The sequence below is a fragment of the Clarias gariepinus genome, chromosome 2 (assembly GCF_024256425.1).
Source record: "Clarias gariepinus isolate MV-2021 ecotype Netherlands chromosome 2, CGAR_prim_01v2, whole genome shotgun sequence".
Classification (NCBI taxonomy): Eukaryota; Metazoa; Chordata; class Actinopteri; order Siluriformes; family Clariidae; genus Clarias; species Clarias gariepinus.
This window is the reverse complement of record NC_071101.1, coordinates 16,896,223-17,040,401: the sequence shown is the minus strand read 5'-3', so window position 1 is coordinate 17,040,401 and position 144,179 is coordinate 16,896,223. Positions and strand designations below refer to the sequence as shown.

The 144,179-nt window shown below is 38.2% G+C and overlaps 1 protein-coding gene across 1 annotated transcript; it reads left to right on the top strand.

Moving 5' to 3' along the window:
• Positions 1–50,680: 50,680 nt before the first annotated feature.
• Positions 50,681–132,556, top strand: trpc7b (transient receptor potential cation channel, subfamily C, member 7b). Its single transcript, XM_053486062.1, has 11 exons — positions 50,681–51,436; positions 71,786–71,968; positions 85,836–86,000; positions 90,520–90,736; positions 92,938–93,171; positions 95,012–95,276; positions 122,070–122,265; positions 124,944–125,165; positions 129,377–129,457; positions 131,006–131,081; positions 132,414–132,556. The coding sequence occupies exons 1-11, from the start codon at positions 50,681–50,683 to the stop codon at positions 132,554–132,556; spliced, it is 2,538 nt and encodes an 845-aa protein (XP_053342037.1).
• The last annotated feature ends 11,623 nt before the right edge of the window (positions 132,557–144,179 follow it).

Below are 144,179 nucleotides of genomic sequence, written 5' to 3'. Positions count from 1 at the left end.
ATTGCATGAAAAGTTAATTCATTTAATTATTTATATTTAATGCTGTGCACACATAAAGCCTTTTTTATTAACAGCTAGCTGGTACTGCCCTGAATCTGGAAAGAAAATTGGGAAAATCATTTATGTACAGTCAATTATGATGCTTTTCAACTTTTCAGGATGCATATATATTTTTTCACTTTTGCACATTGCACCTGTATGGTCATTCCTTTCTCACATTCATGCATATTTGCACACTCTCTGGACATGTCGATTTAAATTTCATGTTAATTTCCTCAACCATAATCCATATTTGTACAGCCATATCATCTGTATTTTCTACAGCTAAAGTTTTTCTGTATTTTATTCTTATTTTATTCCATAATTTATTTCTTATTATATAATATTCTTTTTAAAGTCATAGGCGTTTATATAAGCGTTTCACTGCATGCATATCGTACTGTGTATGACTGTGTATGTAACAAAATAAAACCTGAATTTGAATTAGATTTTAAATTACATTATTTGTGGACACAATATTTTGGGGAAAACATTGCCATGCTGGAACAGGTTGAGTAAAGAGAAACTGCAGTACTGCAGCATACAAAGACGCAGTAGGATTTGTGGGATTAGTTTGGTAAAAACCTCCAGTATACAGTACGTGGGTGTGATGGTCAGGTGTCCCAATACTTTTGGGAAGACAGTTCACAGCTAGTCATTTTGTATGACAAGTTATGTTGCCTTAGCTGTAATACATATTTCTTTTTTTCTGTTAGTTGGTTGGTTTTAATAAGTTTATTGGAACAAAAGAAAATATCAAACATAAAATACCAAATCATGCAGCAAATCTGCATATGACAAGCTGTTTTGATATGAAACATAAAGGCAATTTCATTTTTGTGCTCATAAATATCTGTTCGCATAGGGTTTTTTTTTTTGCTTTCAATAGAATGTTGTGTTTATAGAGAGCTTAATTTATTGTATGAAGTATTTATTGAAATTAGAGCAACCTTTTCCTGATATTACCCAAATGAGGATGGGTTCCCTGTTGAGTCCGGTTTTCCTCAAGGGTTTTTCCTACTATCATCACAGGGAGTTTTTCCTTGCCACCTTTACCCTCGGTGCAGTTCTATTCATTTTCTAATTCATTTTCATCTATTTTTTTATTCTGCAAAGCTGCTTTGTGACAATTACCATTGATAAAAACATTATACAAATAAAACCAAATTAAATTTAATTGGAAAAAGGAAAAATATTGATTTATGATAACAGTGGAATACAAAATTATGACTTAAAAAAATATGAAATAGCATGAAAACTCTAGTAACAAAGATAATTTGTTATAAAGATAACAATCTCTCTCTCTCTCTTATATAAGCTCTAATTCCCAGAATGCCATGCTGACCCTTCTGGCACACTGAAATATTAGCACCTGCAGCTTTGTTCACTCCCAATTGAGGACACTATAAACCCTAAACTTATTTTTAAGCTCTTCATGAAGCACTGCACCATCAACATTCTGCATTCATCATTATATATATTAATATATATATATATATATATATTAATAATGATGATAATAATAATAATAATTTCTTTTTATTTCTATAAAACTTTTCATGTTAACACATCTTAAAATGCTTATGTAAAAAGATAAACATTACATTTACATAAAGAGCAACTACCTAAAGCCTTAGTAGTAGTTGTTCAAGCCTGATTTAGAGGCAGACAGTGACTGCGGGGAGTGTAAGTGTTCTGGGAGGGAATTCCACAGACACAGAGCAGAAGGTTCTGTCTCCCACTGAACACAGCTTGGTCCTTGGGGAAAGAAGGAGCCAACTGTTATGGGCTTCCCGATTGCGGTTGGAATTTAGTGGAGAAAATATTTCTTTCAGATAGAAGTGGGAAGTCTTATACAGTAGATGCAATGATTGGTCAAGAGCAGAATTTTAAAGTCATTCAATTTCCAATTTTCCAGTTCCTACAGTAAATAAAAAAATAGATTAGATTTTTTTTTTATCTACATGTATTTTAACTAATCTACCGTTTAGTGTCTAAGGGAGTGTTTGTTTTCTTTATTCATTTTTGATTATTTGCCTTTAGTTCTCATCCAATATTTGTTCATATTAGTATACTTCAATAGGAACCTCCAGTTCCCCAGTAGTCCAACTAGGGACCATTGGTGATGACACTATTTATTCCTATTTGTATGACTGTTGTAGGACCTTCTGTCAACATTCACACACAACAGGCAATTTGGAAATGCCAATTAGTCTAATATGAAAGTTTTTAGACTATTGGAGGAAACCGGAGAACCCAGAGGAAGCATGCACACTCCATGCACACGGGAATCGAACCCAGCACAAGGACCTTTGTAATATTGCAAGACAAGTTAGAATTCTGGTGGATTATTATTTTAGGAAACATAATTTGGGTAGAAGAAATTCCAGATCAAGTTCTTAATTAAAGTGAATCAATGAGGAAAATAGGCTTGTATACATTTACTCTATGAATATTATATGTGTAAAAGAATTTTATTTTGGGCTGCTTTTCTCATGTAACAACACAAAAGAGGTATACGTAGAAGCAGAGAGTGAGTGAAAGTTAAAGAGAAGAACCTTACTGTGAGAGAGGAACCTGTAAAGACTAATGGCAGATGGTAAAAGGGCATCCTTTCTTCGGGTGCCTCTTGTGCCTATTCTCTCTGGAGAAAGCAGTAAACAAGAGGGAGGCAGGTGAAAAATAGGAATGGTTTGAAGTCTGGTCTCTATTCAGGTGTACAGGCTGAAGTGGGAAAGGACAGCCATTGTGTTGTGCGGTCATCTTGCACTGTCACTAACATCCCATGTGCTTATAATATATCTTATAAAAATATCAGGATATGGGCCATTTATAATAACCATTGTGTTTACATATTAAATTTGGTGATGCACAATACATTAAATGTAATAAAAAAAAGGAAGGAAAATGTTTTGCTATAAAAGCCTAATATTTATATAGAATGCTACTAAACTTTCCAAAAATGCTGGTTTCTGAATTGGCTATACTAGGATCAAACTAGGTGTGGATGTTTGTTTAAATTTTGTGCATGACGCCCTACAATCATTGCCATTCCATCAGGGACTCTAGCTCTACAGCAACACTCAAGCTTGCTTGCATTGGACAGCCCATCATCTGCCGATACTGTCTGGTGAAGCCTAACACACTGCACAGCAGAGTGTACAGTACTACCCAGCACTCCTGCTAACGGCATGGTGAAGGACCCAGAGAGGCACAACTACAGTATCTGCCCTTCCCCCTTCTCTCCCTCTCCTCATCCACACACCTTGGGCCTATCCCCCTGACATGGATGTCCCGAGTCTGTTTTTCAATTTTCACCTCTGATAGCGCTACTAACTGCCCCCTTTCTTTCCACCGGTAGAGCATTCCATGCTCACTGGGACAAGGTTGAAGCCTGGGATGAGTGCATTCTTGGAAAGCCTGATTCAGATTCTCTATGTCTCATGAGCCTTGCCCATTCATGTAGGAACATACCATGTAATTGACCCAGATCCTTCACCACTTGAGAAATCATTGCTCCCAAACAGGGTTCCAATCGGGTCTTGATGGCCTCAGGATGTAATCAGACCACTATTCATTCATTTAAACCTTATTCAGTTAGGAGCTTTGGGATATGCATATTGGTGAAGGTGAGTTGTATACTGTACACAGGAATGTAATTGCTAGTAGTCATATTTAGATTTCAGGGGGAAGCACATTGTGACTGCAGAGGTAAGTTTTTATCTTGCCCATCCATGAGATAGACAGACAAGGTTTTTCAGCCTTAGCAAAGAGAATATTTGTCCTGCAGTAGTATGGTGGGAGGTGCACAACATTTCCTGAAGAAGCAGTGTCTGTGCATCAGTATCAGTCAGGCACTAATCATTTTGCTGGTGTTACAGATAGGCTACACAAAGTGATACAGGGCTCTTAAACCAAAGGGGAAGTAACTCAGTTTAAAAAATTTTCAAGCCATCAGGGACGTCATTATCACTGATCAAATTCTCATTCAAACGTATTGGCATGAAACCTGTTGGGCAATTAGACTGGACATGGCTTTGTTATGGTAGACTACACAATGCAACACCTGGAAGCAGTGCGCCCATGCAACAACTCAGTACACAGCATTGCAGTGGCACTCCTCCATATTATTTCCTTAGTCAGACTCTCAAAAGAGATTCTCACTGATCAAGGCACTATGATCATATCACACACTAAATGCAAACTGTGCAAATTATTGGCCATTATTGGGCACCAGTGTTAACCATCCACAGTTGGACAGGCTGGTCAAATGTTTTTATCAATTGTTTAAAAATTGTAATCTGTAAGTTTGTTCATAACAGTGCTTGGAACCAGATAAGTGGATAAAACCACTGATATTTGCAGTGTAACGATTCCTCTATGGGCACAAACCCCATGGCATCATCAGTAGCATTAGGGGAAACTAGGAGAAAGGACCTTCCTACAACAAAAATTTAATCAGTTCTTGAACTGAGAGCAAATGGTTTTACTGCTTACTAATGCTCTAAATTGATTACCAAGTGGCAATTGAGGTCTCAAAGCGAGTTGACTATGAAGTAAGACAAAAAGATAGAGGTACCAAAGGCAAGTATCAGTTTGGTTCTGCGTGGACCATGTAGTGGTCATTGTGGTGGCTAAATGTGATGCATACTTAATACCCTGTAATGTTAGACTGCTAGCCGGATGTGAATGCCGTAGTCCCTTGACTACGATACATTTAGGCGTTTGGCAGACGCCCTTATCCAGAGCGACTTACATTTTTATCTCATTATGCATCTGAGCAGTTGAAGGTTAAGAGCCTTGCTCAAGGGCCCAACAGGGACAATGTGGTGGTCGTGGGATTTGAACCTGTGACCTTCCGAACCATAGTCAAATGCCTTAACCACCCTCACCCAATATCCTGTGAACAACGAGCCCCTCCCCCACCCTGTTGGATTGCACCAATTTATGAAACATTCATTCAGGTTGTTCTGGGCTTCCACAACATTTCAGCATCTTATGGACAGAATTGTCTGCTCACAGCTTAAGTACACCTCTGCCTTTTTAATGATATAATAATCTCAGATAGTAAGGATTTCTCACATGCAAAACCTTGACTGTGTTCTGAGGGAGGAAAAGTTCACATAAAACCTAAAACCCAAACCCAAAAAGGTATGCAGTTGGGAGAGTGGTGTCTGATTTTTTACTTGACTTACAAGCAAGTGTGTCTCCAAATTGACAATAATGCATTAATTTTGGCCTTTAAAAATGGCTGAGGCAGTTTCTGAAACTGACTGGCTATCATAGGATGTTTGTTCCTAATTTTTTTTATATCGTCAGCCCACTGACTAATTTTACTAATAATGGTTCACCAGATCCAATCCAGTGAACTGGGCCATAGAACAGTCTGCAGGCCTGCGGTTGCATTCACCTTTCCACCTTTATTCTACTTTTCTCTTTCTTTATTTTGAACACTGATGGTGTTTTTTCCCCAGCTGTGGGGGAGTGCATGATGCTGTACATCAGTCTCAAGCTTCCCACCGGTGGCCAATTAGCACATTTATTTATTGGTGTTTTTTTTTAGGGTGGGCAAGAGAGAGAGAGATAGGACTCACACTCAAAGCAGAGAAAGAGTGTACATGCATGTGTATGTCTGTGTGTGAGTGAGGAAAGAAGGGAACAGAAAATTGCCTATTTTTTTTTGGAGAATAAAATAAATCACCTGTGTGGTATTTCACGCCTGCCTCCTGCACTTCATTCCCCAAACTTTTCAGGTATTATTGTTCTGCAAGAAGGTTTTTGGATAGTAAGGGGACCTTAATGTATTTAAAATGTTTTCTATATTCATGTTTTACAGTACAATGCATCCTAATGATCCATTCTATGCCCTGGATCTACAACTAAATATAAGGTTTTGCATCTTTCTTTATTTTTTTCTTAACAGTTATGCTCAACAAAATGCTCAAAAGTCATGACTTGATATTTGCAAAAAAGACAGTGATGAAAAGTGTTGAAGCAGGTATCGAGATTTTTGAGTGTCCACCTCTCCAAATCAATCAATGAACAAACAATTATAAAAAAAAAAAAAAAAAGAAAGAAATTAAATGCAAGATTGTAAAGTGAAATAAATGTTTTTGGATGATCATTAAGTTTTCTTCATAATTTGTTTTACATATAGTATAATTCCATACCGTATATTTATCCACAATGCTTTACTTTGAAATTTGCACAGCTGCGTCACAGTTTTTAGGTGGCTTTTATGAGTTTCCACTGCATTTCATTGCTCATACTTTTAGCTTTGTAAGAGTTCTGCATTATAGTCCCTTTTTTGGCTTACGGTTTCTTTGACTTTCCCAAAAATGACAACTCTGGACATGTCCGCGCTATACCCGCATGGATACGACCAAGCGCCTCCAGCTCCCATTTGTCACACATTTGATGAACTCTCTGTTTGAAATAGCACAAGACGTGCTCAAAGGAACACACACACATACAGTATATACACACCATCATCATCAACCTAATAATCATTTTCCACTGCAGTGTCCTAACACACACACACACAAGTACTGAAATAGAACTAGTACATTTAATTGCTGAATTTAAAGCCAATGTGCCCTGCAGTTTTACTGTCATACTGGAACACTGATTATATACTAGAAATAAGAGCTGCTGGAAAATATGATATGCTATCAACACATTTGCACACTGTCTCGTTCGTTTCTGTATTCTGAATTAAATGTGACAGATTATTAATATAAATTCTATTCAGTTTAATATGGCACTGAGATAGTGACAGAGAGGAAAGAAAAGTCAAGAGAAGAACAAAAATGGGATGTCAGTAAGGCCTTCTATATGCTGCGTGTAGGATATCAGTAGTGACAAAAAAGTAGATTTAAAACATTATGTCTAAATGATCAGAATTGAAGCACAAATCACAATGTACAGTACAGTATGTTGATTGTTACTTTCCCAACACTTATAAATTCAATCAGTCCTATGTGTGATTCTCATCAGATTATCAAACACAAAACCTGTCTATGACAGTGGGAATAAGCTTTAGCACATAAATATCTTCAGAATTTTTATGATAATCATTTATCACTTTGTTTCCGAAGTAAAACTGTTCATTCATTTATCTTCTTTACTACTTATCCTGTGTACAGGGTTTCCAGGGCCTGGAGCCTAGGGCACAAGGTGGCATACATGCTGGACCACATGGGTGCCAATCCATTGCAGGGTGCACACACACACACACACACACACACACACACACACTATGGGCAATTTGGGAGTACAAGTAGCCTAATTTGCATTTGTCTTTGTATTGTGGAAGGGAAACCTCCAGAGTACCCAGAGGAAACCCACAATGCACAGGGAGAACTCAATGCACACAGACCCAGAACGGAAATTGAACCCTCGACTCTAAAGGCCACAGTGCTAACCACTGCCAGTGAAATACTGAAGTATGATCATTTATTAAATGAAACAGCCTTAATACTGTAGTTTGGGTGAGCAGAAAACAAACTGCCAATATTCTAATATGACTAAATGCTATGAATGTTATTACAGATCTGATTAGTTTAACACATTAGAGACTGTTTCTTAACATTTCAGTAGTTAGCTACAGAGGCTTTTAAAGTGTCTGGAGAGAAAGAAGAGAGAAATAAACACTTAAAATTGATTAATAAGACAGTACAGTAGAATAAAGTTTCATGCTTCATAATTAATTTCCACAACACAATTTGTTTCCAAGGTATGAAGGTCAGGGTTATGGATTCATTAGTCATGCATCAGCAGTATTATACACAAAGTGTTATTAGAAGCTCTCTTAGGTGCTTGAAAATGATATAATTTCTATTTAATTTTATTCATATAGCATTTTTAACAGTGCATATTGTCGCAGCTTTAAAAAAAAAACATATGGATATAAATAAAATTTTAAAAAAGTAAGGAAAAAATTAGACCATATACCTACAGTACCTACTGTACCTATATGAGCAAGCCATGGGGAAGCGGCACAGTGGTATGGTGGTTACCAGGGTCCAGGTGCGATTCCCGGCCGAATTCGATTCCCGTCTCTGTGTGCATTGAGTTTGCATGTTCTCCCCGTGCTTGATGGGTTTCCTCCCACAATCCAAAGTCATGCAGATTAGACTGGCATTCCCAATTTCCCTGTAGGGTGTGAATGAGTGTGTGTGTGTGTGTGCTCTGCAATGGATTGGCACCTTATTCAGGGTGTACCCTGCCTTGTGCCCTAAATCTCCTGGGATAGGCTCCAGGCCCCCCGCGGACCTGAATACAGGATTAAGCGGTATAGACGGTGAGTGAGTAAGAGCAAACCAAGGGTGACAGTGGCAAAAAGAAAAAAAAAATAGGTAGAAACCTTGAGAGGAAACAGACTTAACAAGGAACCCATTCTCATTTAGGTGATACTACAGTAGATAGTGCTACCAAAAGAAAGCAGTCCCTGCTATAACTGCATGCTATACAATTGAACATTCGATATAATAGAACCAGTGTTTAAGTTAATATAAAGTCCACATTTCCTAATGGTGGCTTGGGTAAAAAAAAAAAAAAAGTAGCAATTCTTTCATTTAATTCCTTATCTACGGTATTGATCAATTAAATAATACAAAATATACAGATAATGTAATGATGTAATCAGATTACATCAGGAAACTGGAGGAAACCTATGCACACAGACTGGAGGCAGGAATTAGACTTGGACCCTGGAGGTGCGAGGTGACAGTGCTAACCTCAAAGCCACCATGGCACCATTAGATAAGCAAAAGACATTTAATTTTTACCTCATGCTTTGGAAAACTGTACTTTTTTCTTATATTTAAATTTTTCAACATCCATTTATGTATGGACATAATTACTAACCTTAGGGTAAAAATGGGCTTCAGTAACCTTTTTGTCCTTAATATGTCTGGACACCATGCACACCCATTTATACACTTGTTCTCACCTAGAGGCAATTTAGACTATCTAATCTAACTACATGCATATTTTATATGGTAGAGGCAACCTGATGACCATGAATATTATGAAAGCATCAAGTACCCTTACAAGCTTAATTAAATCCTCATTTAAATAAAATTTGAATACAAAGTGCAAGTTCTGTCCTGTATACTTGATGAACCTGTTCATGGTGAACTATGAAACCATGCAATCTACGGTACTATAGCAGCCTCAGAGAAGATATGTGCTATCTGTAATATTCAATTTATTTAAAACAACAAAGCATTTGGTAAATAACAACTTACCATATTAAACCAGTTGAATTAAAGTAGATGAATACAAACTGCTATCAAAGAAAGAGTTACGTGATAAAAAAAAAATTGAATATATCGTTAAAACACTAAGCAAACATATTTTTAGGACATCCTGTAGTTGATGTCAATATGCTGTGTGTAAATGTTAAAGCAAAACAATAAAGTTTTGACATTGTACGAAGGCGACACTGACTGTGATGATGTTGGTGGTCGAACAGTAAAGATAATTGGCTAAGTGCTTATTAGATGAAACGGTCAAGCATGTATAAAACCTGTGAAATAATGAAGCGCAGGGGGATAAGAGGGCATATGTAATATGACAAGCGGGAAAACTTTAATATGAATTACAGCGCTGTGTTTGCACTGCCTGACTGCAATTTCCTATGCATATTTGATGAGTGCTCATGCTTTAATCAACACGGTAATTTAGGCACACTTCCAATCTCATTCTAACATGGCTCCCTGATGAAACACAGCACTGCTATAAAACTGGAGAGGGTGCAGCAAACTTCCTGTTCAACCTCTCAGCACTAATACTGGGTCAGTGTATAGCTGCCTGACCCTTTCTCATTGAAACTTGTCAGGTATTAAACAGTAAAGGAAATATTCAAATGATGTTTAATTTAAGGGTTAGTGAAAGAATTAGTCAATTTACCATCCTGCAAAAAACTTTCTAAAGAGCAAATACTGTAGAGTTCTGTATAACTTAAGACTCCATGATGTATAGGTTAAACTTCTTCTAAAGCATTGTCAACCAATAATGTAGTAATGACAAGCAAATGAACTCAACTACAACAAAGTAACGGCTGCAGGCGTCCCGCTAATTAATCTAAACGCATTCATAGACAATTCTCATGAGACGCAAATGGTAAATTAAGGAGAATCTATAATCCATCAAGGACTGAGCAATGATTTTTTTAATTAGTGCCAAGGACAAGAAGATGTCTTGTGTAACTTGTGAATATTTTATAGGAGTGTAAATGTAAGATAATTCTTTACTGATTTTCCTTTAATTTTAAAGGAAACATTCTATACAAAAATTTAATAGAACGTCTTGTCAGAAATTCCCTAAAGTTCTATAAGACTAATTTAGAATTCTCTAAAAAATATATTATTGTCATAGCAAAAGTTATAGTGTAAGCATAGAGTCTGTTGCAGGTCAGAGCTTTATAGAATTTCAAAGCAGACATCCTATTGATCTCTATTTTCGGTTTAAAGTTCTAGAACTGTAAAACTCAATAGAGCATGCATGTCCAACCAAAAGGACTATACACCATTTTAAGCGGGGCAAGCGGCACCTTATTAGATATTGCAAAGAAGATCTGAATTTAAATATTTCTTGTAGCGCTAAACTCGGGGGTTATATTCCTCATATGCATGAAAAAATAAATAGTATTTTCTTTTCAGTGTGTTGCTTGCTAGTGTTGAAGTAGAGTAAATACATATTAAATACATATCTATTAGTAAATACATAATCTATAATGCAAAGTGCACCTCTATTACATAAAACAGAGGTGGAAAGGGTAATAAGCTTTTGCACTTAAGTACAAGTACTGTTATTTCAGTGAAATTTTATTGAAGTACAAGTAAAGTTACCATTTTAAAAATCTACTCAAGTAAAAGTAAAAAAGCAGCTCATTAAATATTTATGTAAATATTTATATATGTAAAAATTAGTTGTTGTTTTTTTAACAGCTGGGGTGGGATTTTGTCTGTCTCAATCGTTCTAGCAGATTTAGCGTGTTTGTTCTCCTCGCCCATCAATCAGTCAGTGCAGTGGTTTCCGGGGTGCAATTTTTTTTCCTTGAATAATTTTTTATTATTTTTTATTTTCATTCATTTCTTTTTTCTCAGTAGCAAATATGATTTCAAATGTACCAAAGTACAATCCTTCAAACAAAACATACTTAAAATTAAAAAGTAAAAGTAAAATTATAGATTGTAAAACCTACTTTAAAAAATAGAAGTACACAAAAAAAACTACCGAATCTGTGTATCTACTGTACACACGATCTGTTTTTGTGGTGTGAAAGCTTAGAAGTTCCCAGCCTGAAAGCATTGCTTTTTAGCACAGATTTTAGTTCTATTTTATAATTACCTTTGCCTGAAGGTTTCGTTTAGTATTCTATGAAATGTTTCACATAAATGTTCATTAACTGGCTGAACAACTGGCCTTAAACTTCCAAAGGTTCACTGTAATCGCTGTAGATACAGTAAGTGAAGTGAAAAAAGATTCCTGTTAAGTTCCCTTTAATTAGCAATCAAGTGTGACAGAGAATATAGGACCAAAAGACTCCATAGATATTTCATCTCCTCTCTCCTTCCTTCTCTCCCTCTCTCTCTCTCCCTCCCTCTCTCTCCCTCTCTCTCTCTCCCTCCCTCTCTCTCTCTTTCCATTTGGCCATCCTGGTCATCATAACAGTTTCAATTACAGTTCTGTTATGAGCGATTAAAACAACTCAAGCATGAAGCAAAACTAAAATATTAATCTCCTACCCATAATCATGCCAGTGTCATGTTTATTGCTTTAATTGTAAATCCTTTTTGCCTTTATTCCAGAGATGGTGCCAAACGAACTGCCTTTGTCAGGGTGATTAATGAAAAAAAAAGCAGAAATCTATCAATATTTGAGCACAGATAATGAGAATTAGTGGATATCTTTGTCTTGCTGGAATAGCAGAAAAAATAATTAGCACTCTTTACAAGACAGGTTTAAAGGACTGAAGATGCTGTACCCGTCCACTCTTCATTTCTTTCTCTCCCTTTTTCACCCCCAGTCTTCTCTGGTTTTGTAAGAAAGAAGGTATGGATGATAATTAGTGCCATTCACTATCATGTTATGTGCAAAACGTTTTTGCAACTCCTATGTTCTGCTAAATCTGAAGGACTTTGACTTTTTTTCAAACGCTTATTGGAAAAACTGCAGATTCTTTTAACTAAACCACTAAACACATAATAATAATAATAATAATAATAATAATAATAATAATAATAATTATTATTATTATTATTATTATTATTATTATTATTATGTTGGTTAAACTGTGTAGTTTTACATCATGTTTTTACTTTTTCCATTAAAGGTCTCTGAGCACTTCTGAAGTTTTCAGGTAGTAATGAAGCTGAATATCCATACTGTATAATCAATGTCTCTATCCATCTTACACAACACTGGAAAATTGTGATGATCTGCTTGTACTTGCCAGTTTCTGCTCAGTTTTTCTATGAGTCTTGTGTTGCTTGCTGAGTGTCTGACATCTGCTTTTACTACTAAAAGTGTTGTCTATTTCTATTTTTTTTCCCAGGAAAACACTCACATGTGCAGGACAGGGAAACATCAGGACCAAGATTAGGAAACTGTGGCCTACATTTGAGAATTTTTGTCTATAATAAAGCTCCACATGCTCCTCTGCTCTACATCATGTTTTGGAGTAAACTTAAAAATCATTGTAAAATCTAAATTTATCACATTTCTCCATCTTATTGTTCCCTATAATACTAGTCCTCCTCAAAATTAATCCAAATACTCTAAATGCCTAGAGGTATTAGGCTGATTATTAATCCTAATAACTTGTCATAAATCTTATAAATGAGTCATTTTACCCACACATCAGTAAATGAGTGCCAGCCTCTCACATCAATTTTTCTGCTTCATATTCTTTACAAACAAAGAGGCAGCAAGTGAAAGTGAAAAACGCTGACTCTATTATAGTGTGGGTTTTTTTTCTGAAAAAAAGGAAACTTTCACTGCAAATCAATACAAATTTCATCTTTTATAATTTTGTATGCCCTCTTCAACATGGCCACCAGCAACAAGGACTCACTAAATGGTATAATGAGGAGGGAAATGGTGTACAGTCATGTGTAAAAGTTAATAACCCCCTCTTTTAATTCTACATTTTTATGTAATAAAAAAATCATCAGATAGTAGCAGGTCTTAGTATTAGACAAATGCAACCTCAGACGAATAACGACTTATAACTTTTTCACTTTCACTTTTTCCATTATTTATTTAACAAAAATGAAGCCAACAGTAGGTACTAAATACCCCTTACTGTTTTCACAGGATTTAATAATGCAAGTTGCAACGAGGTGCTGCTAATCATTAGCCCTTGATTAATTGATCAAGCAATTGTTGTTGCACGTTGTGGTGGCGGGCATAAAGTCAGTGCCTCATACAATCTGACAGCTCCACGCTCAGCTGGAAGGATAAAAAACACTGCACGGGTTCAGCACCACAGACAACTCCCATATACATGAGAAGTGGGCGGGGTGCCTTAACTTACCACAGCTGGCAGCTTGTTACTATCTACCATCTGCGTACTTTCCGTGAGTAGGAGGATGGTCAGGACACACTACTTAACCTTTCTTTCCTGTTCCCCTACAGACTTCAACCGATCTGACATGCTCACTGAGACACATAGCTATTGCCAGCACTCTCCTTGTAAGCTCCAGCCCTGCTAATGCACCTGAGCAGCGACCTGTCTGTACCGGGCACCCGCATATCGATCGAACCCCGAGTGGATTATTTCCTTAACTTTGTTGAGACATTTACAGTATGAATTTTCTCCTGAACTTCTTTTGCTTTTTTCTGACTAATCAGTGCTCCACACCACTAACAACACACCAACACCATCTTTTTATCATCTTTCATCATTCAGTTCCAGGAGAATCAATGCAAAAGTGCACTGACTATGATTTCCATTTAAATTGACATCTTTCTGTATGTGAACACTGATGCTCCAACAACCTCACTTTTATTGCTCTGTAGTGGTTTCAAATAGTACCTAAATAAATTGAACATGTCATATCAAACACCTCAGAAACATAGGTTCTGCCTGTATGTCTTATTTTCTCCTCTCATACCACAACATAATAATTAAATGCACCCTGGATTGGAACAGTATTGAACCCCAGAGGTGCAATACTTTTTCATACTGAGAAAGATTGTCTGATTGAATGAGCTTCATTAGGTTTCAGCAGAGCTTGTTCTTTTTATTCTGAGGCAATAAAGAAAGGAAATAAAGACTTTACATTGTGTCACTCCAATCACATCTCCTGGCATCCTTGGTCCACTCTAGTGCCCACTTACAACATCAATCTGGAAAGGGTTATAAAAAATTTCCAAGAAATTTAGAGTTCAATGATATACAGTGAGAAAGTGTTCACAAGAAAGCATTCAAGACAGTTGCCAATCTTCCTGAAAGCGGACATCCCTGCCCATTCACCCCAAGGTCAGACCATGCAATGCTCAGAAAATTATCCCAAGAGATAAATCTCAGACCCTACAGACCTTACTGAGTATGTTAAATTGTAAAGGCTATCGCAGCACAATTAGAAGAAGACTGAACAATTGCAGTTGCTTGGAAGAGCCACCAGGAGAAGCTCATCTATCTAAAAATAACATGAAGGCATAACTGAGGTTCGCAAAACTGCACCTGAACAATGTACGAGGTTTCTGGAACAATGTCCTATGGACAGATGAGACCAAGATGGAGTTGTGTGGCCTTAATGCCTAGTGTCTTGTGGAAAAAAACAGAGGGCATTTTAGCAGAAACACCTCATACCAACTGTCAAGTCATAGCAGTGGTGAAGAGATGATTTAGGCTTGTTTTGCAGCCACAGGACTTTGGCACCTTGCAGTCACTGAGTCGCCCATAAACACCCCTGTATACCAGAGTATTCTAAAGGCAAATGTGAGGCTATTTGTCCAACAGCTAAAGCTGGGTCAAAATTCAGTCATGCAACAGGACAATCATCCAATGCACACAAACATCAGAGTGGCTGAAAAATTAAAGAATCAATGTTTTGGAACAGCCCAGACCTCAAATAGCCCAGGAATACTGGGTGGGACCTAAACAGAGCTGTGCATAAGCGAATGCTCAAAAACTGAAGCAATGTTAAGCAATAGGGCCATAAAATAACAGTCATAAGATCCCAACCCAACTGGACATTTTTGGGAGTTTTCAACCAATATGCTAATCAGTGCTCCACACCACTAACAACACACCAACACCATCTTTTTATCATCTTTCATCACTCAGTTCCAGGAGAATCAATGCAAAAGTGCACTGACTATGATTTCCATTTAAATTGACATCTTTCTGTATGTAAACACTGATGCTCCAACAACCACACTTTTATTGCTCTGTAGTGGTTTCAAATAGTACCTAAATAAATTGAACAGTCATATTAAACACCTCAGAAACATAGGTTCTGCCTGTATGTCTTATTTTCTCCTCTCATACCACAACATAATAATTAAATGCACCCTGGATTGGAACAATATTGAACCCTCAGTGGTGCAATACTTTTTTATACTGAGAAAGATTGTCTGATTGAATGAGCTTCATTAGGTTTCAGCAGAGCTTGTATATGTTGGTGTGAGGCTTGAGACCTAGAAATCTAATGCAATAGAAGGAAACAGGGAGAGAGAGAAAGAAAGAAGTTAAGTTAGGGTTCGAACCGCCAATCTTTCGATCAGTAACGCAGTGCCTTAGCCCTCTGAGCCACCGCTGACCCTAAAAAAAGAAAGAAAGAGAGAGATGGTGAGTGCAGCAGTGTGAAGTTGTTGTTTTTATTATAGTGCACAATAATCTCCAGTGTTGAATACAATCTGTATAAACTGATATGATTTGACAGAAACTGTATTAACATTTCAACAAAAAAGAATTGTATATATATATCTGAACACTATTTATATTATTTGGTTCACCTCACATTATGACATCTGTCAATAATATATCGGCTCAAAGGAAAAACCCCAGGCCTAAAGCACCATTAATGGGAGATAAACAAATGGCATGGACCTCCAACAGCCAATATATCAGATGAGTCATGCTGCCCATCAATCAAATCTCCCCCATACACTGCAAACCTCATTCTATGTGACTGGTAGCTTAAAATGTGGACCATGTTACTCACTGGCTAGGAACAAACTTGCTTTCAGTTATTAACAAATATTGATTTCCAGATGGGAAAAAAAGGTATTTGAATTGTTGCATCTATGAGAGACACTTGCACTAGAGCACACAGTGAAACCTGAAACATTACACACTTAATAGCTACATTGTAGCACAATGCAAATCATGAATTAAATGTATCAGGGTTTTTAAAAGACTTTTTAACAGACTTTTTTCCAACCAGAGGTCAAAAACCTGTCCCCTAAGAAAGTGCACATATAAAATATGAAAACACATATATAATAAACACTGTCCTTATCACTGTAATAATAATAATAATAATAATAATTATTATTATTATTATTATTATTATTATTATATGATGCATCTGTGTAAGTCTCTTAAAGTAAAAGTTTTAAATCTGTGTGTCTGTGTGTTTGTGTTTCTATTAATGGATTTCCACACTTTTATTTTGGAGAGTCTAAATGTTGATGTCATTTTATTTTACAGTTTTACAGTTTACAGTTGGCACCAAGAAGAAGTGTAAAAGGAACAGACCTGTGCGGTAACATTGTTGATAAACCATGTGTCTGGACTATGCACACACTTAATCCTAATCTTTCATGGATGCAGTAAAGCAGATGGGACTAAGAGAGAGAGAGAGAGAATTTGATGGTTTGCCTAAGCTCCTTTTGCCACTCTATGCATGAACAGCTGAGCCCAATTACCTGTAGAGGCAGCCATTTCCCCCCAGATGTCAGGCAGATAGTGAGGGAGTAAGAAGGCAAGAAAATGAGAGCGCAAGCTTGCATTGAGTCTCTGAGACATGGGCGAGATAGAAAAAGGGTGCCGTAACATAGTCACTTTCAGCTTTACAACACACGAAGAATTGCATTACAACATACACAGGTACAACACTTAACATCCCAAGGATTTATACCATAGCCATGTGATGGAGTGATATGAATCTATGGTTTTCTACATTTCCTATGTAAGCTTTACTTATTTTCTGTCTATTGTAAAGCATTCGGGACTGCAGTTGCTCATTATGCCTTTGTCTATTCTTTGAATGTGAAATCCTTTCAGGAGCATTCTCATGGGCAGCCATGCTGGTCATGGTGAGTGGACCTTAGCAAGAGAAAATAAAAAGACTAACACTGGATTTATTCTTAACTCTTGTGTGCCTCTTGTGTTTCCTTATCTAAGATGCCAGACACAGCTTCATTGTATAACGCTTCAGGTTTAAAACCTAAATCTAACTGAGAAAGAAATTGACTGTTATTGTTAAAATAGCAAGCAGAGGCATATGCCCAAAAAAATACCTCCTATACACCATTTTTTAATTATACAACTTTCTCTTTGTCAAAGCCTTCTATTTCCATTTTAGCAAAGATGACTGAAGATTAAAAGTTTAATATGGCCACAAGCATGTAGACCATATTGATTGGTGAACTGAATATGAATATATAACTTGGATTAAACAGATAATGTGTTATACTGTTAAAAGGTATGACTAAGAGTTGCTTTTTTTATTTCAAAGTATTACCATAATGTTCATTTACATTTACATTTAGGCATTTGGCAGACGCTCTTATCCAGAGCGACTTACATTTTTATCTCATTACACATCTGAGCAGTTGAGGGTTAAGGGCCGCGCTCAAGGGCCCAACAGTGGCAACTTGGTGGTTGTGGGATTTGAACCTGGGATCTTCCGAACCATAGTCCAATGCCTTAACCACTGAGCTACCCCTGGCCCTTCACATGTTCACATGGTTAAGGCGATGAAGGTCTATGGTATTGAGCGACAGAATTTTTTTTTTTTTTTTTTTTTTACTTTTATTTGGTCACAGGAGAACAGTGCATGTCCCAAATTCCCAAATTTGAAAAATTGGGGCTGTGATGGTTCAGTGGGCTGAGTTACTGAATGGAAGGTTGGCGGTTCGACTCCCAGCTCCACCAGGTTGCCGCTGTTGGGTCCTTGAGCAAGACCCTTAACCCTACCTGCTCCTGACCCTGCACTCTGACCCCAGTTACACTGGGATATGTGAAGAAAGATATTCACTATGTTGTAATGTATATGTGACAAATAAACAAAATTCATGTAAATTAACATACAGTATTTTGTAAATAAAAAACTCAATTCATTAAAAAGTATTGTTGGCTGGTATAAATAAAGATAATGATTGAGTAAGCAAGATTTAAATAATAAAGAATTCCCATGTACTGTATATGTGATTAAGATGAATTCGACCGTGCATATTTCCACCTCTGGGTTTTATTTCTGGTGTTTTTAGGTTACATGATGGTAAGTTTCATATTTAATTTAATCAGGTCCATTCCGACATTTAAGCACTAAATACTCATATTTAGCCTTAAAAAAATCTGACAGGACTCAATGTGTCAATCATTAGTTAAATTACACTCACTTGTACAGTAAGCTGTGATCTATTTCTTATTAATGACAAACACTGAATCCTGCAGGGTAAATGTGATTAAAGTGATTAAAGAAATAAGGAAACGAGGAATTCTCATTAATCTTTTTTTCATGAGACAGGTCAAACTATGTCAGACGTGCCGCAGACAGACTAATGGACCAGGGCTGATGTGAGCAGAAGCAGTGGGAGCTTTTGTGATACGATGTGATTGGACATTATACTGTATGGGCTAGTTTAGCAATGATTAGCACTTGATAAAAAATGTCTGCATAACTACCATAGTTATGGTTTAAACTATTATGTGACATTTTATTCAATTCAATTAAATTCATTTTTTCAGTACATTTATTTCAATTCAATTCAGTTCAGTGTATTTACAGTATATATCACTTTTAATAGTGGTCATTGTCATGGAGCAGCTTTACAGAATCAAAAATCACTTTCAGCATAAATACACACACACTAGGAAAATTATTTGATTACTTCTAATTTTCCCAGAGATTTCTATTTGGTCAATACTTACTACAGTATAAGTTTTGATTTGCATAGCCATAATACACCTCACAGTGATAGGATCAGAGGCCACGGCATGTATATGACCCACACGAGGTGTCACTGTTTCATAGCTGCCACCTTGCCATTCCTCTAGCTTTACTCTGGCTTGTGATAGGTACATACAGTATATCTACACTCAACACTAAAAGCTGAGTAAATGAAGCAAGGGTGGGACCATTTTAAAGCTGATGATGCCATAATTATGGCTACTGAAGATTCTCAAGGCTCTCCTGCACTCTCTCATTTACGAGATATACATAATTTAAACCTGCACATTTTCCCCTCGCACTCTATTCCTCTAGTGAAGAGTACAGCCAGCTCTTTCCAATCATCACAGTGGGAATCAGTTTTCTGATTTGTTCTTCTGGCAGGGGCTTGATTAGCATCTAACGCTCACACACTCCCTCTCTCCACTGCTCATTATGGAAATCGGCAGAAATCCTAAAGCCATCTGCTACTTCTAGGAAACCGATGGATTTGCATATAAAGGTCTCTGTTTAAATTATATTTGTGAGTATTCATGAAGAGAGAGAGAGAGAGGCAGAGGGGGTCATGGGTATAGTATTGATGTTTTACATGCAATCACTGGCAATTACACACAACTTAAGGTTAATAATGAGTCACAATAGGGTATTGATTTTTTTCTTATTACAGCATAGTGCAAAGTGTGCTTAACTTACAGCATATATCACCGCAAATTGCTAATTGTAAATAAAGTATGCCTGTATGCGGAAGGCATCCCCATCAGCACTCAGTGATATTGAGTTTGTCTTGATTTATTTATTAAAGAACTTTTATTCATTTATACAGTATCCTGCCTGGTTAAAAAGAGCACATCTGGGATTTAAATAAAATACTTTAAATAGTAACTACAGCACTTTTATACAGTATATTTTATGCAGCGAGTAGCTTCTCATTTCTTACCCAACCATGTTTTAAGGCATATCCTGAGGTCATGGACAAGATGCTATTGTGTTTCAGAATGATACTGTGGAAGAGTGATTCTGGGAGCATGAGGAATCATTTTAACTGACCTCTGGACCTTCATTGTAAATGTTTTGTGTGTCCTGTATAAAAACTTTTTGAGAGTGATTTCATGCCTCCAGTCATCAATACATGGTCTTGGTCAATAGTGTGGGTCTTGACAAATTTTGGGCCCCTTAGTACCAATTTGGTTTGGTTTAAATGCCACAGTCGTCTAGAATAATGTTGCTGACCATCTCCATCCCTTTATGACAAAACTAAAATTATATCAAACTGGTTTCATGAACATGACTATAAGATCACTGTACACAAATGGCCTTCACAATATGGACCAAAATCTCTACGGAATGTTTCCAGCCCCTTGTTAAATATATGACATAAAGAATTAAGGCAGCTCTGAGAGCAAAAGCGGGTATTAGTGCAGTGGCCAGTAAGTCTACACAGAAATGCATTAAGGTATTACAATACAGCATTGTGAAGTTGACAATTTGTATAGAATTATATTTAATTGATGCTCTGACTTTCACTTTTACCCGCTGTTCAAAACATCAATCCCTGTGCTAAAAAATAATGTAAATGGTAATTGACATAATAAAAAGAAAAAGTGTAAGAGCGTACAAACAGCTCTTCTTTCACATTCTGTAGTTTATTTTAAAACACATAACGCACTTGCACACATTTGTTTGATATGCATGGTTTAATTAATAGAAACGTTAAGAGAGAAATAGGACAAAAAGAAATATCTTGAAAAAGAAATAATGAATGCATTATGCATGGGCCTAATCTGCCAGAGTGAGAAAGAGTGAGAGGAGAATGGACAGGTGGCCAGAGGAACTGAAGCATAATATATATGGGGAAGAAAGAACAAAGGATGAGAGACAGGTAGAGAGATGAAAGAGACTGCTCACTTTCTTGACTTCATTGCACTTCTCATTAAAGTCAGGCAGAGAGCATAAGTTCAAACATGAATTGAACTGAGTTCCATTTTCCAACACATTAACCTACACACTGGCCAGAAAGTATCAGTGATCAACAGCTTATAGCTATATGGAGGAGAGGACAGAAATGCATTCTGCTCCATGGCACTCAAAGAAAGAAAGAAGTTTATTTCATACAGGTATACTGTACATGTTACACATACATAAAAGTATGCCATGTGATTGGTTGATTTTATATATATATATATATATATATATATATATATATATATATATATATATATAATCAACCAATCACATGGCAGTTCACATGCATTTAGGGGGGGGGGTCTGAGTATTTCACAATCTGCTCAGTTACTGGGATTTTCACGCACAACCATTTCTAGGGTTTACAAAGAATAGTGTGAAAAGGGAAAAACGTCCAGTATGCGACAGTCCTGTGGGCGAAAATGCCTTGTTGATGCTAGAAGTCAGAGGAGAATGGGCCGACTGATTCAAGCTGATAGAAGAGCAACTTTGACTGAAATAACCACTCGTTACAACCGGGGTATGCAGCAAAGCATTCGTGAAGCCACAACATGCACAACCTTGAGGCGGATGGGCTTCAACAGCAGAAGACCCCACCGGGTACTACTCACCTCCACTACAAATAGGAAAAAGGTGTTTTGCACGAGCTCACCAAAATTGGACAGTTGAAGACTGGAAAAATGTTGCCTGGTCTGATGAGTCTCGATTTCTGTTGAGACATTCAAATGGTCAGAAGTCAGAATTTGGCGTAAACAGAATGAGAACATGGATCCATCCTGCCTTGTTACCATTGTGCAGGCTGGTGGTGGTGGTGTAATGGTGTGGGGGATGTTTTCTTGGTACACTTTAGACCCCTTAGTGCCAATTTGGAGATCGTTTAAATGCCACGGGCTACCTAAGCATTATTTCTGACTGTGTCCATCCCCTTATGACCACCATGTACCCATCCTCTGATGGCTACTTTCAGCAGGATAATGCACCATGTCATTTTAAATTGGTTTCTTGAACATGACTAAGAGTTTACTGTACTAAAATGGCCCTCACAGTCACCAGATCTCAACACAATAGAGCATCTTAGGGATGTGGTGGAACGGGAGCTTCGTGCCCTGGATGTGCATCCCACAAATCTCCATCAACTGCAAGATGCTATAACAATATGGGCCAACATTTCTAAAGAATGCTTTCAGCACCTTGTTGAATCAATGCCACGTAGAATTAAGGCAGTTCTGAAGGCTAAAGGGCTAAAGTCAAACACCGTATTAGTATGGTGTTCCTAATAATCCTTTAGGTGAGTGTATATCGGAACAGAGGCATGCACAACTTTATAGAATTGTTGCTGTTTCGTTGTTTACCAAATTAAAGTAAGCAATTACGAGGCAGGGATGTAATGAGGCCATCAAGCTATAACAAGAGGCTAATGGTATTCATTCAGTTCAGGCCTATTTAACTTAACTGGCAGGTGGTCCACAATAAAATAAATACACATGGGGCAGGTGGTGAAGTTAATCTGTTGTGTTTATTAACAAAAAAAAATAAATTTCCCTGACAGCACACATGCATCCCACTGCAGCCTCCTGGTTATAATGTCTGACAAGCATCGGCAGATATCCTCTGATGTGTAGTGCTCTATTTTCCGAACTCATCGAACGTTTCGGCTGGGTCAGCTTTGGGTCAGCCCACTACCAGGAGCTGTTACCATGCATATCTGTTTGGGAAGAGTGATTTATGCTTCTGCATCAAGTCCACGCTCAATGCTCAATTCAAATGAACTACAGCATTTAGCGCATTCATATTTAAAGAATAGAGTTCAGCCTTTATTCGTCATATATACATTACTGCACAGTGAAATTCTTTATTCTTTGCATAACCCAGCTTTGTTAATAGGCTGGAGTCAAAGCACAGGGTTAGCCATTATACAGCACCCCTTGAGCAAACAGTGTTAAGGGCCCTGCTCAAGTGCCCAAAAGTGGCCACCTGGTGGAGCTGGGACTCAAACCATCAACCTTCCCATCAGTAACTGAGAGCCTTAACACTGTCAAAACTACTAGTTTGGTGGTAGGGTTTCTATGCCAGTGTGCTGACTCTCTTTGCCACTCCACTGAGTCACAGCATTGAAAATTATTTTAACCAGTTGACGTCTATGAGCTCAGCTAGCCACAGCTATAATTAAAGCCTAGCTGCAGAGTGGCTGGGCACTACAGCTTTGATTCATTCCAAACATCTTCTGATGGCCATTTTCAATTAAACCCTGACATCTCAGCGACATATTAACAATTAGGAAATGTTCTCTGTGCTACATCGTGCTGATTTTGCTTTATAGATTGCAATGACGTCAGCAAAATGTGTATGTGTGTTGTTAGGGGAATTATTTAAAGGAAAAATAATTGTCTTTCTAAAAGAGCTACCAGAAAAACATGCACCTTGCAATGGGTAAAGGAGTCATACTGATTGATTGTATTATATACAGTCATGTGTAAAACTTAATGCCCCCTCCTCTTTTCGTGTATAAAACATAATAAAAATCATCAAGCTGTTATTTTTTTGTTTAATACAGTATCTGTTAAATAAATAATTGCTAAGTAAAAATGATATGTTGTCACTTGTCAGAGGTTGCATTTGTATTAAATGAAGACCTGTACGATCAGATGGTTTTTACTGTATTCTGTTTTCACACGGACAAAAAAACTAAACATAGAATTAAAAGAGGGGGCACTAAATTTTACACATGACCGTAAAAACCATGAACAGCTATAATGTGTATAATGTGTATCGACATACAGTATATACTTTTATTCTTCCATTAGCCTAGGAATTGTGTTGTTTATCTTGCTTCTTTTGAAAAGATAAGATGAGGCAATCTCTTTAATGATCTGACTGACAATAATTTGCTTACATAAATAGAAGAAAAACCTTGTTTAACTGGAGTGTAAAAAACATGAGGCAACAACATTAGAGAATGTAGTGATGCTTTTTTTGGTACAGTAATAAAAATAGAGGATAATTTGAGCCTTGGGGCAGTTGGTTGATCCTTAAAAGGAAAATTGTATTTATGATTTATTTATATTTGTTTATGTGCTTTACTAACAGGGTTTTATTTTATTGGTATTTATACGGTATTTATATTATATATATGAATATATATATATATATATAATATAAATCGAAAGATAACTTGACACCACCTTGCACCAGGCTAAGGGTGAAGCAGAAGTAGAGCAGAAGTGTTAACACAAATTTAGTGTTTGTGAACCATGCCCAGCCATCTAGGGTTAAATGAAAAAACAAAACAAAACAGCAGACCAAAAAAATTAAGTGCATCAAACAAAATAGTTATAAAAACACTGCTGAGGTTAACTTTACTCTTTTTTACACTACCAAAGTCTCTAAAAATAACTGTACTTGACTCTGTATTAGCTTCTTAGACCTTGCATTTATAATTTCAATACAGTACATTAATCCTTAACTCAGTTATTTCTTCATTATATTTATCCTGGTAATGGCTGCAGTGGATCCGAAGCCTAATCCAGGAACTCAAGATAAGAAAATTCACCAGTCCATTAAAACACACAATAAACACACATTCAGAAAATCATTCACACCTAAAGTGCAATTTATGAGGGGCATTCAAGTGAAACTGGGACTTTTGATTGTGCAGAATAACAGAACACAGTTTTGAGCATAATGACTACTTTATTTCTATACAGTAATCCCTCTTACGCTAACGCACCTATCCCAGTGTTTCACTAATGCTTGGATCCCATCAGGGTAAAAAGTGTTCTCAGTACAGTGAAGCTATGATCGGACCTCCTGCTTTATGTCTGACACGCTGGCCTGGAAATGCGAAACATGTGAAAACGGCTTGGAGCGAGGACAGGACTGTACGGGCGATGTGGCAATAACTCTCAGCCGTGTTCCTGTAATGTGCGAGTGGTGTTGCTGAATGATTGTGTGCACAGTTCCAACAGACAGATAACAAGTCTTTATTGCAAGGTGGTGTCAAGTTATCTTTCGATTTTCAAGGGTCAGATGTTCTACTTGCTAAATCTTTACGGGAACAGTGGGTTCAGAGTCACCTCGGCCAAAATCGTCATTTATGGACAGCCATCTTTAAACCATTTTTACTATTCCAATATTTTCCTGAGGCCAAGAGCTCCCCAGCATACTGTGCTTCAAGTTGGTTTTACACCTTCATTCACATATCCACTTTGATGAATTCCTGTCCCACCAATAAAATGTAATATTCATCCCATGTCTAATTCAGACTCCTTCATGCACAGTCACATAGACTATTTACATTGCGCCGTGTTTGCTATGTCGGAGCCATGGTATCAAAGTTCATTATATGACAATCATAATAAAAATAAAAGATCCCGAATGTCATTAGTTCTTAACTGCCAGGAAAGGAGGGCACTGACATTTACATAAGCTGTCAATCATAAGTCAGCCAGTTGACAGTTTAATTGGTCCATTGGGTTTAAGTGGTGGCTGTATGGTCCAATAAGAATTAATTAGAAAAACTGTTGAAGTCATCAGTGGATTTGAAGATGATTATCTTGAAAATAAATGCCTGGAATTCATCACTAAAGGAACATACAGGTGGGTGGTGCTTTGGGTAAAAGTTACAAATGTTACCCATCTGAACACTAGGGCTTTGTCATGTTGCTAGACTGCCAGATGGAAGCAAAAGCCGTTTTCATCCCTATTTAAAGATGTGCACTAATTCCTCCTAGACTTTTGCATATACAAAAAATGAGAGAAATCCTTTTTGGGTACAAAATTAATATGATGCAGACATATAAAACTGCCATTTTTGTATCAAAATGTACATGACTTGTGCATTGCACCAAACTGGAAGTATATTGCATAAGATCTATTAATGCAGATTTATGTGTAGAAATCAGCCGACCGCCATGTTTCAAACTGCTGCCCTATGTGAACTCCACTTTGATTGAAAAGTGTTTGGTGCCACTTTATGTTTCTTCTGAACAGAAACTGTTACTCTTTGCTTGCATCTCTTTCTTTTTTACTCTTTTAGTCATGAGTCTTCCTTCAATAATATAATGATCCCTAATCACATGATGATGAAGTGCAGCTTATAGAATTATTCAAAAATGTTAGTGAAAAGTTTGCATATTCCTCTTTTAGGCATGAAGGGCTATCACAGGTATTAAAAATAATGTCTTCTCTTTAAAGGACTTGTTGGGTTTATAAATGCTTTACACACTGAAGTATGCACTAATCCAATAATGCAGACTCTTTGAAAACAAGTGAATTATTATTTTATGATTTAAGTTTTGTTTATGTTTATTTAAATATTAAAGGTTCTTAGCATTTGCTTGCAATTGTTTCGTATAGGGAAACACCTGGCTGTAGAAATTTTAATGTTTCCAGGAAAATGACCAAAGGTTTTTAAGTGTTCTAAAGATTCTATACTGTGAGTTTCTACTGTATTTTACTGTGTATTTGCACTGTGCCTGAAAAAAATGTTTTGTTTCTTATTCAAAGACCAACAGTATTTTATGGCAGAAACTGTTTAATGTAATCAATATTATGAATAAAGTATTTCAGTCTTATTCTTTTTTTAACCCTGCTAAAATTGATTACATCAAAATACATAAATGTATTCATGGTCATAAATTAATTTTAGTCTTGTTACTGAAGGCTGTTGTGTGGTACCGGACCTGCAATTCATCTCACTAATTGATGGGTAATCCCAGAGCCATTATGCAAAACTCTTCCTGCAAGAGCATCTGTGCACAGTATAAATAGCGTCCGTCTAGTAGACGGAGTTGGCCGGTGTTTTTTTTATTTTAGCTGGCGTATTTGCGATGAATGAAAATCAATGGAGTGCGTGTTGACAGTGATTTATTGTTGATTTCATGGCCAAGAATTAAACAATTGAATAGTGTCAATACTAAATAAAACAGTTAGCCACATCCCAGTATTGACCTCTCTATTAAAATAAAAGTGGTTTGGGAGAAACACTAAATCTTCATTTTAGAAATTGCTTTCATGGCCTTTTTAATTTTTTAAAATTAGTGTGTGACCCAACTCATACACATACTCAAATTTAAGTTTTGTCATAGAAACAAGACCCACAGTATCAATAATTTGGAGAAGGAATGGCATTTGCATTTATACTCACATGTGACTCCTTCTAGGATCCTCTGTAGTCCAACTAGGAACCATGGAGGCCATTGGTGTTTTGTATTTATTCCCATTTGTACAACCTTGGTAGGACCTCCAAGTCAACATTTACACACCACAGGCGATCTGGGAACACCAATTAGCCAATTGAACTGTGAGAGGAAACTGAAGAGCCCAGAGGAAACCTACCAAGCATGAGGAGAACATGCAAACTCCATGGACACAGACCCGAGGCGGGCAATCAAACCCAGGACCTGGAGGTGCAAGGCAACAGTGCTATCCACTAAGCCATCACCACTTTTACATGTGACTGCTGTATAATAATATCATACCAAAGCAGCATGGTCTCACAATAACAGCTTCTCACAAGTTAATGTTATGAAAGTTATGAACTTTTCTTATGATTTCATTTATATGGAATCAAAGACAAATTAATCACATTATTATTCTTACGTGTGTTTAAATTTGTATACTATTTTATACGAGAGGTGTAAACTTTATATGCTACTGACTAACGTGATTCTTTGTAATGTGTTACCCTGCTGTGGTTCTTCCTGCCTAACAGACTGACTCATATAACTGGTGCACGATTTCAATACAACACCACTGTGCTTTTGCATTTCGGAGCTACATTCGCTTGCAATTTAGTGCCCTACTGCAGGGAATGACCTCAGCTGGAAGCACCAGAGAACATGCATTTCCAATAACTGTGGTTTATACCAAACAGATGTGGTACACTAGAGTCATACTTAACCTACTATCCAGTACATGCTCATCTGCAACTATTTCCTATTTCATAACCACCATCATCCCGCATCCGCTAGAAAAGACTGGATCCCTTTTCTGGGGTTTTTCCTTCTGTCATCTTTCTGTTTTCTAGCCTGTTGTTTATTTAGGGCATATGATAAAATTAATTAAAATTGCTTAATATTTAATGTTAATTGCATAGTATTCAGTGGTAAACTATATAACCTAATTACATTTTTTTTTTTTTTTGACTAACCTGTTCTGTGCTTGTATGCCTTGTACCTACAGTACACAGCAGGTAAAACTGCTTTCTTGTCCTTTTTCTGGTTCACACACACACACACACACACACACACACACACACACACACACACACACTTTATTCTTGCTATACCCTATCCTTACAGCTGAACGTCTGTATTCCATCATAGCTATCATTCAAGCTCCTTGACCCTAACATCACCTCTCACTAAGACCGCACAAAACACATACAGAGGGAAAAAGACACAGAGAGAGAGAGAAAGAGAGAGAGAGAGAGAGAGAGAGAGAGAGAGAGAGAGAAAGATGGTATACCTAAGCTCATTATGAATCTTTCATGGCTTCCTTATGCAGATAATCAGGGACCTACAGATACAGATCACAAAACACCAATTTATTCCATTTGGTCTGCCTAATTCTATTCATATTTTATACCGACGTCACAGCTGATAGGAAGTCACCAATGATTGGACTAAACAGATCCTGCAGCTGTCAAGTCCCTCATTTTTTAAAGGTTTCCCCAAAGGATCCATGTAAGATACATCTCAAAGTAGATTTTTTTATCATAAATACTTAAAAAGAATATTAAAAAAAAGCACCAAAGCCTATATTATGTCACATGTCACATACAAAAAACAGTTATGTACAGTACGTAGAAGAACTGGAGAACCTGAAGAAGATCCACACAAAGGTATAGAGAAAATTAGTGAGCTCAGTGTTGACAGAGTGCTGTTACTATTGCCAGAGGCAACATGAATATGTCATGTATTACTAAAGATTATCATCAGTAATCAAACTACATGTGAATTTTTATATGATGTACATTTAATGGATTTTAGAGTTCAAATGTTCATGCATTTTTTACATGTGGTCTTTTGACATATAATACATAGTTTCTATATATATTTTTATGGTCCTCACCTGATTTTATCACATGGTTCATTTATTTACCCATGATCATTTCTATATGAGCACACATATGTGGGGTATGTGGATTTTTTTTTCATATGATTACATATTAGTCTCATCATGTTACATGTACAATGCAGTAAAAAAGTATTTGTCCCTTCCTGAGTTTATATATATATATATATATATATATATATATATATATATATATATATATATATATATTGTATTACTTGAACTCAGTGCAGCTTTTGTCACCATTAATCATACTATTCTACTTCACAGATTAGAAAATGTAGTAGGAATTAAGGGAACACCCTCTCCAGGCTCAAACTCTATTTGACTGATCATTATCAGTATGTAGATTTAAATGGCGCTTATTCTGCATGTTCTCTAGTGGAGTTTGGTGTTCCACAGGGTTCAGTTTTAAGCCCACTGCTTTATTCCTTTTACATGCTTCCTTCGGGCAACATAATCCGAAAGCATAATATTAGTTTTCATTGTTATGCTGACGACACACAGTTATATGTCTCAGAAAAACCAGATGAGAAAAAACAGCTTGCTAAAGTTGAGCAAAGGATATAAGAGACTGGATGCTAATTAACTTCCTTCTGCTAAATCCTGATAAGACAGAAGTTCTAGTCATAGGACCTCTTGTGGCTATAAGCAAGATTTTAGATAATATTACCAGGATAGCATTCTTTTACCTCAGAAAAAAATGCCAAATTAAGGAATATACTGTCATTAAACGATACAGAAAAATTAGTTCATGCTTTTATCACCTCTAGGCTGGACCATTGTAATGCCTTACTGTCTGGTTGTTTAACTAGGTGCATAAACAAGTATTAGTTAGTCCAGAAGGCAGCAGCGAGAGTCCTCACTAGAACCAGAAGATACGAGCACATCACACCTATCTTATCTTCACTCCATTGGCTCCCTGTGAAATTTTGCATTGATTTTAAAATACTAATCTAACCATATAAAGCATTAAATGGTCTCGTGCCGCAGTATCTGAGTAAACTGCTAGTGTCTTGCAATCTGCCACGCCTACTTCGATCAAAGGATGCAGGCTGCTTGTCAGTACCCCGTATTATGAAAACTACAGCTCGGGGCAGAGCTTTTTCTTACTTAGCCCCAAGGTTATGGAATAGACTTCCAAATAGTGACTCCCTCTGTCCTCTGAATCTGTTTGACCCATCCTGGTGCCCTGCTTCTGGTTGGAGATCTCGTCACATGGATGCCCTGTGTGTCTCTTTGGGGATGCGTCTGGTGTCTGGGGACGGTTTTACTCTACCATGAAGAAATTTCTGGCCGTGACTGATATTGACAGCTGTTTCTTTGAGGACTTGACTTGGCTGCAAGTAAAATCCAGATGAGGATAGGTTCTCTGTTGAGTCTGGCTCCTTTCAAGGTTTCTTCCTATTACCATCTCAGAGAGTTTTCCTTGCCACTGTTGCCCTCGGCTTGCTTATCAGGGACTATCTGACCATTTTGATTCATACACATTTACATGTACATTCCATACAAACTTAAATCCTTCTTTTGATTGTGTAAAGCTGCCTTGCGACAATGACAATTGTTAAAAGCGGTATACTATATATATATATATATATATATATATATATATATATATATATATATAGTACACAGTATATTGAGATCATCTAACAAATTTTAATATTACAAAAAGATAACCCGAGTTATGCAAGCAACGTCTTTTTGATGGCACTGCCCATGCCTGAATTCACATACGCAATTTCAAGGCATAAAATGATAAAAGGACTATATGACTATATATTAGGAAATGGACAGCATGTTGGCACCCTGTGTATCATGACCACCTTAAAACTCCCTGTTTTCACTGACACTGTGGAGATTTACATGTTCTTCTAATACCTGTGTGGGTTCTCACCTCCTCATAACAGTGACAGAATAGATGGGCTATACAACATTATTTTTCAGATGTGACACGTGTGTGTGTGTGTGTGTGTGTGTGTGTGTGTGTGTGTGTGTGTGTGTGTGTGTGTGTGTGTGTGTGTGTGCCTGATCCCTTGCAATGAAATTTAATCCCACCTTGTACCCAGAATTGTCAGGATAAGCTCTGGATTCAATGTGACTATAATTAGATTAAAGTGGTGAACGAAAATGAATAAACATTGTGATCACACACATCAGTCGACCAGAATATTAACACCACATGCTTACAGTAATATTGTGCAGGTCAGACCAGGTCCACCGCCTTCAACTGCTCCACTGCCCAGTGCTGATGCTCATGTGTCCATTGTTGGAGCTGAGCTTTTGGCAGTAGGAGTCAGCATGGGCACTCTGACTATTCTGCAGCTCAATGGCTCCATATTTGGTAAGCTGTCATGCACAGTGAGTCCTAACACTTCTTACACTTTTCTAACACTATTATAGACAGCACTAAATTTTACAGCAAATCTTTACAGCAAAGGAGCTCTTCTCTAGGATTAGACCAGGCGTGCTTCTTACATGGCTTGGTTTACACTTGTCCCTGTAGCCAATTCTCTGGTTGTCCTTCCTTGGTCCACTGCACGCCAGGAACTCCCCCAAAAGACCTGTAGTTTTGCCAATGCTTTGACCTAGTTGTCTAGCTCATCACAATTCAGCTGTTGCCAAAGTTGCGCATATGCCCAGTTTTCCAGTTTCTAGTTTTTGCCCAGTTTTAAGAACTGACTGTACAATTGCTGCTAAATACTGTATTTCTCAAAACAATGTCATTAGTGTTATCACCTAACTCAGTCACTCACCATATACACTGCTTTATCCTGTATACAGGGTTGCGCTGGAGCCTATTTCAGGAGACTTAGGGCATGAGACATGGTACACCCTGGAGGGGTCACTCACATGCTTATTTACACCCTACAGGCACATTCATCTTCTTTTTTATCCTCTATACCGCTTTATCCTGTATTCAGGGTCGCAGAGACCTGGAGCCTATCCCAGGAGGCTTAGGGCACTCTGGACAGGGTGCCAATTCATCGCAGGGCACACACACGTACACACACTCACTACGGGCAATTTGGGAACGCCAGTCAACTTAACCTACATGACTTTGGCCCGTTGGAGAAAACCGGAGTACCCGGAGGTTAACCACCAAGCACGGGGAGAACCATTACACCGCTGAATCGCCTTCACTTCACCTGTCAGTGGATGAAATGTAATAATAGCATGATGTTTGTATGAATTCACATGTGCTATTTTATGGATTTTGTTGTTAAGGTGCTTTGCTGCTTTACAGTCTGTGTAATGTGCAGAGAAAGGGTTTGAAGTCACAGCTATAACATATGTGGTAACAGAAATGGTCTTGTTTTACAACATTAAATGTAATGGCTAGAATCTGGGGGCACGGGGGGTAGTGGTAAGCACTGCAGCCACACCACCTCCAGGGTAAAGGGTTTGATCCCACCTTGAATCTGTGTGTGGAGTTTGCATGGTGCTTCGTGGGTTTCCCCTGTGTATGCTGGTTTCCTCCCACAGTTACAAAAAACATGCAGAACACACTCCAAGTACACAGAGACGGGAATCAAGCCTGGCCAGGAATCGAACCCAGACACTGGAGGTGCTAGGCGACAGTAACCACTTCACCACTACACCACTGTGCCGCCTTACAGGCACATTGAGACGCCAATTAACCTAACCTATATGTCTTTGGACTGTGGAAGGAAACCGGAGCACAGAGAGGAAACCCACCAAGCACGGGGAGAACTTTCAAATTCCATGCAGGTGGGAACTGAACCCGGTCCCTGGAGGTGCTAGGAAACCATCACGCCACTGAATCGCCTTCACTTCACCTGTCAGTGGTTGAAATGTAATAATAGCATGATGTTTATATGAATTCACATGTGCTATTTCAGCACACACCATGGTGACATTACAGCTATTGTAGCCTGGTTCCACATACTGTATAATTCACATTATCATAATGTTTGTGATTTCTCCATAAGGCACGTGACACGAATGAAGGGGGGGGGGTCTTGTACATGTACATGCGCATGTTTCGAGTGCGCGCGCGTGTGTGTGTGATTTACACTCCCACTATGTGCTTAAAGCCCTGTCTCTCGAGTCGGTTTGCGCGCCAATAGCGGAACTTTTTCCTCCGCTACTTGTTGCACGACGCGCTGCTCTCGGCTCTCCGCCTTGGCCGCTCTGAGTCTCCGGTGTGTGACGGGGAGACGGATGTAAGAGCAGGAGTGTGTGTGAGAGAGAGAGAGCAGATCCGTGCTCCCCGCCTCCCCCCGCTGGTCCAAGCCAGGAGCTCCGCCTTTGTGAGCCGCTCCGAGCCGCGGGATCCCGCAGAGCTCCAGCGCGCGTCCTCTCTTCCTCCTCCTCCTCTTCCTCCTTCTCCTCCGGCACGCGCGCTTCAGCTCGGAGCGGACACAGCGGAGGACCATGCGGAGCCGCGCGCGCGATACCAAGTAGAGAGCAGCACATCTCCTCACAGGTGAGTTCTGGCTTTGAAGTCTGGTGCGGATGCGGTTTTTAAAAAAAATGCAAAGAAAATGCTGTTTAAGGGAACACAATGAGGGAGAGAGAGAGAGAGAGAGAGAAGAGGACTAAATAAAGTAGGATTCATGGGTGTATAGAAATGATTGTAGTAATAATAATAATAATTTCAACAGGTTTTTGGTCAGGTGCCGCTGTGGCTTAGTGGTTAGCACTGTCGCTTTGCACCTCCAGGGTCTAGGTTCGAGTCCCCATGGAGTTTGCATGTCTTCCCCATGCTTGGTAGGCTTCCTCCTACAATGTGTGTTTGCCCTGTGATGGATTGGCACCCTGTCCAGGGTGTACCCCACATCATGCCCTAAGTCTCCTGGGATAGGATCCAGACCCTACAGGATAAAGTGGTATCAATGATGAGGCATGCCTTTAATAGTTTCTGGTTTAATTTTTGTCTTTTATTACTATTAAGTGTGAACACTCAATTTAAAAGCGAAGTTAATATCAGAAGTCTCAGGTTCAAATTCAAGAGATAGATTTGTTTTTATGGCAGTAATGCACAAATCCCTATTTATATCAAGGCCTAAAACACTGAGTTGCTCAGATCAGTTTTTTTTATTATTATTATTGTAATTTCACAACATGAATGTTCTTATGTTCTCTTCTAGCAGCACATACTGCATGTTGTTTGTAATGCTTGTCAAATGTAAGAATTCAGCATCTAATGAGAAACAAACATTGAATCACACCATCCATCCCTCAGTATGTATGTCTCTCATGACTGTTTTGTGTGCTGATGCTGAACCACTTTGTATTCATGTTTTTTTATATTTATATCTTTTTTTAGAGCCGATCCAATTCGTCCCAATGCATTGTAAAGAGAAGGTCACGTTAAATAATATATGGTTAAATTTGATGATGAGAATCTTTGTCAAATTACATTGATTTGTTCATTTGTTCATTAATTTGCTTATTTATTTTTATAGATTGTACTTTAAGGCTGGTGGTGCGGCAAAATCATGTCACAAATTTAAAAGCCATTTCCCTGTAGGCTAGTAAATAGAGTAGTTATTCCACTGATTAGGTTTGCTGAAGAAGATCCAGAAATGCAGTTTTTAAATGATAGTGTATATGCAGTACCATTAAAAGAATTATTGCAAATGAAATAACATACAAAAATACAGATATTAGCATCCTTTTTGCCATGAATAGCAATAGAATTTGGTAACATTTAATACATAGTGTATACTGATGATACTGCTATATATACATAATGTGGTGTAAATTAGTTGATGGGATGAATTTGGCATTGTTGATACATGTCGGCTTCAAGCTTCAAGGCACTGTGTATGACCACCAGGACACATTTATTTTAATAAATATCTGTCAACAATCTGACAACTATCTGTCAGTGTGACCAGTGAACCGATTACTTTATTCACAGATTGATTCTCCTGCCTGTTAGACCTTGATTTGTTTAATTCTGGCCAGTCAAATTGAAATAACACCCAGTATCCATTGGCTGCCTTGCTAAGTCAAACCGGCTGATGCGATATTCATTTCACCTGATGTGTTTGCACTATGCAAATCATTTAGAGGTGTGTGTGTAATCATCGAAATCTTTGGAGTTTCAGGGCCAGGGATCATAGAATTAACTCTTTTTGGGTTTAGGCTAATGATTTAACTAGATTTCCTGCTTGTAATGATACCATGTAGACCTTGACACTGGCTATTTTTATAATAAAAATGTAACTGTTTTTATGATTTTATGGATTTTGTTGTTAAGGTGCTTTGCTGCTTTACAGTCTGTGTAATGTGCAGAGAAAGGGTTTGAAGTCACAGCTATAACATATGTGGTAACAGAAATGGTCTTGTTTTACAACATTAAATGTAATTGCTAGAACCTGGTGGCACGGGGTGTAGTGGTTAGCACTGCAGCCTCACCACCTCCAGGGTAAAGGGTTTGATCCCACCTTGGATCTGTGTGTGGAGTTTGCATGGTGCTTCGTGGGTTTCCCCTGTGTATGCTGGTTTCCTCCCACAGTTACAAAAAACATGCAGATCTGGTATTTCTAAATTATTTGTAGTGTATGACCCTGCAATGCACTGGCACCCCCATCTTCCCGTATAGGGTAAGAAGTACAGAGAATAAGCAAACTTACAAGCATTTGTAAGATACAAGAATTATTAAAAAATACATATTTCACAACACATGAGTATCTTGGAAGATGGAAAAAGATTGGATTTTTGGCATTTCTTGGATGAAAATTGCAAGACCACCACCTACTGGACTGGAGGAAGGAGCAGAAGATTGTTAGACAACTTCCACAGCATTTCAGTGCTCATTGACACCGCTCAGTATATTTTCACAGAGGGAAGCCCAAATGAGGGATAAGCTCAACTGTCATAAGAAATTATAGAAATGCTTATCCCGCTGGATGGACATGTCTCTGTCTCTCTCTCTCTCTCTCTCTCTCTCTCTCACACACACACACACACACAAACATACAAAGAAGAAGGAGAAGAATAACTGGGGTGGGTAGTAATAACCCCTGCTCAATCATGCCATCTCATCACTAATTGTTTTTCTATAATAGCACGCCCAAAGTGTTTTCCTCCGTACTTACACAAGCCTCATGTGTCTCTTAGCCATATGTGTTAATTGATCACTTTTGTTAAGTTTCTCGCTATTTCCTCTCACACATAGTTTTATTGATCATGGCAGATCTAGTCAGTTCAGGTCATCACCTAGACATAGATTCTCTTCAGCACTGAAACGACTAAGGCCCTTAACCGTAATCTGTGATCCAAATGTTTCTAAGTCGCTCACTCTGCTTGCGGTAATGACTTATTTTTCATGCCTAATGATCCAGCTGGCCTCAGATTACTGTTAAACACCACAAACACTTCTCCATATAATTAATGCTATTTTAAAGAGTGCAAAAAGTTCATTTAGTAATTACTTTAATGTTTTTATGAGCTGCTCTTTTATTAATTGTACTGCAAAGCTTGAAACATAAGAATGTACACATTCCGTTAAATGCACCTATGCTGTGTTGAAATTGTCATTTTAATGTTTGATTTTCATATCTCTGATCGCTTGTCACACCCTTCATCCTTCAATCCTTCATTACAGCCTTTACAAGAAAAAAAAGTTCGAGGGTGTCAGTGGGATTTAAGGCTTAGGTAGTTTGAGCCTCTATTTAAATTCTTTCCACAAAGCGTCAAAGATGAGGTAACGCCAAAGAGCATGGTGTATTAAAAAAATAAAGCATATTGCATGCCGGCATGGTGGCGTAGTGGCTAGCAATAGGGTTAGGGTTTGATTTCGTGTGCATGGAATATGTTTGTTCATCCTGTGTTTGCTTGGTTTCCTCCCATAGTCCAAAGACAAGCAGATTAGGCTGATTGGCTTTCTAAATGACACGTAGTGTGTGAATGAGCGTGTGTGCTCTGTGATGGATTGGCACCCTGTCCAGGGTGGTCCCCAAGTCTCCTTGGATAGGCTGCAGGCCCCCCGCAACCCTGTAAATAGGATAAAGCGGTACAGACAGTGAGTGAGTGTTTTGCATGTTCATTGAACTACCACAGTGAATGAGGTAGGGAGATTTTTCGTAGGCTAAAAAAAGTATAACATATAAGCCATTTTTGTGTTGCATAAACCAAGTAGAATTTAGTTTTTTCTTTAACCTTAGCTTAACATTGTGCAACAGCATACAGCACAGTATGTAAGGATACCGTAAATGATTTTGGGAGGAATGCACTAAGACTCAACGGACACTTCACCCTTCTATCTCCCTATACCACCACCCTAAAAAATATATTTGGATGGTTGGTGACTGAGATTGCACAATTCAAAACATCGCATCTGTTCAATAGCAGGCTTTTTTTTTTGGAGTCAGCAAACATATCTGGGCTCTGGAGTGGAATCTTAATGCCACTGAAATATAAATGCATCAGTTCTTGCCACATATTTTTACATTTTGAATGCACATTTTTTTTAAACCTATTAACTATAAAATGTAGCATTATATCTTCTATTCTCAAAACCCAGAACATTAACAGCACTCCTTCGAAAGGTAAATAGTATTTTACCTGGATTAAACGCATACATATTTGTCTTACCTATTATCTAGGAGCATGCCAGTGAATTTGAATTAATTTGCATATCCAACACTTGAGTGTGTTTAAAACCTCTGTATTTATTTGCCACTCTTTGCGTATGCTATTTTCTTGGTCTTCTGTGGATTCACTCAGATGATGCATTACACCGTCTCTAGACATTTCTCGCTATTGTAGGTTTACTTTGATAATATTTTTCAAAAAAACATCAAGGCATTGTCCCTCGTACTGCAAATCCTCGTGTTCACGCAATTCCTCCTGAGAATTGTACAGACTTTTATGCGGGATAATTGATGAATCAATCTTTTTGGTATGGTGTTTTAACTCAGGCTTATAATTGTGGTGCAAACCTTATGATTGCATAGGTAAATTCTTGCTTAAATGTTCTCATGTGAAATGACGTTTCGAATTCAGGTGATACCTTAATGTTTGTCGATCCTTGAACGGAAAGTGAAGCTGGTATAATTTAACTTAGTTCTCTAATGTTTAAGAAATCATGTTGGCCACACATGTGTTGGTTTTCCTATAATTAGGTGTGTTTACATGGAACCTAACATTTCACTAGTGTGATCTGGTCTGATCAGAATGAATTTTGAATGGGGATGAGAGATAATCATTTGAACAGATAAATGTTAGCCATGTAGAGGTGCAAAGTAAGTAATACATTTAATTCTAATTTTACATATCTGTATTTTACTTGAATAAGATTAGATTATTCATTTAACATTTACTCCACTACATCTGTATTTATACACTATACACGATACGATATCTGTATTTTTTTACTTTACTTCTTTTTTGCATAGCACTGCATTACATGAAGTGGAGATACTGTGATTATCATGTGTAAGTGTGTGATTTGCCTTCCCTCCATGAAACACTTACAGTACAGTAACAGTGTTGCAGGTGTTTAAAATCAGATGTGGAACAGCATGTTCACACTCGGGAAGTTGGGATGGGTTTTTATTTATTTATTTATTTCAATAAAGTGAACTAAAAGTCAATATTTTTTTCACAATAGAACATAGAAAACATTGCAAATGTTTAAATGGGAATTTTTCTACAGGTCTCTAAAAAGTTGGGACTGGGGCAACAAAGGGCTGAAAAAGCAATACATTTTATAAAGATTCCGCCAAGGTTAATTGATTATGAGATTAGCTACCGTATAAAAGAAATGTCTTAGGGAGGTAGAGTCTTTCAAAAGTAAAGATGGGAAAACGTTTCTCATCATCAAATTGCAAAATTGCCCAAAGACCTTTAGTCATTGACATTACTAAATGGGCCCAGGAATACTTCCAGAAACCAGTGTCAGTAAACACAATCCACCCTGCCATCTGCCAATGGCAACTTAAGCTCTATTATGCAAAAAGGAAGCCCCATTTGAACATGGTCCAGAAGCGCCGTCGTGTCCTGTGGGCCAAGGTTCATTTAAAAAACAGTGTTCAGTTCAAAAGCCAGCATCTCTGATGGTATGCGGATGCATAAGTGCATATAATATGGGCAGCTTGCATGTTCTGGACGGGAATGAAAGGTATATAAAGGTTTTAGATGACATCTATTTTAGGGAAGGCTTTGTGGAGTTCAGCAGGACAATGCAAAACTCCATACTACTGCTATTACAACAGCATGGCCTCATAGTAGAAGAGTCAGGAAACATTTGCATCATTAAACGAAAAATACGTCAAAGACAACCACAAACACTTTAGCAGCTGGAAACCTATAGCAGAATCACTTTGCACATGTCAAAAAAGTAACATTCTGATTAAATGCATTGTGCAGTGTTACCTGATCAGTGAACATGTAAACAGTTATCTCTAATCCAAATTGTTTTAATTAGATAAAAGAAATTTTTTTGCATGTAAACAAAATTCACCACATTGTGACGCTAATAGAATCTAGTTGGCACGGTGGCTTAGTGGTTAGTACTGTTGCCTTGTACCTCCAGAGTCCGCCTCCGTCTTCAAGTGTTCGCCTCAGTTCCGTGTGCGTGGAGTATGTACTGTATGTTCTTCCCTTGCTTGGTGGGTTTCCTCCGGGTAATCCAGTTCCCTCTCACAGACCAAAGACATGCAGATTAGGCTAACTGCCATTCCCAAATTGCCCGTAGTGTGTGAGTGAGCGCGTAAGTGTGTGACCTGTGACTCCAGACCCCCCACGACTGGGTATACAGGATGAAGCCATATAGATGTTGAGTGAGTGAGTAATAGGATCCAATACATCCTCTACAAGAGTGTTTATGTAAATTTTGGACTATTGAAAAGTCAAAAGCACAGATCGATTTTTTTACAATTTTGAGCAGAAGCAGAATTTCCTGAGAAGACTACAGCATTTATAGACAAAGTGTTATTTGAAACCCAGCAAGTGTGCAGAACAGATCCAAAGGGAAATACTGAAGCATCACTAAGAAATGAATTTTGTAATAAAAGTAAACGAGACCAATATACTAGTCGAGTGCATGTTATTTTGCTCTGATGCATAAAATGTAAAGATTCAAGCCTTAGGTAAAGGAGAGTCTGTGAGAATGCCTAAATGATATATATCTGTATCTGTATGCTATTAGATATAAAGGCTTAGTGCAAGCCTTTCACTGTCAGAATGACAGAAACTGTACAGTAAATCCCTCACCTAGTATACTGTCTACTTCCTTTCTTCCTGTCACTCACTCTTTTTTTTTCATTCTGTCAGAATCAGTTTCAGTATCCTTCCTTCACTCCATTGTAATTCCAGCTGGCGCTTTGTTCTGTGATGACCAACCCAGAAAATCCCATTTCCGTACACTCGCCGTCTGAGCGAGAGAGAGCGAGAGATCTGTAGATGAGAGGTCAACAAGGATAGAGTGGAGTAGGCATAGTTATTATTCTTCTTTGTGTGTGTGTGTGTGTGTGTGTGTGTGTGTGTCCAACTGGATAAGCATTCTACAGCTTCTTATGGGAGATGCGCTCATTCCTCATTTTAGGCTTCCTTCCATTATTAGGAACACCTGTACAACTGCACTTTCATTCGCTTGTCTAATCAGTGGTAATCATGTGGCAGCAGAGCAATGCAATAGACCATGCAGTAACAAGTCAGGATTGTCAATTACTGTTTACATCAAACATCTGGATGAAAAAAAGAGTGATTTTTGTGAATTTAACCATAGCATGATCCTTGGTGCTAAATAGTCTGATGTAAATATACATGGTACCTCGGTATACAAATTTAATCTGTTCCAGAGGTGAGTTTTTAAAGCGAAACGCATTTTCCAATAGGAAATGATGTAAATGCAGATAATCCGTTCCAGCCACCCAAAAACATGACTAATTTTCCACACTATAAATGTATTTTATGCATATAAAAACAATGAGAAAAGACATGTAAATTAAGTAAAATATAAAATAAATAGGCATTCAACCTCACATAACCTTAATTCGTGATTCTTTTTGGCATTGGCTGTTTTAAAAACAAAACTAAAAGTGGCTTAATTTTCTTCTTGCTACCATACTTGCTAAAATTTTTGGGACCCAAGGTGCTATGTATTCACTAAATCTTGCACAAAATGCAAAAAAAAAAACCACACAAAAAAATTGTAAATTAGCTTCTCTTGGCTTTCAATTGGTGCAAACGAGCTTTTGAATGACTCCCGGACGTATGCACAACTAAGCCGGTGTTTGGTTTGGCATGGTTTGTTACTGTAGATCGTACTGTATGCCAAAAATGCTTTGTATGCGTAGGCAAATTTATTGCAAAATTTCAGTTTTTAAGACAAAACTTCATGAGGCAGGTGTTTGTACAGTATGCCAAGGTACAACTGTATTAGAAACTGATGATTTCCTGGGATTTTCCCAGACCACCATTTAAAGAGTTCACACAGTATGGTGCAAAAAAACAATTTTGCACTTTATCTGTGAGAAAATAGTTTGCCACTGTACACTTAAAATTTATCTTAACGTTCAATGTTTCATTCATTGGACAGTGACCCAATGTGGCCATTCCCTCTAAGCACTCTCATTTTCAAGGCATTTCCACCCACAGAACTGTCGCTCACTCACTGTTTTCACACTATTCTGTGTAAACTCTAGAGATTGCTGTGTGTGTCATTCCCAGGAGTTCAACCGTTTTTGAAATACTCCAATCAGCCCATCTGGTACCAATGACCATGCCTCAATCAAAGTCACAGAGATCACACTCTTATTGCGTTCTGATGTTGGATGTGAATATTATCTGACGTTTTTCACCTGTGTCTGCATTTTATTTTCGCATTCTGCTGCTGCCACATGATTGGCTGATTAGATAGTGCAGGAGTTTTAAATGAAGTGTACAGCAGGGGTACATTAAATAGCTTTATTCAGCAATTTTTAATGTTAAATTTCTTGTGCAGTCTTGGTATTTTCCTCACATTTTGAAAGCTGTCAAAAAATATGTGATCTGAGGACAAGCTTTAGGGGTTGTGCACTATTAAGTCTTTAAACAAGGAGGGAAACAGATCTAAGTCTGATTTGCAAATGTTATGTGATTAATTATACTAGAAGTGCTAAAATATGGCATGCTAGCAACACTGACTGGCTCCTAGCATCTGCAAAACAGATTCATCTAAGCTGATTCATAACCTCGGATGTCCTGTAATGAAATCAAGAGGAAAACTACATTACATGCCACCCCAATCACAAATGAAAATGAAATTAAACTTTTTTTATTTTCTAAGCACAAAGAGAATAAAATGTTGCATGGAACAAACTTGTGCCGCCAGGAGCCTTGAGTCCTAATGTTTTTAATTCACCCCTCATGCTGATGTACCATTCATGGCTAAAGAAATAATAAAAATAAAAAAATGGACTGATGACTGATGATAACTGCTTGTTGAACATCCCAATTTGAACACGTGGGCATTATTATAGAGCTGATTTCCTTTGTTGTTATAGTAACTTCTACTCTTGTGGGAAGACTTTTTCATCCCAAATTAACCATCAAGAACTCTAATAATGAAATGTGAGGGTTTAGACTTTGAAACATTGTAGCAACGATGGCAACAATGGTAACAGCAAACTGCAGCCTTAGATGGATGGATGGATGGATGGATGGATGGATACTTAATTGTCACTGCAAATGTAAATAGTTGTGTGTATACATCAGTGCATACAGTATACTGATGGATACTTGCATTGTATACTGATAAACTTGCATCTTGAATATGTGAATATGTGCAGTAGATATAGAATATATAACACTATGAAATTGAGAATTACACTGTTATAATAGAGAAGCTAATTTCTATAAAAGATATGGAAAAGTATTCATAAATCTGATTGAGAGCAGTGCTGTAGTGGAGGTTTAACTAAAAAAAAACGTGTTTATGGACGTTTTTTAAAATATCTTTCCCCACCTCAACCTAGCTCTCAACCTCAGCCTAGCAGTTACCCACCTTATTCTCACGTTTACCCACCTCAGCCTATGTAGCATTCACCCACCTCAACCGCGCCTTTATCCACCTCAACCGCGCATTTATCCACCTCAACCGCGCCTTTATCCACCTCAAACTAGCCTTTACCTCACATACTGTAACCTAGCCTTTACCCAACTCAACCGAGTGTCCACCCACTTCAACCCAGTTTTTACCCACCTCAATCTCCCCTTAACCAACCTCAACCTAGTGTTATCCCCCTCATTATAGCGTTTACCCACTTTAGCATAGCGTTTACCCACCCCTACCTAGCGTTAACAAAGCTTTAAACTTTGCTAAAATTATTTCTAGAACAGCTTCTCGACTCCTCGGGTTATTTGTAGTGTATTCTATATGGCATTTTTGAATCAACATTTATGGTACCTTGATTATCTACTGTGATAAAAAAAAAAGAATTTGAACACGCTGCAAATTTAAAGCATGCATTGGCATACATTTGTCCACTAATGTTGACTGCGAACACAAAGTGAAAAAAACAAAACATACTGTAAAACCATGTTTTATATTATTTTAGGGCTTACCAGACAGTGAGGGGATTTATAGTTTTTATAATATTCAACTTTTTTTTCATTGTAATGCATGATGAATTGTTTAGTTTTTGTGAATGGTGACTGATGTAAAAAAAAAAAAAAAACACTCCATACTGTCTTTCAGTGTTTTATACTTATATTGATTAACAGTAAATGGTGATTAATAAACTTCATGGACTTCAGCTATGTTTACTCTGTTCATGCTCTTATTTAAATTTCAGCTTCAGTTAATATTTTTCCAACAAATATTTGTAATATATTTTTACCAGTATGTTGTGGTCGACCTTATCCTGATCACATAATTCTCAGTTTACCCACCATGTTTTTTTAACTAATACAGCCCTGAATAAGAGATATGTACACTGTACATAGATACAACACTGTCTGTGTGTACAGTACAAAGTATCTACAGATAGTGTACAGACATATGTTAATAGGCACAGTGGCTTAGTGGTTAGTACTGATGCCTTGCTGCACCTTCAGGGTCCAGGTTCGAATCCCACCTCTGGGTCTGTGTGCATGGAGTTTGCGTATTCTCATTGTGCTTGGTGGGTTCCCTCCTGGTACTGTAGGTTCCAAAGTTCAAAGACATGCACATTAGGCTAAATGGTGTTCCTAAATTTCCAATGTGTATCAAGTGTGTGGATATTGACTGGAGGTCCTACCACAGTTGTAAAATGGGAATAAATACAATGGTAATTAACAGCTTGACTACAGAGATTCCTAGATACATGGATGGATGATTGGATATGTTAGGAGAGTTTTGTTCTAATATATGTACAAAAAAATCTACAATTATGTATGTGGGTAATAGAAAAGTATACAGAATATGCAGGTAATACAGTGTAAGTGGTTTAAGTGGTTTTACTGTGTAATGTAGAGTTAAGGATGGTGATGGTTGTGGGAAAGAAGCTTGACCGGAGCTTTTGTTTCTGTTCCTCTTGGATGTGACTTGGAGATGAGGAGTGCCTGATGATGCTGCACGCTCTACAAGGATTGTGGTGAGGGTGTTCAGTGGCTGGTAGTTCGGTGCCAATGAAGTGCTAGGCGGTTTTCACCACCCTTTGCAAGCCTTTTCTTTCTTGGCATCTATTAAATATACTAATTAAACCAACTACAAATACAAGTTATTTTTACAGCTTTTTTTTCAGCAATTACATACACACGTGTCAGTTCCTCAGTCTTTCATGTCCCACAGGAACGGATGCGTCTTGAATGGGTTCCACTTCCACTCTCCCATGTGTTTGATCTCTCAGCATTCTGTGATCATCTACGATGTTTTATCTATGGGCCTTACTCTCTGTGAGCCCCCCTTTTCTTTTTTTTCTACTCTGTTAAACAGAGAGATGGATTTTAGATACAGATGCCATTGGCGTGGTTGGTTGGATGGTTGGCAGAAATAGAACCTCAACCAAGCCATGTGGCAAGCGTAAACTTTTTACTTAGACAAAAGATTTTAAATCGTTTAAACAGTCAAGGGATAAAACTTTAAATTATAAAGTGTTCCTTTGGAAAATAAATAAACTCTAAAATGATAATAAAACCGCAATACCTCCCCACATGTGGCGTGCAAGCAGAGTGCCAATAATGTGTCAGGCTCAATTTCCCTGTGATTACCGTTTGTTCTGGTGTTTATTTCTGCTAATGTCAGCTTGATGAAGAATTGTCTCCATGGGGATGAAACTGAGAATGCCCTGAAGCAAATCAGACTAAATCAATGAGAGAAATGCTAATCAATTCAGAGCTCTGACAGGCCAAGATTTCGTTGCTTGGTTGTTAACAGTGCTGAGACAGTTAAATCAATTCCTATTAATACAATGTGAATCTGTTACCCAAATTATTTAAGAACACCTGATCCTTTTTCTTCGATATAGCATATTTATTCTTGTTTTTATATCCAATACCTAGGTTTTAAGGGCATCTTTGTATCCTAGATCCATAGGTATGTTATGGTGTTCCTTTAGCCAACAGCCTTTTTTTTAATATATGTTCAGTTCTCCAAATATCTGTAACTGTATTCTAGATTTGAACTGGTCTAAACTAAAACACATAGGGCTGCTGAAAGAAAAAAGTCAGACTGGGACTTGTACAAAAAAATAACAGAACACAGGTATGAGAGTAAAAACTCCCTTTATTTCTCTATAAAACTCCCTGCATTACTAATGCACGCATCCCAGTTTATCACTAGTGCTTAGATACCATAAGGGTAGAAAGCCTGCTGCACGTCTGAAACGCTGGCCTTCTAGGAACTCTTTTAATCGCTCAAATGGCTTGGAGCCAGGTAAGGACTTTATAGAGGATGTGGCAATAACTCCCAGCAGAAGTCCTGTAGTGTGCAAGTGGTGTCCATGAATGTAAAGTTTGGTCGGGATCATCATTCACAGACATACGGCCTTCTGTAAAACGCCTGCACCATTCACATGACACCACTTGCACACTACAGGACTTCTGCTGGGAGTTATTGCCACATCCTCTATAAAGTCCTTACCTGGCTCCAAGCCATTTGAGCGATTAAAAGAGTTCCTAGAAGGCCAGCGTTTCAGACGTGCAGCAGGCTTTCTACCCTTATGGTATCTAAGCACTAGTGATAAACTGGGATGCGTGCATTAGTAATGCAGGGAGTTTTATAGAGAAATAAAGGGAGTTTTTACTCTCATACCTGTGTTCTGTTATTTTTTTGTACAAGTCCCAGTCTGACTTTTTTCTTTCAGCAGCCCTATGTGTTTCTCTTTGTGTCCATATACTGTAGGTTTTCTCCAGGTTTTCCTATTTCCGTCCTTCCCCCCTAAATCTTACCCGGACTGGATAAAGTGAACAAGTGTGAGTGTGATGGTATCGCATTCAGGATGTGTTTCTGCCTTGCGCCCAATGTTCCTTTATCCATCACAATGCAAATCAGGATGAAGCAGTTTGTGAGACCGAGTGATCACTGTTTTTGGAATGTTGCCCAGCGCGCAGTGCATGGTCTCTCTGGGCTACAGAAGAGGAGTTTTCTAAAATAAACCAAATTATACAGTATATATATATATATATATATATATATATATATATATACAGTGGAACCTTGGATTGCGAGTAACTTTTTCTGCAATCGTTTTGCAGGATGAGCAAAACTTTGTAATAAATTTTAACTTGATAAACTTAAAAGCGAGGTCTAGACATTTGAGTAGTACACATGCGCTTTACCTGATGAGCATCAAGTAATCACAACTGAGCCAATGGTTCTTGTCTCTCTTGCGCTGTGGTCTCCCATGCTCAGTCTCAGTGTGCGTGCGTCACTCGTATAGTAACATCTGTGCGGGTGTACGGGCATGTTATTCACAAGTTCTGACGCGTATCTTTCTTGTTACACTTAGTTACTCACGACTCAAGTCTGTTGAATTCTTTGTCTCTTGTTTTATTTTCAACATCAAAGTTTAACAGTTCTTGCAGTTTCTTGCATAAATCCACAGTGGTTACAACAAGTCGTTTGCTGTGTCCTGTAACTTACAGTCGTAAATTATCGTTACAATTACCTATTTGTTATATCTTTTAGCTTACAGTATTACGGTCAAAAGCTTGTGTTCTCCACACTTCCGTATCCTAACAACAACTAACAGCTCTCTCGCGTGATAGACATGCAGCTACACAACTATGGAATGATTTCACAGAACAACTTATGAAGTGATGTCACAGTACAACTTACGATTATCATACTAAATGCTTGACTAATTAACTAAATGCTTAACAAATAAACTTAATGTGTAAGCGTAACTTAATGCGTAATGCTTAACCAATAAAACAAAATAAATACAACAACATAATTATAACAATGAAATATGGCCCTTACAGCGGGCGTGTACTGCTTACTATAATATTGTGACCATGTGTGCGCGCGGGCGTAAAGCTTTTTTTTTTCATTTTGCATCCAATGTAGTCACTGTTCTTTAGTAATTGTACTGCAACAACGCCCCTGGGGGGGTGGGGGGGGGGGGAAATCAATGTCACATTTCTGCAAAATCCTTACAAGGAGGCATATATATATATATATATATATAGATAGATACTTCTTCGTTATAATTTGGGGTGGTTTGGGTCAGGCGAGACAAATGAAATAGAAGAAGGAATCCCCTTCCTATTGCATTTGTAATTATTTTTCATGTTGTGTGTTTATTGTTGATATTGTGTTCATATTCTGTACACAAAGTTTTAGTTGACCATGTTTGTCACAGATTTATTCCAATGCAAAGCAGCAATATGTGTGCACATTGCTCTTGTTAAATATGTCATCTGAAACATTATCTGCATAATTTGTAATGTAATATAATAATTTCTAAAGAACACTACAGTACACTACACTACAACAAGCTTTTATAGAAACAGGATGTGTGCAAGACCTTGCCACAGCCCCACTTCAGTTTCCCTCTTTTATACCATGGAAATGAATAGTGTTATTTTGTTTCTTTTCTAGCTGGAAGGCATTGTTTGTAAAATAGATTGCGCTTTTGTGGATGTGAAAATGTAATTTTCAGGGCAGAAACACTTGGCCCTGACTGTATAAGGTTTATTGACAGGCATATTATGTGTGTGCTTGTTTCTGTGCTCCAAATTGAAAGATTTTTTTTGCCTCTGTATGTGTGTGTGTGTGTGTGTGTGAGGCCAGTATTGAGTTAATGGATTTTCCTGTGTTCCTGGTTACCCCCTGAAGATTTAGACAGAAAGGTGTGTGATCAGGAGGAGAGCTGGACTGGCCTAAGAAGGTCACCCAAACCTTCCTTAAAGCCCCTTGAAAACCTGCACAAATTTACAAACGGATTTCTTCACAAGCCACCTAAAAAATCCCACTAAACGTACAGTACAGTAGGTACATTTGTGAAACAGGTTGTGGGTCTTTGTGCTTTACTCTCTCCTAATGGGAGAGTGGCAATATCAGGGTAAAAATACAGGCTTAGAAGCTTGGATCACTTTTGGAAGTGAATCGATATTTGTTCTAAGCCGATCGACTAATGTGTTTTTGTGCATGCAGCGAATGTGTGTGATGGGCAGTCGCATGTGAACATTGGACACAAGTTGCCGCAAACTAAGTTTTAATGGGCGCTGTCTTTTCCACTGAAAAGATTGGAGGGGGGCATTTGTCACCGAATGTTCCATAGTGTCATAATGGTTAGCACCGTCAGCATTAATATATGTAATATATATATTACATATATATTTATATACAGTCCAAAGACGTTCAGGGTATGCTAATTAGTGTTACCGAATTGTGTGTTTGAGACGGTAAGTATTCAAGGCACATGTGCAAGGGTTCCCCGAGTTTCCTGGGATAGGCTACAGCCCTTCTTGACCCTATAAAGCAGGCATCATCGAATGGTGGAATGTGGTACAAGTGACAGTTTTGTCTGGGCCTGATGCTTTCTGATAAATACAAACAATTAAATGTACCAGTAATCTTGCACATTTCCCCCTTGTGCTGGGCGTGGCTATATGCATCATTTAAAAGACCCAATCAATGAGATTTGGTTTCCTTTCTATGGACAGATTGCAACATAAATGAAATTGAGTCACAGCATGGCTTACCTAAAAAAAAAAAAAAGGAATATAGACTATGAAAACCGAAACTGCAAAGATAAATAAACAGATCAATATATGTTTATTCTTCCTGCGGGAAGTTTAAAACTATTTTGTCTCATACTGTACGTTCCAAAACCGGAGTGATAATAAAAAGCGGTTATGTACATTTGGCAGACGCGCTTATCCAGAGGGACTTACAATTTTTATCTGATTACACATCTGAGCAGTTGAGGGTTAAGGGCCAATTTGGTGGTTGTGGGGTTTGAACCTGAGATCTTCCGAACCGTAGTCCAATGCCTTAACCACTGAGCTACCCCTGGCCCTATGCAGAGCGAGAAAGAAAGAGAGAGAGAGAGAGAGAACATGGGTCATTAGAGCAAACATATCCACAGCCGTCCGAGGAGAAGGCCTGAACTGAGAGCCCGGTAGACAGAAGAACCAGCATCGTTTCAGATTTGTTTACAACCCAGCAGAGTACTGTACAATTGCAAATGAAGATTCTCTAAAGATCAATTAAAAATTGTTGTTTGTATTCTATACAAATAAAATAAAATATATAAGGCCATTATAGTTCAAACTGTCCAGATGTTTAATGTAGTTAAAAAAAATTGACAATAAATAGTATTGTTATGCTATGGAAATTTTTAAATTTACAATAAGTGCATACGTAGAGATTTAAATGCAAACGCAAATAAAAAATACAGATCTTGGCTTTAAAACATTTATTAACCAGACTGTTTTAAATTTTAATACAGAACCCCAGCTGCACACAATATGTAGTAAATATGCCGAATGAGTGAGAGAAAAAATGATGAAAATCGTATGCTAGTTATATATTCATGTGGATGAACCTTATTCATCCCTGCAGTACATCTCCAGAGTTGTAGACTTATAGACTCTATTTTACCACTTGTGACAATCTTAACACCTCAACTGATCAAACCCATGTGATGTGTGTTACTGTTCAGTTAGAACATTCCCTTGATGAAAGGTGTGGATCATACTGTATGAGGCCTTTTTCAAGTCTTCTTTTGCTATTCTAATGGCAAAACTTTTGTCAAGTGCAGCAGGATGCAGTTGCATTTAAGTAAAATTTTGCTTTTATCAGATGATCAAAATAGACATGAGTGTAGGCAAAGATTAAACATGAAACAAGTAACGGACAAATGAGGTGCAAACAGCATGTAGGAGAGAAGGCGAGATTCAGAAACTATAAACATGCACAGCATCAAAACCATAACCGTGTACAATCCCATTTACAGGTGGCAAACCTGGTAGAGTGAACCGTGCTGGTTCCAGGATATCATGACAGGTTTAATTGTACAGATTTTTGGTACCTGCCGAGTTCAGATATTTATTATTTCTCTTTCAGACCTGCAATGATGCATCGCAGACACACCACCCTGCGGGAAAAGGGGCGCCGACAGGCCATCCGAGGCCCTGCGTACATGTTTAACGAACGTGGCACCAGTCTCACTACAGAGGAAGAGCGTTTTCTTGATGCCGCTGAGTACGGAAACATCCCTGTCGTCCGCAAGATGCTTGAAGAGTGCAAAACGCTCAACTTTAACTGTGTCGACTACATGGGCCAGAACGCATTGCAGCTAGCTGTAGCCAATGAGCATTTGGAAGTCACAGAGCTGCTTCTGAAGAAGAAGGGGCTCGCCAGAGTGGGGGACGCCCTGCTGTTGGCTATTAGCAAAGGCTATGTACGAATTGTTGAAGCTATCTTGGCTCACCCAGCGTTTGCAGGAGGCCTGAGACTAACGTTAAGTCCCCTGGAACAGGAACTTAGAGATGATGACTTTTATGCATACGATGAGGATGGAACACGCTTTTCACAGGACATAACTCCAGTGATTTTGGCCTCGCACTGCCAAGAGTATGAGATTGTGCACATTCTGTTGATGAAGGGCGCCAGGATAGAGCGGCCACATGACTACTTCTGCAAGTGCAATGAGTGCACGGAAAAACAGAAGCGTGACTCTTTTAGCCATTCTCGTTCACGTATGAATGCGTATAAAGGGCTTGCTAGCGCTGCCTACCTGTCACTTTCCAGCGAAGACCCTGTACTCACAGCTCTGGAGCTCAGCAATGAACTGGCACGTCTTGCTAATATAGAGACAGAGTTTAAGGTAAGAGCTTATTCAGCTTTACTAATTTACATAAATTACTTATACTGTATACTAAATATACTAGAGCATTTTCTCTCATAATAAATCAAACAAATGATGTTTGTATTATCTGCTTATTTATATTATCTTATACAGCAAAAACGACATATACAGTACAACCTGAGATATCAGTCCAGGTTTGAAAATGTATTACTATAAAAATAGTTTACTTGGCAGCAAGCTAGCTTAGTGGTTAGCACTGTCGCCTTGTACCTCTGGGCTCTGGGTTCGATTCCCACGTTAGGGTCCGTGCATGCTTTCCCTGTGCTGGGTGGGTTGCATCTAGGCACTCCCATTACTTTCCACAGTCCACATACGTTATGGATTAGGCTAATTAGTGTTTTCAATTTGCCTTTAGTGTGTAAATATGTTGACTGGAGGTCCTGCCTCGATTGTAAAATGACAATAAATACAATGGTCACTACTGGCCTCCAATGGTCACCATTGGCCTCCATGCTCCTAGTTAGACTACAGAGGTTCCTAGATGGATGGTTGGATGAAATAGTTTACATAAAACCTACATTAGCAGTTATATTTTTGTTCTCCATTTGTCATACTTCGCCCACACGGCACATTATGTCAACTCATAACCCTTTAACTATATACACCCCTAAAAACAAGGTTTTTATGCGCACTCTGATACTGCACAACGAGATTGTTATTTCAGGAAAATATTAATGACATAGCCCACAGTGTGGAGTCAAGATCAGATTAGCCATATCGTATTTCCAATATTCCTGGCTTAGACAATTCAGCCAACTACATCTAACCCATGAATAAAATCAGCTGCCCCAGTGTATACTGGTCGCTACGTAAATAGAGTTGGAAAAGTGATGCAGTGAATCACAAAATTCATTGCTCGGATCGTCTCACAGTTTTATATTTCAAATAATAAATTTTATCCTACCCTGTCCAGGGTACCCCGCCTCGTGTCCTAAGTCCCCTGGGATAGGCTCCAGGCCCCCGCGACCCTGAATACAGGATAAAGTAGTATAGAAGATGAGTGAGTGAGTGAGTGAGTGAGTAAGATTTTCTCCTGCATTACATCAACCTTGCCAATGTCAAATTGCAATTATGAAAAGTGTGTCTTCGGCAATAAAGAAAAAGATCGCCAAAGTGGATTTAAAGGTGATTGAAAGTCTGGTGGCCTACAGTGTACGCTAGCTAAGTACAGTACAGTTGATCTCTATTTAGCCTATAAAAGTGTATCTTAAAATCCCTTAAGACACTGCCAGTGTGTGATTTGCCAGTTTTTGTCAGCAGCCTATTTAGCTATTTTTGGTATCCCCTGCTTTAGTATCCACCATTGTTGTCCTGGAGAAAAGGGTGACAGATGACCACCTCTTTCATAACACCTTACACTGCCTCTGCAAGGGTCTCACAAACAGCATCTTGAGAATAATTTTTTAAGGACCAAAGTAGTGCTTTGGCTTTCGCACATATACAGTAGCTTTATACTGTGAAGTTCTTTATTCGATGGATTGTTTAACAATCCTTATTCATGGTTGAAATTCTAAAGTGATCGGTTGGAAATCTTAATGATCAGTTAATATACAGTAAAAGTCAACAGTTTCATCATTTCAATTTTCCACGGCTTAAAAAGTACAAAAAACTGTCAAAACTACGACACTCGCTATAATTTGTAGTGTTTGAAGTGTCATACTGTAATTAACTTTTATGGACTACTGTGAGCTAGGAATATTTTTATTCCTAAAACAACTTTGAGTGTGATTTCTAGCTGTGATTTTGGGAGGCTTAGTAAATACGAGCCCAGGTCTTAACTTAACTGTAAACCTAAATCAGTGCATGTTCAGGAATTATTTATTTATGTGAGTCTTCCAAACCAGATACTTACAGCTAAATAGATACATATAAAATAAATATTTGAGATTGAGTGCAGATGTGAGAAGATGCAGCACAAAAAAAACAGTATAATTCAGGAGCAAAGTGTGCTAGGTTAAACTTAACATTTAATTTTCTATGTCAGGTTAGTGTAAAATAAGGCAAACTGGATCACAGATAAGATAAAGCCAGAATGGAAATCACAGGCTTGAGATGCATGACACAGAGCGAAGTTAAAAGAAAGATATCCATGAGTAATTTCTGATAGAATAGATCCAAAGGGGTAAACGAGTTGTAGCCCAACTTATTAATTTTTAATAAGAACCCATGGTGACACAGGTGTCACAAACCCTTTAAATGTTCTGGAAAGTTTGTTCTTCAGCTTTATCCTTGACTTTGACTCACAACGTCTTTAAATGAAATCTAATGAACTTCCTGGTGCAATCATGTGATAAACCTCATGTGCTTGGGGAGCACATGTGACAGAACCAGCTAATTTTAAAAAGCTTGTTTTTTTGTTATTGAAAGTAAGTTTCATTCTATTTAACCTGTTACGGCTGCATTTCTTAAACCAAATGATAGAAAACATCATCAACAAATGAACGATTTCAGGTGTGCCAGAGGCATCAAGCTCAATGGCGCTGATGTTCCATCTAGTTGGTATTGATTTTAATCCTCCACAACTACATGAGGTCATGCAGGTGAGCATCTGATCCATGCCACTGAACGTGTCCATGCCCATACTCATAGTCAAGTGTCAAGAATAAACCAGACTTCAGAGAATAAGGCACTTACTGTAAATCGAGTATGATCACTTTCCCCTGTGGTGGTACAGAGTACTGGCATACTGTATTTAGGTACATAATTGACCAATATGGTCCATTGTTCTACTTTTGAAGGTATATTCACAAGTTTATACAATACTCAAAGCAAGAAAAACAATCAGTGCCCAGATCACATACAGTACAACTCTTTTGCTAACTGGGTTTGATTTGTGATAAAGGGTAAGCTTTCGTAAAAGGCTCTCTAAAGCTACCACCTCAGGAAAAGGCGGTTGTTTACACAATGTTTCCTGTGACGTTTTTCAAGTCATAGTTCCAGGTAATGACCTTCAGGTTCCAAAAGTCAAAGTTATTGACAGACAACCCATTGTCTTGGATGTGGAGAACCAAGCGCTCATCTCTAAGGAAATATTGACTCATGTATTTGTATACAGAAGGTTTACAGTTCCTCAGTCCTATTTTTATGAAGATGGCTGGAGGATGTGCATTGAAGTATATTGTAGAATCAAGCTGATGGAAGCAAAGTTAAGACACAGAGATCAAAGTTAAGAAACAGAGATCAGATTAGGTTAAATGGTCTTCGAAATCCTTAAGCATGAGAAGTCCTGATTAATGAGAAAATCCTTAATATTGACAGACATTTCATTATAAAATGCTATTAGCAGATCGCTCTTGTTTTGCCAGCTCTCAGCAACTCATGCGGTATAGGAAACTTTATATAGTGTGTTGCTTACATTTTGGTGGAAAAGGTTTTTTAAGGATTGAATTTGGATTGATTTTGCTTGTCGCTTATCCATTTGGTACATTAGGATGTTCCAGTGTTGAGAATTGTACTGCTGTTCAAAGCAGTATTGCTGTTCCAATAGTTGGCTTTACAGTAGTTATGTTGTTGAGATGGAAAACACTTTTCAGGGACACAGCCAAAGGTGCCATCCAGTGGCCAGGCTCTTCTCTTGTTTATTTGGTTAAGCTCCATGGATAGTTCAAGGCTTATACAGTGGTTCATTTTGTTCGGTTTTGCTGTCAGAACAGCTGAGTAAAGAGAGCAATGATACCATGGGTAAACATAATAACACTGAGAATATATAGGTCTCCTTGAGGGGAGAAAGCAAACAGGAGCTTTGCAATGAAGTTGAAGGACAATAGCAAGAAAGCTGGCGGGTGAAGGGAATGAAAACACCTGAGCAACAATGAATGAGGAGGTCAAATATAATGGGATGAAATGGCAACGAAAAACTATTTTAGTTTTGTCCTTGGGGGCTAATTGAAGACATTGTAGGGAACCATTTTGTGGCCCTTTTAATGCCATCAGTGCATCATCTTGAGTTCTAAGAAAATATAAGCAGATAATTGCAGTTACTTTTTTGCAAGGGACACCAGCAAAATATCTTAAGGCAGGTAACCAATGTTGTTTTGTTTCACCGTATACTAACAGTATATAGTTAAAGTGACAATAAAGCCTACTTGAACTTGAACATGTGTTAACACATTAACTTTAAATTTTGATAGCTTTCAAACTCTTATAGTCATCAAAAGGCTTCACTCTTCACATTTCCCTGATTTATCGTTGTACCCGTATTCACAAAGCTTCTTAAGCCTAAAAGTTGCTCCTAGTGATGAAATTCTAAGAAAATTCTTAGAATTATGAGATTTTCTTAGAATTTCCTCTTAAATTTAGGACTAAATCTTAGTAAAGATAAAAATGATTCACAAAACATCTTAGCCCTAATAACAGCTCATAAGGTAAAAATTCTTAAGAGTAGAGAGGAGGACTTTTAAGAGTTTCTATAGCAGAGGACAAAATGGTGGAAAGAAGAACACTAAACATAAAACTAAACACTGCTCTTCTGTCCAATTTGCCTTTCTTGTTCTTTTACTTTTTTTCATCTCTCTTGGATTGTTGGCTACATACTAACCGAAAGTGCAACTTAAATAGACTGTCCTGTAATCATGTTTATTAGTAAAAGCTGAGCCATTTTCAGTATGATAAATACATTTAAGAACTTAAATACTGTATAGTAACTACTGATTGCTTTAAAGGTAGGCAGACTTTTAGCATTTGGCTGTTTTAAATAACTTTATATACTTAGCCTATAACTTTGCATAAAGTAGCCTGTAGTCATGATCATACAATTTCTTTTATAATTATAATTCTATTATCATATATTCGTTCTTCACAAAAAGCGCATTTTAAGAGGTTTACAGATTTTTTTTTAATCAACCAATCACAGTCCTTGAATTGCTACGTTATCCATAGCAACGGGGTCAACCACACCTCCTCACTAAGATTGTCATGATTGGGGTGTTGTGGCAAGGTGTTGAACGCCGTGGGCGGAAGGAGCAGGCATAGAGGCAGAGGGGTGGTGTTAACCAAAAAAGAGTCTTTAATAAAGGTTAAACAAAGTATAAATAAAGATACAAACAAACTTAAACCATACTTAACTTTGTGCTAACAGGGGCTCTCTGGCAAGACACAGACAGGGGAACAAACACACATCCTGTGACGAGACACAGGCAGGAGGAGACACGAAACACATCCTGTGGCGAGACACAGGCAGGAGGAGACACCAAACACGTCCTGTGGCGAGACACAGGCAGGAGGAGACACCAAACACGTCCTGTGGCGAGACACAGGCAGGAGGAGACACAAAACACGTCCTGTGGCGAGACACAGGCAGGAGGAGACACAAAACACGTCCTGTGGCGAGACACAGGCAGGGGACAAACGTAACAAGACACAAAACACGTCCTGTGGCGAGACACAGGCAGGGGACAAACGTAACGAGACAAACGAGGCGTGGAGCTGAAACTAGACACTAGGGAGGACGGGAGACACTAGAGAGAACGGGAGACACAGGAGACACTAGAGACACTAGAGACACGGGAGACACTAGAGACCAAGAGAGGGACAGGACAAGGGCTAAAGACATGGCAATCAGCTAGGCATGGCTTTTAGCTAAACATGGTTAAGCATTGCTTAACCATGGCAGTTAGCTACACATACACCTAGCTAAGCATGTCTTTAGCCCCAACATGCACTAAGCTATACTTACCTAATAGCTTAAACACACTAGGGAATAGGGGCACAGAAACACAGACAAAGACTACCCAGTGGCTAGGCGAGGCAGCCCTCCAAGACTAAGCGAGGCAGCACTCACAAGCTAGTCGTTACTCCAAAGCCCGGAGGGACCGCACTCTAAACCTAGGCACACTGGGACGCTAGGGGGAGAGGAAACACAGACAAGGGATACCCAGTGGCTAGGCTAGGGGACCATCAAAGGCTAGGCTAGGGGACCATCAAAGGCTAGGCTGAGGACACATCAAAGGCTAGGCTCAGGACACATCAAAGGCTAGGCTGAGGACACAATCAAAGGCTAGGCTGAGGACACAATCAAAGGCTAGGCTGAGGACACAATCAAAGGCTAGGCTGAGGACACAATCAAAGGCTAGGCTGAGGACACAATCAAAGGCTAGGCTGAGGACACAATCAAAGGCTAGGCTGAGGACACAATCAAAGGCTAGGCTGAGGACACAATCAAAGGCTAGGCTGAGGACACAATCAAAGGCTAGGCTGAGGACACATCAAAGGCTAGGCTGAGGACACATCAAAGGCTAGGCTGAGGACACATCAAAGGCTAGGCTGAGGACACATCAAAGGCTAGGCTGAGGACACATCAAAGGCTAGGCTCAGGACTCATCAAAGGCTAGGCTCAGGACTCATCAAAGGCTAGGCTAGGGGACACTTAAAGGCTAGGCTCACTGGGCAACTCGGGGGAGAGGAAACACAGGATAGCTAGAGAAACAGAGGGGCTATGGCTAGAAGCATGCTAGTACTGTCACTGTACTATAAACTCAACATAGCATTTAGCTAATCATGCTCCTAGCCACACATACACCTAACTGCTTACCTGCTCTAGCTAACCACAAGAACACAGGAGGACAGGACTGAATCAGCTCCACTAACACAGACACACAAAACATACACAGAGACATTGCCAATAAGAGAGCCCAAGTCAACACAACTAAAATCAAAGTACAAATTAAACAGATAACAAAAACAAACCAAAATGCCCACATAACTGACAGTGGTTTTCCCAAAAATGCTCGACCCAGTTTCCCAGTCTAAACAGCTATTTATAGATTAATTGATGGCTACCTCGGTTCAGGTGTGCACTGCATCACCTGACCGAGGTGCCTGCTGGGAAACTGAGTCGGCCAACAAAAACTACAAAGTAAAAACAGTGACCTCTAGTGGAGGACCCTTACAAAGATAAAGGTTTTTGTACTTTCCTTCCTCAGAGTTGCTCTGAGAAGTTTCCTAAATCACTTTTAGTCTAGGACTCCCAGATAGGACTTTTTAAGCTAAGATAGGAGCCCTCTAAGGAGCTTTGTAAATATGGGCTCAGGACTCTAACTCACAATATGCTTGTACTGTACACACTTTTAGTGCACATAGCACTGTTTGGCCTTATAGTTAAACGTCACGCCATCTGGTGTTCCCCAGAAAAGCCTTTTTCCACTTAGTTTTTTCATAGTGATGACTCGGGGAGATAATCTTTGCCAATGGTTGCATCTGGATTGCTTTCTCTCTATTCCTCTCTCTCTCTCTCTCTCTCTCTCTCTCTCTCTCTGTATTGAGTGGAGAAGTGGTGGATTCATCAGACCATGTTACTGTTCCCACCACTCCAAGTCCAATCTTTCTAGTAAATTGAAGGGTTTTTTTAGTCTCACTAACAAGTTGGTTTTCTTATGACCACACTACACAGCCACACATTAAGTCCCAATCCAGTGAGTTCTTGAGTTCTGTTGTATTGTGTGTCTGGAAATGTGAATTGGAAATTTAACATTGCTTACAGAGATAAAAAAAAAATATTTTAGTGATGTATCAAAATTATTTTGTGTGCCAATGCATGTAAAATCCATTTAAAAAAAAAAAATGATTTCAATGTATTCATGCTTACAGTATATTTGAGGTGGTAAAATGTTGCTATTCCCCAAAAACCCTACAAGTGATACACTCTAAAGTACACATTGGCAGGCAGTACAGCATCCTATGTGGTACGAGCAAATCATTTGCTAGGCTTGTTTAGAAAAATCTAAAGAAAAAGCATTTATTTAGAATCATGATGTAATATCAGATATAGCAAAATCACAATACAGTTAAATTGGCACCAAGGTATTACTATATTATTAGGATCACTTATAAGCCTCCTTCCACAACAATGCAAACATGTCTTACAGGTTGAGATAATATTATTTGTCCTTATGTTCATGCTTTTGGAATGAAAGAGAATATAAAAATAAACTGTAAATTGTTAATGGTAATTCTCAGTAATTTACACCTTTGCGAATGTCCAATGAGCATCTTCAGATCTGTAAATGCATTTTTTTAACCTTTGGCTTGTTCCCAATCCCAGAACGTAAGCTGTAGTAGGAAAAAAATAGGAGGTGATATATCACAGAGGCACTTTCGTGGAAATGTGTCCTGCTGAGACATTCTGCCAAACAGGTGCTGCTCAAATAAATCTAGGAATATGTAATGAATCCGCTATCCGCTCTTGTTCAGTGAAGAGGTGTGCCATTCTAAGAAATCTTTTTAAACATTACTTGTTAAGTGATTCTTCTAAGGATTAAGTGTGCTTAGTTTTAATTTTACATTTTAGATTTTTTTTTGTCACACTTTGCCTCTGTTTTTTTCAAGCATTTGTACATTTTGTTTTGAAATAATTTACTCTAATCTGTTGTTGCTTCGTTTCTATGAAATAATTGCATTTGCTTATCTCACAAGTGTATCATTATGATACTCAAGCAACTCGTTCTTTATGTGTTTATGCCATATTCTGGATATAGCATGGGTATAAAAAAATCCCTTTTAAATAATCACATTTTGTTGCTTTGCACCCATAAATAAATACAGTTTGTGTTTTATCCAGCTTTATTTACATGGCAGTAAAAATAGAAAAACAAAAAGCAGAATCACTGATCCCCCTATAGATACAGTGAAACCTTGGATTACGAAAAGCAGTCTTGTATTTTAAAACACTCATAAATCAAAGTGAATTTCCTCATAAGAAATAATGGAAACTCCAATTATTTGTTCCACAGCCCCCCCCCCCCCCCCCCAAAAAAAAAAAAAAAAATAATAATAATAATAATACAAAATATTAAGTAAAAAGAAAAAAAATTAACCTGCACTTTACCTTTAAAAATAAATCTCGACGGATAAGTGTTTCCGTTTATGCGCACAGGCGCTGTGTATGTGTGTGTTTGTGTATGTGAATTTAGCTGAAGTAAGAGGAGAGGAGGAATCAGCCTCGTCTTACCCAGTAACACTTCGTCCTCTTGTATTTGAGTTTAACACACACACACACACACATTAACGGAAAAATTGGCGAGGAACATCGCTAACAACTCTAGCGTGAGCAGTGTTTTTGTGTAGAGCAGAGAGTGCGTGTGTGTGTACTGTATGTGTGTGTGTGTGTGTGTGTGTGTGTGTGAAGGCACAAGGAGGAGGGGCGGAGGAGGTGTGTGAAGTCGAAAACAGGAGGGTGTGTGTGGAGGGCCACAGTGTCAATTTATGCGCGCACACACAACGAGTTGCTGAACCAGGAAGAGAAAGAAAAGGGATCTTAAACCTTTTGATTGGGAAATTCTTTTGCTTTACATGCTGTCAGGATGAACTAACCTAGGCGACCAGATGACTTAGCTTTAGCAATTAGCCCAATGTAGCGTAAATAGTGAACCCAAACGCGGAAGAAAGTGAGTAGGTAGGATAACCACGTGTTTTATTCTAAGGACTCTCACAAAAGGGGAGCAAGGGAAAAACACACATTTAACCCGCGTCCTATAAACACACACTCAAGATCAGAAAGCGAAACCCAAATAAAGTGAGTACTCACGAATCGATGATGGACAACCAGAACCGACATGGGCTAAACTCAATGACTAAGCGCTGAATCGTTGTTTGTTTACTCCTCTTATACTTCCTGATTCGCGACCGCTTTACTTCCGGGTCCTAGTGCCGGTCGCCGATTGAGTGTGAATGACACATGCGCACACACACGTGTTATAAGAAACAGTACACGTGTGCTGTAGATACACACACTTACAAACACAAAATCAAATATGTTTTACACGCATACAGGTGGTGACAGTGTTATAGTAAACAGTACACTTGATTATACCAATAAGAGACGCACACTAAGACACAGCAGGGGAGACGATTACCCACAACTCCGAAGCGCAAGAGAGAAAAAACATTGGCTCAGTTGTGATCACTTGATGCTCGGCCTCAAAACAAGAAGCGCATGCGTGCTACTTGATACTAGGTGCTCGTTAACCAAGACTTATTCATTTTTCAAGTAAAAATTTCTTTAAAATCTTTGCTCATCTTGCAGAACACTCGCAAACCGCGTTACTCGCAATCCGAGGTTCCACTGTGTGTGTGTGTGTGTGTGTGTATGTATATATATATATATATATCAAATATATATATAGTATATATATATACACACTACCGTTCAAAAGTTTGGGGTCACTTGCAAATTTCTTAGTTTTTGTTTGGTGATTTATTTTCTACATTCTACAACAATACTAGGGAATTCAAAACTATAAAATAACACATGAAAGTAGGTAATTACGTAACAACAAGAAAAACAACAGTTAGTTGTTATTTTAAGACACAGAGGTCAGCCTTTCTGTAATAGTTCTTGCAAGAACAGTATTGTCAAGTGCATTTGCAAAATCCGTCAAGCACCATAATAAAACTGGCTCTCATGAGACCAAAACCTACCTCTGCTGCAGACGAGAAGTTCATTTAGAGTTATCAGCCCAAAAAAATGACCAATTAACAGCACCTTAGATTATGAAGTCTTTACAGAGCAGAAGTAGCAGAAACATCTCACCATTAACTGTTCAAAGGAGATTAATGCATTTTTTGGACGCCTTCAGCATTCCTTTACAATGTAGAAAGAAATAGTTAGAAAGTGATGCCAAACTTTTAAACGGTAGTGGGTGTGTGTGTGTATATATATATATATATATATATATATATATATAGATACAGACACAAAATGTATATGGGTATATATATATATATATATATATATATATATATATTTTTTTTTTTTTTCGTTTTTTTTAATAATATCATCTCTCAGTCGAGAAGAAGCTGGTTGCTGTAGGCAGTATGTCCCAGATCTGAGCCCTATTTCTGCACTTTCCCAACTTAAGTTAAAATTTAAACAATTGTGGCTTCCCTCCTTGTTTTAGAAGTAATCCCATAATCCCGTTATTCTACCCACCATAGCTTTGAGGGTTCTTGACTGGTTAGGATGCCTCCTGTGAGCTTCGTGTCATCTTTATGAAATGAAATTACTTTTCACTTCACTGAGGAGCTTCTGTCTCACAGCAACCAAGTGCGAAATGGCAAAAATTCTGTTAGTGCTGTAAATGATGTTGGCCTGGTGCTCTCTAGATAGGTAATTTATTTCTAGTAGGAAAGAATTTCATACTGAGTATGCATGCTCTGTGTCTATAATAAATCAATAATAACCTGATACAAGTAAAGATACAGTACATAAAACTGCATTAATACTGTTTACTGTATACACACGGAGCCTAATGATCCTAATCCAACTGTCTGGTGATTAATATAATTTGAGATGCCTGATGCCTCATTAAACAACATCAAAAGAGTAGTGATGTTATTTATAGCGGAGAAAGCACAGGTATCAGAACCGTAATGGATTCAAGATATTTGAATTTGTGTGGTCAAGATGGAACCCAAACTTAGAGTGTGTGTGTATATATATATATATATATATATATATATATATGTGTGTGGCAATAAATAGATTTTATTTTTATTATTATCAGTGTTACCTCGGCATACTGTATGAATGCCCCTTACAAATTTTTGCCATAAGGAACTGAAATTTTGCAAGAACAGCGGCTAAGCTGTACATATCTCCAAGAGACGATCAATACTTTTTTGCGTAAGTGCAAAGCAAGCTAAGAGAGTTTGTTTGTTTGTTTTTTTGGCATTTCGTGCAAAAAATTTGTGAAGACGCAGCACCATGCGTACCTAGAATATTAGTAAGGACGGTAGCAAGAAGAAAAAGAGCCACTTTCAGTTTCATTTTTAAAGCAGTCGGTGCGAAGAGGAATCAATTCACAAGAGTGATGTTTAATGTCTTTTCCAAATTTTTTTATTATTTTTATATGAAAAACATAATAAAAGTGTTGGAAATTGGTAATATTTTTGGGTGGCCGGAACTGATTATCTGCATTTACATTATTTCCTGTTGGTAAAAGCGCTTTGCAATATGAATTTTCGCATTAAGAACTCCCCTCTGGAACAGATTAAATTTGTATGCTAAAAATGTTCCTTTGCAAATTGCTTCCTGCTTTTTTAAGAAATGTCCACAGACTTTGGCAATCCTGATGCATCAGTAACATGATATTTAGCAACGCAGCACGGCACTTTGAGTTTCAGAAATAAAAAGCAGGCACATGTAAATATTGTACAGTCACCCAAGTGCAGACTACTCTTTATCCAGCTGATCAGGAATACACAGAATCAACAAATAGCATTGTGCTGATATGATCTATTTCTGCTTCTCTACAGTCTAAGATGCTTTACAGTCAAACGACTTCAGTATCTGATTGTGCTGTTCCATCCATTAATGAACCAGATGATTCTAATTAGCACAACTCGTCAGCCAGACAGGCTTGAACTAATTAGTGAAATCACCTGTTTTGTGCACAGGGAGAACTAAAATACATGGCAAAGGCTGCCTTAATATTTTTAGCCGCCTGTGTCATCTCCTCCTAACATGCATACATGCTTAATACTAAATCAATACTAAATCTTGTTGGTTTGACATCACAATATAGTGTGTAAATCTTAAATATGGATTCATTTAGGATAGATTTTTAATTGCCTTTTTTTTCCCAGAGCCTTGTCCCCCTCCACTCTCAATTCAAGCGTTTTCTTTTTCCTCAGGATATAAGAAAATGAAAGGAAAGAGTCATTATGAACAAGCCACAGAGAATGACATGATCATTTAAAATGGTGTCATGACTGAATATCACTTGTTCCTCACAATTCAGGTTGAACAATGACCCATCATTGGGGTGGCTAATGATATTTTAGCTTAGGATTGATTTCCTGGAAGCAGTGCTTTTTGGTAACACTTTATTTGAAGGTCACCTACATAAGGTCTTTATACTGTAACATATACATAAAATAACACACACACACATATATATTTTATTAAGCGTGTTTGTATGCATTGGTCAGCTTTAATATTTTTACTGTCAGCCTATTGCTTAATAATAGATTTTAGCCCTCACTCACTCATTCATCTTCTATACCACTTTATCCTGTATTCAGGGTTGTGGGGACCTGCAGCTTATCCCAGGAGACTTAGGGTACGAGGCAGGGTCACTCTGAACAGGTTGCCAATGCATCGCAGGGCACACACATACACACTCACACTATTTGGGAACGCCAATTAGCCCAACCTGCATATCTGGGACTGTGGGAGGAAACCGGAGTACCCGGGGGAAACCCACCAAACACGGGGAGAACATGCAAACCCCATGTACACAGAGACGGGAATCGACCCTGGCTGGAAATCGAACCCACTTACCACTATACCACTGTGCTACTGTGCGATTTTAGCCCTTTCATCTAATATCCATTACCTGCCTTTGGTGCTATGAGGACACGTCCAAATCACACTGATTAAGGTACTGTATAATGTAAAAGCTCTACTTTTTCTAGTGCTTCATTACAGTGTAACGTATGCACATTTGACTGTTTTTTTTTTTATTTATTTGGTTGGTTTAATTACCCTTGGGAAGCAAATGTTAGATTTTAATGATGTTAAATTAAATAATGAAATCTTCCAGGTAAACTTAAACATTTTAAATGCAAATGAAGTACTAAGCCTTAAGAGCATTTTACAGCATCTAATCCCTTAATGCTCTTGTAAAAAGTAGATACACTACATAGCTTTTACAAAAGTGTGACATGACAGGCGGTTAGTGCAGAACCTCAAAACTTTATCAAGACCTAAATAAATAATTATAGCAATGACAGATACAGCAGTTGGGACTTGAAAGTTCTTTAGTGTTTTATCAAACTATATAGAAACCTTCATATAATGCCACAGTATAACATAAATCCACAAGTCTTGTTGTATAACATACTAGAAATATACTCAGCAAAAAAAGAAACGTCCCTTTTTCAGGACTGTGTATTTCAACAATAATGTTGTAAAAATCCAAATAACTTCACAGATCTTCATTGTAAAGGGTTTAAACAATGTTTTCCATGCATGTTCAATTAACCATAATCAATTAATTAACATGCACCTGTGGAATGGTCGTTAAGACCTTAACAGCTTACAGAAAGTAGGCATTTAAGGTCACAGTTCTAAAAACGCAGGACACTAAAGAGACTTGTCTACCGACTGTGAAAAACACCCAAAGAAAGATGCCCAGGGTCCCTGCTCATCTGCGTGAACGTGCATTAGGCATGCTGCAGGGAGGCATGAGGACTGCTAATGTGGCTAGGGCAATAAATTGCCATGTTGTGAGACGCCTAAGACAGCGCTACAGTGAGACAGAAAGGACAGCTGATCATCCTCGCAGTGGAAGACCACGTGTTACAACACCTGCACAGGATCGGTACATCCGAATATCACACCTGCGTGACAGGTACAGGATGGCCACAACAACTGCCCGAGTCACACCAGGAACACACAATCCCTCCATCAGTGCTCAGACTGTCCGCAATAGGCAGTCCATGAGGAGGAGATGCACTGCAGTACTTCAAGCAGCTGGTGGCCACACCAGATACTGACTGGTACTTTTGATTTTGAGCCTCCCTTCATTCAGGGACACATTGGGAAACATTTTTAGTTTATGTCTTATGGTGTTGACTCTTTTAGTGTTCATACAAATATTTACACATTAAGTTTACTGAAAGTAAAAACAGTTGAAAGTCAGAGGACGTTTCTTTTTTTGCTGAGTATGGTTTAAACGTTAAAGCTAAAAATGAGCTGATTATGTAATCAGTGATATTATTATTACAGGTTGAAGCCCATGTACTGTTTACTGTATATACCTACTGTACCTGTATCAAAGATGATAATTTTTTTTTACTGTAATTTCACAAAATTTGGTTTGGTGTGATAACATTATATGGTATTGGTTTCCATAAATATTAGGAAATTGTAAAAAATTTACCTACATTACGGCAAGATTTTTAATCTATTGTCATTTCAATTTAGTACAAAAAAAAGTTTGTTCACATCTTTTTTACGCTAAGTTGTATTTTTTTCATCTTCAGCCAAATTCAGTACACTCTCTGTTCAGTAATCAAAGAGTGAATCACAGATGAGAAATAGACAAAGTAGATCGGATAAAGATTAAGTTTTGGCTGAAATGGTATTATATGACTGTTATTTCAGCAGTGAAAATATGAACTAATCCCAGTAAATATATTCAGTTTAAATTTTCTAATTAATATCTATTGGTGCAAGTAGCTTATTTGTAGATTATTAAATCCTGCACAAAACTGTTTATTACATCGCTTGTTCTTAACATTTTAGTTTCACTTATGCTGCAGGTCAAACTTTAGGCAGATATCTAAGTACAGTACTGCAAATATTTCATTAAATTCCATCTAGCCAGTTTTATGTAATGCTGTTACAAACATACAGACAAACATACAGACAGGGTTTTTTTTCTGAGACTTTCTGAGGTTTCTGGTCCTCCAATGTAGAAACGTAAACATGACATTAAAATAGTGAGTTCTGACCAATGCACGAAAAAACTTTTATTTATATAGATGAGTGTATAGTATACAGTATAGTGTAATGAAGGCCCAATAGGTGCTTCGTCAAATAAGGTCTGGCTATGTTTTGAAGGTGCTGAATGAGCTTGATATTTTTTTAAAGCAGGGAAAACAGACCTAAAGTATCCATACACACGACCGACCTTCTGTCAGACAGTGTTTTGTATGACAGGCTCATCGTTCATGAGTGTGACATTTTCATACCCCATAATCCATCACACTCTGCACAATGACACCTTTTAGAAAGACACAAAAGGCCTGATGCCTAAAGAGTATGAATATAAAAGAGGACACATGCCACACCAGTACAAGCTCGTTCATTTAACTTTACACGGTAATAAAATTATTTTTTTTATTCAGTTTTACTAAACATAGGCATGGAAATTATATTTATTTATTTATTTATTTATATAGCAGTGATAATGTTGCTGCTGCTTTGTTGCATGTAAATCCACACTGGATGGAATTTATATTCACTGCATGTACATACAGGATATTATTAGATGTTTATTGCTTGGTATGCATTTCAGTTTTTGTTGTGTGTAGTTAAATTAATTAAGATGGGAAAAAATGCCTTTTTTAGAGATCAATGATGTTTTATGATCATGCATATAATATTCATGTAATTTAGTAAGTCACTGCATGTCATATGTTGTTGTGGTCTCTATATTTGTACATGGATATTTGAGGTAATACAAAATGGCAAAATTCAAAAACAAGAAAAAAAAAACAAGACTGTGGTCACTTTGGTTTGTAAAATACTGAAGGAGTTGCTAATTATTGAGTAGCACATCTACTGTACATCCTCTCACACAAACCATAGACAAATTGCTGATCCATGCAACTCATCTGCATCATGAGATCATTTGTCTATATGATAAGAAAATCAACTTCCTTTATGTGTTAAAGGATAAAGAGCAATTTTCTACAAGAGCGGTACCCAAAGTAATGCAAGAGTAATGCAAAAACTTTTACATTAACGAACACAGCCAGTTAAATTGCACATTTTCTTCTATACAAAGGTACCATTCAACATAGTCTCCATCACAAGCCATGCATTTGTGCCATTGTTAAACCGAACTCTTGAATCCCCTTTGAAATTCCACTTCGTCACTGTTGATTGGCAATGAGGGCATCAGCTCAGATATTACTCATTTGCTTAAAATTAAATTGGGACCTAGAAATAGTGCTAAATATTAAATACTCAATATAATATAAGACATTTGAATTATTTTTTTATAAGTTTAAAGTTTAAATTTTTTTTTTTTTTTTTTTTACTAATCCTGATTTTTAGTGATGGTTTAGGGTGGGAAGGCATTTAGGGTGGCAGGGCTTATTTCAAGGTTGGCAGCTGTCACCCACAGCCACCCTTCTGACATGTTACCAGAAGTAAACAGACCATTAAGGGGTAAAATAATGACCCAGCTTGGTTTCACACAGGTTTGCCCTGGCAGTGCTGTGCCACTGTGATACAGTGCTGCTCTGCCATGCACTCTGCATCAAAATTTTAACAGGATGATGGAATAGTTTGCATAAATGTTTTATGCCACTGGAAATATCCCTCTTCCCTGTACACACCTCTTAAAGCCCATCTGCAGCTGCAATAAACAATTTTTGACAGTGATTGCTCCAGTGTGCTCACCAAGTAGAGTCCCAAGGCCTTTATTTGTGCCAAGAGCAGACTGGTAGAGAGTAAAAAAATGTAGGTTTTTGACTACTAGGTGATTACTACTGCCAGTTGCTGATCCACTTCAGTGAACCATTTCTCCGCATGGCTCACAGGATGATGGGAAGAGCAATATGCACATAGAAAATGTAATTTTTTTTTTAAGGCTAGTCAGAAGGCTAGCAGCAAAGCAGAAAAAAAACGAACACACCTCTCAAATGTGGAAGGATGAGTGGATAGAAAAGGAAGAGCAGAACATGGTTTTATGATTATGATTACATCAATTTCATTCGTTTTTCACTTCTTAACTGCATAGCAGTCAAAAGTCTCAGCGCAATTTTATAGGCCATTTGCAGGCTATATATTCCTGACATTACTGATATTCATTTTTAACCACGGCGGCTTAGTGGTTAGCAAGATCTCCTTGCACGTCCAGGGTTCGGGTTTGATTCACGCTTTTGTATGCAAGGAGTTTTCATGTTCTCTCCATGCTTGGTGCGTTTCCTCCGGGTGCTCCGGTTTCCTCCCACAGTCCAAAGACATGCAGATTAGGCTAATTGGTGTTCCCAAATTGCCTGTAGTGTGTGTACAGTATGTGTGCGCCCTGCGATGAACTGGCACCCGTCCTACAGTAGGTGTGTATCCTGGGATGGGCTCCAGGCCCCTCTGACCCTTTATACAGAATGAACCGGTATAGATGATGAGTGAGTGAGAGTGAGTAATAGTTACCCACCCAGTAATTAAAAATATTTAATTACTCTTACTTCTATTACAATTTAGCAGAACCCACATGCCAGGCACTAAATGTTTTAACATCAGTATTTTCCTCAAAGCTGGCTATTTAAGACAATTCTTTCCCATCAGCACTAGGTGGCACTGTTTTGTTGAAGTCAGTGCTACTTTACCAGGGAAAAGTGCTTGGATAATCTCTAGCTGTGTTCACATTACAAGCTGTATTGTTCAAATCTGATTTTCCATGTGCAAATTAGATTTGTCTCACATTGGGGTAAAAGTTTGGATTTGAGTTTGGTAATGTGAACCCAGCGTTTGTGCAGAGTAATCCTTTTTTTTTTTTATCTCCTGCTGCATGACAACCTACTGTACAATGACATTTAGAAATTTTTGCTACAAATTGTTGACCAGAGTTACATAAGTGGAAGTAGGAGATTAAATTATGAAACGTTCGTCTTAGAAATCCAAAAAAAAAAAAAAAAAAACAGAAGTTTTCAATATAAAAAAATGTAAATTAAAGTAATCACTTGAGCAATTAAAAAGCCTTTAATATGACTTAATGTAAAAGGAAAATAAACTTAAGTAATGATTGTTTTTCCCATGTATGACTGATTGGTCCAGAGCCACAAGTGGTGATAATAAATCGTAACAACACTGCACATTAAACTCTATGTACCACTCCATGTCACAGGTGTTCTAATAACAATTAATTACTCTAATTGTTAATCAAAACCCACATTCAAAACTAGTCATGGAAGCACATTCAGCAGGAAAACACATCCGACAACGTCATTGTCAACTTCATAATTGCTTCCAGGTCGTTCCTTCCAAATTGCCTGTGTTTACACTTCAATTGAGCTACAAAGCTAGCTAGCGTCTAACACAAGGCTGAATCCCAAATCCCTCCCCAACCTCTGATCAAGGGCACTACTTAGTGTGTGGAGCGTTGCAAAACATTTTTAACTTACAAAATGTTAATTTTTTATAATATTTTGGTCATAGATTCATCTAGGAACAACCATAAAAATCCATCACACTGTATGACCCTATATTATTTTTTTTTGCTCAGGTATGTTTTATACAGTTGGGTGACTTACTCACTCACTTAATCACTCACTCACTCACACATTCACCTTCTATCCCAGGAGGCTTAGGGGACAAGGCGGGGTACACCCTGGATAGGGTGCGAATCCATCACAGGGCACACACACATACATACACACACTCACACACTACGCGCAATTTGGGAACACAGATTAGCCTAATCTTTGGACTGTGGGAGGGAACCGGAGTACCCAGAGGAAACCCACCAAGAGAATATGCAAACTCCATGCACACAGAGACGGGAATCGAGCCTGGTCGGGACTCGAACCTTGTAGGTGCAAGGCGACAGTGCTAACCACTACACCACCCAGTTGGGTAACATTAAATAAAATGATATTTTAATCCTATTGCCTAGGTTGTGTTAAAAAAAACAGGATATGGCACTCTATAATTGCATAATCATGGACCCTGTATATATTCATTAAAGCATAGTGGGAAAATAAAAAGTTTAAATGTTTAGCCAACATGAAATGAGCCAACATTTTTTTCAGGTTTTAAATTAGGTCATGACATTCATGCATTTGTGGATGGCTTATATTCAGATATCACCAGCACAGTCAAAACACAAAGTATGTCTCCATCATTATGAATGCATTTATCTCGAATTCAGTTACTTCTGCTGCTATAAAGACTATATATAAGGACTTCAACCTATTATATCTGCATAATTGATACACACAGAGTTCATAATATTCCTCCTTGCCTGCTAGGATCTGGTTTGTGTAAAGAAGTCCATTTTAAGGCAAGGACAAAATGTCATGCTCTCTCTCTCCCTCTCTCTCTCTCTCTCTCTCTCTCTCTGACTATATGTGCTAGTTTTCAGCGCTGATCATCAGTCAGGATTGTGACTTTTCTCTTTATCTTTAGTATATATGAGCGAGAGAAATGTAATGACTCTTGGTGCTCAATATGGGATACGTTATAAAAAAAGAATGTGCACAGAACTATAATGAGATGGGTGAGCTCGTGTAGCGAAGCACTCTGGAAACTTTTTCACCTTTTGTTCAACTCACTGCTGCCACAGAAAGTAGCAGTTTATTACAGATAAACATGCCGCAGCTTGGTGATTCTCTCCAAGCTACCAGAGAGATGGATTATATCAAATCTGTGCAATTTCTTTTTTCTTTTTTCATATAAGTGCTTGAATTCAGGGAATCGTATGAAACTAGATAACTTTGATAGTAATGAATTTTGATTAATAAATAATAGTTGTAGGTTTTTCAGTACATCGTAATGTTCTTGCACTCTACTTGTGTTCTATGTGAAACTAATTGACATCTAATTGTCTTCTTTCTTTTATCTCTTCATGTGTGCAGAATGATTACCGCAAGCTGTCCATGCAGTGTAAGGACTTTGTGGTAGGTGTGCTGGACCTGTGCCGGGATACGGAGGAGGTCGAGGCCATTCTGAACGGTGATGTGGACCAGATGCCACTCGCGGAGCACCAGCGGCCCTGCCTCAGCCGTATCAAACTCGCCATTAAATATGAAGTTAAGAAGGTCAGCTTCACAAGAACAGCAATGTTTGTATAGCTGGAGATAAAAAAAAAAAAAATGTGTGCTTTCTATGGCACATGGTTACAACCATGGGATGACCGGGATATGTGTGTTTTTGGTGCTTATCGGCAGTTATTTGTTAGTTTGTCCATTAATTTTTAGAATCTTGGTCATGATTGTAGTGGATCTTAAGAGTGGAGCTACCGTTTTATATTTACATTTAGGTATTTGGAAGATGCTCTTATCCAGAGACTTAGAGAAGTTCTCTAAAGTTTTCATCATTAAATGAAACTATATGCTGACACTACCTTACTTAGGATTAAGCAGTACAGATGGAACGATGTGGTTCTGTTTTCCCTCATTACGATTAGATACATGATATGGTGTTAATGACACAAAATAATTTTGCAACCATACTATTAAAATTTTTATGGCAACAACGCAGAATCCAAGCTGCTGTGATTTCTTTAGGCTGGATTGAGTCAGTGAGGCCACCATGCTGCCCTTGAGCAAAACATACAGTATTACAATATTTTTGGATGGTGATATACTGAATTCCAATATTTAACAGAATTAATAAATGCAAACTCAAAATATATTTTAGCGTTCTTCGATTCTACATTATTTCTTTATTGAAAGGCCTCAAGGTAGAAGTTAAATACATAAAGCACACTTACTGTAAGTGTCTATGGAAAAAAAAAAGTAAAATCAAGGCTAAACACATCAGATCCAGTTAATTGTCTAGTGATTTTTTTTACAGTGCGAACAAATACTGTATTAATATAGATTTCAGCAATCAACTTAATTATAACAGCTTTGGTAGAATATAAGTTTGCAAATATCAACAACCTTTACACTCAAGTATGTTGTCTAGACATATTGTACGTGATGAATTATATTGTTTAATAACATTATCTTGGAAAATGTTCTGGGTCCGCGCTTCCTGATAACGCACACTCTTAGCGTGCTAAGAAGACTCTTAAGAGATATCTTACGAAAGTTGATTACTTTTCTAAGTGTGTTTCCTGAACTGTCCCTTAGAAGGCTTCTTAAGTCGCTGCCTTTTACGTCTGACATTACAAGTCGCTGTCTTCAGTGAAGGTCAGGGGTAGCTCAGTGGTTAAGGCATTGGACTACGGTTCGGAAGATCCCAGGTTCAAACCCCATGTTACTGCACAATCCTATAGCCCTCTTGTAATACAGCGGCCGGCAAGGAAATCTTCGTACTCGTCACAAGATCCGTAACCAAGTGTGAGTTTAATAAAATTACAAAAAAAAAAACAATTACAAACAAAATCCAGATGGTCCTTATGTCCTTTGATATACAGTTATTAACCCTTTAACTTGTATTTCCTTTAAACGCTTAAACACAAGTTTTCCTTAAAGACAGAAAGACTGTAAGAAAACTGTTTCTCTTTACTTCTTCGGCCGTGTCAATTAAACCTAATGTCTCAGCATGACTTGGTCGTTAAAGAGACAGCGCCAAAGCACACATCAGAAATAATAGCGTTATTAAAGCATACATAAAAATATCAATATTGCTTTTACTAAACAAAAATAACATTATGAGCAACATAATACAAATTACTGACATATAAGAAATTGGCTCCTACACACCAGCCCCTAATTGTATTTGTGTTACACAAAACAATTATCAACCTATTTACATCAAAGAGCCAAACAAATTTTTTAAAGATAATGTATTTTCTACAAATCAAACGCAAGAAATACACGAAACCCAATCTTTCAATGATTTCAGTTTAAATTTAGGAAATAAAACTGTAACCTTTCACTAGGACTGTGAAAAGAAACTATAAGTCCGCCTCTAAGAGTAGACAGAGTTTGGTAACAGGCCGCAAGAGTGTATTTGTTTTGGTTTTTACTTGGGCTTGCCTCACAAGACCTTTGTTGTCTGTGAATGTTTGTAGCACTCGTCCCATTACCCAAGAGTTTCGTGGCGCAGAATCATCAGCAATCAACACAATGTCCCCAGGCTTTAGATTTTTCACTAGGGTTTGCCATTTTTGTCTCTCCTGCAAGTCAGGTAGGTACTCTTTGACCCAACGCTTCCAAAATAGGTCAGCTATATACTGAACTTGGCGCCACCTACGTCTGGAATATAGATCTGCTTTATCAAAAACTCCAGGAGGCACGGACAGTTTTACTTTAAGCAGCAGCAAGTGATTCGGAGTAAGGGCCTCTAAGTCGTTTGGGTCATTTGACACTTTAGTGATGGGACGACTATTAATTATTGCCTCCACTTCACATAAGAGCGTTTGAAGACTTTCTTCATCAAGAGACTGCTGCTTTACAGTGGAGTTGAGAATTTTTCGGATGGTCCGTATTTGCCGTTCCCAGACTATGAATCTCCTTAGCGCATGGATGCACGAGTCAGTATCTAAAGAGCTAGCAATCTCAACGTGGACAGCTCTTAATGTCAGGCAAGTAAAGATAACCCCATATCTTTTGATCAATGATCTCCCTCTTTTTATATCAAATGGACCAAAATAATCAATGCCCACATTCGTAAATGGGGGTTCATCTGGCAAGAGTCTGTCATGGGGAAGGTCGGCCATGAATTGTTTACTTGTAATGCTGCACTGGCGTTTACAAACGGTGCACTGAGACAGAATTTTTCTGATGGCGGTTTGAGCTTTTGGAATCCAGTATTTTTCTCTCAACTTTGACAACATATGATTACGGCCACCATGACCTACATCTACATGAATTGATCGTAAGATCAGATGCGAAACATGGTGGTCCTTTGCCAAAATTGCAGGATGCTTGGATTCCTCAGGCATTGCAGATTTGCTTAGTCTGCCACCTACTTTTAGGATTTTATCTTGTAAAACTGGAGACAACCTGTAGAGAGAGCTACTGCGTTTCACAGTTTTATGCTGTTGGAGGGCTTTGATTTCCACTGAAAACATGATTGTTTGGCTGTAGCGAATTATCTCTTTCCCAGCATTTTCAATGTCACTTACTGATAATGTAACACCTGTGAAACAGTGAAACTTTGAAGTTTTCCATTTCTTTTTCAAGTTCAGAATGCACTGATGTAGTGTATCTTAAAGTGTGGCACAGCTCCTTCCTTTTTTCCATCAGTGTCTTCAAAATGTTTTTTAATTTTAGGAACCATGCAATTGCTCTTCTCAAACGGTACCAATCTGAATAGTGTGAAAAGAGCTGAGAAGTATAGTCACAAATTTCAGCACCCACTGCATTAATTGAGACTTCCTTTACTTCAAGATCATTGTCAGATATCTTAAGAGTGTGACTTGGTATTTTTGGCCACTCTGATTCTGGCTTTGTCAGAAAGAATGGACCTGTGAGCCATGAATTTGCTTTAAGGAAAGCATCCACAGTAAGCCCTCTTGAGGCAATGTCAGCTGGGTTGGAAGAAGAAGTGACATACCTCCATTGTGACGCCTTTGAGAGCTCTCTGATCGTAGTTACCCTGTTGGCCACAAATGTACGGAAGCGTGCGCTTTCATTGTTAAGATACTTCAGAACTGAAGTACTGTCTGTCCAAAACACAGATTCCTGCAGAATCAAGTCCAATTCAGATTTCAGCATGTTGTCCATTCTTGCAGCCATTGTAGCTGCAGTGAGCTCAAGACGTGGCACAGTAACTGTTTTAACTGGAGCAACCCTTGCTTTACCCATAACAAAGGCACAATGTTGGTTACCGCTGTTGTTCTCCATGAGCAAGTACGATACTGTGCCATAACCCAGCTCACTGGCATCTGCAAAATGATGCAGCTGTGCAAAAGTGACTTCAACAAAGTTAAGTGGCTTCATGCATCTCTTAACCTGAAAGTCATTTAAGTTCTGAAGACTATGAAACCACAAGTTTCACTGATGTCTGAGGGTTTCTGGAATACTGTCATCCCACTCATATTTTGTTCTACAAAGCTCTTGCAGTAATTGTTTTGCAGGGAGAATGACCGGAGAAAGTATTCCAAGTGGATCATAAATGGAGCTGACCATGGACAAAATACCTCTCCTTGTAAGAGGTCTTTCCTGCAGGGTTACTTTGAACTGCAAAGTATCAGTCTCTATACACCACTGAACTCCCAGGGCTCTTTCCAATGGCAACTTGTCTTTCTCCAGGTCCAAGTCCTTCACTGTCTTTGCTTTGCTCTCCTCACTTATGAATGCAAGTACATTGCGACTGTTGGACATCCACTTGGTCAAATTAAATCCTCCTGATGCGCACACCTCCCTTAGTTCATGCATCAGAGCAATACCTTGTTGCTCGGTAGCCACAGATGTCAAACAGTCATCCACATAGAAATTCCTAAGTACCGTTTGAATCACCTCTGATCTGTGATGTGCAGTGTTATCCTTTGCGCAGCTTTGCAGCGCATAGATTGCACAACTTGGAGAGGATGTGGCGCCAAATAAGTGAACAGTCATTCTATACTCCTCCATGTCTTGGGCAGTGTCCCCTTTAGGCCACCAAAGGAATCTTAACAGATCTTTGTCTTTAGCAGGAACTCTGACCTAATGAAACATCCCTTCTACATCCGCTGCAAGGGCTATAGGCTTGTGTCTGAATCTCATTAGCACACCAATGAGAGAATTATTCAAGTTGGGTCCTTGTAACAATTGAGAGTTGAGTGATTTCCCTTGGTAGGTAGCTGCGCAGTCGAACACTACTCGTAGTTTGTGTTTCTGTGGATGATACACCCCGTGATGTGGGATGTACCAAATTCTATCAGGGTTTCCTTTGATTTCACTTGCAGGGATTTTTTCAGCATGACCTTTGAGTAACATATCCTCCATAAAACTACAGTAGTCCTTGTGGAAATCCAAATTTCTTTTGAATTTTCTTTTCAGAAATTGAGCACGCAAAGATGCTACAACATAGTTGTTGGGAAATGTTGCATCCCTTTTCTTTAATGGAAGGTCAATGCAGTAATGTCCATCAACAAGCTTTATGGACTGTGATACTGACTCCATAAACTGCTTATCCTCTATGGACATTTCCAAATTTTCAGCTTGCTTACACTCAGGAAAATCATAACTAGTTTGTTGTTGAATTAGGTTTTCCAGACTTACTACTGAAATCCTGTTTGCAATTACCTGTGGCCATTCTGCATCATTGTTAGCTTGGATGTTGTCTCTCTCCAAAGGTCCATTTACAATCCAACCCAGGATGGTCTTGACAGCAAAAGGTCCATCTCCTCTACTGTTGATGACTTTCCAAGGTTCAAGGATTTTTGGTACATTTGTACCTATGAGTAAGCCGATACCTGCATCAATCTGAGGAAGACGCACTTCATCAAGGTACTTCCATTTCTTAACATCCTTCTGTTGAGGAATATTTTCCCTTTTAACAGGAATCTCCTTTTGTGAGAACACCTGAGGAAGGTCCACAAAATTGTTTTCATTCAGTCCGCTTATTTCAAGCTCTGTGAAAACGTGCGTAGTAACAGGTCTTTCCTGTCCCATAGTACGCAGCAGGATGTTTGTTTTCCTACCCGTTAGACTTAGTTCTGTCATTAGTTGTTCCGTGCAAAATGTCGCAGAACTACCCGGGTCTAGGAATGCATAGGTCATGACCTCATGATTGCTTTTTTTGGATTTAACTCTGACTGGTAAAATGGCCAATGAGCACACCAAATTACCAGCCCCAGTACAGCCACAAGTTTCGCTGTTTACAGAACATGACTCAGTAACAGTTGTGGAGCTTTCACCATCCTGAGATGGAAGTACTGGCTTCTTTTCTGGGAGATGAAGGATGGTTGGATGCTTTAGCGAGCATTTCTGACAAGTCAATCGTTGCATACAACCTTTACTCATGTGACCTGGTAACAAGCAACCATAACAGAAGCGCTTGGATTTTAGAAATTCAAGTTTTTCTTTGTGTGGCTTGTGCTTCAGAACATCACAAACATCCAATCCATGGTCTTTATTACAGCATGAGCAGAGGGTTCCTTTGTTTGCTTTTGCCCCATCCTTTTCCTTTGCTCTTTGAATTTTGGATTGTGGAACAGGTGTCACGCTTGTAACAAATGTGGTTTTCTTTTCTTTCATTTGAAAATTACCTGATTTGTTTGGTTTGAATTTCTGATAGTCTTTTGTTATTCTGTTATCTTGTATATTACCAAACAGTGGATGTGAAACAATCTTTGCCTGTTTGTCTACAAAACTAACCAAGTCAGAGAATCTTGCTCTCAAGCCAGTCCTTTCTTGTAGCTCGCAGGCAACTCCTCTCCACTTTTCCCTCATTTTAAAAGGAAGCTTGGACACAATAGCGCGCATGTTGCTTGGACTGTCCATCTCTTCAACATATTCCACACTGGCAACTGTGTTGCGACAACCAGTAAGAAAAAGGGCAAAATCTGTTAAGGCTTTATTATCCTCAGGCTTTAAAGCTGGCCAGTTCAATGCCTTTTCTGTATAGGCAGTGGCAATAGTGTACTCATTGCCAAAATGTTGGTAGAGCAGTCTTTTAGCCTCATTGTAGCCCCTTTCAGATGGCATGTGTTGACAGCTGCGTACAAGTATCTTTGGTTGTCCTGTGGTGAACTGCTCTAAAAAGTACAATCTGTCTTTGTTGCTTGTTGTCTTATTCTCTACTCCGTGTTCAAATGCTCGAATAAAGAATGTGAATTCAAGCGGGTCTCCACTAAAGACTGGTATATCCATAGGGGGAAGAGAAAATAATGACTGCTGTCTTGCAAAAATCTCTGCAATGTCATTTTGACGCTGCATGATGTTGAACAAACTTCCTGTATACGTATGCTCAGGCATATCTGACCTAGGTGGCTGTAACCTATCATCATTGCCAGGTAATAACGAATGAAAATGTGATTTTGGCCGTACCACTCTTTCAGATGTGGCTTTAAGATTTTCTGCAGTTGTGGCAGCCTTTGCTGCACCACCAGATGCAACAGAAATACTCCGAGCTGGTTCATACATGGACAAAATTTTAAGTTTGGCTTCAGCCGCAGCAATTGCTGTTTGGAGCTCTAAATTTTCCTTCCTTGCTTTAAGCTCAGCTTCTTCCATTTCGAGCTCTTGTTTCTGTTTCAAAGCATTTGCTCGTGCCAACAACTCTGCCTTTTCAGTTTCAATTCTCAGCCTGGATGAAGCTGCAGATGACACGCTTGAAGCCACATGACTACCAGATTTTTTCATCAAGAGGGTTTGTGAAGAAGAAATAACCATTGAGGCGCTGTCTGAGCATTCAACCTCTGCATCACATTGCTCTGCCTCTTTAGATTGGAGTTTTACTCTTTCAATCCATTCATTGACCTTGTCAACAAAATTCTTGAATGCTTGAGACTTAGGTTCAAACCAGTATAGCTGATCTAAATATGTCTCATCATCTGACATAAGTTCTCTGATTGCATTATTTATGTCTTGGAATGCAAGGAAAGACTGTGCAAACTCACTATTTATGCATTGATACACAGTGTCAATGTTACCATAGTCCTCAAGCAAAGTTTCAATTTCTCTCATTTGCCTTGTCAAATGTCCTAACTTGGCTTTTCTAGACCCCATCAACTGGTTAAGCCGTTCCTCTTGGGCTTTAGCAGTCATCTTAGGCACTCTTTTAGAGGCCGCGCTCCTTTCCTCAGTTTCCATATTGATCAATGTTCGTATTCAAAGCGCGCGTTGCGTTCATCACGAAAGCAGATGAGATCGCCCTCTTGCGATGTTGTGTAAAGGCGCAAATACGGCGGGTCCATGACGCAGCAAAATATAACAATATCCAAAGCTTAATAATATCCCCAAAATATCCAAAAGACGGAAATGTTCACCATAGTCACATTAGATAAATCCTTAGAGTGTAATCCAAACGCCATCGCATAATTTTAGTCACGGTAGTCCATTATAATCCAAATATCGTGCCTGAAGGCGCGTGAATCACTCACCGATCCTCTCATAAAACAAAACCAAAACATTGCACGTTTTGGACAAAAGGAGAAGTTTTCTTACTAATGTTACTGCACAATCCTATAGCCTTTTGTAATACTTGTACATTGTAATACAGCGGCCGGCAAGGAAATCTTCGTACTCGTCACAAGATCCGTAACCAAGTGTGAGTTTAATAAAATTACAAAAAAAAAAAACAATTACAAACAAAATCCAGATGGTCCTTATGTCCTTTGATATACAGTTATTAACCCTTTAACTTGTATTTCCTTTAAACGCTTAAACACAAGTTTTCCTTAAAGACAGAAAGACGGTAAGAAAACTGTTTCTCTTTACTTCTTCGGCCGTGTCAATTAAACCTAATGTCTCAGCATGACTTGGTCGTTAAAGAGACAGCGCCAAAGCACACATCAGAAATAATAGCGTTATTAAAGCATACATAAAAATATCAATATTGCTTTTACTAAACAAAAATAACATTATGAGAAACATAATACAAATTACTGACATATAAGAAATTGGCTCCTATACCCCACAACCACCAAGCTGCCACTGTTGGGCCCTTGAGCAAGGCCCTTAACCCTCAACTGCTCAGATGTGTAATGAAATAAAAATGTAAGTCGCTCTGGATAAGAGCGTCTGCCAAATGCCTAAATTTAAATGTACTGAATTAGCTGACCTCGGTTTAGCAGAATTCGATTTTTCACTCATTTTTGCATGACAGTGTTAAGAAAGGCAGCACTTTCTATGTAAATTAAACATTGCACAAAATTCTTACAATAACGCTTATTTCGAATAAATGGGTTAACTTATCAATAGCATGCCTTATCAAGCGCACTTATACAGTAGAACGAATATGATGAGTAGACAGTCAGTGCATTACAGTCAATCATAAAAATGAATGGATGCGGGGTTTAAAACTCATTTAACTAAATCAAATTTCATCATAAAATAAAATGTGTCAAAAGAAAAGCCCATCCGGTTATGGATAATGGCTAATGATTAATGAAACATGTTTTAAACAAAAAGCAGCGAACAGCTGGACACTGGGACGTGGAGCGTTAGTACGACGCGTTGGTCTGGCAAGTGCAGGTCTGAGCAGGTCAAGAAGCTCCATAATCTGTTGCCTTGGAAGGCGAAACCTTTTTTTTAAATAGCTACTTGCAGGCAAAATCTAAAAAGGGCTGAAGTTTGGCCTTAAGAAAAAACTTGACATGAACCACACGGCTCGGCGGACGGCGCCGTCTTCGGTTTAGCACAACACGCTATATCGCTCCCAAATTGTTTGCCGTCTGTTCAATATTAAAAGTGATGGGCAATTTTAATGCATTAGTCACATTATGAAATAGGCAGATACTTCGCAGGAGAACGTTTTGGAAAATGCGCCATAACGTTAAGAGAGAGGTTAAGGTACAACTTAAGAACTACTTAGCGATAAGAAGCTTTTGAGAAACCGGCCATGTTTTTTTTTAGGCCATTTGTTAAACAGAATAAACGCAGCACAAGAGTATTATAATTAAAACTAATAATACAATTCATTTAATTTGTAAAAATGTAGCACAAGCATTTCTATTACTATCAGAATGATTCTATTACCCTAAAGACTTTCTTATTAGAATAACAATTACAGAAAATATTGTTGGCACGGCTGCAAGAGGTTGATAGAGGTTTTGCACGTACTTGCTAAATTTAGTTTTATGTTAAATGTTTTGTTGGTGATTTTCATGAGAGGACTACAGATTTGGAGAGGACAAGCACTTTGCTATTTCAGAAGCACCTTGTTCACTGCATGACTGTAGTTAAAAATATGCAACTTTTGATGTTTTTTTTTTCAAGACCACATGGGAGATTCCACAACTGTTCTAAAAGCCCATATGTATTGATGTAGGACCGTACTATAAAGTTTTGCTGATTTGGAGAGGCTAAGGCTGTTTATTCAATAATTACTTGTCTACAATATAAAACAAGCAGTGGTACATACAGTAGAACAAAATATGTGTGCTGCTTATAAATATCCAGTGGCACCTTGCTAAGGCACAAAGCATGCGGGGAAAAATCAAGGGAAAGTTCAGAATAATTATAACATTTTATAATTTCTATTATAATCTTCTATCGCTCGTTTGCCTGTTGCATTTTTTGGGTTTATTAACCTCATTGCTGCCCTGATTCTAGTTTCTCAGCGAGGCAGGGCCCCCAGTGCCTTATTTCTGTTTCACAGAGTTAACAATTCTAGCAGAGGGTCTTGTTGAACCTGAATTAATATCAAATTTTTCAGAATTAAACAAGACCAAATTATGTCCTTAAACTAATGCAGTTTTAATGGGACAGTACGTTATGGATGGTAGCTGGGTGAAAAATATTTACATGGTAGACCACTTTAACCCTGTGCTGCTTATTGGTGGCTTCATTATACATTATTACTGTTTCATTATGAATGCTGTGTATAAGAACAATGTGCTAACGGATGACAGTAAAGGCTTTCTTTTCATGAACATCATCTTCGAAACAAGATCAAACCATTACTAAGGCAACCAGGTTCAGAGGTTTGATGAAATGTGTTTATAAATCGAATCAGCATATTAGCCTAAATTATTACTTGACAGTAATAACAATAATTATTTACATAATATTGATATAATAATTTACATTAGTGGATGTGGCACAGTGGGGTAGTGGTTGGCACATGGAGGATTCGATTCCTGCCTCATGTCTGGAGTTTGCATGTTCTCCCTGTGCTTGGTGGGTTTCCTTCAGGTACTCTGGTTTCCTCCCACAGTCCAAAGACATGCAGATTTAGTTAACTGGCATTCCCAAAATGCCCGTAGCATATGTGCCTTGAGATGGATTGGCACTATTGTCTCCTGGGATAGGCTCCATGCCTCTTCTCGGCCCTGTATACAGTATTAGCAATGTAGACGATGAATGAATCTAAGGTATAAACCACAAGAGATGATCTGCTACATAAACTATAATAGATTCTGCATAGAAAGTGCTGAACAATCGTCTGCTCCTTTCCTATCTTTATCAGACGTGCCTTAGTATTTTTTGCAGTGCATTCATATTTTACACATCCAGACTGCGGTCCACTATCTCGGAGATAAGATCCAAAATGTCCTTTATCTCCTGTCCCCCTGTAAAGTTTAAACATTCCACGAACGTCCGCATGGTTCATAAATAATATAGAGTATACAGTCGCTTGCAAAAATAGTCAACCCCCCCTGGGATTTGTAGAAAGTAACATACATTTTTGTTCACTGAATTTTTAAAGTCTAAATGAATTATTAGTTAGAAAATATTAATGCTGCTTGCATATGTTTTCATGGGTTCTGGTAGCTCCAGATAAAAGCTATTGTACACACGAGGACACAATGATTTATAATTTGCCTTTACCTATGCAATAGTTTAAAAAGCTACCTTTTCTTCAACAAAGGATACTTTTCATGGACTGACAGTCTGAAAGAAAGAAGTGAAAGTAAAGACTAAGGAGTGTTCATTCACAGGAAGTTAAAGATAATACAGTTGCAGAACTTGAGGTTGAGGGATAAAATTATATAGGAAAGGATGGAGAACCGACTGTGGGAAGCACTTTTTCCATCAGTAGTAAGTAATTAAAAACTAAAAAAATAATATTAGTACTACCTAGACAAAGCAATCCCTTGAAACTTAAAAAAAAAAAAAAACGATGGAGACGGGTAATGAAAGCCACAGTGAGGCTAATGGTCACTCTAGAGGACTTGGCATCAACACACTCAGCACTTTTCATTCTCCGCATTTAAGCTTCTTGTTTAAATTGAAAGGAGAACAGTTGGACCAAAGTACACAGGATAGTACAAGAGAACAGAAATCAGCTTTTAGCAGATAAATTGTTGCAAGCACAAAGCCAAAGCAGTGCAAGGAACAGTAAAACAAATTAATGAATGGATGAATGTGGCCAAGTCATAGTCTAGATCTGGATCCCACTGAGAGTCTGGGATAAAGTTTAAGGTTGCATTTAAAAAACAACATCCAAGTAACCTGAAGAACCTCAAGCTAATTCACCAGAAAAAAATGGGCGAAAATCTAAAATACCAAACATCTGGTAGGGACTTTCCCAGCTGTTATTAGAAATTCCTATTCTAAAGGGGTTAAATATTTAGCATCAATTGATAAAATTCTTTTTTAAAGATTTGTTGACAGGCGGCACGGTGGTTAGGTATTGGTTAGTACTGTCAACTTGCACCTTGAGGGTCATTTCCTGGCCAGGTTCGATTCCTGTCTCTGTGTGCATGGAGTTTGCATGTTCTCCCCGTGCTTAGTTGGTTTCCTTCCACAATCCTATATGTTTCTGTACAGATTCGGCTCATTGGTGTTCCCAAAATGCCTTTAGTGTGCGTCCTGTTTTTTGTTTGTTTTGTCAGGGACTGCTTTTTTTTTAAGGACTTGACTATTGACTCAGTTAAAGTCTAGGAAAACAGATGGAGGGTAGATGTTTGCATAAACATTTCAATTCCTCTGTCTTAAAACTGACTAGTACAGAAGCAGTAGTAATTGAACAGTATACTCACAATAAACTTCGCTAGCACTGCCCGAGTGTACTCTTTTATTACCTAATTTAAGTTGAAGTTTAGAGTCCATCGGTGTGCAGTAAACAAGCAGCTTGTAGATTAATGAACACTTTGGGGAGCAGTAGCAGTGTTAGACCATTTTGAGCCAGATGGCAGGGCCTTAGTCACTATTCCACGTGAAGATAAATGACAAATATTACAGAAGTACCAAAAATATTAACTATTTAACCCTTATATTGAAAAGTTAATTTCATATAAGAGTGTTGTTTGATACGAACATAAGAACTTGTTGGTCACTGTGGAAGAGAGGACAGGTTGGGTGTGAGAGACATGGGTACCAGTGTTAGACCCTTGAGCAAGACCCAGATCCATAAAGTGTCCAGTGGCAAAAGTTTAACAGGAAAATGTGATCAATGCTATTTTCAGACTTCTCTGGCACACAAGGTTGTCTGTAACAAAACTTTTCATTTTAAGACCCATATTAATCTTTCTTGTAGAAGCTTTAAAATTAAAATTTTCCAGCTGCTTTCGATATCATAAGTCTACACATCACTGGTTACCATGAGGGAACTAATGGTCTTTGGAGAATGTTGAAGTCAAGACAAATATAAGAGCCTATAAATAAGAGGTTTTCCAACAATTAACTGTAATTGGCTAAATAATCTGAATAGAATTCGTTATTTTGTGTTATTTGGACATTTTGTGTGTGGATGTTGTCCCTGTGTCTATGTGGGTTTCCTCCAGTTAGTTGTGCCTATATGGCGTCCCATCTTGGCTGAATTCTCCTGACCGAGACACACTTTGTATGGATGGATGGATGAATGGATTGTCCTTTGACCATGTTATTGGTACTCCGTTTGATGTTCTGCATTGGGTATTTAAACTTTAAATGTGATATACTGTATTGGTGTTGGGTTTGTATCGTCTATGCCACCTATTTATGAAAGTGCAGCAGAGCAATTCCTTCTCCTAGCACTACAGGAAATACAGTACATTCTGCAAGATCCCTTTCCCACAAAGAGACCTGTATTCACACACACTACATGATCTATTTCAATATATTATCTATTTTATTCTATTTCAATACAGTGTGCTGCTGTGTGTAAGCCCGTGCATGATCTGGTCTCACTCTTCTTTTCTAATGTCCATGTTCTATACTCACATATATTGTCCCCTCACACTTATCTGTTTTTTGTTCCTTTTTTTTTTTTGCAAGGACATTGGTGTGGTACCTCAAAAACTTTCTTTTCCTTTCAACCATTTTCTGTTTTTTTAAGATCTGGCTTAAAATCCAGCTAGCTTTTCCACCAACCTAATAAATAAAGACATATGTTATGGGTTTTTTTGTTTATTGAATGTTCAACTTGAATAAGGTTTTCTGCCAAATTCTGTAACTCAATATAAAGTAATTTATTTTAATCTCTTTCTCTCTGTAGTTTGTTGCCCATCCTAACTGCCAGCAGCAGCTCTTAACTATCTGGTATGAGAATCTGGCTGGCCTGAGGCAGCAGTCCATAGGAGTGAAGTGTCTCACTGTGCTAGGAGTAACAATAGGACTTCCTTTCCTTGCCATCGCTTATTGGATCATTCCCTGCAGCAAGGTACGAACAGGACTTTATCATGCTTTCTCTCTCTCTTTCTCTCTATGCGCCATGTTCAGAGTTAAGCATGTGTATTGAGGGGGTGTTCTCTTGACTGTGAGCACATTGGTATTAAGAATTAAATATCTACAGTATATCAACACCTAAGCACTGTCAGTTATGGTCAAAATATGCTTTGGGCAATGTAAAAATGCATGCAAATTTACATCCATATAGTCAGTAGACACAGGGTAATGTGATAACTGACCAGGAGTTACTAGTGCAATGCTATGAACAAAAACTACATAATATATAAGAAGCATATAAATAAAGAATATAAATCATATTAGAAAGGGGACTAATAAGTGAAATGAAGTTAATGGCGATGCATCCTTGATGTGCAATTAGAAGGTTCAGCTCCAAACTAATCAGCTCTTCTGATCACCTTGTCCAATCGTAGCTTCAGAAGTAGCTTTTGAGGCTACCTCTCCAGCCCATTGCCGCTTAGAAAAGTACACTGGCGATGACCGATTGATGAACTATCAGCAGGAGCTTTTTACAGATCTTGAAGGATCCTAGTCTCCTCAGGGAGAACAACCTGCTCTGACCTTTCTTATACAGATACTCAGTGTTCACCGACCAGTCTATTTGGAATCCAGCTGTATGCCCAGGTATCTGTATGGCCTGATCGTCTCAACATCCACACCCTCAATGGAGATGGGTAATGGGGAGACCTAGCCTGGGGTTAGGGGTAGCTCAGGGGTTAAGACATTGGACTACAGTTTGGAAGGTCCCAGGTTTAAATCCGACAACCACCGAGTTGTCCCTGTTGGGCCCTTAAGCAAGTCCCTTAACCCTCAACTGCTTAGATGTATAATGATATAAAAATGTAAGTTGCCCTGGGTAAGGATGTCTGTCAAATGTAGTCAGACAAAAGCCAATAACCATCTTCTTGGCTTTAGTTATGTTAAGTTGTAGCTGGTGTAGATTGCATCAATCCACAAGTCCTTGACCAACCTTTCTGTCCATCCCTACAGTATTACACCCCATGCATGTGAAACATATAAACCTCTGCATGTGGCATGATTTCAAGTCACGTCTGAGGTGTAAAGAGTTAATAACAGGAAAAGGGCGAGGACAGTTCCCTGTGATGCTGATATAGTTTGAATATGCAGACCCTCGTCCTGACATACTGCGGCCTTCTGGTGAGGTAGTCTGTGATTTAGATCACCAGGTTAAAAACCACCTGCATGTCAGTCAGCTTGTTTCTCAATAAGATGGGCTGGATCGTGTTGAAAGCATGGAAGAAGTAAAAAAAAACATCATAATCTTAGCACCTTTGCCCTTGGGACTGATGGAGCAGGTAGAAGAGGTCATCATCAACACTAACCTTTTGCCTGTTGGCAAACTGCAGGGGATCAGGTGCATGATTAACCTGAGGTCTGAGGAATTGAAGAAACATCCGTTTGACCGTATTCATGATGTGAGACCTCAGCGCCACAGGCCTGTAAGCTTTAAAATCTTTCGGGTCATTTTTCTTCGGAACTGGAATGAGACGTGATGTTTTCCAAAGTTGTGGTTGAAGATGTACTGGAATGGCTTACTCAGTTCACTGAGGCTCTCAGCATTCTCGGGCTTATCCTGCCTGGGCCAGCAACCTCATTGGGGCGAAGTCTCTTCAGCTCTCTTCTGACCTGTGTCTCTCTATGTGCATGTTCGGAGTTAAGCATGCGTATCGAGGAGGTGTTCTCCTCACTGTGAGCTGAGTGCTGTGATGGTGGGGGGCATCGGTGGGGCTTCTTGTTGTAGTGTGTGTGAGGACTGAGACAGGAAAAGAAGTGAAGCAGTCAAAACTGTTGAAGAACTGGTTTACCTCATTGGCCCTCACCATATCCCGAGTGTCCAGCAGTGGACACATACACTGCTGTCCTTCTTTTTACAGCCGGTGATGGTTTTCATACCACCTTGGAAGTCCCTTATGTTATGTCGTTTTAAATGCACTTGACCTCAGCCTTGTCACCTTCCTTAAAAGCCTTCTTCTTCAGGTGCTTGCCTCCGCTGGTAATTCATGGCTTGTTGTTGGGGAAGCAGCACACGGTTCTGACAGGCACAATGTCTTGTCCATACAGAAGTTGTGGTAGTCTGTTGTGAAGTGTATAATCTCCTCAATGTCACTATTATGGGGCTCCTGCAGCACACGCCAGTCAGTCCTCTCAAAACAGTCTCTTAGAATCTCCTCAGCCTCAAGAGACCATTTTCTGAATGTACGTGGTGTTGTTAGATATGGAGAGATAAAAAATGTCTGAGCATGTTGTTATTGGAAAACTAGAAAAAAAAATGCTGTGGTGTGAAGTGCTTTATTGTTCTCGTACTACAACAATAAGAAAATGCTGGCATTTTTTTTCTTTAATTAAAGTATGATCATATGTCACTTATGTTCCAGAGGCTATAAATTAATTTTTATCAGCCACAATAAGGAATTATCTAATTTGTGTTTATCGTATTGTACGTTACAGCAAGTTATCTTTGGGCTAGAAGGCAGGCTCTTGTTTTTAAAACAGAATTATTCTAGACACAAAAATCATGAAGGCATGATTTACAGGTTATAATATACAGTAGGTCATGCAGAAATTCACATTGAGATTCACAGCATAAACCAATCAGCTATAACATTACTGACAGGTGAAGTGAATAAGAGTGATTATAATTATATACCAGTAAACTGGTGATGGGATCATGGACACCCAAGACTCACCAATGCCCAGGTGGACCAAAGGCTGGCCTTTTCAGTCCAAAGAGAAGCTCATGAAGCACAAAATGACTAAAAAGCGTATATGCTAACTATGATAGAGACTAATACCCAGTACCTCACGCATGGGGGCCAACAGGCAAAGAGCCCAGAGTTTCTGACTGAGCCTACAAGTTCCCTAGATCCCAGTCCGAGCAAGCACTCGTGGGATGTCAAACAAGTCTGATCCATGGAGGCCCCACCCCACAACCCACAGCACCCAAGTGATCTACACGCCAACATCCTGATGCCAGACACAACAGCATACAGAGCCAAGCCCTGTGAGACTTGGTCTAAGTTCAAGTAGGCTTTCATTGTCATTTCAACCGTATACAGTACATACTGTACAACATATATAAACAATTTACATAACCAAGAAACCTTAATTAGCTGACTAGCTGAGACAGGACAGATTGACATTTTTTAAATAAACAGAAAACTATAGTCCTATACAAAAGAGACTAAATGAAGTGTGCACATGCAAACAAGAGCCACCAAATGACAACACAACCACATGACACATTGCAGTACTTCGTGGCGATGAGGTAATGAGGTAATAAGTTGAAGTAGTAAAGATTCCTTGTAACAGCGAAGACAGAAAATAGTGAAACAAGTGATACATTTTCTGCAGAAGAGGGATGCTGGCGAAAGGGGAAACCAAACCCTGGGTGGTTGTAATGTTATACAGTAGATGATCGATGCACATCCTCAATCTAAAAATGTCGCTACAAGCATACTGAATATAGACGCACATACACATATAGTCCAGTTCTCGACATAGTGGAAGACATAAGCAAAGGAGGAACAAAGACGTTATTGTTGGGATTTATGTGTGTACTGTATATGTGTGCTCAGAGTGTGTTTGTCTATAATTACAGCTCATTAGGGCATCTTGCTTGTCCCTGTCTGACAGATTATTAAAAAAAAAGGTGGAGAAAGGGGAGGGGAAGAACAGCAAAGTTAGAGAAATAAACAAGTTCAGGGAAAAGGAGAGACTCGACACAAGGGTGTGTGAAACAAAGAGCAGACGGATCACAGCGGAAAGAAGGATAAGAATGGAATTGAATTAAGCATGATTGATCACTGATCATGCAGATTATGATGATATTATTAATAATAACTGTGATCATAATCAGGATCTTGGTGAAAATAATCTGGTACCAAATCAGTCGGGTTGCTGCTTTGCTGTCTGTGTTACTGTAAATAAGGTGAGATAGAAGAATGCCAGCTAATCACACAAGGACACACACAGACGCATACACACACACACAAAACATGCACACACACAAAAACATGCACACACACAAAAACATGCACACACACACAAATGCTGTTAGGATTTTATTGCCAAAAAGGAGTGCTTTGTAATTATTGTTATTATTATTGTTTGTGTACAGTGTGTGTGTGTGTGTGTGTGTGTGTTGTGTGCTAGACCTTTTTTTTTATTACTATATTGTTTCTCACATTAGTACAATGTGTTATATGTTTAATTGGATCTGAAAAAGCAGAAACAATTCACACAATTGCACACACACATTATTATTTCTACAAATCATTACTTTATTTCATGTTCCTCTCATCCATTTGAGGGAACCACGTCTCCATCCATCTATTTATATATTCATCAACCTACTATATCCATCCATCCATTTTTCTTAAACCACCCCTCCATCATGTCTATCAGTCCAAACTTCTCTCTCGCTTTCCTTTTCCTTTTCGTTTAACATGTTGTATTTATTCCCTTCCTTACAGCTGGGTCAGATTCTCCGCAGTCCCTTCATGAAGTTTGTGGCACATGCCGTCTCCTTCACCATTTTCTTGGGCCTGCTGGTGCTGAACGCTTCGGACCGCTTCGAGGGAGTGAAGAATCTCCCCAATGAGACCATCACAGATCATCCACGTCAGGTGTTCCGGGTCAAAACCACTCAGTTCTCCTGGACAGAACTCCTCATCATGAAATGGGTGCTGGGTAAGCACTGATGTAATCTGGGAGAATGTGGAAATATGAGACAGAGATGATGTCATTCTTGTTGGTCACTGTGGAAGCGAGGACATGATGAGAGAAGGAGTTAATATCAGGACAGAATAAAAGTAGGTAGGGAAAGTTTTAGTTTAGCAGAAGTTAATGGAAACCCAGAGCTACTGAATATAACTGGGAGAACTGCATGTTATTGATTCCAACAGAGCATCTGCAGAAGAAGTCGTGATGGAAAAATTATAGGCACTAAACTGACTGGTCGTTTTTTTTTTTGTTTGTTTGAACAGTGCTTTTAAACCCACAGATAAAGAAACAGAAAAATAATCTATTTTAAGGAATTGTGGCACTCATTCCCTGAAATACGTTGTTTGTGCACTGTCAGTAAAGTGAAGAATGAGGAGAAAGTGTATTATCTGGTGTCCTAATCGAATCCACAGCCGGCATATACCTCATCAACCCCAAGGACATCTGTCTTGTGCCTGGAGCACACTGTGTGGTGATAAGACAACTGACAGGAACGTCACCAGTCTTCAGTCTGCATACTCTCACGGCCCTGCCGTAATGCAAAGCTTAGCACGTCTTCTCTTTCTGATGCGGGACGAGACACAGGACGGCATTTATCTGCTGCTATTAAAATGTGTGAACTCGAATCTGTAATTAAAGCTGTATTTAAAAGTTGTATCGGAGGTGGGCTTATGGGCTGCTGAAGGGATTTTCATGCAAGCTGAGCTGTCTGAAAACACTCCGCGGTAAATGAGCTAAATGAGCAGCGTGCTAGTGCAGTGGGATACGTGACATTCTGATTCTCTAAGTATTGAATTTTAAATATTTAAGTGACAATCGGCCGAAACACAGTATTGGTGTTGATTTGGTGATTTTATTTTGTTATGTTTTACATATAATACATAAAATGTGCATGTGCCAAAAAAGCTACTCCTGAAGTCTATGCAACATGGAAGTGATCGATCTTGCTTCTCGTTTTGGAGAGATGATTTATATGTGACCCAAAAATGGCCGTTTATCAGCGTTATACTGTCTCGCTCGTTATACTGTTTGTTAATTTTTTTATGAGTATTGCTACTAGAATAAGTATAAACTTCAAGAAGCATATGACTTGTAAAAATAGTTGGTTAAAAATTAAGTTTTTTTTTTCCTGAAATATCTGTCCGTCACCTTGTCAAACTCATGTTGCAATATCTTAACGGTTTTGCATTTTCGAATAATACACATTTCATGTGAAATCTAAATTGGCAAAGTTTTAGCTAAAAAATTATTAAAAGATTTCAATTCCAAAAAGTTACAGACACTACATAAAAGGGTATGAAATTGTATTTTGATAAAAATTTAAATGTCTATGCATATTTACGAACATTTAAGCATGTATCGGAAAAAAAGGGTTAAATATAATGAAAATGGTGCTAAATATCTGAAAATTCACTTGTTTTGGCCGTGTACTGTATGTCTCATGTGTTAATAATGGCTAGTAAGTGTCTGTAAACTGTGTGTGAATAGAGTGCAAGTGTATAAACAAATCACAGCATTCACCTCCATTAGTGAACATTTCTGGGGTACAGAAGTGCCAAAAACACTACTCTGTTTTCAGCTAGGGGTAGATTTTCAATGTATAAACTTGATTAAATAATGGAAAAATTGCCATCTTTGTAGATATTATTATATTAACCATACAAGTAGTTTCTCTATTAGTGACTCTGCAGCTCATCTCGTCCTTACATTCTCTCTGTATCCTTCTTCCATCCTAATTTTTCCCTCTGCCATTATGTGAGTAATAACCCATTTCATTCTTCCTAAGGCAATCTCTTAGAGAATATGAGCTGTGTGAATGCTCAGTGTGAATCTGTGTGTGTGTGTGTGTGTGTGTGTGTGAGATTTTCATTCCAGCATAGTATCTGTCTGCAGCAGTAATTGTAAGAGAGCCGAGACAGATTAGAGATGCATTTCAGAAATCCATTTTCCGTAGGTGTGTATGTAGCAGTGTGTGTTAGGCAGCATGGGGAGGAATCATCGTGTAACTCTAATTTGCCAACTGCTTTGATTAATACGGTGCTTTTTACTCAAGTAGATAACTTTTGCACTTCCAGACCGCTTTTGTACCTTTAAGGATATAGTGGCATAGATCGTGAACTGAGAAATCTCTTGAATGGCTTTTCTCTTTCTTCCTCTCTCACACTCAGGTATGATCTGGTCCGAGTGTAAAGAAATTTGGTCCGATGGTCCGCGCGAGTACGTCATGCACCTGTGGAACGTTCTGGACTTCGGCATGCTGTCCATCTTCGTCGCATCCTTCACAGCTCGCTTCATGGCGTTCCTAAAGGCATCCAAAGCACAACTTTACATAGACCTCCACGTGCCCAATCATGACATCAGCAACGCCTCACTGCCTGCTGACATCGCATACTTCACTTATGGTGAGGGCACCACTCTGCATAAAAGATTCAAATTTAGTGTTGAGTGGATCTTGTGGTGCAATTACAAGATCTATAGGTATTTAGGCGAATTGAGAGTTGACACTAATTGCCTGACAGAAGCTGTTCTACAGTAATATTGTACTCTAGAAGGTTATAATCATGTGTATTCGTGCATTTTCTCATTTCAGGGAATCACTGATATACCAGTTCATGTGTGATTTCCATGTAAAATGCTCCTTATACTCTCACTCACTCACCCTCTCTATATACTGCATATACTCTTTAGCATCATGCGCCCTAGCCTAGCCTAGGAGACTTATGCACACGGATGCACAAGGCGGGGTACGCCCTGGATGGGGTGCAAATCCACTGCATGGCACACACACACACATATACAGTACACATTCACATGCTATGGGCAATTTAGGCTAATCTGCATGTTTTTTGGACTGTTGGAGTAAACCCACCAAGCACACAGAGAAAATGCACAGTGACAACACATTCGGACTCTGGGGTACAGTGGTACTGTAACCCCTACACTACTGTGCCAGCATTGCAGCTTCTTATACTAAAAATATATATAATATACAATATATCATGCAACCCCCAAATTATTATTGAACAAAGATAGTTGCAGGTGCATTACGCTCATTGGTCTAATTGCTGGCAAATCACAATCATATCAGACATTTGACTTTTTCATTATAGTTCAGATTTTCTGTTGTTATTGTTGTAAGTTTCCAGTGGGCGGCACGGTGGTGTAGTGGTTAGCACTGTCGCCTTGCACCTCCAGGGCCCGGGTTAGATTCCCGGCCAGGCTCGATTCCCGTCTCCGTCTTATAACTTTCTAAATCTTGTTACAGACGTTTTTTTAATCTTAAATTGATTTTTAAATTGCAGCTTGTTAGGTTATTAAGACACGAGTCAGAAAACTTATTGACTGTCACTAAATAATGGATATAATCACGTCTCATTCCATAAATAAACCTAAAGTATAACAACACAGATATCAGAGTAAAAACTACCTTGATTTGTTTATATAATCTCATTCGCTGAATGTTCACGGGAAGAACTGCTGTGGGCTCGAGCCACCTCGACCGGCATCATCATTCACTGCATTCTTTAAAACATTTGCATCATTCGAATGTTTTACTTTCGCTAAGAATCTCATCCCTGTTCTTACAGTCTTCTGTAAATGTCAATCGGTCTTACGCCTTCACAAATCCCGGTTCGACTCTCGTATAGGATTATGTATAAGATCATCATCTCTACAAGACTAAATATCAAACAATACTTTCTTCTCAGTCCTTGTTAATACTTGCGACTCTTGTGACTATAATATTTAGCTTCTATAACCTGCAGTACCCAGAGATCGAGCTCGAGACTTTAACCAGTCACATACAGCACCAGTATACTGTACATGACATCTCTCACGCCACTGCACTGTTTGCTTTCTTCCTCTCGTGTAAGCTGTTATCAATGCTGCTATCTGCTGGTGTAAACTGGTAATAACATGCATGACTGCATTAGTGATGAATCATCAGAAAGACAAACAGCAATGTGAACAGTATGGTATGGCTCAAGGCTGGGGCCTATTGCATAGTCCTAAGGTTACATAAAGAGATATAGCAGGAGACTGGTGTTCCATATACACTGAATTGAATAGATGGATAGATGGATGGATGGATGGATGGATGGATGAATAAGTGATCGTTATTGATTTTGCAGTGAATACTTAGAATAGATAATAATGTGTCAGATTTATGTGACTGATGTGATTTATGTGATTTTCTTTCTTCCTTTCTCTCTCTCTCTCTCTCTCTCTATCTTTGTCTTTCAGCGAGGAATAAGTGGAGACCATCCGACCCTCAGATTATCTCGGAGGGTTTGTATGCCATCGCAGTGGTCCTGAGTTTCTCGCGCATCGCCTACATCCTGCCAGCCAACGAGAGCTTCGGGCCGCTGCAGATCTCGCTGGGGCGCACAGTTAAAGACATCTTCAAATTCATGGTCATCTTCATCATGGTCTTCGTTGCCTTTATGATTGGCATGTTCAACCTGTACTCATACTACTTAGGAGCCAAGTACAACCCTGCCTTTACAACGTAAGCAACATTATTCCATTAATTATACACACACACACACACACACACACACACACACACACACGTACTACTAGGTACAATTGAACTGCACTCACGCTCTGACCTTTGTATTTAGCTTGACATGTGAAAGCCTAAGTGTCAGCAAAAACTGTTGAAAATAGGCTTAAAATTTATTTGTTGAATTTTGTTATTGAAGCACAGCTCCCTTCCCTTTCTCTCTCTCTCTCTCTGTCCCTCTCCTGCTTTCTCTGTATATCTTTCCTCAACCCCCTGCTCTGCTCTCTCCTTCATGGTTGTCATTTCTCATTGAGGAGAACTGCTGTGATTTGCACTAGGGATTAATTATATTATCTCTGCAGATATGTGTGGAAACCCAAGAGAGTTGCCTGGTTATAATCTTTACAAAATTCTTCTGAAACAAGACTAGGTATCATCTGTACCACAGTCATGTGATTTTTAATTTCGCTGATACTAAAAACTAAACTAAGCAGTTCAGTGACAGACGTATGGGAGAAACAGGGGTTTATTTCATCAGCTTATTGGTTTCAGTTTTACAGAAAGAGAATATATGAGTACAGTATGTTGGTGCTTGGCCAATACATGTAGCACATACTGTAGGATGAATGTACTACTGTACATGTGATAACATACATTGTGGTCCTACATTTAGAAAAGAAATGGTTCCTTGGGAAGACAGTTCAGGATTTAGAATAAAGCACCTAATAAATAAGAAGAACTTGAATTATGGATATACAGTGGGCTCGTATTCCAAAACACTTGTAAACCAAATTTAATCTTCCCATAAGAAATAATGGAAACTCAAATTATTCGTTCCACAGCCCAAAAAATAAATATATAAAAATAATGAACACAAAAAATTAAAAAAAAATTAACCTGCATTTATCTTTAAAAAAAAAAAAAAAAAAAGAAGTAAAAATAAATCCCGACGGATGAATGATTCCGTTTGTGCGTGCAGGCGCTGGGTATGTGTGTGTGTGCGTGTGTAAATCTAAAGTAAGCTCTCCTCTCCCCCTTCTCATCTTACACAGACCCTTACGCCACTCTTTTCACAGACACGCGCACACAACGAAAACACTGTTTTATCGGAAAAATAAACTAGAAATCTGTCTAATGACACCCGATTGAGCGGCACACTTCTCGGAATCACTGCTGTAAGGTAAAAATTAAACTAATTAACCTGCACTTTACCTTTAAAAAGACTTGCGACAGAGCAGTGTTTCTGTGTAGAGCAGAGAGAGAGTGTGTGTCTGTGTCTGTGAAGTAGGAGGGGTCTGTGTGTGTGTGTGTGTGTGTGGCATGGTGTCCAATAACATGCGCACACACAGAGCAAGCAAAGAGCAGGTTAAGTCTTAAGCAGAGAGAAAAATGTATCTTTTTTTTTAACCTCTCTAATAAGACTTGCTTTTACTTTACATGCATGCTGTACACATGCACACAGAAACAAAATAAAATATGTTTTACACTCACACAGGTGGTCATAGTGGTGTAGTAAACAGTACACGTGTGCACGGATGTTGATTATGATATTTATTTTTCAAGTCAAAATGTATTAAAAATCTTTGCTTGTTTTGCGGAACACTCGAAAACCGTGTTACTCGCAATCCAAGGTTTCACTGTATCTAATATTGGAAATGATTTAGTCATATTCCCTCATTCGGGACTTTATTAGAAGTACGATATTACATATACAGGGTACAGTAGGACGCCCTTTTGCCCTCAGAAACATCTTAGTACTTCACAAAGCAATGGTGGATCTCAGTCTCTCTGGGTATTGTTACTGACCACATATCGTTTTATGTACAGCACCATAATGCACCAGTCACCAGATCCACCATTGCTTTGTGGAGTACTAAGTCCTTCATGCCGAGGATCATTACCGATGGCAAAACTTGGGTGTATGGGTACGACCCTGAGGCAAAGCAACGATCTTTACAGTGCCACAGTGAGTTTTTTGGTCTCCACGACCAAAAAAGGCAGAGCAGGTCCGGAGCACGACCAAGTGCATGCTTATCGACTTTTCCGACATTTGTGGCATTGTGCATTGAGAATTTGCCTCCGGGGGTCAGACTGTCAATAGCGAATTTTACGGCCAGGTTTTTTGGCGTCTGAGTGTGGACGTATGGCAAAAGTGAATCCTATTTTTTAGAGAAATTGCAATTGATAACAGCTTCTCTTACCCTGCTCTCATTATCCAAATAGCATGCATCGTATTCCTGGACTGTCTCCATCGTAGCTCCCTAATTTTGTCTGTTCTTTCCGAAGCCATTGAGAGAATGCATTTGGTAGGACATTTAATCCTAATTAGGGTTTCGTCTTGCTGAAGGCAGTTCTGTTCTCTGCAGGTGAAATTAGCATCCTGATTAAAGTCTTGTTCCTCTATCCAGAACAATCCCTCCGATCAACTGCCCTGACAAACAGCCCTTGAAACCCCATTACTGTAGTCATGGTTACTGTCTGTTGCATTTTATTAAGAGTTTCTGAAGTTTAAAAGCTGTGGTGAGACAAACACCCTGCTGTTTAAGTTCACACTGTCAGAGAAGAGCTCGAGAGGAGCCATTGATTTTACCCACTTGCTTTTCTCTTTATGTCGTTTTAGAAGCGCGATTTCAGTCAGTGAAGTGAGTTTCATGGGGCGGTGTTAAATGCCAGTGCGTTGACCTCCACGTCTGATAGTGTCTGAGAGCTTAAAAGCTGTCATTGATACTTTTATCGCACTTATGATAGAACTCAGGTCAGTGCTAGAGAAGGAAAACAGTAAAAGCTTCTCCTGCTTGTTTTCTACTTGACCTTTTTGCAGGAGGCTCCTTTAATTTTTCAGATTTGCAAGGACATCTGATAATCAGATTTGACTCCTGCTTGCGGCAACATTAGATGGAGGTGCATGAGTAGCTTACTGATATCAGATGAACGTACACAATACAGATGTCTGAAAATAGAGGAAAAATCCATATAGTCATTGCTCTTAAAAATGGGGTACATTAACCGAAGTTGTGTTTGTTGTTGTTTTTGTTTGTTTGGGTTTTTCTTTTCAAAATTTCATTACAGTAGTATAAACAATTATTAAAGTTGTTATTGCAAATATCAATCAATTTGTTCATTCATTCACAGAGATTTATTTAACAATAGGGTTTGTCCTGAAGACTTGTTCTCCTGGTGGATTCCCAGATGTTCCCAAACCTAAGACCTAATCTCCACAGTGAGTTCTGTCTATAGTAGGTCTTGGGGTCTTGATCCAGTGATCCAGGACGAGACCACTGAACAGAGCAAATCTGTAAAGGGGTAGCTCAGTGGATAAGGCATTGGATCATGGATCAGTAGGTTCCTGGTTCAAATCTCCACCACCACCACCACCAATTTGCCCCTGTTGAGCCCTTGAGCAAGGATCTTAACCCTTAACTGTTCAGATATAATGAGATGAAAATTGCTGTATAGGTATCTGCCAAATAAAGTAATGTAAATCTGGGGGCCATTCTTGTAAAGTACCCAAAATATCTCAACCAACGTCTCTCAGTATAGAGGAGCAGCACCTCTACTCCAAACCTGGACGTCCAACTCTTCAAGTTCAGCAACCCTGCAGTGGAACCTAATTGAACAGTGTGACAGGTATTGATCGGTAAACATACTGTACGTACAGTGAATAACACTATATGACTACCGACCTGATGCGATTTTTTCATTTCCACACGTTCTTGTTCTTTCACTCGGGAACAAGATTCCGAGTACTTTGGCTGTGGCTGATTTTCATCCCAGTTACTTTGCACTTATTAGTGAATCATTTCAGTCAAATGTGTTACAGCTCCAGTTTGGAGAGAGATATACCGAGAGAATAACATCATCTTCAAACAATAGAGATGTTATCTTCAGCGCTCCATACTGGACACCTTTCTAACCTTGACTGTGACTTGATATCCTGTCTATGAAATTACAAAAAGTCATGGAGTCTGGCACCACCTTAGAAAGTTTGGGCTTCAGGAACAAATATGACATGACATTTCCTTGCTCAAGCAAGTCTTATACTGTATGACTCACCACTTTTGCAAGATGTGTGACATCAAACTGCACAGGATTCTGAAAGTACAGGCCCAGAGAAGGAGACTTTATGTGATAAGGATAAGGATATGATTTAGAGTATGTATGTAGTTAAAGAGAGAACTATTGTTTCTGCATTTTCTTGCCATTAATTCATTGGAAACCCGGGACACAATGTTTAATCTCCAAATACTGATGAATGCTGTGTGCTGGCCAGGCAATTAGTCAGCTTGGATAGAGAATGTTCAGTGTTTGTTCAGTCTGTCGGTCAGCTAGGGTCAGTCTGTAGGTGTAATTTGGAGAGGTACTTCTTGTACCCTGTTTCATAATTGTAAGACGTCATTAGCTGTTTCGGTGTAACAGAATTTCTAATTGAGTTTTGATTATTGTGTTTTTGTGTTTATATGTGTTGAAATCATCAACGTGTATCGAGATACCTGTCCAAATCCAATGTTTAAAGTGTCTCATTACGAAGTTGCTGTAGTTAAAGTTGCAGTAGTTGTTTCACAGTCATGAGGAAGAATGGGGCTGGATTATCGTCACATGGTACGATGTCACGTTGTCTCGGGTGCCTGTGTGGAAGAGGACATTTTGTTCGAATAAGTTGTAATTTTCAGCATGATTACTAATTGTGGTCAAAGTGCTTATAGACAGATGGGTTTTAGTGTCCATGAGACGATTCATAAACAAACTATGTGAAGAGCTGTTTAGGAAGAGCTAATTATGTACAGTATAATTATGTTCTGTAGCAAGTCTGTAAGGGTTTTAACAGAAGCAGTAGAGGGCAGTATGACATCTGGTTAGAATGTCCATCAATTATTTAATTTTTTTAGGGCAAGGCTCAGTTAAAAGTGTTATTAACGGAGGTCTTTTTTTTTTACACTCATACGAATATACATTTCTTGTACAATCCTTTCATAATTATCAATGCTACTTAATGTGATGCTCAAACTGGAATCGAACCATGAGTTTTATTTAAGAAAACATAAAAAAAATGTTTTGGGGCGTTACATAGAGGAATATACAGTATATATATATATATATATATATATATACAGTGCATACACTTCATACACTTTACACACTTTTAAATATCTTACAGTTTTGGCCGTATTAGGGTATTATATATATATATATATATATATATATATATATATATATATATACAGTCCATATACGGTCAAAATTGTATATGAAAGAAATATTCTGAATATGGTTATTGTACTGAAATATCCATTCATTTGTATGTTATCTAAATTAAAAGATTTTTGCCCATGTGAATGCATAAGACTGTGTGTGTGTGTGTGTGTGTGTGTGTGTGTGCAGGGCAGGTGAAAGTGATAATGATCTCCCTCGGGCCTGTGTCTACACGTGTGTGCAAGTGTATATGTGTGTGAGTGTATATGTGTTAGGAGAGGAGGAGGTGACCAATATTGAGACAAGATCCTAGAAAATGCCTTGAGGGACCAAGACTGTGCACAGACACACACACACACACACACACACACACAGACAGAATGACACAGTGAGAGAGTAATCCATCAAACATCTTGACACCTGTGTAATGATAGCTTGTAATCAGCTTGTCCAGGTGAGAAGAGAAAGGACAGGTGGATTCGAGCAGACTGGCTGAGAGGATGGAGAGATCATAGGTAATGTTGAAGCAATCAAAACAAAGAGTGAAAATTACCAGGAAAGAATGGATGGCAAGTCAAACTCCCAAATGAGACGGTGAAAATGGAAGGAAAGGGAACAGAGATAGGTGGAAACAAATGACAAAGGAGCAGAAATTTGTCAGAGAAGTAATTATGAGAGACGATTGAGAAGAAGAAGAAGGAACATTAAGCGAAGAAAAAACAACTCAAGAGGAGACAAAGAGAGAGAGAAAGGAATTTGGAAAGTCCGCTCAGCATTCCAATTAAAGAAATCTTCACCCTTCCGCTCAGCTTAGCTCCAGGTAATGACCGATACCAAGAGCAGTGACTCAGTGTGAAATGCAAATCACTCTGGCATTTGGCCTTCATCGTGATATAATTTGGCTCCATGATGGTTTATGATGAATTCTCAAACTTTGTTGTGAAGTGTTTAGCTAATGATGTTCTGGGGCGGTGATGCTTCAGTGAAGGTCTGTGCTAGTGACCCGAGCTACTATCGGTCTTTAGCGCAATATGACAGAATGGCTAAGAGTTAATCGTTAATTATATTGCCCCATTCAAAGTATTTTGAACACAGAAGGAATTTAATTCTGGCTGTTTGTGGCTCTTAAAGTACAAACCAACATTAAACACTCTACATGTGTTGTAGACACGACACTATACACAGAGAAATCAGTACCTGTACAGATTGAAATAATACTGTGAAAAATAAGGGTAAATTTTGAGTATGTCACAGATGTGCATGAACTTATATGAAGTGAGTGTGCAAGTAATTGTAGTGCCCTTCACATATACTACAGTAAGTTGTGCATAAATTACTGTACATACTGTAGGGTTGGTTTATGGCTACAGTAGAAATAAGACTATTTGAAGTGGTTATGTTTCATTAGTGTTGCATGGTGCCGTAAAACATTCCATATAAGAAGAATAAATGTACACAACTTTTTTCTTAACAAATAGGAAAAAAAAAAAATCTTTAAACAGTGACTGTGAAAATGTTTTTCTTTTTGCCATAATGTCTATAACACTTTGCCCTGGTCTAATGAGCTGTCTTCAGCTAAGTCATTTACATAAACACATGTGATAGGATGCATTAACATTTTGATTTCGGTTCAGCAGTTCTTGCTAGTTGTAACAAAAAAATAAGAATAATAATAAAAAATATACTCTATTATTTTTTTCTTTGCACGTTCCATGTCACTGAACTATTTTCTCTGTTAAATCGAGAGTGTGATTAGGAAGCATAATCTACACCGCTATCTAATTAGTAAGATAACTAGCGAGGGTGTTTGTCTGCAGAGTGTCTGGACAAAGAGTAAGTGTCTACATGTGAAAAAAAAAAAAAAAAAAAATGAAAATGAAAAAAGACATTAAACGGGGCTATTGTAAATAAGAAAAAGAAGGAGATTTAATGAGCAAGCTCAGTGGTGCAAATTTTATTTGTTATTAGTGATGGAATGATGATAATGATAATGAATTCATTATCCAGGTCTCTAATCTTCGGCTGTATCCTGGTCAGGATTGTGGTGCATATGGTGCTAATCCTATCCATGACCACTGGATTAGGCAAGAATACAGCCTAAATTCTCCATTCACACACAGGGGCAATTCCAAGTAGCTAATACAATTGCTTTTTTTTTTTTTTTTTTTTTGTAGAAATGGAAGGATAACTGAAAACCCAGGAGGAAGCTCCCACAAATATCAGTCTCTATACAGACATTAACCTGAGCTCAGGATTCAAACCATGCCATTGATCTAGATTAAAGGTTGAGGTTTCATTAATTAATCAGTGTAGCAAGTAGACATTTTAGGAAAAGCAGGACAGCTGTGAAAATGATCAGACATGGAGCAGTGAAAAGCCAGTGGACCATGGGACCCTTCACCATGCAAAGAGCCGAAATCAGCACAGGGCTTAAATATTATAATCCATGCAGTTTTTTACCACTACACGAACAGTTAAGTAAAAATCATATTTGATGTTTTGACAGTTCTCCATCAAAGCTGTGCTACACTTGCCTTTCACCAAGGTCTCAGGTTATGTAAATGTAAATCTAGGTTTGTAATAATATCACAAGCCATAAGACGTTTAGACTGCTGAAGACTTTTCTTATAGGTCCGTTTGGAAGAATCTTTGTACTGGGTCAGTCATGTGGCATCATTTGGAACTTTAAAGTACCAGTATCACTACCAAAAAAATGGTAGAAAATAAGTATTTATGTATTTTTTATATTAAAATAAATTAAATTCAAATCATTTTTATTTATATAGCGCTTTTAACAATGGTCATTGCCTCAAAGCAGTTTTACAAAAAAATTTAAAGTTTTTAAAAAGAAAATTTATGGAAGTGTGTATGTGTAAGAAAAATGTGTCTAGATAATAATGAGATTGTCTCTGATGAGCAAGCCAAGGGTGACGGCGACAGTGGCAAGGAAAAACTCCCTGAGATGGCAATAGGAAGAAACTTTGAGAGAAACCAGACTCAACAGGGAACCCATCCTCATCTGGGTGATAACAGATGGAAATTATATAACACTGTGTGTGTTATGCAGCTAAAAGTTCAATATAACAGAAGTTCTTTAAATTAACATGAAGTTCAGTTCAGCACAGGGAGTCAGTAGGTGCAGAGGGCAGATGGGGTCTGGATCACTGGAAGCACAGAAGCAGGATGTGTAGCTCCAGCCTTCATAAAGCAGAATCCAGCTGGAGCTGGTCCTTCTCTAGATGCCTTAGAAACCTCGCAGGGTTGGCCTTTGTCTACTAAAGCTGGCACAATCTCCAGATGCCCCGGGATGGGTAGAAAAATACAGAACAGGTGGAGAGAATTAGCGTAGTTGCCATTCAGGATAGATGTACTGGAGTATGAGGTTATGGGATGAGTTACATGTATGCCAGATTAAAGAGATGTGTCTTAAGTCTACTTTTGTATTGGGAAACTGTGTCTGCTCCCCGAACAGTGTCTGGAAGGCTATTCCAAAGCTTTGGAGCTAAATATGAAAACGCCCCAACCCCTTTTGTAGATTTTAAAATTCTGGGAACAACCAGAAGTCCGGAGTTTTATGATCTTAAGGAACATAGTGGATTGTAGCAGAAGACTGGTTAGGTGTGTGGGAGCTAAACCATTTAAAGCCTTGTATGTAAGTAATACTAATTTGTAATTAATTCTAAACTGAACAGGTAGCCAGTGCAGGGATGATAATATTGGGGTTATATGATCATATTTTCTGGATCTAATGAGAACATTTTGGACTAACTGAAGCTTGTTTATTGAGGATGCAGGACAACCACCTAGTAATGCATTACAATAGTCCAGTCTGGAGGTCTACGGATACGGATAAGATGCTCCTAAGCTTGGCAATATTTGTAAGGTGGAAAAAGGCTGTTTTTGTGATATTGGAAATATTGTCTATTACTGTCTAATATTACGCCCAGGTCTTTCACTGTTGGGCTGGTAGTAACAGTACATCCTTTTAAACGCAAGCTGATTTGTGAGAGCTGTTGTGTGCTGGTTTTTAGGCCAATAAGTAAAATCTCTGTCTTATCTGAATTTAGTAAAAGAAAGTTATCAATCATCCAATCTTTTATATCCTGGACACACTCAGTTAGTCTAGACAACTTGGGTATTTGATAAATGTGCCCTTTATCTTGTATTGTTTAAATATTATATAACATTTGTGATTTTTTTTATTTTATTTAATTGCCAAAATGTTATATACACACATATTATATATATGTATACTGTAAGGGTTCGACAATGGCAACTATGCTATACTGGGATTTCAACTTAAACTCATTCAATCGATAGCCAAGAACGTTAACCCTTGAGCTACAAGTGCTCTACACCAAATACACAATGAGTGAACAAACAAATAAACAAACAAATAATAAATACCTCATTAGACAGAGAGTTTTCTTTGCACATATTCACCTCTTCTTTTTTTATGTTTGTACTGATGCACTAAAGCTGAAACATTGGCATTTCGTTCCAGCTCAATCATGGTCCCTTTATAACCCAATACCCTCATACGTTTTCGTTAATCTTTCACCTCTGAAAAGGTCGAAACAATAAAGATCCTTTTTTATTTTTTTGTGCAAGTTGTTGTGGTATTGAAATAAAATTTGCAAGTTCTATTTCAACATTGAAACACAGAGCTTCCTCACAGCTTCCTGTAGGTCTGAATATTAAATCTAGCTTTTTAGTTTGCTTTAAATTTGTTAGGTGTTACTTTATTTAGCAGTTAAGGGAAAAAAACTCACCTTGGATAACTTGTATATTCATTTTTACATTTGACATGTGGCATCCCAGTATGAAATACTAAACTGTTTTTTTTTTTTATATTGGTTAAATTTCTTTTATTCAGATATTCTTCCACTACTTCACTACCCTCCAGTATTGCTACTTTCTTTTTTCTTGAAATGACCTTTTATATCAGTGACAAATACGAATGAGGAATCAGACTCTTGCTGTTCTGTTTTTAAGAGATATACAGCAATATCTGGCTGTTGTTCCTTATGTTTACTACACTCAGTTGAAATGAAGCAGTAATGCTGTATGCATAACACCAGATGTGTAACACAAAGTCATAATTAGTACAAGAGATGACACTGTGTGTGTCTATTTACAGAGTAGTGTCAATCATGTAGAGGAACCTTGGATTGCAAGTAACACGTTTTATGAGTGTTCTGCAAGACAAGCAAAGATTTTTAATAAATTTCGACTTGAAACTCGAGCAAGTCTTGATTTACGTGCACCAAGTATCATGTAGCACGCATGAGCTTCTTGTTTTGACGCCGAGCATCACGTTATCACAACTGAGCCAATGTTTTTTTTCTTTCTAATCGTCTCTCCTGCTGGGTCTTGGTGCGCGTCTCTTACTGGTATAATCAACATCTGTGCGCGCATGTACTGTTTACTATAACACTGTGACCATGTGTGTGTGTGCGTAAAACATATTTAATTTGGTGTTCGTATGTATGTGTTTACAGCTCGCATGTACGAATTATGCTCGCAATCCAAGGTCCCACTGTATTCTTATGTGTTTGTTTCTATATTGAGTGTTTATCTTTGACTTTTTGAAAAAGACTAAGACTAAAGTCCAATCATCTGAGCGCTAATAAAGGTAATAAGGATGAATATGGGCATAGGGAGGTCTTTCAAGTTGCAAGAACTGGAGATAAAAATAATTTATTTAATGTTATGGTTAACTTAGCAAATAATCTGCTGGGGCCTTGGAGCCTTGGTCCTCCTTAGAGAGCAAGTTATGGCTGACCGGAAACAAGTACCTCGGCAAGCTTGTTAAAAAGAACTGCATCCGGTGCTTTTAGATTTACATCAGCACACTGGTGTCAGGCTTAAAATAGCATAGTCAAGAAGGAAAGGAATCAGAGAGAGAGAAAGAGAGAGAGAGAGAGAGAGGTGGATCGCGAGTGGGAGTGTGCTGGCTGGAGGTAAGAGAGAATAAAAATATATATTTAAAAAAAAAGCGACTGCGTAAAGCAGCAGCCGTGCATGCTCTATATTTAAGAATGAAAGAACAAAGCATGGATGCAGTGGAAATACAGGTTTAAAAGATGTGGGAGTACACACACACACACACACACACACACACACACACACTAAAATGAGTTTTTTTCTGTGTGTGTGTGTGTGTGTGTGTGTGTGTGTGTGTGTGTGTGTGTGTGTGTGTGTGTGTGTGTGAGAGAGACTGTCTGTGCAATATTTGTTGTTTGTTTGTTTTTTGGAAGTACATATAAGAAATTTTTGTAGAATACTTTAAGGACATTTTGCCTTCGGAGCATTTTGACAAATCAAGGATTATACATGCGCATATGCCCAGGAGCACAGATAGTCACAGATATTCAGTGCAGATATTCACACCCTCCACAGAATGCTCAAGAACCCTATGAAAATGGAGGACTGTGGGAATAAGGTTTCCTTAGACAAGCAGAGAGAGTCAGAAACAGAGGGCGATCGAGAGAGAGAGAGAGAGAAAGAAAGAAAGCGTGAGCGAGTTGTGAGAGATGTGGGAATACAGAAGGAACCAGCACACAGCCTGACATCACTGGCGAGAATGGCATGAAACAGGTGTTTGTATAAAACCTGTTACATCCCACGGCTAAAAAAAAAAAAAAAACGTGAACGACAATAAACGTGTGAAGTATAGTCACCACATAGAAATCACGAAGGAGAGGTTCAGGTATGTACATTCTGAATGCATGATAAAAAGCGGGTTCAGGTGAGGAGAAACAAATGCCGCTCAGCTGCCAGAGTTTATTATAGATACCGCCCACTGTGAAACTTCTTTATTCTCAAGGCATACAAAGCACAATAGGCTGTATAATCTCCATTTTCCTAAACTTTACATTGTTTCTATAACTTTTATAAAGAGTGGTTCCCTTATTTGTTGCTTTTTTGTTTTGTAATACTATATTGTACTTTTATATTGCTGTATCGTTAAGATATCATTTTTTTATTATTTTTTTTATTTACACCCTAATGCAAAATTTCCAAGAAAGCTTTTAATCTAGTAAGGTTTTTTCCCCCGAAAATTATTAATATTATTTATTTAGAATGAGAAATTTGTCACAACGAGTACATAATAAGTATTGTAAGGTAACATTTTCCTACAAATACGATTAAAAGCATTTTTTCATGGTATCAGTATTATACACTCACCAGCTGCTTCATCAGAAACACCTGCTCATTCAAGCATTACACTGCCTGGCCAAAAAGAAGGCCGCCATTTCAGAAAGGTCAAATTATTGGCCTGCATCAAGCAAAGAGAACAATCAAGCAGGTTTAAAATGACTAGAATTGAACAAAGAGCCTTCCAAACCTGGACGGATTGTCATGAACCATCAACTCTATTGAGGAAATGTGGTCAGGAAAAAAATCATGAATGGGGATGACTTAAACTCTTGGTGAAGTTGCATCATAACAATAACAGTAGAATGCTGAGTGATGGCATTATGCCAACAGTAAAGCATCAAGAGATCCTTCATGTGTGGGGTCTTCTCAGCCAAGCGTGTGGGCTCACTCACAATTTTGTCTAAGTACACAGCCGTGAATAAAGAATGGTACAAAAATCTCCTTCGAGAGTTGCTGCTCCCGACCATCCAAAAACAGTTCGGTGACAAACGAGGCCTTTTCCAGCATAATGGAGCACCTTGCAAAACGTGATACTAAGAAAGTTCAGGTCCATGTCCAGGAAACTCCCCAAACCTTAATCCCAATGAGAACTTGTGGGTAATCCTCAAGAAGTGGGTGGACAAACATAAAGATCTAAAAACACTGGAGCAGCAGACTTTGTGCATTTCAGAGTCTGCAATACTGAACTATACCATATTTTATCAGGCCACCAGTGACGATGGCCCTAAGAACACTGCATACAAACATGGCAGATAATGACTACAATTCCCAGCATGCACGATACATGGCTGTTCACAATCTGTTCCAAGGATAAATAGAACCCTGACCTCCCAGCCCTGTCCATTCATTGGTTTGTTACTTGATTGTCTTCACCTGTCAAATGTTTTTCCTTCAGAAGTTTAGCTTCATATATCTTGTAGTTTCTTTCTAGCGCTTTAAATCTTATCATGTTTTTTGTATTATTGATTCCAAGCACTTTCCCTCTTGCTTCTTTTTTTTCAACTGCTCTGTGTTTTGAAACTCGTTACTCTTGTTTAAAATAGCCGAGAGGTGTCCAATCTTATCCAAAAAGGGGCCGGTGTGAGGGCAAGTTTTTATTCCAAGATCAAATAATTTAACAGATGGAATCAGGTGTGGATAGTGCTTGACTGGAATAAACATGCACCTGCACTGGCACTTTGCAAATAAGATTGCACACCCCGTGACATAGCTTTTTCTGTGTTTTGGAACCATGATCCCTGCTCTGGGTTGTGTTCCTTTTCAAATAAAGCACATCGAGTTTATGTCCCCCATCTAAACAAGGTGGCGAGCCACAGACAAATAAAAAACTGTCAAGTAAAGAACATTAAATAGTGAAGAAAGTTGTACACTTTCTGCTTCTTTGCGAAATATGCAAATATATCAGAGACAACTAGTTTGTCAAAAGACATGTCCTGCATTTGGTGACCTCTGTGTAATAAAGACGCTAAAAATATTGTCAAGAAAAGGGCATCGTGTCATTTGGCTGTACATACATGAATGCCACAGGAATGTAAAAGTAAAGTTGCGTGTTTTTTTTTTTTAATATAACAAAAAAAAAGGAAAATCTCATTTTTGACTTCTACAGCAGGATGAGGTTCATGTCAGTATGATTATGTATTTCAGCTTTAATATGTATGTGTGTAGGCGTAGGTGGGCATATAAATGTATTTGGTCCATTTACATTTACATACTATATATTTATGACAGATGCTGGCTTTGGCACATTATGAGTGAGGCACTGTACAATCTAAGCATCAAGATCTGTAAAGCCCTAACATCGAGTGAACAAAACTGAGTAAAAGGTAGATGTACAAAGAACAGAGCAACCAGATGCAGCAGTCACTAGTACATGATGAGTTGGATACAAGTAAGTAACAAAGCCTGGAGATGACCCACAGAGTATATAGTTATGATAAATATTTCTTTGTAGGTTTACAGTTATTGACTGTCAGCTGTCACCGTGCAAAATGCATCAGCCTCGCCTCTAGCACATAAATGGAATATGGAAAATGGAAAGGGGAATAATAAAAAAAAGGGACCAAAACAGGATCACGACTGAGCAAATATTTTTTGTGGAGTCTCATTCTCAGCACAATACTGACGCTGAAATGTTACTAACATGACAGTTGTTATAAACACCTTCGCTAGTGCTTTTTAGCATCATTCCCAGTGTCCACAAAATCAAAAATATCCAGCCAACAGTGATGCTATGGGCTAGAGGATGTGCAAACATGCTGTGCATGGAAAGATGAGCTATTGTCTCTAACTACAGGGCTGCATGATGGCCTAACTCAGTGTTTGCAATAAATTGCCCTGAAAAATACAGTGTTTATAAAATCCCACCTTTTCCACTACCATGTCACTAATATTTCAGTACCTGCTGAGATGTTCTGAATATTCCTTCCATCACATAACACACGTGGAGATCTGGGAAAAGACTTCAGATGTCAAACGATGTAAATAATATACATTTTTTTCAAATGCAAAAGTTAAAAGTTTTGTTGTTGATCTAGAACATATTTTGACCCCTCATTTTACCAAAATACCAATATACAGTACACTGATCAGCCATTAACATAAACACCACAATTAACACACATTAAAATCTATGATCAATTATAACAGTAAACTCATAAAATAGGATCACATGCCCTTAAAAAGACATCCAAGGCCAGTTCATCTGGTTTGTTCGCCGAATGTTCCTCCAAACTCCCCTCATCCCATTTCAGTTGAGCACCAGTGGGATCCAATGGGCAGTCCAGTCTACTGAGGCCCCACCCTGCAAACCATCGTACCCAAAGGATTCACTGTGAACGTTCAGGTGCCAGACACCATAGCACAGCCCAGAGGTATTGTGGAGCCATGCCCCAAGGGGCCAGAGCCACCCCGGTGACAACAGGGTAGCCTATACACTACTATAATACACAATGTTTTGCATTGTAATAATATTGGTGTATTTTCCCACAATGTAGAAAGTAGAATTTTTTTTTTTACTTCTTTTAAAGAGTACATTACAAAGATACAGAGCCTTTCTTCATGGCCATATTTTTTTTTTATCAGGGTCCCTGGTTAGATCCTGATCTTGGTAATATAAACTAAAAACAAATTGCTAAAGTAAATGCAAATGAAGTCAATGAATAATACAATCAATAGCTTTCATATGACCAGTGTGTTGGCGTTTCTTGGTAGAGATGGAATAAAATATTTAAATACAAATCTAAAACAAAAAAATACATCTTTTTTTTTTTTTTTCCACTGGTCAGTAACTGTAAAGTACATCGACATTGATCTAGTAGATGTGGGACTAAAGGGCAGCTGATCTGACTGGATACAGTAGGTATGCCTAATAAATTAACACCTCATGATAAGGATTAGCTATACAGTATTTAGCTGTAAGAAACCACTGCACTTTCTCATGACTGGATTTAAAACACCACCTGAATAAGTTTTGTAATACTGTAATAGTGTTGGCATATTAGTACACTGTCCAGACAAATCAAATGGCACCACCTGGATTTTAGTTAGCAAAAATTAGTTAAGGGCCTATCACTGGACACTTGTGGCATAGTGAGTAGCACTATCGCCATGCACCTCCAGGGTCGGGGTTTGATTCCCGCCTTGGGGTTTGAGTTTGCATGGTCTCCCAGTGCTTGGTGGGTTTTCTCCAGGTACTCTGGTTTCCTCCCAAAGTCTAAAGACCTGTTGATTAGACTAACTGGTGTTCCCAAATATCCCATAGTGCGTGAATGTTGACTGGCGATCCCACCACAGTCGTAAAAAGGAGAATAAATACAATAGTCACCATTGACCTCCACAGTCCGTAGTTGGACTATAGAGGTTTCTAGATGGATGGATGGATGGATCGAACTGATAGAGTGAGTAGCTTCTCATTTCTTAAACAACCATGTCAGAAGATATATCCTCTGGACATGGCAAAGATGTTACTCTGTTTTAGAAGGGTTCAATTTTCATCCCACATCAAGGAAAAGAAAAATAACTAAGTAGACTGCTGAAACTACTACATTTGGGTTAAGAACCGTAAACTGTTATAAAAACCTGGAGGGTTAGTGGTGCAACATCATCTTTGAGGAAGAAAGATTGGAGATCATAAGAGCTTAGTGAAAACAAATGGTAAAAAAAAAAAAAAATTAAACCTACAGCTATTTTCAATAGTGCAATTAAGTTCATTTTCACACACACAATGTAAAGAGAACACAAGGGACTAAACAGCTGTACAGCATTAAGAAAACCGCTTATCAGTGAGGCTAATGGGTAAAAAACTTCAATTGGCTAAGGAGCACAACAGAATGAACTGTGGAGCGTTGGCAAAAGATCATGGTCATGGTCTAATGATTTACCCTTTTCCAGAGTGTAAGGGTAAAAAGAGAGGCAGATGAAGTGATACATCATGCCTAGTGCCTACTATACACACCTGCGGATGCAGTGTTATGATCTGGGGTTGTTTTTGTTGGTCAGCTGAAGATAATAAATGACCAGGTTTTTCCATTAATGGATTTTTTTCTTTCCTGCTGGCACGGGCATATTCTAAGATGACAATGGCAGCATTCATCAGGCCGAAATTGTAAAAAAAAGAGTACTTCATGGATCATAAGACATAATTTTTACACATGGATTGGCCATCACATAGTCCAGACCCCATTCAGAATCTGTGGGATGTGCTGGAGAAGTCTTTACCTAGCAGTCCGACTCTCCTGGATCTCGGAGATAAATGATGCAACTCTAGACCGAAGTGAATGTTATGCATTGCATAAGCTTATCGAAACAATGTCACAGCTGTAATCAAAGCAAACAGCAGCCAAAATAAATATCAGAATGTGCAACTTTCTTTTTTGGCCGGGCAGTGGATATCATACCACAGTACACCAATATATCCAATAATATAGAAATAATAACTTACTTACTCATCTTCTCACTTATACCGCTTTATCCTGCATTTAGCCTATGATAGCCTGGAGCCAATCCCAGGAGGCTTAGGGCACGAGGCAGGGTACACCCTGGACAGGGTGCCAATCCATCGCAGGGCACACACACACATACACACTTCACATACGCTCATTTACACACTATGTGCAATTTGGGAACACCAATTAACCTAACCTGCATATGGACTGTGGGATGAAACCGGAGTACCCGGAGAAAACCCACCAAGCACAGGGAGAATATGCAACCTCCATGCACACTGAGACGGGAATCGAGCCTGGCCCAGAATCGAACCCGGACCCTGAAGGTGCAAGGCGACAGTGCTAACCACTGCACCACCGTGCCAGCAAAATAATAACTCATTTTCATATATCCTTTTATCTATTACATTCTTTTAATTTATTTAATGTTTGATTTTTTTTTTGTTATGCAATTACGTATAACTTTAAATTAATTCAGACAAATCCATTAAATTACTGTGAATTGAACTGAAATGGAATAAGAGGGAATGCGGTGAAGAAGGAGAGGAGGAGAGCTGCTCTATAAGTTGGACGATGAAGGGAATTAGGGAATTGCGAATGGGGGACATCAGCCAACTCGCTCTGATGCCAGAGGCAGATGGAAATGGGAGTGAATGAGTAAGAAGCTTAGCAGGAGAGGCAGAAACATAAAAGAGAAAAAGCATTAGCAAGAAAATGTTACACAATATGAGAGACTATTGTAATACAGACGTGTGAAAACAAAGTGAAAAGTACAGGTAACAAAGAAATCCCATCTCCCTGTTAGCCTGCTTCAGACAGAAAGAAAAGGATTATGTTATTTAGATATGATGGGAGAAGTAGAGACAGAGGGAATGAGTGTTTCTTGCCCAGTCTGTGTGGGCGAAGTTAGTACCGATGCCAGCTATTTGCTTAAAACCTGAGTGAATAGAAAAGAGCATGTATGCACGTGTGTGTGTGTGTGTGTATGATTTAGCATCTTATGTTTTCTATTGAAAAAATAAGTAGAAAGGAGAATGAAAGAAGTGAAGGCTGATGGAATAAGGATGTGTTGAGAGAACGGCACTGCGAAAGATTCAAGATAATACCGAAGGAGGGAGAATTTTGACTTTAAAAAAGAACGATAATGAGTTTGGTAGGAGTGTCGAAAAAAGGTAACATGTCTGGGAGGACAGCGGTGTAGTCAAAAAAGGAGAGAGAATGACGAACATATTGAGACTGACAAAGATGTATTGGGTGAGATATGAAGAAGAAGACAGCAGCGAGCAGGAGTGTCAGTAGAAGAGATAGGTTCACTATTGTTTGTTACTGAAATCAATTTTTAAATAGCGTTCGAGGCTGACAGCGTAACAATCAATTAACTGCACTATTCATAAAGTAAGGAAACATAACACAGCAGGGTGAGCTTTTTTTAGAAACAGACTCCTTTTAGAAACAGACAACGCACCTTTTTATTCCTCTTCTACCACAGCAGTTTATCTCCTTATTTTAGTAATGAATTTCATTTAATGAGGATTTAATAATATGGAATGTCCATAAGACAAGTTTTATATATATATATATATATATATATATATACTCAGCAAAAAAGAAACGTCCTTTGACTTTCCACTGTTTTTACTTTCAGTAAACTTAATGTGTAAATATTTGTATGAACACTAAGTAGTGTAGTAGTGTAGTTGAAGTACTGCAGTGCATCTCCTCCTCATGGACTGCCTATTGCGGACTGTCTGAGCACTGATGGAGGGATTGTGTGTTCCTGGTGTGACTCGGGCAGTTGTTGTGGCCATCCTGTACCTGTCACGCAGGTGTGATATTCGGATGTACCGATCCTGTGCAGGTGTTGTTACACGTGGTCTTCCACTGCGAGGATGATCAGGTGTCCTTCCTGTCTCCCTGTAGCGCTGTCTTAGGCGTCTCACAGTGCGGACATGGCAATTTATTGCCCTAGCCACATCAGTAGTCCTCATGCCTCCCTGCAGCATGCCTAATGCACGTTCACACAGATGAGCAGGGACCCTGGGCATCTTTCTTTGGGTGTTTTTTACAGTCGGTAGACAATTCTTTTTAGTGTCCTGCGTTTTTAGAACTGTGACCTTAAATGCCTACTTTCTGTAAGCTGTTAAGGTCTTAACGACCATTCCACAGGTGCATGTTAATTAATTGATTATGGTTAATTGAACATGCATGGAAAACATTGTTTAAACCCTTTACAATGAAGATCTGTAAAGTTATTTGGATTTTTACAACATTATTGTTGAAATACACAGTCCTGAAAAAGGGACGTTTCTTTTTTTGCTGAGTATATATATATATATATATATATATATATATATATATATATATATATATATAACTTGTTCCCAGTGAAAAGGAAGATATTTTGTGCGTTTGTTGTTGAATCAGTCCTCCCTAGAAGGAAACTTGTGGCAGAACAATTTCTTCCCATACCCGCCCCATTCCTTACACCACCTGATGCCAACCTGTGGGGAATGTTAAAGGAAAGCGTGTCCAACTGGGAAGATCCACTAAGAACTGCGCCATAATTTCACAAGCAAATGATCTCCTTTGTTCCTGGAATCCAGGTTAAGAATCTGCATGAATGATATGAACACTGGCTACACTTACATCATACATAACATGGTAAATCAGCCCGCTAATAGTGTGTATTTTAGTAAAATAAATAAACTCACAGATTACAACAAGGTAATATTGTTTGTCCTTTCATCCCAGTACTGTATATTTTGCATCTTAAATACTGTATAAAGTTTTTTTTTTTCTCTCTGTAAACAGTTTGGCTAGCCTGATGACCTTGATTCATTTTTTATATCTATTCATCCATCCATCTATCAATTAATTACTTCATTCTTTACTTAGCGGTGATTCCTTCCACAAATTTTAAACCACTCCTTACAGAATATTCCATGAACATATGATTTCTTTAAATAACAACATGTCTGTTTACAGTAGAGCATTTTGTTGAGCACAGTTATGCCTGCATTAGCTTATAAAGAATCGCTGATGATTTATTGCATATATGCCATGCTTTTTTTTTTTGGTACAGGTATCTTGACAACATGCAAAATTTTGTTATGCATTTAAATAAATGCTTAAGAGCAAAGACAAAAATAAATGAAAATACCTGATGCCTTTTTCCTATTTCTTTTCTACTGCTTGTGGTTTAAACATTCAATGCTGCAAATCTAAAAATAACTGTTTAAACATACATAGAGGATCCAGTGGGACGGCGCGCAGCAGGAACATTAATTAACTACGCCAGCACAATTCTTACCAGCAGTTTGACCAAAGATCAGGGTGGAATGATTTCCATTTTACCTCCGCATTCAAATGGCAGGACTTTCAGTGTGTTTGAATATTTCAGCCGTTTTCTTTTTTCTTTGTTTGACAGCAGGCCTTTGGAAACTTAGTGCTGTGTGGTGTAGTCTTTGGGTCTATGAAATGCATTTAAACCTACAGTAATTGCTTAGCTTTACCAGGTGACTGCTGCCAGATGACACACACACACACACACATACTTTCTCCTCGGCCCTTCTGTTATTAGACTTGAGAAGAAGATCTATATTCAGTGACATGAGCAGATGACACCTTCAGCTGTCTGACTTACTGTCTAAGTAGCTTCATACAGAAATAATTGGGAGCATGAAATAGAAGTTCATCGTGTGGGAAGTGTCTGTGTGTTTCCGCTCATTATGTGTCTACAGTATATGGCTGACCAGCCTTACATGCAATATGATGAAAGTAAATGTTCTCATGTCAAGCGGCAGAGCACAAGATATTGAGGAGTTTCATCTAAAGTAGACGGTGATGCAGCCGCAGCCATCGAGAGGTACGGATGAATGGATAGACGGATTGACAGATATGTGAACATTCAGACAGACAGACAGACAGACAGGCTACATCAAAGGTCAGATATCATACTTTCTCTAGGGAAAGGCTCCAGAAATAGTTTGTCTTTAAAGACGCACCAAGCAGCCCACCAGTAACTGAAATCGACAGGTTTTTTTCGTTTGATGAGCCATGATCAGCCGATCACTTTTAGAATTTTGAAAGTTTCAATCCCATTAGGTATTGAGATCTGTAGCCAGTATTCTGGCAAGGCTGTGTTCACTCTCACCTCAACCATAGCAGCACTAGACATTTTTAGTCAATTTATTGACTTTATTTAAAAAAAAAAAAAATACCAATGTTTAAAGAGTCTGTGCCTCTGAAGAAGCACATGATAGCCTTGAGTTTTCTTTTTCAGTTGTATTTATTTATCTATAGTACAAAAATTTGCTTTCATCTGTAACATGGAGAAAGTTCTGTAAACTTAGGCAGTTTGGGAGATAATGTCATTTTTGAAGCTTAATGTTTTATCACATGTAATACAACATATATATGTTTATACCAGTCGTTCTTAAAAATGAAAGAAAATCTGCATTGGCAGGCCAGGATGTAAAAAAAAAAGAACATGAATTGGTAAATCGGTAGATCCAAGGAAATGCATCTGGTGCATCTCTAATTGTTTTTAAGGTGACAATATGAAGTGAAAAGTGAAAGGGTCATCAGAAGTCTCTATATTAATTTAACTAGATAGATAGATAGATAGATAGATAGATAGATCCATCCATCCATCCATCCATCCATCCATCCAGGAACCTCTGTAGTCCAACTAGGGACCATGGAGGCCAATTGTATTTATTCCCATTTTTTTTACAACTGTAGTAGGACCTCTGGTCAACATTCGCACATGCATTCACTTACTACAGGCAATTCGGAAATGTCAATTAACCTAATCTGCATGTCCTTGGACCGTGAGAGGAACCCAGAGGAAACCCACCAAGCACTGGAAGAACATGCACACTCCATACACATGGACCCTGAGGCAGGAATCGAACCCAGACCTTGAAGGTGCAAGGCGATTGTGGCGGATGGATGGATGGATGGCTTTATTTAAACATCTTAATATTATTCATTAAATCAAGTGAATGAAGTGGTTACTGCTCTCATGGACAACTAATCTTTGTTTAATATTTATGCATATTTCATAATTTCCGAGAGAAAGAAAGAGAGACTCTCAGAAGACGGACAGACAAAGAGCTAGAAACTCATTTCAAGTGGAAAAATAAGGATTATTTTAAACTTTACTCAGGGGCTTGGGAAGCTGGCACTGTGTTCTCCCATTTAAATACCAACTAGGTTCAGCTATATTATTCTAAAGACGTCTGACGACACATTGACATTTCATATCCCATCTTCAGTATAAAGACAGACTAATTTTGGGGCCCCATATTTAGAGATTAACTGTACATGATTGTATTGTATATGTTTATTTTTCTTCTGGGTCTAGCAATCAGCGTTCCTCCTCTCCTCTCACTGTGTCTCGAATTATTCCTACAGAAAGTATTAAATACCGTGTTCAACCCAGAGAGAAAGGGAAGGTGAGTAAAACAGTGCGAATGAGAGATGCAGGCTCTCTCAACAACATGCCTCTCCTTAGTGCTGGTTCGCATTTTAATAATCTAATAAGATAGACGATTTAATACTGTACATGCTATATGAGCAATAATAAAGATTTAAAAGGAAACATTTCGCTCCGTACCCAAATAATACCAGCTGCGGTTAAGGGATTCCCAAACCTGATAGAGCGAGCGTTATTACAGGAGTAGTGTAACTAAAGGCGGGTTTACACTCTGCCATTTCAGCGATCTTTAGGATGATTACTCAGCGCAGCACACGACATGATCCCAATAAAATCTTAGCCGTGCGATCGTGTTTTCAAGGTCAGATTAGACGATGAATCTCTAACAAAGAGCCGGAATTGAGGTAATCAATCAGCATGAATTGGCTCATGCAGAAAACAAAATTGCAGAAACAGAAACAAACAGTCACTTCGAGTCAACAGGGATATTTCCTTCTGTTTATTAGCATGGTGTCCCAACGTTTTCCATCAACACGACCATATTTGTAGCTGTAAAGCATCCTCCTAGGTTTTAATCAAGACTCCCTGACACCGGCAGGATTTGTTGTCGATTGTCTTTGGTTGCGAAGGCACTGACACATCAAGAGTTCTACGATCATTGATCTTAAGTCACAGCCAAAGATTTCTTACACAACCTACAAGCCTTTTCATTTGTCTGTCAAGCATAACATTTATAAACCTTTATTTACCGCATAAATATTCTGCTCTAGTATTGAACGGAAATATAGGCAGAAAATCTGTCATCGGGAGTGTATACTTGGGGCGTTCGAGTCAAACCGGGACTTGTAATAGTGGTGACATTTCACGTGAATGACGGTGTAAAAGCGTTCCAGCACAGTACAGTGACGAGACTCTCAGCGGCAGTAAAAATATTTGAATGGTGCAAAAGGCTGAACATTTGTGGATGACAATCCCATCCAATGAGGCTCGGCGCCTCCTGAACATTCAGCTAGTGGAATGCCTGCGCCTTGACAATTGACAGATACCTTGTCAGAAACTTCAGGAAGAGATGGATCTCTCCATGGGAACTGTGCACACACTTATTCACAAACTCCTCTTGCACGGTATAAGAACTCAGCTGAGAGTTATCGCTGCATTCCCAGTACAGGCCTGACCTTGCTCCAAGCTGTTTCCACATGTTTGGACCATTAGAGGAGTTCCTGGAAGGCCAGCGTTTTAGACATGAAGCAAATAGGCAGTCTGATCATGGCTCTGCTGTAATGACTAAAAACATTCTATCTTGATGGTATCTGAGCACTAGTGAAACACTGGGATACGCACATTAGTGTAGCGGGGGATTATATAGAGAAATACAGGGTGTTCATAGCTGTATGCTTTGATTATTATTCTGCATAATCAAAAGTCCCAGTTTGACTTGAACACTTGTAGACACATACTTTGTGCATATTTACATGTCTCAAGTGCTTCTTTAAATGCTGATTGGCTCTAGCTTACTCAGTGGGTTTCCTAGACAAACCAAACAACCCTTTATAAAGGCAATTTACATGTCAGTGGGTTTGTATATCTCAGTGAGGACTCAATGTCTCCAGAAGGGTAGGATTATCTGAGTGTTTTGCCTATGTGGGCACATACAGTATGGCTGTCCAATACGAGAAACCTATTGCAGCTCATATTTAGAAAACTAAATGAAAGAAAAAAACTTTTTTTAAGTTACTGTGCTTAATTAGCTCTCAATCGAGAATCATCACAAGGATAGTAAGACAAATGTGAGGTGTGTGTGTGTGTGTTTGGATGCATGTGTACATACAGGTGGTGTTTTGCTGTTTCTGGGCAGGGACATTAGAACACATCAGATGGATCACTTCACCAGGGGGAAAGAGGAATGAATAGAAGAAAGGCATGAAGATGATAACAGATACGTCCTTGTCAAAGAGAGAGGCAGGTTGAGAGCGAGACAGAGAAAGAGGCAGATTAATTGGATTCTTGTCATTGTGATGCTTGCATCTATACCTATTCTACAGAAAGATGAATCACCCAAAGGAAGGAAGTCTAGTGTGTGTGTGTGTGTGTGTGTGTGTGTGGCGGACTTTTCTTCAGAACAACACAACTGTCTGTTCATTGGTACTAAATGATGGTAGGATCAAGTAACTGAAGTAACTGAATTGCGTTTGCAGATCAAACTGAAGATTATTTATTTATCTCCACAGAATATGTGCTGTCCTGCCTCGAGAACTCTACTGTAGTTCATGACGAGTTAACTATAACACACTATAAATGTTGCTGTCTTTGCAACCGGCTAAAATCTGTCTGGACAGACATACAGACATACAGATATACAGACAGAAATTTAGTGCATGATCCATAAAGGTCTCATTGAAAGAGCAAGTTCCGACCGATGTACAGAAAAAACTTTTATATAATATTTTTATATAGATAATCCTAAATGAAAAATACAATGAAAAATGTGAGGGTTGTTCAGGTCAAACTGGGACTTTTGATCGTGCTTAATAACAGAACATAATAAACTTAACTTATTTCCCAGTATACTCCCCTTCTACATTCATGCACTTATCTCAGTGTTTCACTAGTGCTTGGATATCATCTAAGTAGAATTTTTCTCTCAGCCGCCTGAGCCATGATCAGAGTCCCTGCTTCACGTCTGAAACCCTGGCCTCCCAGGAACTCCTTTAATGGCCCAAACATGTGGAAATGACTTGGAGTGAGGTCAGGACTCTACGGCGGATGTTGCAATAATTCCTAGCCGAGTTCTTACGTATAATGTGCAATTGGTGTTGGCAAATGATTGTGTGTACAGTTCCCACAGATACTGTAGATGCATCACTTTCGCAAGTTGGTGCCAAGCTGTCTGTCGATTTTCAAGACTTGAGGCGTTCCACTAACTGAACTTTCACAGGAACAACTGCAGTGGGCTCCTCGGCCGGGATCGTCATCCACAGACCTATGGCCTTCTTCAAAATGATTCCACTATTCAAATGTACTGTGCTTGAGGTCTTGTATAAAATTAAATTGGTTCATGTTTTCAATCCCGAATAATTTAATCACAACTCCCAGTCTGACATGAATGCCCTTCATATTTTTATGTCAGCATTTCCATTCCCATAAAACATTTTTTTTTCTAAAACAAATGTCAATCTTTTTCAGTTCTCATAAGATCAAATCAAAATAACATGCGCTCTCGTAATCCCATCTGTCACTTTCTGCTAGTGTATCAGATCAGCATTCTCTCTACTTTCGGGTAAACCTCAGTATTTTGGCTTTTTCTAATAAACCTGCATTAATTAATCTTAAACACTTTATCTTTTTACTTTATGGATATTAAATTCCTCCATAATGCACTTCGTTGCTCATCATCAATCTGTGTATTGAGCTTAACTGAGTACACAGATGTCAGATAATGATTTTATTTTGGTTCCAGAAAAATCGAACATGGCGGTACACTTCACTAGCAGATGGGGATTATGTTCCCAGTGTGAAATATATCAACGTGTTGGACGGTTTTTAACCAAATTATAATAATTTTTTTAAATATCTGTAGTTGTTTTCTTTGCTTGGTGCAGGCCAATAACCTGACATTTTCGTAACTGCACATTTTTTGCTGTAGCATTTTCTTGTTATGCTGTTTATAAGCTTAGTATCCACATACTGTATGCTTTATGTGACTCCACACTGATGTGAGTTCTGGTTGCATACAGTAGGGGCTGAGTAACACTCCGGGTGTCACACGCAAACACACACACACACGCAAAAACACACAAATATTGTGAAAGACTGAGTCATTCCAAAGCACGCCATCAACTCCCATAGTGATGACTGATCCCTTGCTCACACTTAATTTTTTTTTAAATAAACGATGACTGCTGCTATCGGTATTATTATGTATCATTCTACTTTCATTTATTTTTATTTCTTGTTATCTAGTGTTATTATTCTTTATTGTTATTCTTTTGCTCTGCTCTTGGAAAAAGAAAGTAGGTGACAATGCACACTCCTCAACCATGCTCTTTATGTGTGTTTCAGGGTGGAGGAGAGCTTTAAAACGTTGTTCTGGTCCATTTTTGGCTTGTCGGAGGTGATCTCGGTGGTTCTGAAGTACGACCATAAGTTCATTGAGAACATCGGCTATGTGCTGTACGGTGTGTATAACGTGACCATGGTGGTGGTCCTGCTCAACATGCTCATAGCCATGATAAACAGCTCCTACCAGGAAATAGAGGTGAGAATTAACTTGGCATTTCCTAATAGCATTTTTCATGATATAATTTTTTTAAGCGGTTCTGTGTTTGTGCTTCGAGCATACTGTGACTGTTTTGAGTGGACGCCAGTTTGTTTTTTCATCTTTGGCTTTGCATGGTCAGAAAAGAGCGTGTATGTGCTGAACTGAGTGGAGCAACAATCTGTCAGACCACGACAGCATTAATATCACAGCCTCCTAATTAGTGCGATCACATAACCGAGACAGCATTCATCTGAAATGAAAACTGTGTTAAGTGTCTAATTTCGCTCGACTTGACGAAATGTCTTACTGTCATCCTGCTTTACTAAACACAAATATCTTGTTGGTCTGATGAGTTCAGATTTAACCCCATCCCAGAGTGATGGGTGTGGTCAGGGTAAGAAGGGGAGCACATGAAGTGATGCACCCATCATACATAGTGGCCACTGTACAAGCCTCTGGGGGGAGGGTAATGGTCTGGGGTTGCTTTAGTTGCTCAGGTCTAGGCTCATGTGGCAATAAAATAAAGTCAGCTGACGACCTGAATGTACTGAATGACCAGGTGATCCGGTCAATGCATTTTTTTTCTTTCCATGGTGGCACGGACATACAGTTCATTCTACCTTAGCCTCCAATAATGAACTGGAATCCATATTAACTTCTCCTGTTATACTGAACGTCCAGTCTCACACAGTATGATGCAGATCAATCCCTGCTATCCGTTATCACCCAAATGAGGATGGGTTCCCTGTTGAGTCTGGTTCCCTCTCAAGGTTTCTCCCTATTGCCATCTCAGGGAGTTTTTCCTTGCCATGGTCGCCCTCGGTTTGCTCATCAGGGACAGTCTTATTATTTTGATTTATACACATTCATATTTCATACAAACTTCAGTCATTCTTTCGATTGTGTAAAGCTGCTTTGCAACAATGTCAATTGTTAAAACGCTATACAAATAAAATTAAATTGAATTGAATAAAGCATTCCAGGACTCAATTGTGAAAGAGTGGCTCTGGGAGCGTTTTCACACATAGCAATCTTCGAGATGTCCTGGAGAAGATTTTAAGGTTTAGGGGTGAATGAATGCAACTTGCAAATGAATTAAACTCTAGACAGGAATAAATCATATAACATAAGGTTGTTGAAACAATGCCATGGTGTACTGTATGATCAAAGGTGAAAGTGATGACAGTAAAGTAACAAAGTAAGTGATTTTATTTTTTTTGGGGGGGTTGAGTGGGGGGGCGTAGGTAGTATATTAATATATAAATATATAATCAAGTATAACTTGATTTCTATGACTAACATGTTAAAGTGAGAGTTTAGAGGCAAGGTAACCTAATGAAGGAGGGAGTGGGTTTAAAGAGTTAAGTGCTTTACATTTATAGCATCAGTTGGGATGTATAGGTCTAGAGCATCCGATGAGATTAACTACTGAAGCAGGAAGGCAAGTCTAAAGGTCAGTTCACTCCAGAAACAAGAATTTCACTCTATATTATTTTTCTTTCACTTACATGCATGAGTGAATTATAATATCTGTAGAAATCAACTAAAATTACAAACCGCATTTTTTTATTTAAAGGTTTTTTAAAATGTTCTACTTCTGCTCTACGATGCAGTTTGCAGAAGATTTCCTCATCTTGTTCTTCTACCATGTAACATAATTCTGTATAGACATGTGAGTTACGACCTGAGGAACATCCGCTCAGGAGCAGCCAGTGAAGGCAGTTAGTAGATTGAAGAGTTTGACAGGTTTGTCACAAAGGGGGGTGCTGTTCCTGGCAGGGGAAAAGGAGACGGATTCCTTTCATTATCAAACATTAAGCGGTTCAAATTTGTTAATTAGTTATCTTTCACAGAGGCAGCTATGAAAATTCACCTACTCGTAACTGATGCACGGATGCTGGAGTTGACAAAACTGATTAAAATCAAATCACGCTGTTGTTCTTCCTCCTGCCAGTAGCTTGTATAGGAACACAGCTGAAATGCGTCCCCTGCGGAATGACAATTACATGATGCATCCAGTGTGAACTCAGGGTGGGAATAAGCTGTTTTTGGGGGAGTGCAAATCATTAGTGAAACCACATGAGTTCTATAACTACCGGAGGTGACTCACACATGCAGACAGATCCAGATGAAGAAGCAGGAGGAAGAGAGCGGGAGTAAAGCATCAGGACGAATTAAGCAGGTCCTGCCAATGATATGCGCAATCATGCTTCATTATGAAAACGTCCCTCTTGGGTTTTAGGAATGGGAACAGGAAGAAGAGTTGGGTTGATTTGATAATCACTTAACCTCACATATCTTGTTAATGCATTCATTGTAATCTCATCATCTATTTACAGTTATTCATTTTTTTCTCTTTTTTTTTTGTCTGATTGCTCACTATGGGTGTCCAAAAAGTACCGATACAACAGTCCAGGGAAAAGGCACCCTAAATATGATTTATGTTTTCCATACTCATTAAAAACATTTTCAAAAAATTATTGATGATATGAACCAAATAGCCAGAACGAATAGAATCAGAGAAAATATCAATCATGTATTGATGACTGATGTTGCGGTAAATGTGTTTATAATAGTCCCAGCTTTAGGCTTTCACACGCAGGATTAGTTATTGCTCACAGATGGTTAGTTTTTCACTCACTTCCAACTCTCTCTCTCTCTCTCTCTCCCTATAGGAGGACGCTGATGTTGAGTGGAAGTTTGCTCGTGCTAAGCTCTGGTTGTCATATTTTGACGAAGGCCGCACACTGCCCGCCCCCTTTAACCTGGTGCCCAGTCCCAAGTCTTTCTATTATCTGGCCCTGCGCACCAAAGCATGTCTCGTGCACCTCTGTAAGGCCAAAGGTCATCGGCACGAAAATGAACTGGAGATGGGCATGCTTAACTCAAGACCAAAGGTTTAAGATTTTTTTTCAACCTGTTCTTTAAATAAGTTATAGCTTATATTAATATGCTAATCTGATGAGATGTTACACACTGTTACCCATCCATACATTATCACTGGGTTTGTTATAGTACGAGGGGCGTTCAAGTCAAACCAGGACGTTTTAAAGAAGGTTGTGAATGATAACCTTCATATAATAATCAACGGTGTTCTGTTTATGCAGAACAATGCAGAATTCTCACAGTACAGGAATTTGGCTCCTGTACAGTCCTCCATACCATCCTGACCTCGCTCCAAACAATTTCTCCATGGTTGGACCATTAAAGGGGTTCCTGGGAGGCCAGTGTTTCAGACATGAAGCAGGCAGTCTGTTAATAGATCCAGTATACTGAGGAAACTTTCAACCTTGATGGTCTTCAAGCACTAGTGAAATGCAGGAATAAGTGCATTAATGCAGGGGATTATATCGAGAAATAAAGGTGTGTTCTGTTATTCTGCTCAATCAAAAGTCCCGGTTTGACTTGAACACACCTTGTATTATTTGTGCAACCACTTACAGTAAGTATAAGAGACATTTAAAATGAATTTGAAAAACTGTTATCTGTGAGACAACAGAAGATGGTATACACACACTAACGCTCCGGCCCCGACACACACAAACACACCCCTGGGTAATAAACTCCATGTGGAGGCAGGCTCAGTTACTACATGCATGGGTGCTGATCAATCTGGCAATTTTTACGCTTCTCTTTTCATCATGGTGCAGATATAACAACTGAATCAGCAGGTCTTTCTTTTTCTCCTTCTGAGCTGACACAATTCCAGCACGATTCATTCACTATCAAGTCTCATCATGGATTTCTGAGCTAGAGGGCTTATATCACCCTTAGAAAGATGTCTATCAATTCCTAAAAACATGACCTAGACCCATCTTTCCTCCTCAAGTTATTAAAATGAACAAATTAGTCTTTTAGCTCTTGGAGAATCTCGTGCTGAGTAATATTAGAAATGTGAGAAATATGAGAAGTGTTAATTAAATTAGACTGGAATTAGTGAGACTTTTGAAGTTTTTAGAGAAAGTATTTGAAGGAGGAATTCCATGTCTAATCTTAATAAGTGATGCAGTGTTGTGGTTAGGTCTATGATTTTAAAGCAAAAGAAATAATTATACAATTGATTTCTGTGTTTCTATTTGGAGAGCAGATGCCCCCTGAAACAAAAAGGGATCTCAAGGGTTCCTTAGATATCTTCTGTAAGCATACGTGATTCTACAGTATATGGAAATGACTCTGATGGGGAAACATTATGCAGTGCACAGCAAAATACCCATTTTTAAATTAACACCATGCAGTGTTTAAATAGGTCAGGTCAGACTCAGATGAAAGATTTTTGGATTTTATTATGTAAGGTTCCATTTAAAAAATGACCTCCAAGGTAATCAGCCCTTTATACCAAGTGGAGACTACATGACTTTCAAAGTCTCACAACTGCTTCACCGCTCAAGTTATCACATCTGTAGTTTGGATCTGTACCACATCTGGATCTGTAGTTTTGTGGACAGAGCATAGATGATAGAACGGGATTCGATCATCAACACTGACTTTGACTTCATATACTGTAGATATGACTTCATATCATGTCAATGGGCTGCTTGCTCTACGCAATTTAGAAAGTGGGAAGCAAATAGAATTTTTTTGGGGGAAAAAAAAAGAAGAAATGCAAAACCTGGTTGCATAAGTAAGAACACACTTCAACTTTAAAAAGCAGCTTTTGATTCTAATGCGGCCCTCAGTACTACTTGTAATAGAGCACTCAAGAGTTTACCAACTTAGCACATCCAGCTTTGGCGCTTTTATTCCTCTCTTCCCTGCAACAATGCTCCACATGTATGAAACCGGATCTCCTGTGCACAGCCCACTTCAGGTCATTCCACAAGTTTTTGATAGGATTTAGATCTGGGCTCCGACTGGTTCATTCCAAAACATTGATCTTCTTCTTCTGATGCCATTCTTCTGTTGACTGGAACTGACATGAGCCAATTTAACATGAGAGGTGGAGATTTTTTTATATCCACTGCACATAAAGTATAGACACAAAATGAGATAAACCAATGAGCCATTACATTAACACATTAACACTGATTATCACTAATTATAAGCCAATAAACTGATGATAGTATCATGGGCACCCCAGGCTCATTTATGCCCACGGGGACCAAATACAAGCCTGTTCATCCCAATCACACAGAAAAGCCAATGCAGCACAAATCACCAAAAAAGGCAACTCTGTCCGTAAGAGAAAGGCACCAGAACACACAGTGCATCACAGTCTGCTGAGCGACCCAGATCCCTGTCCAGTCATTCATCCATAGAATACACTGGACAAAAAGAGGCCCCACCCCACATCCCACAATGCCCACAGGATCCCCTGCAAATGTCCTGGTGCTAGACACCACCACACAACCCAAACGTTCTAACATTAACGGTTTTAATGTTATGGCTGATAAGTATTATATTAATCAATTCCATTTAGCTGCTGTTAAATCTGTTTAATCCTTTAATCTAAATTAACAGCTGATACAGATGGAAGCCTTTAGCGTAATGTTGTCTAATGACATTTTCTGTAGGTTTAGGTAGTCTTTTCTGAGCGTGTGCACAGGAGCAGAGGAAAGACTACTTAACTATAATGAGGAAAGCATTGACTGCTTGTCCTTTAGACAGTGCAAAATTGTTTATGGTTTAGTGTAATATTAGTAAAGCATATACACTCACCTAAAGGATTATTAGGAACACCTGTTCAATTTCTCATTAATGCAATTATCTAATCAACCAATCACATGGCGGTTGCTTCAATGCATTTAGGGGTGTGGTCCTGGTCAAGACAATCTCCTGAACTCCAAACTGAATGTCAGAATGGGAAAGAAAGGTGATTTAAGCAATTTTGAGCGTGGCATGATTGTTGGTGCCAGACGGGCCGGTCTGAGTATTTTACAATCTGCTCAGTTACTGGGATTTTCACGCACAACCATTTCTAGCGTTTACAAAGAATAGTATGAAAAGGGAAAAACATCCAGTATGCGTCAGTCCTGTGGGCGAAAATGCCTTGTTGATGCTAGAGGTCAGAGGAGAATGGGCCGACTGATTCAAGCTGATAGATGAGCAACTTTGACTGAAATAAACACTCGTTACAACCGAGGTATGCAGCAAAGCATTTGTGAAGCCACAACACGCACAACCTTGAGGTGGATGGGCTACAACAGCAGAAGACCCCACCGGGTACCACTCATCTCCACTACAAATAGGAAAAAGAGGCTACAATTTGCACGAGCTGGAAAAATGTTGCCTGGTCTGATGAATCTAGATTTCTGTTGAGACATTCAAATGGTAGAGTGAGAATTTGGCGTAAACAGAATGAGAACATGGATCCATCATGCCTTGTTACCATTGTGCAGGCTGGTGGTGGTGGTGTAATGGTGTGGGGGATGTTTTCTTGGCACACTTTAGGCCCCTTAGTGCCAATTGGGCATCGTTTAAATGCCACGGGCTACCTGAGCATTGTTTCTGACCATGTCCATCCCTTTATGACCACCATGTACCATCCTCTGATGGCTACTTCCAGCAAGTTAATGCACCATGTCACAAGGCTCGAATTATTTCAAATTGGTTTCTTGAACATGACAATGAGTTCACTGTACTAAAATGGCCCCCACAGTCACCAGATCTCAACCCAATAGAGCATCTTTGGGATGTGGTGGAACGGGAGCTTCGTGCCCTGGATGTGCATCCCACAAATCTCCATCAACTGCAAAATGCTATCCTATCAATATGGGCCAACATTTCTAAAGAATGCTTTCAGCACCTTGTTGAATCAATGCCATGTAGAATTAAGGCAGTTCTGAAGGCTAAAGGGGGTCAAACACTGTATTAGTATGGTGTTCCTAATAATCCTTTAGGTGAGTGTATATTAAGATAAATGTCTAAGTAGAGATGTTTCTCTGGAATGTTAACTGAATTGGGAGTGGGAGCAACGCCTCTTTCTCCTCTATGATGTCACACCAGTCAAAAGTTGGACACACCTTCTAATTCAATGGTGTTTCCTGATTTTAATTTTTTTTTCCTAAAATATGCAACAATCCCCTTTGAACATTTGATAAGCACAGCACAGAGTACATATTTATGTGTTTCTTGTTGAGCATTTTTATTTCTCGCCTTGATTTCTCTTTAGCTGGATCGATACCGTGCTAACTCGAGAATCAGAGAGGAGAACACGGTGAAGAAACCCATCAAAAACCCCACACGCTACCAGGTACAGAGAGAGTCTGAGAGACTGACAGCTGGAGGGGGAGAGAGAGAGAGAGAGAGACAGAGCTAAACAGAGAAAAAGGAGGGACAGACAGCCAAATCTGAGAGAGAGAGCGGGAGGAGAGAGAATGACAGAGACAGAGGGAATGAGAGTGTGGGGACAGATAAAATGCCTGAAATAGAGACAAAGCAAGAAAAGGATGGATATAGACAAAATTCAGAGAGAGAGAAGGGAAGAGAGATGGATAAGGAGACACAATCAAACACACAGAAGGAAAAACAGATAGAGAAAAAGAAGAGAGAGATAAAGTATGACAGATAGAGATACAGACCGCCAGGGAAGTGAGATTGGAATCAATGTCTAATAGACAAACACAGAAAGTGTCGAGAAATGGACAAATACTGACATACAGGTGAGAGAGAGAGAGAGAATGAAGAGAGTATACAGCATATACTTGAAGTTAGCTTTTTTTTTTTTTTGCCAGGAAGTAACAACATTACTTAAAGTAGTTTATTCCTAGACAGTCCTTATTTCCTGAAAACAAGATGCTGGCGTTAAATCTAATAAAGTCCTGAGGCTGCACTTGGACAGTAGTGATGTTGGTGAATAATGAAGCTTCTATAGTTCTTATATTCTCATGTTAGAATGTGGAAATGAGATTAAATATTAATATTAGATAGAGACAGAATCTGATGCCATATATACAGTACAGTAGATATGTCCGGGTTAAAACACAACAGTGTGATGTGATGGTGATGTGATAGATGCTGGGAGTGCTATAATACAGCCAACATGAAGCTAAATTACTCTTATCAGTGTAAACCTCCTGGTGTGTTTTATTTCCTTTTTTATCACATTAGTAATGGCTAACTCCTCTGTTGTGAAGATTTGTAAAAAAAAAAAAAAAAAAACATACATGCTTACCTGGCAGGGGTGATACTACTGTATGATCGCACAGCACTTCACCCAGTGCGATGCTCAGCCATTACACTCAGGCTGCGCTGAAACAAGCACATTCCCCACATGTGGGAATCTCATTCCATCATTTCTGATAGTGAGGGGCTGTGTTTGTGCTCTCCCTTGACACTCATTTTGGAAAAGTGATAGCTCAGGGGGTTATGGCTCTGGGTTACTGATCAGAAGGTTGGCAGTTCAAGCCCAAGCACCAATAAGTTTTGGGAATTTAACTGCATCACGGTAGAGAGAAGATGTTGTTGTAGTGTTCAATATTCGGTTCAGGTTCAGTTATTCCTAGACAGAAGAGACTCGACAGCTACAAAGCAGTCTTTTATAGCCCGCTAAAGGACAGTAAGCAGAAAGCAGTGTTACCTTGGATGTGTGTGTGTGTGTGTCTCTGCTGAGAAAAGATAAAAATATCTTGCACTTTTATCTTGTATTGAGACAACGAACAATGGAAAGACACAGGAAGAGGATTTACAGTACATTTCCAAGTCTCTGTCATGTTCCCCTCTCTTTTATCCCCCCATCATCTGTCTGTCTGTCTCTCTCTTTCTTCCCAACTCTCTCTCTCTCTCTCTCTCTCTCTAACAGAAGATTATGAAGCGTCTTATAAAGAGGTATGTTCTAAAGGCGCAGGTCGACAGGGAGAATGATGAAGTTAATGAAGGTAAAAATCTCGTTTGCTTAATTGTCTGTTTCAATTACTAGCTGGCTAATGGTTATATGTGTGTCTGTGTCTGTCTGTTTTTGTGTTTCGAGCCACATGTTATAATGAAGAGACACACCCGATTGCAAAAGTTATCTTTCAAATGCCCCAAAATTGCATTACATTGAATAATACATGGCACACACTAATACTCTATTTCATTGGCCCGCCTTGTGCCTTCTTTACAGCCGTGGCATTGTTATAATAAGCTTATGCAAAGTCTGCATAAAGTCGTCTCCAGCGTAAATCTTACGCTCCCTGAACCACTCTTTCACAAATTTAGCCCGATGATTGCTGGCATTGTCATCTTGAATATGCCCATGCCATCAGGGAGGGAAAAAATTCCATTGATGGGAAAAACCTGGTTATGCACTGTATTCAGGCAGTCAGCTGACCTCAATTTTTAGGCACATCATGTCCTTGAACCTAGACCTGAACACCTGAATCTGAACCCCAGATTATAACACTACCCCACAGGCCTGTACAGTAGGCACTAGATATAGTGACTGCATCGCTTCATCCGCCTCTATGCTTACCCTGATGCACCCATCACTCTGACATGACCTTTTTCCAATGCTCCACAGTCCATTCTTTATTCTCTCAAGCAAACTAAAGCCTTTTTACTGATTAGCTCCAATAATAAGCGGTTTTCTTTGGGCTACACAGCTGTTTAGTCCCAATCCGTTAAGTTCTCTTTACATTGTACATGTGGAAATGCTCTTACTTTTACTTTTAAACATAGCTGTGAGTTCTACTGTTTTTGTTTGTTTATTTGTTTGTTTGTTTGTTTTTAATGATTTATGATGACAAGTCCCGGTTTGACTTGAACACCGCTTGTAAAACATTATTTAATCAAATAAAGTGTAACATAATTGCACTTAGTAATGTTGCATCCTTGTTGTTGGAACATCTACAGTACAAACCTTTAACACCATTATACTGTATATAAAATGTTTTTATAAATAATAATTTCTTTATTTTGTGCAAACAAAAATAATATATTTACATTTCATTTATTTCTTTTTAATTCTACTTGTCTGAAAATAAAAAACAAGGGCTACAGTATGTTGCATATAAAGATAAACTACATTTGCGTGTGTGTGTGTGTGTGTGTGTGTGTGTGTGTGTGTGTGTGAGAGAGAGGATTTATTTGTTATGTACCCATGCACAATATGCAGGCTCTTTGTATGTTTGCAGTTTGCACTTTACATGCTTAAGTTAATGTTTGAGTATAATTGCGTGTGTGTGTGTGTGTGAACATAATGTGCTCTTTGTTCTGTATGTGTATTGTAGGTGAGCTGAAAGAGATAAAGCAGGATATCTCCAGCCTGCGCTACGAGCTGCTGGAAGAGAAATCTCAGGCCACTGGAGAACTGGCCGACCTCATTCAACAACTTAGTGACAAGTTCAGCAAGAACGACAAAAAACAGCCCTGAGAGAGAGAGAGAGAGAGAGAGAGAGAACAAATCAAGCCATTCTCGATGGTCATGATCCTGAAATGCTTTCTAATTGGCAAAAACAAGCTCTATTGCTTCTTTTCTAAAGAGAAAAATGAGAAATCATCAACAAGTGACAGCTGCACTTGAGAAAACTGTGCTAGGAAGAGAAGTGTGTACTTCAGGTTCGGCAAACAGCCATTTCCCCTACTTTGTTCTCTGCAGTTTTAAGAAATGGACAAATTACAGTCCTTGGAGATTTTGAGAAAGAAAGTAAAACGATAGTTATACCTGCGTCCAGTATCTGAATGGTGAGTCATCACACACGGCGGGAAACACCGCTGGTTCATCACGTCTCTTATTCAGATTTTGCTCGTGATGATTTACATTAGTGATCAATGGTTTTTGCTAGAAGAAGAAAAGGAAATTGTGATTTATCAGGATTTATACCACAGCGCTGTTGAAGTGTTTGTTTATTTAATAAATTATTTATTTATTTATTCGTACGTAAGAGCACCACTGACAGTGCTGAAGACTGTAATTTAAGTCACAGGTTTATATTAATCTTCTCCCTCTAATACGTCATTGTTTCAGCTGTATATGGAGACACATAACATAATTTAAAATTAAAGGCAATATTAAACTTGGCCCATGAGCGGAAGGGCTTTCTAATGTTAGAGCTTTAGAATAGTCAGTAAGTTTTCTGTCGTGGCAACACCTTATGGAGTTTTGCAGGGTTTTTGCATTTATTATTTGTTTGGTTTATTCACTTAAGCCATACAGAGAGCATGAAAAATAATGAAAATGCAGGAGAATGTTAATGATCACTTTAAAAAATGACATCTTAACAACTAAAAATCTCTTGAACCTAGTCATATTACTTAAAGCAAGTATTTTGTGAGATTGGATTGCAATAAATACAATTTATAATTATAACCTATTTTTAGACATTTCTATTAGGTAATTGTTTAGTTATTCAAGGTCAGTAAAGTAACCCTAGGTATATGTTTTTCCACCTCATCTAGGATAATAGTTTCCCTCATATATAAAGTGAGACTGTCACGACAAATATTAACTTATCAAATGTGGCTCTTTGCCAGCATGTACCATAATCTAACATCAGGCAAAATTATTGATGATTAATAATTTGATTTATTATAAAACCCTAATAATAAATGTTAGATACATTCGCATATATTCAAGATATATTCTGCTGCAGTTTTTTCTTTTTTTTTTTTTATTAAAATATGGGAATTAAGTAGTGCATTGGTGGCTCAGTGGTAGGGGTTACCCCTGCTACGCTTTAGGCCCATGTTCGATTCCTAGCCATTGGAAACAGCGCTGGGCAGCAATCCCAGTTAAAATGGGAGGGTTGTATCAGGAAGAACATCCGGCTTAAAACCTGAGCTGAGTTATGTGTGGATCAGGCGGTCTCTTGAAGAAGCAGCTCAAACAACAACAACCTGAATAAATGAAAAAGTGCTTTTTAAGTGCTGTGGTATAAAAATGATAAAACACAATTGAGCTGTTTCTAATACTGTATAGCCCTTTGGGGTGAATTCACAATCCATCACCTTTCTGTAACACCATGACACCATGCTTGTTTGATTGTTTGATTGTTTTGATTCTAATGAGATGAATATTGGACTGGAATTGGTCTACAAACTAAGCACAGATGTGACTACGGTTTATATATATATATATATATATATATATATATATATATATATATATATATATATATATTTATTTATTTATATATATATATATATATATATATATATATATATATATATATATATATATATATATATATATATTGTGTTCCTCATATGAACATGCAATTCTGATTTTAAATTCTAGAAGTAAATTGCTAGTTGGTTTTTCAGCTCATTTCTTTCTTTGTGTGTTTCAATGAGCATATTAGAGCATCAGGAGTAAAGTAGGCTTTATTTATTATTGTCAAGTACAATAACAAGGTAGCAAATGGATTTGAGGGCTACAATCCATACATTCATACTCAAGAGTAGTATTTAGTGGTGACTTTACAGTAAGACTCTGTCCAGTAGTGAGTTTATTATGCTCAGTGTAATACGATTTGAATCGGTTATTATGGTGCATTATGGGGCTAAATGTTTCAGGGTTATTTGTGTTGGAGGAAACAGTAAACTTTGTTTTCAGGATTTTGCTCAAATAATTGGAAAGGGTTGTGTGAGCTGAGGGAGAGAGTGTGACAGGTGAAAAGATTATCCCTCATTAAGGGGTAAGGGGGCAGATAGAGGGCAGCACAATGTGAAAAGGATAAGAGCTGTTGATCTCCTTCCCTTAACTCTGTCCATAGTCTAAATTTATCTTTCCTCTTTTCTCTCATCACTCATCTGTCCTTGTCTTTTCCTCTTTCTGGACGCACTAATACCCTGTAAATACAGAACCCTAATAAAATATACTATTCGCATTCCTTTATATAGTTTACGCCTGAATGAAGGATGGTGTCTGATTAATATTAGGACACTAGTGATGGATAGGTGAGTTTTTAGACTGAATATTTAGACTGAAATTTAGTCTAATACATTTGATACATGCAGCACCCGTTAAACTTTGGACACAAATTTGGATTCATTTTTTTAGAACAAAACTGTTTTTTTTTTTTAAACTATGAAATAAGACATATGGCATTAGTTAACTAAGTCAGTTGTTATTTTAAGACAGGAAGGTCAGCTGTTCTAAAAGAGTTCCTGCTAGAACAGTATTGTCAAGTGCATTTGCAAAAAACATCCATCAAGCACCATGATGAATCTGGCTCTCATGAAGTCTATTCCAGAAAAGCAAAACCAAAACTCAGAAATCACCAATTAACAAACACCACCTCAGATTAGTGCCGTTATGAAGGCGTTATGAAGATCATAAGTAGCAGATATGCCTCATTATCAACTGCTCAAATGAGATGATCGCATGTAGGAAAAAATAAAATAAATCAGGAAATGTCATGGAATTGAAGGTGTGTCCAAACATTTGACTGGAAGTGTACTGCAGAATGTTTTCTAAATGATCTGATCTGCATTATTCATCATTTTAATTTTAGAATTGTAATTAGCTGCTTACATGCATCCTAAAATTTGCAAGCTATTGAAGTTCTTTATTAACATCTCCACTACAAGTAATCCAAATGATAGTGTGCACTCATTCGGAGACCACGGGGAGACTGAATCATTGGTGAAGGAAAAAAAAAGTCCTGCAGCCAGAGATATAGGCATGACTCAGCGTTTTCTAAAGTTCAGGAATTAATCCTTTTTTTAACAGCTTTACAAATAAGCTCCAACTTTTGTAAGATCCATTTGGACACTGCATCAAGACCTATACAGCAAATACACAGTTTTATATGTTTAAAATTTGTTGGCTTTTTGATTTATTTTTCCAGTAGCATAAACTATAAAAACACAAAACTAACTTCATAATACTGTACATCACCTTTCTGTATTATTTGACATCAAAGATATATAAAACATAAAATTACTTTCCTACATGTAAAATTATTATTGATTCAGATTAACACAGTTTTATAATTTTTTATAAATTTCTTTTTTATCCAGATTAAAAATTTCATTCAAGTTTAATTTCAATTGTTTATTTATTTTCTTTAAGAAACATTTGTTGTTGTTGTTGTTTTTGTTTGTGCGTGTGTGTGTTGCTAGAGAATGCTGAAAGTCTAGATCAGACTTTATTTGTATTTTATAGCCACATACTGTATACTGTAGCAACTAGTATTATTGTCACTATTTTCATTTCTATGTACTCAATCTGTAAAGCGACACAATGTATCCACAAGACAATAGTCTTTGTAGTAGTAGCACTAAATGTGGGCCATTTTGATTTCATCCACTATGTCTGGCTCCAGTCTATTTCAGTTAAGATAAGGCCGAGTAACCACGTCGCTCCTCAGTGCAGGAGTGTTGCTAGGAACTTTTACAATGCGGTGAACAGATTGGATGCAGTGATTTTAATATAGCAACCAATTTTTTTTAAACATAGATAATAATTGCACTAATTATTATTATTATTATAATTATTATTATTTTTTAATGCAGTAAAACAAATGCATTTACTTTGTATATCATTTATTTGGATACCAGACAATTAACCTATATAATTAATGATTGCATACAAATTTTAGTTCTCTAGCAACTTAACATCATGAATATACAAATGTACTCTTATTTATTTTCTTTCTTTGTACTGCACCAGTCTTTTAAGCATAGTACAAACAAGTTTTAATTAACCGGGCTAAATAATCACTAGCTATCCACTGTGTTGTTCACTTTTAGCCCTTTGTTAAAAACATAGATGTGCTAGGGAAGAAGCTGATCCTGATCAAGAGAAATTAGCCCTTGCAATATTTTACGACTTATTAATTAATTGTAGTGGATTTATTGGGAAATTAACCATTTTCACATTTAACAGGATTTGGACTTAATGATGGTAAACAGGCCGCTTATTTCAACTAGACACAATAATCTGCCCGCTATAATGCCAGTTTGCTAAATTAAAATGTGTTTCTTTAACCCACATGCATATTTTAATTGTACCTTTTCTGTTGTTGTTGTCCTTGCCAGTTATGTACCCTTCAAATTTTATGCATTTAATATGTATCTGTTATCTGGAACTGTGTAGTAGTGCGCATATAAAGCTGTACTTCAATTAAAACGTAAACCAGTTATGGCCTGTTTATACACCTTAAAGAAAGGTGCCATCACTTTTATGTGGCACATACATATTTGCAGACCATCAAAGCAACAAGGAGCAGTGCAGTGTACTGCTTTTCTATTTCTCCCAGAGTGTGTGATTCTGACTTAATCAAATCAATCATTTTACAGCAATAAGCAATGAGCAGAAACTAGATAAAAGCAGAAATTAACATAGTGTGAATAATAATGTTCAAAGAGTAATTAGTACAGCTATTCACACAATGATATTATAATTAAGAAATATACATATAAATTATGGAATTTAACTAATAATTATCATAATTATAAATTGAATCACCCTCACATTGGCCTATTATAATAATGTTGATGAGTACAAAGCTAAATGCAAAAATGATGTAGCGTGAATAATATGCGTGTTCTGCATTGTGTTCATGTGGCATACAGCAGATATAAACTATTGGCCAGTCTGACCAAAATGATTTATATAATTGCCAACCAGCATAGCTGCAGTAAACTCATAACTCATACTACATCCTGAAAAAATAACAATAGACACATGACTGATGGTCGAGTCGTGAGCCAGTTGTTGATAATGGAGCAAAATAAAATGAATTATTTAAGAGCGCTATTTAAAATCTTTGGAAATGCTGTACAACTTTTCCAAATTCAACATTTTTTAAAACACCCAATAAATAAAACTCCCATCGTAGCTCATATGGGCTGAATAGATGCCCATCTTTGAAAGTGTTTTAAATGTCTGTGAAGTTTTTTTTTTCTCTTTAATGTTACCAGAGAAATTGTTTAACTTCAAGGTTTACTCTGTAGACTGTTGATTCAGAGGCCCAACTTTACTAGAGCCAATTTTAATAGAATACTGTATAGCAAATGGCTATGGAAAGGTCCCAGTTGCCTAGACTCAATGGATCCTATCTGAGCATACTCTCACATGAATTCTGTTGCGCAGTTTACATATAAACTGCTTAGTGGGTTTCCTCTAACATTCCAAAAACATGGAATTGTAACTGGTGTTTCCAAAGTGTTTGAATGAGCTTGTGTATGTGCAATGGACTGACACCCTGTCCAGGGTTTACTCTGCCTCATGCCCCCATGTCTCCTCGAGGTTCCACATCACCTTGTTCACAGGATAAAGTGGTATAGACGATGAGGGCAAGTGAGTTAACAGTACAAATAACATAAAATTTTCTTTTTTGTTTATGTTTTATTACATCTTATGATAAAAGGGCTGTCATTATAACATTAAATACAAGACAGAAGACAAAGAAAAGTAAAGACAGGGTGCATGCTGGGACATCTTATTGTCCTTACATTCATGAAATATGGGGAAAAGACAAAACCACTGTGATATTTCTACGGTTTTGTAGCTTGTTAAAATGAAATGACATGTTGAATGTTAATGACATGTTTTAGTCTTACATAATTATATAAATCACCTGAAAGTCCTGAACTGTCACTGCACTTCTCCTCTACGTTTCTTTGTAATAGGCTGTCTAATTAACTCAGTACAAAGACTATTCTCAGCCTTTAAATGCTTATGATACTCTTCTAAACTGTGTCATGTTACTTTCACTTTACCCATGGATATTTTTGAAGTGTAGGTGGGATGAGATGAGTGTGCATTATGCTGACATTTTACCACTAGAAGTCAAGAGCACGATATTTTAATCTATTATTCTGGGATTCATTTTTTTATATATATATATTTTTTTTTTCTGCTTCCATGTGCTGCATTCATTTTGAGTTTTAAATGAAAAAAAAGTGACAACCACAGAGTTAATCTGATGTTCACCGCCAAAGCATGGATTAGTAGGCAGTCAATATACTCATTTTAAACCATCATAACGCAGATGTGACGAGTGGCACGTCTGCAAGGCTGTAATGCAGTGCTCTGCTGATCAGCAGTCATGTAGCAGTCACATCTACACAAACCAAAGTTTTTTGTGGAAGTAGTGCACAAAACGTGTGTGTAAAGATCACCCTACTCTTCCATTTCAACATGACACGCCCACATAGTTTTGGTCAGGCAGCAAACAGGACTTTTATAGCTCTAATATTGTCCTATGTAACACTAATGTGTTTTTGATCATCACATCTCAGTGTGCGTGGGCATATATCGCTTTGTGTTTCCTTCAGCTCACCTCCACATCTCCTGGAGAAAACCCGGCATTTATTCGCCTTCTTGCTCTCATCATAAACTGCTCACAGATGTTCAGCAAATGAGCAAATCATCTCCATATTGAAGGCTTGTGCTGCTAATTTGTTCATTTTTTTTGCTCATGGTTTTGCCGTTATGGTTAGTGTTCCATTTGTATTCATACAAGTGATTTTATTGATTAGGAAAATGTATATGGTTTTAAAGCAGAGATCTGTTCACACTAAAGAAATATCAGCGGAAATTAAAATGTGCCACATTCATACATTTTTATTCACTGGGAGGTCTGAAAAAAGTGAAAAAAAGGCACATGAACTTTATGTTTTTGAAAAGTTTCCACATATTGGTTTTAGACGCTTGTTATGTTATGTATGGTTTTTTTTTTTTCACTTTTGTTTTTTTTTACACAATTTAATTAATTTTGCATATTTTCTCACCCATCATCAAATACGGGCGGGCATGGTGGTGTAGTGGTTGAACTTTCGCCTTGTGTCTTCAGGGTCCGGGTTCGATCCCTGGACAGGTTTGGTTCTCCTCTCTGTGTGCATGGAGTTTGCATGTTCTCCCCATGCTTGGTGGGTTTCCTCCCAGAGACTACATTAGGCACATTAGGCTAGTTAGGCTAATTGGTGTTCCCAAATTTTCACGTAGCATGTGATGGATTGGCACCCTGTTCACAGTGTCATCTTGGTACCAAATGGCCCATAGTGGATTGGCACCCCGTCCAGGTTCTACCCGGCATTATACAAGTAACGTAATTTTTTTTAACACCTAAATCTGTACTTATTTCCTAATTCAGCATTTGTGAATTGGTTTAGTGTCCTCAGGCTTTTTTAAATGATCTCAGGAAATTAACTAGAAGCCATGTTTGTAATTGATCTCAGCCCTTTTGAATATTTCAAGCCCAGTATCAAGAAGAATTCTGACTAGTGTCTAAACTTGTGTCACTGTTTTTGAGTGTAATTATAATAAAAATTCCCAGGAGAGTTTTTTTGAGTCAGGTCTTGTATAGCAAAAGTGGCTATAACATGCACAGATGTTTCGTATCAAAAGTGAGAAATCCTCTTCCAGTTGTTTAAATAAGACATGTAAATACTTTTTGGATTTACAAGACACAAGAAAACCTTACTGGCCTGTTTACGCTTCGTTTACTGAGGACATAAAACATTTTAAAAAATGCATTTTGATTGATTAATAGTACTGGCTTTAGAATCATTACACAGACAATATGAGCGCTATCATTCTGCTTTGATGAGTCATATTCCCAATTATGAGACATCTTTAATATGAACAGATCTTTCGTATATACAGTGATTCATGCATGCATTTTTTCAAATCAATGAGGTCACATGCATGATCCAACCCACCATGTTCGTGAGGTTTGGTCATGTATTGTAAAAAAGCAAAAAGCTGGGTGACTGATCTGAGCCTGAGACCGTTTGAGCTGCAATCTTTTTCCGGCATGTGGCTTTGATGGTAAACAATTCAAATCCTTAAGCAAGCAAGACAGATTCGAGTGCACACTTCTTTTTTTTTTTTTTTTATACAAGAAATTTTGCTGACATTGTGCTCTCGACTTTTGCTAGTAAAATTGCATCATAATATATGTGTGTATTCTGTATAATATACCAATATGGTCCCCTCTGAATCTTTTCAGTTAATTATCTCAATATCTAGGTAAATGATTGTTTATGTCACATTCCTGATGTTCAGAAACTGTATTTTTCACTGGTATTAAAAAGAAATTGTAATATTTTTAACCTTAAATAAAACAGGAAGAATAAGTAATGTGTTTGATTGGTTTTACATTGTAGATAGTATATACAGTATAATGAAATAAATTAATAAATCTTTCAATTGTGATTTTTTTCATGTCTTCGTCATGCCTTTGAGAATATGTGTGTGTGTGTGTGTGTGTGTGTGTGCACTGATGTGTATAATACCACAATGGTGTCCACGGTTTCAATATAGATGTACAGTATATTCCAGCAGAAGCTCTGGCACAAGAAAAAAATAGACTTCACATCTGTAAGTTTTTTTTTTTTTTTTTTCGCTTGGCAAGTTGTGCAGCAGGGGATGTCACTTTACAGAGCATGACTATTATGACTATGTCATATGTCACATTTCTTTGACATAGTCCATTTTACAGACTTCATTGCAAGCCCCTATATCCATTAGTCTTACTGTAGAATATCTTCAGAAATCACTTGGGCCACGGAATTTTTTAGGCAGACGTCTTTAGAGATCTTTGACAGGTTATTTTGCCCTCTTGATTGTGCTGTCACCGGCCTGTCATTAAGGTCATGTCAAATTTGGCGCTGCTGGGACTCTTACTGATTGAGCTGGTGATGGACAAGACTTAGTGACTTCTCTCTCCCACACCTTCTGCTAGAGTGATTTCCCTCCTGGTGCACTACACTGTGGGGAAATTAAACATGGATTTGTTTTATTTACCTGGCCTCTTTGTAATAATGTAAAAAAAAAAAAAAGAATAAAAGTTACAAATAAATAGAAATGTCAACTTGTTGCACCTGCTCCAGCTGCCTCAAGACATCTTTAGCATTTTCTGTTTTGTTGCCCAGGTAAAGGTTTGTTCCAAAGTGTAAGGAAGGAAAGCCAGAGCTTTAACTATTCAGCAAGCTGTTCCATATGTACTGCACCTTTCTAATAATCCACATTCCACAACATCATCCTCCTCTGCTGCATACTGCTCCCAAGCGTGCCATTTCTTGAAACATTGTATCCGCTTCTGCAATGACAGTTTGTTACAAAAGACTAAACATCTGCTCACTAGTCACTCACACGCACAAACAGGTTTCCGGAACTAAGGGGGGAACATTTTCACATATATTTAATTCAATTTACTTTGTTTGTAACAATTATCATTTCTGCAAGAATAAAATGTAAATGTATGACATAAATGCATGTCTTCTGAAGTCTTGTTTTTTTTTTTCCCCAATTTCTAAAAAACAAAAGGTGACTAAGTAAATTAACTTTGTTACTGTACATAAGTACTTATTTTATGTATCTTTACCTGAGAAGTTTTACTAGAAGATACATTTTACATTTGCTCTACTACATCATACGGCAATGATTTGTACGTTTCCTTCACTATATTTCTGCATATTTTTTTCTATGAAAAAGTCTACTCTGCTATAAAACAACCTCAGTACATTTAACACTTAAGTAAATTTAAAGATGAGTAGTTTAGTACTTTTACATAAGTTGACATGTAAGTGGAGGTCTTAAATGTTCACTTGAGTAATATTTGACCAATGGTATCTATCCATCCATCCATTTAGGAACTTGTGTAGTCCATCAACCTAGGGACCCTGGAGGCCAATAGTGATCATTGTATTTATTTAATTTTTTAACGATCGTGGTGGGACCTCTGGTCAGTACTTTGTCCACCACTGCTAAATTATTCCTACAGTAGGTGTGAGTGTGTCAATCTGTGTATGCATGTTCTGTAAATATCGGTTTATTTAAACACAAAGTAAACCCCTAATCCACCCGAACCATGATCAGGATAAAAACGCACTGTAAAAGAATGAATATACTGTATGTATAGTTAATATATAGTGTCCCTTCATACAGCCTCTGCCATTCACTTCATTTGTGTAGCTAATAAAATTGTGTGTACCATGATCCAAATTTTATGCAATCATAAAATATATTAATAAAATAAAAAATAAAAATAATAAATGTAAAAAAAAAAAAATTAATCATTAAATTAATTAACACCTTCACCCTTGGCTCCATCTCTTAATTTCTAATTGATTAAGCATTGGTTTATTCTGCTTAATTGAAAACAGAATATTGCTTAGCAGCCATCCGATAAGTGAAAAAAAAAGTCCTAATTCATTCCATTTTTACTGGAGCCTAAAAACACCATGTCTTTCTACCTTTATTTAAATTGCAAAATACACAGAAGGCTCTTTTAGGATGCAGTCATGTGGAACAAAAATCTGACAAACAAAAGCACTGAAATGGGAATACAAATAATAAACCTGCAAAAATAACAAAGTAGCAAAGCAGGAACAGGGAATAATATCGGGGGAAATTGTTAAAATACATGTATACAATATAGAAAAATTCGTTGATTTAAATACAGATATTTAGTAAATATTTTAATCTAATTAGGCTTATTCCGTGAACAGTCAGAGCATTTCACTTACCCACCCTGAATGGGATACCAATCTGTTAGTGAACATCATTTTAGTGCCACCGAGCCATCAATGATCAAGGAGGTGAAAACCAAAGATCCCAGAGGAAACCCAAACACAGACAGTAACTCATCATCAAAGATCAAATATTTAGATTTATAGTTCAAAGCATAATTTATAAAGCAATAAACAGGCAACACTACCTACTGCACCATCATGGTGAGGAATGAGACCAGGACCTAAAAAAACGTGACACAATAAAATAAATAAAATAAAACATATCTAACATAGAGTAGCATACAGTAGCATATCACAACAAGGTTTCACAATTGCACATTTTACATTTAGTTTCTATAATCATGAATCAAGCCGTATTCTCACTTGAATTTGTATGAATTACTCCTGAAATCTTTATTGGGTATTTTGGGCGCAGTGGTAAGCTACTTTAGTCTCAGAGCATCCTTAGTGCCAGTCCCAAGACCAGAAAAAAATGGAAGGGTTATGTCAAAAGATCATCGAGCATAAAACCAACCCCTTATAGCTGAATGAAAAACAAATTCTAAGTTTTGCACCAAAAGTAAACT

Bases quoted from the DNA above. Each gene is read 5' to 3' on its own strand.
- trpc7b (XM_053486062.1), top strand. From the start codon at position 50,681: ATGATGCATCGCAGACACACCACCCTGCGGGAAAAGGGGCGCCGACAG. The intron at 51,437-71,785 runs GTAAGAGCTTAT...TCATGTGTGCAG, and splicing joins ATATAGAGACAGAGTTTAAG to AATGATTACCGCAAGCTGTC. The intron at 122,266-124,943 runs GTGAGAATTAAC...CTCTCCCTATAG, and splicing joins GCTCCTACCAGGAAATAGAG to GAGGACGCTGATGTTGAGTG.